The sequence below is a fragment of the Arachis hypogaea genome, chromosome 16 (genome assembly GCF_003086295.3).
Source record: "Arachis hypogaea cultivar Tifrunner chromosome 16, arahy.Tifrunner.gnm2.J5K5, whole genome shotgun sequence".
Taxonomy (NCBI): domain Eukaryota; kingdom Viridiplantae; phylum Streptophyta; class Magnoliopsida; order Fabales; family Fabaceae; genus Arachis; species Arachis hypogaea.
This window is the reverse complement of record NC_092051.1, coordinates 39985328-40129506: the sequence shown is the minus strand read 5'-3', so window position 1 is coordinate 40129506 and position 144179 is coordinate 39985328. Positions and strand designations below refer to the sequence as shown.

General features: G+C 37.5%; 2 protein-coding genes and 4 non-coding genes across 6 annotated transcripts; 2 read left to right on the top strand and 4 right to left on the bottom strand.

Moving 5' to 3' along the window:
* Window positions 1-524: 524 nt before the first annotated feature.
* LOC112760893 (small nucleolar RNA R71) lies at window positions 525-632 on the bottom strand. The gene has a single exon (XR_003181308.1). It is a non-coding gene; the product is annotated as a small nucleolar RNA R71 (small nucleolar RNA).
* Window positions 633-43858: 43226 nt separating this feature from the next.
* Window positions 43859-43966, bottom strand: LOC112760708 (small nucleolar RNA R71). Its single transcript, XR_003181136.1, has one exon. It is a non-coding gene; the product is annotated as a small nucleolar RNA R71 (small nucleolar RNA).
* Window positions 43967-65667: 21701 nt separating this feature from the next.
* Window positions 65668-72222, top strand: LOC112759142 (fasciclin-like arabinogalactan protein 11). The gene is made up of 2 exons (XM_025807965.3): window positions 65668-65920; window positions 71026-72222. The coding sequence occupies exon 2, from the start codon at window positions 71304-71306 to the stop codon at window positions 72048-72050; it is 747 nt and encodes a 248-aa protein (XP_025663750.1). The 5' UTR covers window positions 65668-65920; window positions 71026-71303; the 3' UTR covers window positions 72051-72222.
* A 946-nt stretch (window positions 72223-73168) lies between these two features.
* Window positions 73169-78205, bottom strand: LOC112759141 (dnaJ protein P58IPK homolog). The gene is made up of 9 exons (XM_025807963.3): window positions 77809-78205; window positions 76824-76989; window positions 76195-76396; window positions 75897-76057; window positions 75699-75792; window positions 75366-75578; window positions 75096-75176; window positions 74041-74259; window positions 73169-73855 (listed from the first exon to the last, which is right to left on the bottom strand). Exons 1-9 carry the CDS (start codon window positions 77942-77944, stop codon window positions 73649-73651), a joined length of 1479 nt encoding a protein of 492 aa, XP_025663748.1. The 5' UTR covers window positions 77945-78205; the 3' UTR covers window positions 73169-73648.
* Window positions 78206-96737: 18532 nt separating this feature from the next.
* On the top strand, window positions 96738-96845 carry LOC112761358 (small nucleolar RNA R71). Its single transcript, XR_003181757.1, has one exon. It is a non-coding gene; the product is annotated as a small nucleolar RNA R71 (small nucleolar RNA).
* Window positions 96846-137134: 40289 nt separating this feature from the next.
* Window positions 137135-137242, bottom strand: LOC112760533 (small nucleolar RNA R71). Its single transcript, XR_003180969.1, has one exon. It is a non-coding gene; the product is annotated as a small nucleolar RNA R71 (small nucleolar RNA).
* Between the last annotated feature and the right edge of the window lie 6937 nt (window positions 137243-144179).

The window sequence follows — 144179 nt, the reverse complement described above, 5'->3', positions numbered from 1 at the left end:
GCAAGGATAAGAACATTCTTGTGGAAGCAGATCCAGAACCTGAAAGGACTCTGAAGAGAAAATTAAGAGAAGCTAAAATACAACAATCCAGAGATAACCTTTCAGAAATTTTCGAACAGGAAGAGGAGATGGCAGCCAAAAATAATAATAATGTAAGGAAGATGCTTGGTGACTTTACTGCACCTAATTCCAATTTACATGGAAGAAGCATCTCCATTCCTGCTATTGGAGCAAACAACTTTGAGCTAAAACCTCAATTAGTTTCTCTGATGCAGCAGAACTGCAAGTTTCATGGACTTCCATCTGAAGATCCTTTTCAGTTCTTAACTGAATTCTTGCAGATATGTGATACTGTTAAGACTAATGGAGTAGATCCTGAAGTCTACAGGCTCATGCTTTTCCCTTTTGCTGTAAGAGACAGAGCTAGATTATGGTTGGATTCTCAACCCAAAGACAGCCTGAACTCTTGGGATAAGCTGGTCACAGCTTTCTTAGCCAAGTACTTTCCTCCTCAAAAGCTGAGCAAGCTTAGAGCTGATGTTCAAACCTTCAGACAGAAAGAAGGTGAATCCCTCTATGAAGCTTGGGAAAGATACAAACAGTTGACCAAAAAGTGTCCTTCTGACATGCTTTCAGAATGGACCATCCTGGATATATTCTATGATGGTTTATCTGAGCTATCAAAGATGTCACTGGATACTTCTGCAGGTGGATCCATTCACCTAAAGAAAACGCCTGCAGAAGCTCAAGAACTCATTGACATGGTTGCTAATAACCAGTTCATGTACACTTCTAAAAGGAATCCTATGAGTAATGGGACGCCTATGAAGAAGGGAGTTCTTGAAGTTGATACTCTGAATGCCATATTGGCTCAGAATAAAATATTGACTCAGCAAGTCAATATGATCTCTCAGAGTCTGCATGGAATGCAAGCTGCATCCAACAGTACTCAAGAGGCTTCTTATGAAGAAGAAGCTTATGATCCTGAGAACCCTGCAATAGCAGATGTGAATTATTTAGGTGAACCTTATGGAAACACCTATAACTCATCATGGAGAAATCATCCAAATCTCTCATGGAAGGATCAAAAGCCTCAACAAGGCTTTAATAATGGTGGAAGAAACAGGTTTAGCAATAGCAAGCCTTTTCCATCATCCACTCAGCAACAGACAGAGAACTCTGAACAAAATACTTCTAATTTAGCAAACTTAGTCTCTGATCTATCTAAGGCCACTGTAAGTTTCATGAATGAAACAAGATCTTCCATTAGAAATCTGGAAGCACAAGTGGGCCAGCTGAGTAAAAGGATCACTGAAATCCCTCCTAGTACTCTCCCAAGCAATACAGAAGAGAATCTAAAAGGAGAGTGCAAGGCCATTGACATAAGCGCCATGGCCGAACCTATGAGGAGAGGAGAGGACGTGAATCCCAAGGAGGAAGACCTCCTGGGACGTCCAGTGGTCAATAAGGAGCTTCCCTCTGAGGAACCAAAGGACTCTGAGGCTCATCTAGAGACCATAGAGATTCCATTGAACCTCCTTATGCCCTTCATGAGCTCTGATGAGTATTCCTCTTCTGAAGAGAATGAGGATGTTACTGAAGAGCAAACTGCCAAGTTTCTTGGTGCAATCATGAAGCTGAATGCCAAACTATTTGGCATTGATACTTGGGAAGTTGAACCTCCCTTGTTCATCAATGAACTAAGTGATCTAGATCAACTGATATTGCCTCAGAAGAGACAGGATCTTGGAAAGTTCATAATACCCTGCACCATAGGCACCATGGTCTTTAAGGCTCTGTGTGACCTTGGTTCAGGAATAAACCTCATGCCCCTCTCTGTAATAGAGAAACTGGGAATCTATGGGGTGCAAGCTGCTAAAATCTCATTAGAGATGGCAAACAGCTCTAGAAAACAGGCTTATGGACAAGTAGAGGACATGTTAGTAAAGGTTGAAGGCCTTTACATCCCTGCTGATTTCATAGTCCTGGATACTGGAAAGGAAAAGGATGAATCCATCATCCTAGGAAGACCTTTCCTGGCCACAGCAAGAGCTGTGATTGATGTTGACAGAGGTGAAATATTCCTTCAATGGAATGAGAACTCCCTTGTATTTAAAACTCAAGGATCTCCCTCTGCAACCATGGGGAGGAAGCAGAAAAAGCTTCTCTCCAAGCAGAGTCAACCAGAGCCCCCACAGTCAAACTCTAAGTTTGGTGTTGGGAGGCCACAACCAAACTCTAAGTTTGGTGTTGAACTCCCATATCCAAACTCTAAGTTTGGTGTTGGAGAGTCTCAATAAAGCTCTGCACATCTGTGAGGCTCCATAAGAGCCCACTGTCAAGCTATTGACATTAAAGAAGCGCTTGTTAGTAGGCAACCCAATGTTTATCTAATTCTTATTTTTATTGTTTTTTATGTTTTCTTAGGTTCATGATCATGTGGAGTCACAAAATAAACAAAAAATTCAAAAACGGAATCAAAAACAGCAGAAGAAAAATCACACCCTGGAGGAGCATCTGTCTGGCGTTCAAACGCCAGAACAGAGCATAGTTCTGGTGCTGAACGCCCATAATGGGAGCATCCTGGCGCTGAACGCCCAGAACAAGCATGGTTCTGGCGTTCAACGCCAGAAATGGCAGCAAATGGGCGTTGAACGCCCAAAATGGGCACCAACCTGGCGCTGAACGCCCAGAGTTGTGTGCAAGGGCATTTTGCATGCCTAAATTGGTGCAGGGATGTAAATGCCTTGACACCTCAAGATCTGTGGACCTCACAGGATCACCTCAGGATCTGTGGACCCCACAGGATCCCCACCTACCTCCACTCACTCTCTTCTCTCTTCTCAATCATCCTCTATTCCCAATAAACACTCTTCCCTATTAACTCTTTACCACTCACATCCAAACACCCACTTTCCTTCAAAATTCAACATCTCTTTCCCACCCAATCCCACCCATATGGCCGAATACACATCTCCCTCCATCTCCTCCATATCTTCTTCTTAGTCTTCTATTCTTTCTTCTTTTGCTCGAGGGCGAGCAACATTCTAAGTTTGGTGTGGTAAAAAGCATAGCTTTTTTGTTTTTTTCCATAACCATTGATGGCACCTAAGGCCAGAGAAGCCTCTAGAAAGAGGAAAGGGAAGACAAAAGCTTCCATCAAGGGTCTATAGCTCAGTGGTAGAACATTTGACTGCAAATCAAGAGATCCCTGAGATACCTCAGGGGATACATTTTCTTCCACACAATTATTGGAAGCAACTAAGGGTGGAACATCAAGAGCACTCCTTCATCCTTCATGAAATCAGAGAAGATCTAAAAGCAATGAAGGAGGAGCAGCAAAGACAAGGAAGAGACATAGAAGAGCTCAAGGACATCACTAAGGTGGACTCATTCCTTGTTCTTACTTTCTCAGTTTTTTCGTTTTATATGTTATGTGCTTATCCATGTTTGTGTCTTCATTACATGATCATTAGTAGTTAGTAACTTTGTCTTAAAGTTATGAATGTCCTATGAATCCATCACCTCTCTAAAAAAAAGGTTTTAAATCAAAAGAACAAGAAATACATGAGTTTTGAATTTATCCTTGAACTTAGTTTAATTATATTGATGTGGTGACAATGCTTCTTGTTTTCTGAATGTATGCTTGAACAGTGCATATGTCTTTTGAAGTTGTTGTTTAAGAATGTTAAATATGTTGGCTCTTGAAAGAATGATGACTAGGAGACATGTTATTTGATAATCTGAAAAATCATAAAAATGATTCTTGAAGCAAGAAAAAGCAGCAAAGAACAAAGCTTGCAGAAAAAAAAAAATAGGCGAAAAAAATAGAAAGAAAAAGAAAAAGCAAGCAGAAAAAGCCAAAGCTCTTAAAACCAAGAGGCAAGAGCAAAAAGCCAATAACCCTTAAAACCAAAAGGCAAGGGCAATTAAAAAGGATCCCAAGACTTTGAGCATCAGTGGATAGGAGGGCCTAAAGGAATAAAATCCTGGTCTAAGCGGCTAAACCAAGCTGTCCCTAACCATGTGCTTGTGGCGTGTAGGTGTCAAGTGAAAACTTGAGACTGAGCGGTTAAAGTCAAGGTCCAAAGCAAAAAAAAAAAAAAAGAGTGTGCTTAAGAACCCTGGACACCTCTAATTGGGGACTTTAGCAAAGCTGAGTCACAATCTGAAAAGGTTCACCCAATTATGCGTCTGTGGCATTTATGTATCCGGTGGTAATACTGGAAAACAAAATGCTTAGGGCCACGGCCAAGACTCATAAAGAAGCTGTGTTCAAGAATCATCATACTGAACTAAGAGAGTCAATAACACTATTCGAAATCTGAAGTTCCTATAGATGCCAATCATTCTGAACCTCAATGGATAAAGTGAGATGCCAAAACTATTCAAGAGGCAAAAAGCTATAAGTCCCGCTCATATGATTGAAGCTCTGTTTCATTGATAGTTTGGAATTTATAGTATATTCTATTCTTTTTATCCTATTTTGATTTTCAGTTGCTTGGGGACAAGCAACAATTTAAGTTTGGTGTTGTGATGAGCGGATAATTTATACGCTTTTTGACATTGTTTTTAGTATGTTTTTAGTAGGATCTAGTTACTTTTAGGGATGTTTTTAATAGATTTTGTGTTAAATTCACATTTCTGGACTTTACTATGAGTTTGTGTGTTTTTCTGTGATTTCAGGTATTTTCTGGCTGAAATTGAGGGACTTAAGCAAAAATCAGATTCAGAGGTTGAAAAAGGACTGCTGATGCTGTTGGATTCTGACCTCCCTGCATTCAAAGTGGATTTTCTGGAGCTATAGAACTCCAAATGGCGCGCTTCCAATTGCGTTGGAAAGTAGACATCCAGGGCTTTCTAGCAATATATAATAGTCCATACTTTGGCCAAGAATAGATGACGTAAACTGGAGTTCAACGCCAGCTTTCTACCCAAATCTGGCGTCCAGCGCCAGAAAAGGATCCAAAACCAGAGTTGAACGCCCAAACTGGCACAAAAACTGGCGTTCAACTCCACAAATGGCCTCTGCACGTGCAACACTTAAGCTCAGCCCAAACACACACCAAGTGGGCCCCGGAAGTGGATTTATACATCAAATACTTACTCATGTAAACCCTAGTAGCTAGTTTATTATAAATAGGACCTCTTACTATTGTATTAGGCATCTTTGGATTACCTTATGATCCTTTGATCACGTTTTAGGGGGCTGGCCATCTCGGCCATGCCTGGACCTTCACTTATGTATTTTCAACGGTAGAGTTTCTACACTCCATAGATTAAGGTGTGGAGCTCTGCTGTTCCTCAAAGATTAATGCAAAGTACTACTATTTTCTATTCAATTCTTCTTATTTCGCTTCTAAGATATCCATTCGCACCCAAGAACGTGATGAAGGTGATGATTATGTGTGACGCTCATCATCCTTCTCCCTTATGAACGCGTGCCTGACAAACACTTCTGTTCTACATGAATTAAGCTAGAATGAATATCTCTTAGATCTCCTAACCAGAATCTTCGTGGCGTAAGCTAGAATGATGGCGGCATTCAAGAGAATCCGGAAGGTCTAAACCTTGTCTGTGGTATTCTGAGTAGGATTAAATGATTAAATGACTGTGACGAGCTTCAAACTCGCGATTGTTGGGCGTTAGTGACAGACGCAAAAGGAGGGTGAATACTATTCCAGCATGATCGAGAACCGACAGATGAATAGCCGTGCCGTGACAGGGTGCGTGAGCATATTATTCACTGAGAGGAGGGGATGTAGCCACTGACAACGGTGATGCCCTTGCATACAGCCAGCCATGGAAAGGAGTAAGACTGATTGGATGAAGATAGCAGGAAAGCAGAGGTTCAGAGGAACGAAAAGCATCTCCATTCGCTTATCTGAAATTCCTACCAATGATTTACATAAGTACCTCTATCCCTATCTTATTATATAATATTCGAAAACACCATTATCACTTTATATCTGCCTGACTGAGATTTACAAGGTGACCATAGCTTGCTTCATACCAACAATCTCCGTGGGATTCGACCCTTACTCACGTAAGGTATTACTTGGACGACCCAGTGCACTTGCTGGTTAGTTGTATCGAAGTTGTGACAATTATGAATTAAGATCAGAGCACCAAGCTTTGAAGCCATTACCAGGATTTGTTCGAGCCTAGAGATCACAATTTCATGCACCAGAATGCAAGTTGCATCTGGCAGTAATAAAGAAGCCTCCCCTGAAGGAGAAGCTTATGACCTTGAGAATCCTGCAATGAAAGAGGTGAATTACATGGGAGAATCCTATGGAAACACCTATAATCCTTCATGGAGAAATCATCCTAATTTCTTATGGAAGGACCAACAGAAGCTTCAACAAGGCTTCAATAATAATGGTGGGAGAAATAAGTTTAGCAATAGCAAGCCTTTTCCATCATCTTTTGAGCAACAGACAGAGAATTCCAAGCAGAGCCTCTCTGACTTAGCAACCATAGTCTCTGATTTATCTAAGACCACTCTCAGTTTTATGACTGAAATAAAGTCCTCCATCAGAAATTTGGAGGCACAAGTGGGTCAGCTGAGTAAAAGAGTCACTGAAATCCCTCCTAGTACTCTCCCAAGCAATACAGAAGAGAATCCAAAGAGAGAGTGCAAGGCCATCAATATACCCCACACGGCCGAACCTAGAGAGAGTCAAAAGGTAGTGATTTCCAATAAGGAAGACCTCAATGGACGTCCACTGGCCACCAAGGAGTTCCCTATTGAGGAACCAAAGGAATCTGAGGCTCATACAGAGACCATAGAGATTCTACTGAACTTACTGTTGCCATTCATGAGCTCTGATGAGTATTCTTCCTCTGAAGAGGATGAAGATATTATTGAAGGGCAAGTTACTCAGTATCTAGGAGCAATCCTGAAGCTGAATGCCAAGTTATTGGGTAATGAGACTTGGGAGAATGAACTTCCATTGCTCATTAATCAACTGAATACCTTGGTTCAACAGAAGTTACCTCAGAAGAAACCGGATCCTGGAAAGTTCTTAATACCTTGCATCATAGGCACCATGACCTTTAAAAAGGCTCTGTGTGACCTTGGTTCAAGTATAAACCTCATGCCACTCTCTGTAATGGAGAAACTAGGGATCTTTGAGGTACAAGCTGTTAGATTCTCACTAGAATTGGCAGACAAATCAAGGAAACAGGCTTATGGACTTGTAGAGGATGTCTTAGTGAAGGTTGAAGGCCTGTACATCCCTGTTGACTTCATAATCCTAGACACTGGAAAGGATGAGGATGAATCCATCATCTTTGGAAGACCCTTCCTAGCCACAGCAAGAGCTGTGATTGATGTGGACAGAGGAGAGTTAGTCCTTCAATTGAATGAGGACTACCTTGTGTTTAAGGCTCAAGGATCTTCTTCTGTAACCATGGGGAGAAAGCATGAAAAGCTTCTCTCAATACAGATTCAAACAAAGCCCCCACACTCAACTTCTAAGTTTGGTGTTGGGAGGCCACCATTAAAGCTCTGAGTCTCTGTGAAGCTCACTAAGAGCTCACTGTCAAGCTATTGACATTAAAGAAGCACTTATTGGGAGGCAACCCAATGTTATTTAATTATATTTATATATTTGTTTTCCATTGTTATTTTATATTTTCTTTAGGTTGATGATCATGTGAAGTCACAAAAATAACTGAAAAATCAAAAACAGCATCAAAAACAGCACACCCTGGAGGACATGCTTACTGGTGTTTAAACGCTAGTAAGGATAGCAGAATGGGCATTTAACGCCCAGCCTGGTAGCATTCTGGGCGTTAAATGCCAGAATTGGCAGCACTCTGGGCGTTTAACGCCAGAAAGGGGTGTCTGGCGTCTAGCTGGCGTGGGCAGCAGACTAGCGTTTAACGCCAGGAAAGGTAGCAGAACTAGCGTTTAATGCCAAGAAAGGTATCAGGGCTGGCGTTAAATGCCAGGATTGGCACACAGTGGGCGTTTGAACGCTAGAATGGTGCAGGGAGCAGAATTCCTTGACACCACAGGATCTGTGGACCCCACAGGATCCCCACCTACCCACCTCTTCTTCTCTCCTCTTCACACATTTCCAAAACACTCTTCCCTAAATACCCTTCACCTATCAAATCTTACTCTCTTCTCCATAATATCTTCACCACTCATATCCATCTATCATAAAACCCCACCTACCTCACCATTTAAATTCAAACCATTTCCCTCCCAAACCCACCCCCACATGACCGAATTTCCTCTCTCCCTTATCCTATAAATACCCCTCCTCACTACCTACACTTTCACACATCAGAAACAATTCTTTCCCCCCTTGGCCGAAACCTTTTAAGTTTGGTGTGGAAAAAGCTTTGCTTTTCTATTTCTCCATAACCACTAATGGCACCTAAGACCGGAGAAACCTCTAGAAAGAGAAAAGGGAAGGCAATTGCTTCCACCTCTGAGTCATGAGAGATGGAGAGATTCATCTCAAAGGTCCATCAAGACCACTTCTATGAAGTTGTGGCCAAGAAAAAGGTGATCCCTGAGGTCCCCTTCAAGGTCAAAAAGACTGAATATCCGGAGATCCGACATGAGATTCAAAGAAGGGGTTGGAAAACTCTTACCAACCCAATCCAGCAAGTTAGAATCTTAATGGTTCAAGAGTTCTATGCTAATGCATGGATCACTAGGAACCATGACCAAAGTATGAAACCAAACCCAAAGAATTGGCTCACAATGGTTCGGGGGAATTACTTGGATTTTAGTCTGAAAAATGTAAGATTGGCATTTAACTTGCCAATGATGAAAGAAGATCCTCATCCTTTCACTAGAAGGGTCAACTTTGATCAAAGGTTGGACCAAGTCCTCATGGACATCTGTGTGGAAGAAGCTCAATGGAAGAGAGACTCAAGAGGCAAGCCGGTTCAACTAAGAAGGCTTGACCTCAAACCCATGGCTAAGGGATGGTTGGAGTTCATCCAACGCTCTATCATTCCTACTAGCAACCAGTCTGAAGTTATAATAGACTGGGCCATTATGATCCATAGCATCATGAATGGAGAGGAAGTAGAAGTTCATGAGATCATATCCCTAGAACTCTACAAGGTGGCAGATAAGTCCTCTACTTTGGCAAGGTTAGCCTTCCCTCATCTCATCTATACCCTATGTAATTCAACTGGAATTGTCATAGAGAAAGACATCCTCATTGAAGGAGACAAGCCCATCACTAAGAAAAGAATGGAGCAAACAAGAGAGCTCACTCATGGACCTCAACAAGAGCATGAGGAAGTTCCTCATCATGAAATCCCTGAGATACCTCAAGGGATGCACTTTCCTCCACACAATTATTGGGAGCAAATCAACACCTCCTTAGGAGAATTGAGTTCCAACATGGGGCAACTAAGGATGGAGCACCAAGAGCATTCCATCCTCCTCCATGAAATTAGAGAGGACCAAAGAGCCATGAGGGAGGAGCAACAAAGGCAAGGAAGAGACATAGAGGAGCTCAAGCACTCCATAAGATCTTCAAGAGGAAGAACTAGCCGCCATCACTAAGGTAGACCCATTCTTTAGTTTCCTTGTTCTTATTTTTCTATTTTTCAAAAATTATGCTTTATGTTTTGTCTATATTTGTGTCTTTATTACATGATCATTAGTGTCTAGTGTCTATGTCTTAAAGGCTATGAATGTCCCATGAATCCTTCACCTTTCTTAAATGAAAAATTTTTTCTGAAAAAGAAAAAGTACATGAATTTCGAATTACATCTAAAAATAATCTAATTATTTTGATGTGGTGGCAATACTTTTTGTTTTCTGAATGAATGCTTGAACAGTGCATATTTTTGATATTGTTGTTTATGAATGTTAAAATTGTTGGCTCTTGAAAGAATAATGAAAAAGGAGAAATGTTATTGATAATCTGAAAAATCATAAAATTGATTCTTGAAGCAAGAAAAAGCAGTGAAAAGCTTGCAGAAAAAAATTTATAAAATGGCGAAAAAAAAAGAGAGAAAAAGAAAGAAAAATAAAAATCAAGCAGAAAAAGCCAATAACCCTTTAAACCAAAAGGCAAGGGAAAAAAGGATCCAAGGCTTTGAGCATTAATGGATAGGAGGGCCTAAAGGAATAAAATCCTGGCCTAAGCAGCTAAACCAAGCTGTCCCTAACCATGTGCTTGTGGCGTGAAGGTGTTAAGTGAAAAGCTTGAGACTAAGCGGTTAAAGTTGTGGTCCAAAGCAAAAAGAGTGTGCTTAAGAGCTCTGGACACCTCTAACAGGGGACTCTAGCAAAGCTGAGTCACAATCTGAAAAGGTTCACCCAGTTATGTGTCTGTGGCATTTATGTATCCGATGGTAATACTGGAAAACAAAATGCTTAGGGTCACGGCCAAGACTCATAAAGTAGCTGTGTTCAAGAATCAACATACTAAACTAGGAGAATCAATAACAATATCTGAATTCTGAGTTCCTATAGATGCCAATCATTCTAAACTTCAAAGGATAAAGTGAGATGCCAAAACTGTTCAGAAGCAAAAAGGCTATTAGCCCCGCTCATCTAATTGGAAATGAGATTCATTGATCTTTGGAATTTATTGTATATTCTCTTCTTTTTATCCTATTTTATTTTTAGTTGCTTGGGGACAAGCAACAATTTAATTTTGGTGTTGTGATGAGCGAATAATTTACACCCTTTTTGGCATTGTTTTTACATAGTTTTTAGTATGTTTTAGTTACTTTTTATTATATTTTTATTAGTTTTTATTCAAAAATCACATTTCTGGACTTCACTATGAGTTTTTGTATTTTTCTTTAATTTCAGGTATTTTCTGGCTGAAATTGAGGGACCTGAGCAAAAATCTGATTCAGAGGCTAAAAAAGGACTGTAGATGCTGTTAGATTCTAACCCTGCTGCACTCAAAATGGATTTTCTGGAGCTATAGAAGCCCAATTGGCATGCTCTCAATTGCGTTGGAAAGTAGACATTCTGGGCTTTCCAGAAATATATAATAGCTCATACTTTTTCTGAGATTTGATGGCCCAAACTGGCATCCAAAGTCAGCCTAAAACATCTTGGCGTAAAACGCCCAAACTGGCACCAGAATTGGAGTTAAACGCCCAAACTGGCACCAAAGCTGGCGTTTAACTTCAGGAACAGCCTATGCACGAAAAAGCTTCAATGCTCAGTCCAAGCACACACCAAGTGGGCCCCGGAAGTGGATTTCTGCATTATCTGCACTTAGTTACTCATTTTCTATAATCCCTAGTAACTAGTTTAGTATAAATAGCACTTTTTACTATTGTATTGGTATCGAGTTTTCAGACTTTGATCTGGGAGACCATTGTTTACGTTTTGGAGGCTGGCCTCACGGCCATGCCTAGACCTCTTTTCACTTATGTATTTTCTACGGTGGAGTTTCTACACCCCATAGATTAAGGTGTGGAGCTCTGCTGTTCTTCATGAATTAATGTAAGTACTATTATTTTTCTATTCAATTCACGCCTACTTCTTTTCCAAGATATACTCTCATACTTAATTCAGTTAAGTCAGAATGAAGGGGTAACTCGTGACAATCACCCACTATCTTCGGTACTCGCTTAGCCAAGATCCGCATGCCTGACAACCACAAGCGGTCTACATGATGTTCAACGTAGTCATTAGACGATAGCCAAAGTATATTCTCTTGGATATCCAATACATGGACCGAGTCCATGAGATTAGTATCTTCGTGGTATAGGCTAGAATTATTGGCAGCATTCCTGGGATCCGGAAAGTCTAAACCTTGTCTGTGGTATTCCGAGTAGGATCCGAGAAGGGATGACTGTGAAGAGCTTCAAACCTGCGAATGTTGGGTGCAAGTGACAGTGTGCAAAAGGATCAATGGATCCTATTCTGACGCTAGCGGGAACCGACAGATTATTAGTCATGCGGTAGCTGTACCTGGTATTTTTTATCTGAGACGAGAAATCCGACAGTTGATTAGCCATGCAGAAACCGTAGAGGACCATTTTCACTGAGAGGATCCTACAGCTTGCCATGGAAGGAAGTAACGCATGGTTGGAAGGAGGCAATAGGAAAGCAGATGTTCAGTAGCAACAAAGCATCTCCATACGCTTATCTGAAATTCTCACTAATGAATTACATAAGTAACTTTATTATATTTTATGTTTTATTTATATTTTAATTATCAAAACCTCATAACCATTTGAATATGCCTGACTGAGATTTATAAGGATGACCATAGCTTGCCTCAAGCCGACAATCTCCGTGGGATCGACTCTTACTCACGTAAGGTTTATTACTTGGACGACCCAGTGCACTTGCTGGTTAGTTGAGCGGAGATGTGAAAAGTGTGAATCATGATTTCCCACTACCATTGGCTCTTGAAAGAATGATGAAAAAGGAAAAGTATTATTGGTAATCTGGAAAATCTCAAAAATTGATTCTTGAAGTAAGAAAAGGCACCAAAATGAAAAAAAAAAGCATGTTGCAAAAGAAAAGAAAAAAAACATATATATATATATATATATATATATATATATATATATATGCGAAATAAATAAATAAATAAAAAGTAGAAAAAGTCAATAGCTCTTAAAACCAAAAGGCAAGAGCAAAAAGCCAATAACCCTTTAAACCAAAAGGCAAGGGTAAAAGGATCCAAAGATCCAAAAGAGTGTGCTTAAGAACTCTGGACACCTCTATCTGGGGATTCTAGCAAAGCTGAATCACAAATCAAAAGGGTTCACCCAGTTAAGTGTCTGTGGCATTTATGTATCCGGTGGTAATACTGGAAAACAAAGTGATTAGGGTCACGGCCAATACTCTAAAAAGCTGTGTTCAAGAATAAAAAAAACTAAACTAGGAGAGTCAATAATATCATCTGGATTCAAGGTTCCTAAAGAGGCCAATACTTCTGAGTTTCAATGGATAGTGAGATGCCAAAACTATTCAGAAGCAAAAAGCTACTAAGTCCAGCTCATCTAATTGAAACTGAGCTTCATTGGAAACTCTGAGATTTATTTAATCTTACTCTTTTTTTTATCCTACTTTGTTTTTAGTTTCTTGGGGACAAGCAACAGTTTAAGTTTGGTGTTTTGATGAGCGAATATTTTATACGCTTTTTGGCATCATTTGCATATAGTTTTTAGTATGTTTTGTTTAAGTTTTATTAAGTTTTTCTAGGTTTTAGTGTAAAATTCACATTTTTGGATTCTACTTTGATTTTGTGTTTTTGTGCAATTTCAAGAATTTTCTTGCTAAAATTAAGGAGCTGGAGCAAAAGTTTGATTCAGAGACAGAGAAAGTGTTGCAGATGTTGTCCAGATCTGACCTCCTTGCACTCAAAAGAGCTTTTTTGTAGATTCAGAAGTCCAAATGGAGCGTTCTCAACGGCTATGGAAAGTTAACATCCAGGGCTTTCCATAAATATATAATAGTCTATACTTTTCTTCATAATTGAAGGCCCAAACCTGGCATTCAATGCCAGCTTCCTACCTTATTCTAGCGCCCAACGCCCAAAAAGAACCCCCTAGCCAGCGTTCAACGCCCTAGAGGCCTCTAGCACTTGGATCTCAATCTAGCTCAGCCCAAACACTCACCAAGTGGGCCTCAAAAGTGTATTTTAGCACTAAAATACTATTTTACCCTTCATATGTAATCCTTAGTCATTAGCTTAGTATTTATTTGAGAACTTTTATAATTTTAAGAGGAGGACCAGCCATATTTCATTTTACACATTGTATTTTCAATCAGTATGAGTTTTTAAACCTCCTAGGTTGAGGGGATGAGCTCTACTGAGTTTTATGGATTAATAAAGTACTACTGTTCCATTTCAATTCGTGTTTGATTCTCTATTCTAAGATGTATCTTCGTTCTTCATCAATATGAATGTGTTGAACCGGCACAAGCTTATCTTATTCTACATGGGTTCAGAGTGAGTCTTTTATTGGACAATGATGAACCACCAGCTTGATTATACATCTCTTAGACGGCTAATCCACGACTTCGTTGGGGACTTCTCAAAACATCAGTTCAGCCGAGGTATGACGAGATTAGAGTCTTTGTGGTAGAGGCTAGAATCAAAGGCACATCATCCTCTAATCTGGAAGATTCGACCTTGTCTGTGGCATTTTGAGTAGGATCATGATGAGCGGATATTTTATACGCTTTTTAGGGTTAATTTCATGTAGTTTTTAGTATGTTTTAATTGGTTTTTAGTATATTTTCATTAGTTTCTAGGAAAAATTCATATTTCTAGACTTTACTATGAGTTTGTGTGTTTTTCTGTAATTTCAGGTATTTTCTGGCTGAAATTGAGGGAGCTGAAAAAAAATCTGATTCAGTCTGAAAAAGGACTGCTGATGCTGTTGGATTCTGACCTCTCTGTACTCGGAATGGATTTTCTAGAGCTACAAGAGTCCAATTGGCGCCCTCTCAATTGCGTTGGAAAGGAGACATCCAGGGCTTTCCAGCAATATATAATAATCCATACTTTGCTTAAGGATAGATGACGTAAACTGGCATTCAACGCCAGTTCCATGTTGCAGTCTGGCGTTAAACGCCAGAAACAGGTTACAAATTGGAGTTAAAAGCCAGAAACAGGTTACAACCTGGCGTTTAACTCCAGAAACAGCCTAGGCACGTGTAAAGCTTAAGTCTCAGCCCCAGCACACACCAAGTGGGCCCCAGAAGTGGATTTCTGCACCCTCTATCTTAGTTTATTCATTTTTTGTAAACCTAGGTTACTAGTTTAGTATTTAAACAACTTTTAGAGATTTATTTTGGACCTCATGACATTTTAGATTTGAAATTTGTACTCTTTAACGGCATGAGTCTCTAAACTCCATTGTTGGGGGTGAGGAACTCTGCTGTGTCTCGATGAATTAATGTAATTATTTCTGTTTTTCATTCAAACACGCTTGTTTCTATCTAAGATGTTCATTCACACTTCAATATGATGAATGTTATGATCCGTGACACTCATCACCATTCTCAATCTATGAACGCGTGCCTGACAACCACTCCCGTTTTACCTTCGATTGAATGAATATCTCTTGGATTCCTTAATCAGAATCTTCGTGGTATAAGCTAGAATCCATTGGCAGCATTCTTGAGAATCCGGAAAGTCTAAACCTTGTCTGTGATATTCCAAGTAGGATTCAGGGATTGAATGACTGTGACGAGCTTCAAACTCACAAAGGTTGGGCGTAGTGACAGATGCAAAAGGATCAATGGATCCTATTCCAGTAGGAGTGAGAACCGACAGATGATTAGCCGTGCGGTGACAGCGCATCTGGACCCTTTTCACTGAGAGGACGGATGGTAGCCATTGACAACAGTGATCCACCAACACACAGCTTGCCATAGGAGGAACCTTGCGTGCGTGAAGAAGAAGACAGGGGGAAAGCAGAGATTCATAAGACAAAGCATCTCCAAAACTCCAACATATTCTCCATTACTGCATAACAAGTATTTATTTCATGATCTCTTATTTTTCGTAATTCAAACTGATAATCATAATTGATTTCCTGACTAAGATTTACAAGATAACCATAGATTGCTTCAAGCCAAAAATCTCCGTGGGATTGATCCTTACTCACGTAAGGTATTACTTGGACGACCCAGTGCACTTGCTGGTTAGTTGTGCGGAGTTGTGAAAAGTGTGAATCACAATTTCGTGCACCAAGTTTTTGGCGCCATTGCCGGGGATTGTTCGAGTTTGAACAACTGACGGTTCATCCTATTGCTTAGATGAGGAAGATTTTGTCTTTTGGGTCAGAGTCTTTTACTTTCTTTTCAAAAATCTTTCAAAATTTTTTATTTTTCTTTATTAATCTATGTTTTGTCTTGGAGTCTTTTATTATTGTTCTTGTTAAAATTTTAAAATCCTTATTTTCTTTTTTAAAATTTTTTTTCGAAATTTTATTTTATTTTATTTATTTTTTTACTAATAATTGAGTTTTTCTGTTTGAGTTTAGTTTTATATTTTAAGTTTGGTGTCAATTGCATGTTTTTATTTTCTTTTAAATTTTCGAATTTGTGTTCATTATTCTTTCTTAATCTTCAAGTTGTTCTTGTTTATTTTCCTTGTTTGATCTTTAGTTTTTCTTGTTTTGTGATTTTTCTTGTTTTTCTTGTGCATTTTCGAATTATTAGTATTAAAAAAAAAATTAATTAAAAATAAAATTTTATACGTTAAATACCTTTGTTAAAGCACTTTAAATTTATAGCTCAATTAGCTAGAGCAGTGTGCTTATGTTCTTGGTAATTGGGAATTTTCTTTCTAAAAACTTTTTCAAAAATAACTTTTCTTTGAATAAATCTTGTGCCAAACTTTAAGTTTGGTGTTTTCTTGTTGATTTTTCCATAGTTTTCGAAAATTTTATTTTGGTTTTCTAAAAATTTTAAGTTTGGTGTTCTATCTTCATGTTCTTGTTGTTCTTGTGAGTCTTCAAAGTGTTCTTGAGTCTTCCTTGTGTTTTGATCTTAAAATTTTTAAGTTTGGTGTTCCTTGGTGTTTCCCTCTAAAATTTTCGAAAATAAGGAACATTAGATCTAAAAATTTTAAGTTGTGTGTCTTTTGTGTGTTTTTCTCTTTCATCATAAAATTCAAAAATAAAAAAAATATCTTTTCTTTATATTTTAAAGTGAATTTTCAAAAATTGCTTTTAAAATTCAGATTTCTATTTCAAAATTTAAAATCTTTTTCAAAAATCATATCCACAATTTTTCAAATCTTCTTAATTAAGTAATTATTTTAGTTTTAATTTTTTATTCTTAATTTTCGAAATCTATATTTAATTTCTAGTTATTTTATTTCATTTTTTTCGCTCTCTTTTTATAAAATAAAAAAATTAAAAATATATTTTAATTGTAATTCACATCAATTCCCTTCTCTCCATCATGGACCTAAGTGGAAACGAACAGTCCAGAAGGACTCTGGGGTCATATGCTAACCCCACTACTGCTTCATATGGGAGTAGTATCTGTATACCTTCCATTGGAGTCAGTAGCTTTGAGTTAAATTCTCAGCTCATTATCATGGTGCAGCAAAGTTGCCAGTATTCCGGTCTTCCATAGGAAGAACCTACAGAGTTTCTGGCACAGTTTTTACAGATTGCTGACACAGTACATGATAAGGAAGTAGATCAGGATGTCTACAGATTATTACTGTTTCCATTTGCTGTAAAAGACCAAGCTAAGAGGTGGTTAAATAACCAACCTAAGGCTAGCATAAAGACATGGAAATAGCTATCAGAAAAATTCCTGAATCAATACTTCCCTCCAAAACAAATGACACAGATAAGGCTGGACATCCAAGGCTTTAAACAAGGAGATAATGAATCTCTTTATGATGCCTGGGAGAGATATAGAGAGATGCTAAGAAAATGCCCCTTTGAAATGTTTTCAGAGTGGGTGCAGTTAGACATCTTCTATTATGGGCTTACAGAGAAAGCTCAAATTTCACTAGATCACTCAGCTGGTGGATCTATACACATGAGAAAGACAATTGAAGAAGCTCAAGAGCTTATTGATATAGTTGCCAGAAATCAGCATCTGTACCTAAGCAGTGAATCTTCCATGAAAGAAGAGGCCAAAACAGTAACTGCTGAACTCAGTCCTACAGAACAAATCACTAAATTCAATCAGCAATTAAACTTTCTAACAAAACAGCTGGCCGAATTCAAGGAGATACTACAAGACACAAGAATAGCTAATCTGAATATGGAAGTACAGTTGAAGCAAACAGAACAGCAATTATCAAAACAAATAATGGAAGAGTGCCAAGCAATTCAATTAAGAAGTGGAAAAACATTAAATACCTCACTTCAAGGTAGCAGGAAGCCAAGAAATGAACAAACTGCTATCCAAAATCCCTCTGAGGACAGTAAGAGCCCAGAGAGGAATAACTCTGGCGTTCAAACGCCAGAAACAAGCAAGGAGTTGGCGTCAAACTCCCAATGAAAGCTCAGTTCTGGCATTCAAATGCCAAGAACAAGTAAGGAGTTGGCGTCCAACGCCAATCCAACTTCTAACCCTGGCATTCAATTGCCATTGAGGGATCAGACATACACAAGTGCTGATAACAACTCCTCTAAAAAGGCTTCTCCAACCACCTCTGTAGGAAATAAACCTACAGCAACTAAGGTTGAGGAATATAAAGCCAAGATACCTTATCCTCAAAAACTCCGCCAAGAGGAGCAGGATAAGCAATTTGCTCGCTTTGCAGATTATCTTAGGACTCTTGAAATAAAGATTCCGTTTGCAGAGGCACTTGAGCAAATACCTTCTTATGCCAAGTTCATGAAAAAGATCTTGAGTCATAAGAAGGATTGGAGAGAAACTGAAAGAGTTCTCCTCACTAAAGAATGCAGTGCAGTCATTCTGAAAAGTTTTCCAGAAAAGCTTAAAGATCCCGGGAGCTTCATGATACCATGCACATTAGAGGATAATTGCACCAAGACAGCTTTATGTGATCTTGGGACAAGTATCAATCTAATACCTGCATCTACTATCAGAAAGCTTGGTTTAACTGAAGAAGTCAAACTAACCCGGATATGTCTCCAACTTGCTGATGGCTCCATTAAATACCCATCAGGTGTGATTGAAGACATGATTGTCAGGGTTGGGCCATTTGCCTTCCCCACTGACTTTGTAGTGCTGGAAATGGAGGAGCACAAGAGTGCTACTCTCATTCTAGGAAGGCCTTTCCTAGCAACTGGACGAACTCTCATTGATGTCCAAAAGGGGGAAGTAACCCTGAGAGTCAATGAGGATGAGTTTAAGTTGAATGCTGTTAAAGCCATGCAGCATCCAGACACACCAAAAGACTGCATGAAAGTTGATCTTATTGACTCTTTGGTAGAGGAGATCAACATGGCTGAGAGTCTCGAATCAGAGCTGGAAGACATCTTTAAAGATGTTCAGCTTGATCTGGAGGATTCAGAGGAATTGAAAGAGCCTCTGGAAATTCCTCAGAAAGAGGAAAAACCTCCTAAACCCGAGCTCAAACCATTACCACCATCCCTGAAATATGCATTTCTTGGAGAAGGTGACACTTTTCCAGTGATCATAAGCTCTGCTTTGAATTCACAGGAAGAGGAAGCACTACTTCAAGTGCTAAGGACACACAAGACAGCTCTTGGATGGTCCATAAGTGACCTTAAGGGCATAAGCCCAGCTAGATGCATGCACAAGATCCTTTTGGAGGATGATGCTAAGCCAGTGGTTCAACCACAGAGGCGGTTAAATCCAGCCATGAAGGAAGTGGTACAGAAAGAGGTCACCAAGTTACTGGAGGCTGGGATTATTTATCCTATTTCTGATAGCCCCTGGGTGAGCCCTGTCCAAGTTGTCCCCAAAAGGGAGGCATGACAGTGGTTCATAATGAAAAAAATGAACTGGTTCCTACAAGAACAGTTACAGGGTGGCGCATGTGTATTGACTACAGAAGGCTCAATACAGGCACCAGAAAGGATCATTTTCCTTTACCATTCATAGACCAGATGCTAGAAAGACTAGCAGGTCATGATTATTACTGCTTTTTGGATGGCTATTCAGGCTACAACCAAATTGCAGTAGATCCCCAGGATCAAGAGAAAACAACATTCACATGTCCATCTGGAGTGTTTGCTTACAGAAGGATGCCATTTGGGCTGTGTAATTGTGCTTGTAACCTTTCAAAGATGCATGCTCTCTATTTTCTCTGATATGGTGAAAAAATTTCTGGAAGTCTTCATGGATGACTTCTCAGTATATGGAGACTCATTCAGCTCCTGTCTTGATCACCTGACACTGGTTCTGAAAAGATGCCAAGAGACTAACCTGGTTTTAAACTGGGAAAAATGTCACTTTATGGTGACTGAAGGGATTGTCCTTGGGCATAAGATTTCGAACAAGGGAATAGAGGTGGATCAAGTTAAGGTAGAGGTAATTGAAAAATTACCACCACCTGCCAATGTTAAGGCAATCAGAAGCTTTCTGGGGCATGCAGGATTCTATAGGAGGTTTATAAAGGATTTTTCAAAAATTGCAAAACCTCTGAGCAATCTGCTAACTGCTGACACACCATTTGTGTTTGACACAGAGTGTCTGCAGGCGTTTGAAACTCTGAAAGCTAAGCTGGTCACAGCACCAGTTATTTCTGCACCAGACTGGACATTACCATTTGAACTAATGTGTGATGCCAGTGACCAAGCCATTGGTGCAGTACTGGGACAGAGGCAAAACAAGCTTCTGCATGTCATTTATTATGCTAGCCGCGTTTTAAATGATGCCCAAAAAATTACACAACCACAGAAAAAGAATTGCTTGCAGTGGTTTATGCCATTGACAAGTTTAGATCATACTTAGTAGGATCAAAAGTGATTGTGTATACTGACCATGCTGCTCTTAAATATCTACTCACAAAGCAGGATTCAAAACCTAGGCTCATAAGATGGGTGTTGCTTCTGCAAGAGTTTGATATAGAAATAAGAGACAGAAAAGGGACAGAGAACCAAGTGGCTGATCATCTGTCCCGGATAGAACCAGTAGAAGGGGAGTTTTCCCCCTCTATTGAGATCTCTGAAACCTTTCTGGATGAGCATTTATTTGCCATTTAGGAAACACCATGGTTTGCAGATATTGCAAACTATAAAGCTGCAAAGTTCATACCCAAGGAGTACAGCAGGCAACAAAAGAAAAAATTAATTACTGATGCAAAGTACTACTTGTGGGATGAACCCTATCTCTTTAAGAGATGTGCAGACGGAATAATCTGTAGGTGTGTGCCTAGAGAAGAAGCACAGAGGATCTTATGGCATTGCCATGGATCACAATATGGAGGCCATTTCGGAGGTGAGCGAACAGCCACCATGGTTATGCCATGCCTCAACAGGGAATCTTGGAGATTGAATAGTTTGATGTATGGAGAATTGACTTCATGGGACCTTTCCCACCATCATACTCAAACACTTATATTCTGGTGGCAGTCGACTATGTATCAAAATGGGTAGAGGCCGTTGCCACACCCACCAATGATACTAAAACAGTGCTGAAGTTCCTCCAGAAACATATCTTCAGCAGGTTTAGTGTCCCTAGAGTACTAATCAGTGATGGGGCACTCACTTTTGCAATAAACAGCTTTACTCTGCCATGGTCCGGTATGGTATTCGCCACAAGGTGGCGACTCCATATCATCCACAGACAAATGGGCAAGCTGAAGTTTCTAACAGAGAACTAAAAAGAATCCTGGAACGGACTGTAAGTACCCGTAGAAAGAATTGGGCAAGAAGCTTGGATGATGCTCTGTGGGCTTACAGAACAGCATTCAAGACTCCTATAGGGACCTCTCCATACCAACTTGTGTATGGTAAGGCCTGTCATCTGCCCATGGAACTGGAACATAAGGCCTACTGGGCAACCAGATTCCTAAACTTTGATGCCAAATTAGCTGGAGAAAAAAGATTGCTCCAGCTAAATGAGCTAGAGGAATTCAGACTCACTGCTTTCGAAAATGCTAAGCTTTACAAGGAGAAAGCAAAAAGGTGGCATGACAGAAAGTTGTCACCTAGAGTCTTTGAACCAGGACAGAAGGTTCTGCTATTTAACTCTAGGCTCAGATTATTCCCCGGGAAACTGAAATCCAGGTGGAGGGGACCATATGTGATTATAAGTGTATCACCATATGGTTATGTGGAGCTTCAAGACATTGATTCTGATAAGAAGTTCATTGTTAATGGACAGAGAATCAAGCACTATCTTGAAGACAATGTTGAGCAAGAGTGCTCAAGGCTGAGGCTAGATTAAAAGCTCAGCAAAGGTCCAGCTAAAGACAATAAAGAAGCGCTTGCTGGGAGGCAACCTAGCCATTAGCAAAACTTTTTCTGTTATTTTATTTTATTTTATTCCTCATTTTATTTATATGAGCTTAATATTAACAAGGTAAAGAATCAATTGCATAAGTCCACAGGGTTATAGAAGAATTCAGAGCACAAAACAGGAAAAAGGAGCTTACTGGCAAGAAAACACCAGTAAGAAACACAACTGGGCGTTAAACGCCTAAAAGAAGCATCTACTGGGTGTTTAACGCCAGTAAAGATAGCCATCTGGGCATTAAACGCCAGAAAGAAGCAACTTCTGGGCGTTTAACGCCAGATTTACAGCATCTTGGGCGTTCAGAAAAACGCCCAGTGACAAAGGGGTTTATGGCGTTTAACGCCAGCTAGAAGCAACAGCTGGGCGTTAAACGCCCAAACCAAGCAGCAACTGGGCGTTAAACGCCCAAAACATGCAGCAATTGGGCGTTTAACGCCAGGATTGTGGAGAGTAGGCAATTTCGTTTTCAATTCAAATTTTTTCCAATTTTTATGTTTCATTTCATGATTTCTTTCACAAACATGTTACAAATCCTAAATTTTCAAATCCTTTTTTTCAAAAGATATCAAATGTATTTTAATTCATAACCCCTTTTACTCTTCAAATTATTTTCAAATCCTTTTCAAAACAAATCTATCTTTTTTCCTTCTCAAATCTTTTCAACTCATCAATATCTTTTTCAAATCTTCACATCATCTTTTTCAAAATTCAGATTTATCTTTTTCAAATATCTTTCATATCTTTTCAATTTTAAATCACATCTTTTACTATCATACTTATCTTTTCCAAATCACTTTTTCTATCATATCATTTTCAAATAATTTTCGAAACCCACCCCCTTCCCTTTAAATATTGGTTCGGCCTTTCCCCCTCTCCTCCACAAGTTGCGCTTGGCTCTCCCTCTTTCCCTCTCCTTTGCTTTCTTTTGCTTGAGGACAAGCAAACCTCTAAGTTTGGTGTGTTTATCCGTGATCACTAAACCAATACCCACTAAGATCATGGCTCCTAAGGAAAAATAAACCGACTCAAGAGGCAAGAAAGAGAATATTCCAAAACCACTTTGGAATCAAGGGAAGTTCATAACCAAAGAACATTCAGACCATTTTTACAAAATAATGAGTCTAAGGTCAGTGATCCCGGAAGTTAAATTTGATCTGAAAAAAGATGAATATCCGGAGATCCAAGAGCAAATTTGAAACAGGAGCTGGGAAGTCCTAGCTAATCCTGAAACAAAGGTGGAAAGAAACATGATTCAGGAATTCTATGCTAATCTATGGCAGACGGACAGGCAGAGGATAGCTGGAACCGCATTCCGTGACTATAGAACTTTGGTTAGAGGGAAGGTTGTTCACACCCACCCTGATAAAATAAGGGAGATCTTCAAGCTGCCTCAACTGCAAGATGACCCAGACTCCTTTAATAGGAGAATGATGAGATCAAACCTAGGCTTGGATAAAATCCTAAAGGACATATGCCTCCCTGGAGCCAAGTGGAAAACCAACACAAAGGGTGCCCCGAACCAACTCAAGAGAGGAGATCTCAAACCAGTCGCCAGAGGCTGGCTGGACTTCATTGGGCGCTCTATACTGCCCACTAGCAACCGCTCTGAAGTCACCATCAGAAGAGCAGTAATGATTCATTACATTATGCTGGAAAAAGAAGTGGAAGTTCATCAGCTGATTGCTTGTGAGCTTTACAAAATTGCAAACAAGAACTCCAAAGATGCCAAATTGGCCTATCCAAGCTTAGTTTCTCTGTTATGTAAAGATGCTGGGATAAAGATGGGAGTAGATAAGTATATCTCAGTTGAGCAACCAATCACCAAGAAGTCTATGGAAGGACAACAAGTGCAGAACGACCCCATCAAGAGAAAGCAGAGGAGTTCCTCCCGAAAATCTCTCATATTGAATACTAGGAGGGTCTAGAAGCATCTATCACCAAGTTGCAAGAAGCTGTGGATCAACTGAAGGAAGAACAGCAAAATCAAAACAGCATGCTCTGCAAATTGCTTAGAGAACAAGAAGAGCAAGGGTGTGAACTGAAGGAATTGAAGCATCAGAAACTATCTCTTGAAGGGCCAAGTACTCCACAGACTAAAGAGGCATCCACCTCCCAAATTCAAGGTTGTTGAGTTCTAATCTTAGCCTTAACTCTGTGATAATTGTTCTTATTTGAGTTTTACCTTAGAAGTTATATATGAGTAGTAGTAATTAGTATCTATATTCTGATTTTATCTCCAATTAAGCTATAATTTATTTTTCTCATCATCATTAAACATGAATAAAATAGTAGATTTTCTTTAGAATAAGGAGGCAATATTTTTCGAGTTTTTAATAAGAAAAATTCTAATTATTTACATGTGGTGGCAATGATTTTTGTCTTCTGAATGAATGCTTGAACAGTGCATATGTCTTTTGAATTTGATGTTTATGAATGTTAAATATGTTGCCTCTTAAAAGAATGATGAAAAAGGAGAAATGTTATTTGATAATCTGAAAAATCATAAAAATAATTCTTGAAGCAAGAAAAAGCAGTGAATACAAAAGCTTGCAAAAAAAAAGGGCAAAAAAAAAGAAAAAGAAAAAAAAGAAAAAGCAAGCAGAAAAAGTCAATAGCCCTTAAAACCAAAAGGCAAGGGTAATAAAAAGGATCCAAGGTTTTGAGCATCAGTGGATAGGAGGGCCTAAAGGAATCAAATCCTGGCCTAAGCGACTAAACCAAGCTGTCCCTAACCATGTGCTGGTGGCGTGAAGGTGTCAAGTGAAAACTTGAGACTGAGCGGTTAAAGTCAAGATCCAAAGCAAAAAGAAGAGTGTGCTTAAGAACCCTGGACACCTCTAATTGGGGACTTTAGCAAAGCTGAGTCACAATCTGAAAAGGTTCACCCAATTATGTGTCTGTGGCATTTATGTATCCAGTTGTAATACTGGAAAACAAAGTGCTTAGGGCCACGGCCAAGACTCATAAAGTAGCTGTGTTCAAGAATCAACATACTGAACTAAGAGAATCAATAACACTATCTGAATTCTAAGTTCCTATAGATGCCAATCATTCTGAGCTTCAATGGATAAAGTGAGATGCCAAAACTGTTCGGAAGCAAAAAGCTACTAGTCCCGCTCATCTAATTAGAATCTGAGTAGGATCATGATGAGCGGATATTTTATACGCTTTTTGGGGTTAATTTCATGTAGTTTTTAGTATGTTTTAATTGGTTTTTAGTATATTTTCATTAGTTTTTAGGCAAAATTCATATTTCTGGACTTTACTATGATTTTGTGTGTTTTTCTGTAATTTCAGGTATTTTCTGGCTGAAATTGAGGGAGATGAGCAAAAATCTGATTCAGGTTGAAAAATGACTGCTGATGCTGTTGGATTCTGAACTCTCTGTACTCGGAATGGATTTTCTAGAGCTACAAGAGTCTAAATGGCGAGATCTCAATTGCGTTGGAAAGTAGACATCCAGGGCATTCCAGCAATATATAATAGTCTATACTTTGCTAAGGATAGACGACGTAAACTGGCGTTCAACGCCAGTTCCATGTTGCAGTCTAGCATTAAACGCCAGAAACAGGTTACAAATTGGAGTTAAACGCCAGAAACAGGTTACAACCTGGCGTTTAACTCTAGAAACAGCCTAGGCACGTGTAAAGCTTAAGTCTCAGCCCCAGCACACACCAAGTGGACCCCAGAAGTGGATTTCTGCACCCTCTATCTTAGTGTATTCATTTTCTGTAAACCTAGGTTACTTGTTTAGTATTTAAACAACTTTTAGAGATTTATTTTGGACCTCATGACATTTTAGATCTGAACTTGTACTCTTTGACGGCATGAGTCTCTAAACTCCATTGTTGGGGGTGAGGAGCTCTGCTGTGTCTCGATGAATTAATGCAATTATTTCTGTTTTCCATTCAAACACGCTTGTTTCTATCTAAGATGTTCATTTGCACTTCAATATGATGAATGTGATGATCCGTGACACTCATCACCATTCTCAATCTATGAACGTGTGCCAGACAACCACTCCCATTCTACCTTCGATTGAATGAATATCTCTTGGATTCCTTAATCAGAATCTTCGTGGTATAAGCTAGAATCCATTGGCAGCATTCTTGAGAATCTAGAAAGTCTAAACCTTGTCTGTGGTATTCTGAGTAGGATTTAGGGCTTGAATGACTGTGACGAGCTTCAAACTCACAAAGGTTAGGCATAGTAACAGACGCAAAAGGATCAATGGATCCTATTCCAGTAGGAGTGAGAACCGACAGATGATTAGCTGTGTGGTAACAGCGCACCTGGACCCTTTTCACTGAGAGGACGGATGGTAGCCATTGACAACGGTGATCCACCAACACACAGCTTGCCATAGGAGGAACCTTGCGTGCGTGAAGAAGAAGACAGGGGAAAAGCAGAGATTCAGAAGACAAAGCATCTCCAATACTCCAACATATTCTCCATTACTGCATAACAAGTATTTATTTCATGCTCTCTTATTTTTCGCAATTCAAACTGATAATCATAATTGATTTCCTGACTAAGATTTACAAGATAACCATAGATTGCTTCAAGCCAACAATCTCCGTGGGATCGACCCTTACTCACGTAAGGTATTACTTGGACGACCCAGTGCACTTGCTGGTTAGTTGTGCGGAGTTGTGAAAAGTGTGAATCACAATTTTGTGCACCAGATCACCAAGGAGAATGAACTGCAGGAGCTTCACCTTCAATCAGACTGGATCCGCACTAACCCTGGGGTTCAGATATGGAGGAGTATTAGCAATTTCTTAAAAAAGACGTTAATTACATACAACCTACCATAGAAGAAATCATCCACAGTTGAAAAAGACAGTAAGACCAGAATTAATCAAGAAGAACAAAGCATCCCCAATCCTTAACCATCTTCTTATCACTGGTTATAATCAAACATAGTAATTCCATTTTATTCCAGCTTTATGCATTTAAACAAATCTAACAACTCTTCTATCTGCCTCATTAAGATCTACAAGATAACCATAGCTTACTTCAAGTCACAATCCTCGTGGGATCGACCCTGACTCACTCAGGTATTACTTGGACGACCCAGTGCACTTGCTGGTTCAATAGTGCGAACTGTAATTCCGCGCTACCAGATGCAGAAGGTAAAGTTGAAAAGGTTAAAGCAATGCACTTGAAAGCACGTGAGTTGATTGGAAAGAAAAATAGGTTGACAGCTCAAAGGGTGACTAAAGGTCGAAGACAACTTGTCTTTGAACCTAGTGACTGTGTATGAGTTCATTTGAGAAAGAATATATTTTCTACTCAAAGAAAATCCAAGTTAAACCCTAAGGGTGATGGTCCATTTTAGGAATTCGAAAGGATCGATAACAATCTTACAAGATTGACCTTTCATGTGAGTATAATCTGTCAGCTACTTTTAATATCTCTGATTTATCTCCTTTGGATGCAGATTCAAGAATGAATCTTTTCAAGAGGGAGGAAATGATACGAGCTCTGTGGTAAAAACTGAGAAATGTCATATGCTAATTGGTCCAATTACGATAGCAACAACTAAGAGAATAAAAGAAGATTTTGCAAACATGGCTAAATCATTTATTCAGGAGATACATAAAAAATTGGGCAAGACAATGATTAACGATTATAGAAAGCCAAACATCTTACTATTTATAAGATGCATTGAAGACTCTCATTAGTCAAGATAAATCAAATAGGAATCACTTTCTTAGTATTTATTTTAAGACTTATTTTATCTTTATTTTAGTTTAGTTTGTTTTGTTTATTTTAGGCCCAATTATGATTTGGCCCATTTTTATCTTAGTGAACTTATGAGTTACGATTTTAAACTTAAGAGGTATAAAAATCTTCTAAAATTTGATAGCCATTTTTTCCCTTAATTTTAACGAATCAAAATTTCTATGAGTTTCTTTGAAAAATTTGGATGTGAACAAAAGACGTAGAGTGATTCCCTTAACTAATGCATCAAGAAAGTATAGATACATACACACAGAGCTTTACGCTTAATAGTTACTTGCGTAAAAAGAAAGTATAGATACATATAAATATAATAAGATCGGAGTGTCAAGGGTACAAAATTTTCAAACTTCAAGCTCAACCTGTGAAGCTACGGCTGGTTAGAGAATATTTACATACATACATACATATATATATATCCCAAGATGCAAAATACTCAAAACAGACCCTATGTCTCCATCAAGCCTCTATGAGGTACAAAAGTAAAACATATATACAAGGAGAGTTTTATACATATGGATATATATAAACATAGAAAGATACAACATCTAAAAGTCCCACTTCGCTGTAGAGTAACTCCAGATGTCTAGTGAGGTGGTGCTCGACCTGTGATGATTGAATTTTTGTGTGGTTTAGAATTTTACAAATGAAGTCTCGTTGTAAAGTATAGTTTCTAAACCAATCAATAATCCTTTCATACAAAAGATTGTTTGTCACTAGAACAAATCCCTAAATTTATAAAGCGAAGTATTGGAACCTCGGGTCATTCTCCCTAGGAATTGCAATAAAGTGTCTTGTTATTGGTTATGAGATATTTTGGAGTTTTTGGATAAGAAACATGAAAAGTAAATGGAAATGAAATTCAAATAACAAAAAGGCCTTGGCAAAGTTTGGTGGTCAAGGATCTCTATCCTAATCACTAACCACAACATGAGAAATGGCAAGGATCAACCCCACTAAGTCATCCTCTAACTAATAAAGGAAAGTCAAGTGAGCTATGTCAATCCAAGTCCATAAGTCCTAGTTCTCCACCAAATCAATTAGTGAGATCTAGCGTTAATGGCTCTCAATCGTCAATCACTTGGACATTAGTAACTCAAGAGTTCCTAAGTTACCTTCCCAAGCCAAGAGCACTAAAATTCTACTCTAAAATCCAACCAAGCATTTTATCAAACACTTGGAAGGCATAAAAGAAAAGCATAGTAAAAAGTGCAAAGAAAGTAAATCTACACTACTCAATTGCAAGAAATTAAACAACAACAAATCAAATGAACAATAAAGGAACATGAAAACATAAATTGCATTGAAATGAAAATAGAAGAAACAAAAGTGCATGAACATAAAAGTAGAGAATCACAAGAATGAAATACAAAATTAGAGAGAGGAGAAGAAGAGGAGCTAGAAATTGTAAAGGAAAAGTAAATCAAAGCATGAATTCAACATAGATCTAAGAAATTCTAATCTAGATCTAACCTACTCCTAATCCTAGAGAGAAGAGAGAGCTTCTCTCTCTAGAAACTAACTAAAGCATGTGAAAACTAAAAATAAAACTAAACTAATGACTAGGTGTGTAAGTATGTTGATTCTCCTTTAATCCTTGGCTTAAATAGTATTAGAAATAAGTTGGATTTGGCCCACAAGGCCTTAGAATTCGCTGGCCACGTATTGCTTTAAGTGGGTCATATGGCAGCAACGATGTGTGCGCGTACAATGCGCATAAGCGTCACCATACTTGTAGCAACTATAGCAAATATTATATCGTTTTGAAGCCCCAGATGTTAGCTTTCCAACGCAACTGAAACCGCATCATTTGGACCTCTGTAGCTCAAGTTATGGTCATTTAAGTGCGAATAGGTCGGCTTGACAGCTTTTGCGATTCCTTCATTTCTTCATGAGTTCTCCATTTTTACATGCTTTTTCTTCATTCATTCAATCCAATCTTTGCCTCCTAAATTTTAAATCACTTATCAAACATATCAAGGCATCTAATGGAATCAAAGGTAAATCAAGATTAGACAATTAAGGACCTAAAAAGCATATTTTCACTCTTAAGCACAATTAAAGGAGAATTTACAAAACCATGCTATTTCATTGAATAAATGTGGAAAAAGATGATAAAACCCTCTAAATTCAACACAAGATAAATCCTAAATATAGGGTTTATCAACCTCCCCACACTTAAACCAATCATGTCCTCATGCTTAAACCAAGAGAAAGCAAAGGGCATCAACATTTATTCAATGTAAACTAATCTAAATGCAACCTAAACTATATGCATCTATCTACATGAATGCAATTGCTTGGTCAAAATAAATCAATTCCCAAGAATACATATATGCACAAGGGCTAAGGGTATTAACAACCATGCCAAACTATAATCGAATTGAGCTATTAAATATTTTTACAAACTTGCATGAAGAATGATGATCATGGGTGAAAATATGTAATTGAGCATCAAACCCTCACCGGATGTGTTTGCACTCTATTCGCTCAAGTGTTTAGGGTTGATTCACTCAATTCTCCTCTATTTCATGCTTTCTAAGATTTGTTTTTCATCTAACAATCAACATATATTTCATGCGTGCATACACATATCATGAGGTCTTTTCATTAGTTGTAATGGGGTTAGGGTCAAGGTAGAATGCATATATGGTTAAGTGAGCTTGAAATTTGAATCTTTGATAAGCTTAGACTTCCCACCTAACCTATGACATCCTATACAATTAAAAACTAACCTAACTACCCATTTTTTTTACTTTTTCACATACTCATGCATCTTCTTTTCATTTCAAAACTCATATGCATTGATTTTATTGAGCTTTACTTTGCTTTGGGGCATTTTGTCCCCTTTTTATTTCTTTTTATTTCTTTTTCTTTTCTTTCTATTTTTTTCTTTTCTTTTGTCTTTCTCATTTTTTTCTTTTTGCTTTGCAATATATACAAAAACATCAATGCATAAGGTTTTACATTTTAATTAACACATGAGCATATACCCAATTCCCAATATTTACAATAAAAATACAAAACTACCCTTTTATTCACCGATTGTCCCAAGGTTCCCACACTTGAATGATACACACACTAGCCTAAGTGATGCGGTATTTTACAACCACACTTACTAACCAACAAGTGCACCGGGTCATACCAAGTAATACCTTACGTGAGTAAGGGTCGATCCCACGAGGATTGATGGATTAAGCAACAATAGCGTTTGATAGGATTAGTTAGACAGACAGAAAATAGTGTTGAGATGCAATATAGAAGACATTAAACAATATCAAAAATATTGAAGAAAGGCAAGTAATTAAGATGGGAATAATATATGGAGAAGATAGTTAAGGTTTCAGAGTTATCTATTTTTCCGGATTAACTTTTCTTACTAACTAATTTAATTATGCAGGATTTAATTTATGGCAAACTGTATGTGACTAGACCCTAATTCCTTAGACCTTCCTAGTCTCCTCTAAAATTCATTAACTGCCAATTCCTTGGTCAATTAATTCCAATTAGAGGGTGATAATCAATTTCTAGTTTATATGCCACAAAAACTCTAATTATCCAAGAGGTAAAAGGATTATATGTCACGTATCCTATTAAATTCAGATAATTAAAATTTAGGAGAAATAGTTTTCAAGCTGTTGTTCAGGTAAAGAGCTTTTCCAAGTTTTACAAGAACTCAAATAGAAAGAGGGTCATACTTCCGTTCCACCCAAATTCATAAAATAAAGAGTGAAAACAATTCTTAAATTATAAATCCATACATAAATTAAAATAGTAAAAGCAATAAAATTAATCCATAGAAATAGACAGAGCTCCTAACCTTAACAGTGGAGGTTTAGTTGCTCATGGAAAAGAGAAAATAAGGATTTAGGTTAAAATGTACAGAGTTCCAATCTGATGGCATCAAATCCCTTTTTATAACTAATCCTAATAAATTTAAAATCTAATATTTAAAATTAAACTTAAAATAATATCTTTTCCTAATTTAAGATTTGAATTTAAATTTGAATTAATTAACAGATCTTTAGTTGATGGGTGGGGACCACTTCTTCTGTCCATTCTACAGCTTCTAATCTGTGTTTTCGGGGCTGAAAATTGAGTTAAAACAGCCCAGAGATCGCCCCTAGCGTTTTTCTGCATTTTCTGCATGTGGCGCATGTGACGCGTCCGCGTCGTCCACGCGTTCGCGTCATTTGTGCAGATTCCAATCCACGCGTTCGCGTCAGGCACGCGATCGCATCATTGCGATTTCCTCCATTCTGCGCGGTCGCGTGAGCCATGCGTCCGCGTCGGTATTCGCTGGTCATCTTCTTGGCTTCTTCTCTTTCTCTGCAGAAACTTCATCAAATCCATCCGAATGCTACCTAAAATAATTAAAATTGCACAAAACTCAAAATAGCATCCATAGCGGCTAAAATATAATTAATTCTTAATTAAACTCAACAAATTAGATGCAAATTCACTAGGAAAAGATAGAAAAGATGCTCACGCATCACAACACCAAACTTAAACTGTTGCTTGTCCTCAAGCAACCAAAACTAATATAAGCTTAGGATGTGAATTTGCATGAGTGAGAGTTCGATTAAGCCCATGTCTTCTCTTATAGTGGGGTTTACAACTGCAATCCTGAACAGTTTTGGCATCTCACTTTATCCTTTGAAGTTCAGAATGATTGGCATCCATAGGAACTCAAAATTCAGATAGTGTTATTGATTCTCCTAGTTCAGTATGTTGATTCTTGAACACAGCTACTTTATGAGTCTTGGCCGTGACCCTAAACATTTTGTTTTCCAGTATTACCACCGGATACATAAATTCCACAGACACATAACTGGGTGAAACTTCACAGATTGTGACTCAGCTTTGCTAGAGTCCCAAGTTAGAGGTGTCCAGAGTTCTTAAGCACACTCTTTTTGCTTTGGATCATGACTTTAACCGCTCAGTCTCAAGCTTTTCACTTGACACCTTCACGCCACAAGCACATGGTTAGGGACAACTTGATTCAGCCGCTTAGGCCAGGATTTTATTCCTTTGGGCCCTCCTATCCATTAATGCTTAAAGCCTTGGATCCTTTTTACCCTTTGCCTTTTAGTGGTTCTTGGCTTTTTCTGCTTGCTTTTTCTTTTCTTTTTTTTTCTTTTTTTTGTAATATTTTTGCCTTTTTTTCGCAAGCTTTGTGTTTTTCACTGCTTTTTCTTACTTCAAGAATCAATTTTATGATTTTTCAGATTATCAATAACATTTTTCTTTTTCATCATTCTTTCAAGAGCCAACAATTTTAACATTCATAAACTTCACTATCAAAAAATATGCACTGTTCATGTCATGCATTCAGAATCACAGAAAATACCACCACATTTAAGTAAATAAGACTATTATTCAATATAGACCCACTTTCTCAAGCAATATATCACTCATATATATATATGTATATATATATATATATATATATATATATATATATATTTATTTAGGCTCAGTGAGTAATACATGAGACATCTTTTCAGAATTAAAGCAATAGAAAAACTAAACTAGTCCTAGGATTCTAACTAATAAAGGATCATGCAACAAACAAAGCAAAATAACAGGAAACCGGAACATAACATGGAAAAAGTGGGGAGGAATAAAAATGAAAGGAACTCAACCACCTTAATTATCCTAGCGGTTTAGGCTCAGTGAGTAATACATGAGACATCTTTTCAGAATTAAAGCAATAGAAAAACTAAACTAGTCCTAGGATTCTAACTAATAAAGGATCATGCAACAAACAAAGCAAAATAACAGGAAACCGGAACATAACATGGAAAAAGTGGGGAGGAATAAAAATGAAAGGAACTCAACCACCTTAATTATCCTAGCGGTCACTTTATTCTTCAGGTTGTGCTCCTTCGCGAAGATGATTTGCCTCCCTTTTGTACTAGAAAACCTATAAGCACAGCACCAACACCAAACATAAAGGTTTGCTTGTCCTCAAATAAATAAGAACTGAAAATAGAAGAGACAAATATTAAAATGAAAGAAAAAAATAAAAGGATAAGAAAATAAGAGAGAATTAGGATTGGGAGAGAGAGAGAAAGAAAACTGGGCGGCGCAAGCGATGCGTTCGCGTGCAGCACGCGATCGCGTACGTCGCGCATTCTTCATAATGACGCGATAGCGTTAGGCACGCATTCGCGTGGATGGCCATATATGCAACTGATGCGAACGCGTCAGTCACGCGTCCGCGTGACCAAATTTGTACTTTTAGCACACTTCTTGCCCTAAGCTAGCACAACTCTCTGCCCAAACGCTCTTTTACGTCAAATTTGCAGGTCACGCGATCGCGTCGGTGACGCGACCACGTGAATGACGAAAATCACAAACGACGCGAATGCATGAGGTACGCGATCGCGTGGGATCGTTTGTGCGAAAGGCTCCATTCTGGCGCCACTCCCGCGCAACTCTCTGTAACTTTTATTTTTTTCTCGCACCCCTAGATGACGCGTTCGCGTCAGCAACGCTGGCGCGTCGGGTTTTTTTTTTTTTTGAAATATAGCTTGAGGTGTTCGGTTCCTGGAAGAACATAGCTGCATGATCATAAAATTAGTAAGAACTCAAAAAAATAAAATAAAATAACTAAGAAAACTACTACTACGAAAAATAGCTAAGGATACGAATTTATCGGGTTGCCTCCCGACAAGCGCTTCTTTATCGTCACTAGCTTGACGGTCAGCTCCTCTAAGGAGGAGGATCATAGGAGCTCAGCTCTTCACCCCTTACTTTGAACTTCTTTCCTGTGTCTCCATAACGTAGCTCAATATGCTCCAGAGAGAGGATTCTGATTACTGTATAAACCCATGCTGGATTGCTGGTCAACACCACCTTCATTCTTGGGGAGAAACCTTCAGTGGGGATCTTTTTGTTTTTCCATCCTCTGGGTATTTTCTTCTTTTTGGGAACTTCCTCCTTGGTGGATGATGCATTCCCAACACCAAACTTAGGTTTGATGTCAGGCAGAATTTTGTCGGTTGTCACCACAGAAGGTTTGAGTTGCAAATTCTGCTGTGCATCATCAGGGGGTTCTTGAAGGTTTGGATCAATAAACTCAGCCTGCATGCACCTCTCTTCTTCACCTGTTGAATGCACATCTTTGAAGACATGAAAGATCAATTGCTCATTATGCACTCTAAGCACTAATTTGCCCACTTCTACATCAATCAGAGCTCTTCCAGTGGCTAGGAATGGTCTTCCTAGAATTATAGAGGCATTCTCATCCTCCCCTATATCAAGAATCACAAAATCTGCTGGGAGGAAGAACTTACCCACTTTGACCAAGATATTCTCCACTAATCCATATGCCGGCTTCATAGATTTGTCCGCCATCTGTAATGCTATCTTTATGGGTTGTGCCTCTTGGATCTGCAGCTTCTTCATCACAGACAAGGGCATTAAATTGATGCTTGCTCCCAGATCACATAACGCTTTCTCAAAGGTTGTGCTCCCAATAGTGCATGGAATTTGAAAGCTCCCTGGATCTGGCATCTTTCTTGGCAAGTTATTCTGAATTACAGCACTACATTCCTTAGTCAGGACTACTGTTTTATCTCCCTTTAAACGCTTTTTCTTTGACAACAGCTCCTTCATGAACTTGACATAGATAGGCGTTTGCTCCAAAACCTCAGCAAAAGGAATATTGATTTGTAACTTTCTGAAGATTTCCAAGAACTTTAAGAACTGTTTGTCCTTGGTCTCCTTTTGAAGTCTCTGAGGATATGGCATTTTAGGTTTGTACTCAGGAGCCTTTGGCAAAGTAGGATAAGTGTCAAAAGAGTCTGGGAATAGGTTGTCCGCACGCTTTGGAGGGGCATGTTCTACTTCTTCCTTCTTCTCCTCTGGAGCTTCCTTTTCAACTAGCTCTTCATTTGCCTTGGTCTCAGAGCCAGCTACTTTACCACTTCTTAATTGAATACCCTTGCAATCTTCTCTTGGGTTCACCACTGTATCACCTTGAAATGTACTTGCAGACCTCTCAAGTATTTGCTTGCTCAGTTGGCCCACTAGCACCTCTAAGTTTCTAATGGAGGCCTTGGTTTCCTGCATAAATTGTGCTTCCGCACTTGCTACTTGTTCACTTATTACGGTGATAGCCTTGCATTCCTCTCTTGGATTTGGAATTGTGTTACCAGGAAGGCTATTAGTGGTCCTCTGATCAATTTCATTGACCTTTGTGGCTAATTGACCCATTTGAATTTCCAGGTTCTTGATGGATGCTCTGGTTTCCTGTCTAAAACCTATCAATATTGCTTCCAAATCATTGTTCTGCTGGAAACCGACCTGAGAACTATTGTTGAAGTTCTGAGGTTTCTGAGGTTGGTCCCTCCACCCAAAGTTTGGGTGATTTCTCTATCCCTGGTTGTATGTCTTAGAATATGGATCATTGTTGGGATTTCTAGGGCCACTCCCCATGTAATTGACCTGTTCAGAAGAGGGTTGAGCATAATCATAATTATCATTTTGCACAAAGTTACCTGTCATGTCATAGGGGGTCTCTTGGGGTGGATTTTGAGTGTTGATAGCTGAGACTTGCATGCCACCCATCTGTTGAGTAAGTAGATTTATCTGCTGAGACATAAGCTTGTACTGAGCAAGAAGAGCATTAACAGCTTCTACTTCCAACACGCCTCTCTTCTGAGCGGCCTCAGATTTCACAGGATTCCTGTTAGATGTGTATAAATATTGGTTGCTTGCAACCAATTCAATCAGCTCAATAGTCTCCTCTGGTGTCTTCTTCTTGTGCAATGAACCGCCTGCAGAAGTGTCTAGGCTCATCTTTGACATCTCTCCTAAGCCTTCATAAAAGATATCTAGTTGGGTCCACTTGAAGAACATGTCTGGAGGGCATTGCCTAGTCAGTAGCTTGTACCTTTCCCAAGCTTCATAAAGAGTTTCACCCTCCTTCTGTCTGAAGGTCTGAACCTCCAACCTAAGCTTAGTAAGCTTCTTTGGTGGGAAAAATTTAGTGAGAAACTCTGTAACAACTTTTTCCCAAGTATTCAAAATCTCCTTTGGTTGGGAATCTAGCCATAGCTTTGCTTTGTCCCTCAGAGCAAACGGGAAGAGCATAAGTCTGTACACCTCTGGATTCACTCCATTTGTCTTTACAGTATCACATATCTGCAGAAAATCAGAAATAAACTGATTTGGATCTTCATGAGGAAGTCCATGATACTGGCAGTTTTGTTGCACCAGGGTGACCAGTTGTGGCTTCAATTCAAAGTTGTTTGCAGTTATAGGAGGCACCACAATACTTTTTCCATAAAGATCCGCAGTAGGGGCAGAATAAGAGCCAAGCACTCTCCTCTATTGATCATCTCCATTCGGATTTACCACATTGGCATTAGCATTATTATTTGCCATAGTGGATTCTGCAGCCTTACAAAGTCTTGCTAGTTGTAAACGTCGCCTGAAAGTTCTTTCAGGTTCAGGATCAAAGTCTAAGAGATGTTCTTTGTCTCTATTCCTGCGCATACACAAGCAGAAAACAAGAAAAAAATGGGACTCTCTACGTCAGAGTGCAGAGACGTCCCTGTGAGGTAATCTGTGTAAAATAGAAAATAAAAATGCTAAATAAATAAAAATTTTAAAATTTTAAAAATAAAAATAAACAAAAAAATTAAAATAAAAATAAAAATAAATAGAGGATACTAAACTTAATTTCACAAATTCAGAAAAAATATTAATACTAAAATTTTTTTTTATTAAAACTAAACAATAAAATAAGAGAAAAAGAAGGAAACAGGGAATGGGGAAAGCTAATGAAAAAAAAAAGGAACGTAAAGGAAAACAAAAAACTGACGTAAAGAAAGAAAAGAAAAAATGAAAAATAAAAGAAAAACAAACAACGACAAAATAAAAAGGGGCAAAGGGGTTATGCTAATGAAAAAAACGGAAACAAGGAATTTGTTTTTTTTTTTTCAAAAAAATAATAAAATAATATTTAAATAAAATTAAAATTAAAACGCCTAATCTAAACAATCAAATAACTAATAGTTGTTAATCATAGTTAATCCCCGGCAACGGCGCCAAAAACTTGATGCGGTATTTTACAACCACACTTACTAACCGGCAAGTGCACCGGGTCGTACCAAGTAATACCTTACGTGAGTAAGGGTCGATCCCACGAGGATTGATGGATTAAGCAACAATAGCGTTTGATAGGATTAGTTAGACAGACAGAAAATAGTGTTGAGATGCAATATAGAAGACATTAAAAAATATCAAAAATATTGAAGAAAGGCAAGTAATTAAGATGGGAATAATATATGGAGAAGATAGTTAAGGTTTCAGAGTTATCTATTTTTCCGGATTAACTTTTCTTACTAACTAATTTAATTATGCAGGATTTAATTTATGGCAAACTGTATGTGATTAGACCATAATTCCTTAGACCTTCCTAGTCTCCTCTAAAATTCATTAACTGCCAATTCCTTGGTCAATTAATTCCAATTAGAGGGTGATAATCAATTTCTAGTTTATCTGCCACAAAAACACTAATTATCCAAGAGGTAAAAGAATTATATGTCACGTATCCTATTAAATTCAGATAATTAAAATTTAGGAGAAATAGTTTTCAAGCTGTTGTTCAGGTAAAGAGCTTTTCCAAGTTTTACAAGAACTCAAATAGAAAGAGGGTCATACTTCCGTTCCACCCAAATTCATAAAATAAAGAGCGAAAACAATTCTTAAATTATAAATCCATACATAAATTAAAATAGTAAAAGCAATAAAATTAATCCATAAAAATAGACAGAGCTCCTAACCTTAACAGTGGAGGTTTAGTTGCTCATGGAAAAGAGAAAATAAGGATTCAGGTAAAAATGTACAGAGTTCCAATCTGATGGCATCAGATCCCTTTTTATAACTAATCCTAATAAATTTAAAATCTAATATTTAAAATTAAACTTAAAATAATATCTTTTCCTAATTTAAGATTTGAATTTAAATTTGAATTAATTAACAGATCTTCAGTTGATGGGTGGGGACCACTTGTTCTGTCCATTCTGCAGCTTCTAATCTGTGTTTTCGGGGCTGAAAATTGAGTTAAAACAGCCCAGAAATCGCCCCCAGCGTTTTTCTGCATTTTCTGCACGTGGCGCATGTGACGCGTCCGCGTCGTCCACGCGTTCGTGTCATTTGTGTAGATTCCAGTCCACGCGTTCGCGTCAGGCACGCGATCGCGTCATTGCGATTTCCTCCATTCCGCGCGGTCGCGTGAGCCATGCATCCGCGTCGGTATTCGCTGGTCATCTTCTTGGCTTCTTCTCTTTCTCTACAGAAACTTCATCAAATCCATCCGAATGCTACCTAAAATAATTAAAATTGCACAAAACTCAAAATAGCATCCATAGTGGCTAAAATATAATTAATTCTTAATTAAACTCAACAAATTAGATGCAAATTCACTAGGAAAAGATAGGAAAGATGCTCACGCATCACTAAGCTAATCAAAGATCCAAATTAAGGACTTTTATTGTTTTTCGCTTTAAAGCTTGTAATGTGCTAAATTAAGAACAAGTGGGTTAATCGTAGGCTTAAAGTGGCTAACAATGGAAGATAGAAGGTAAGGATATTTGGGTAAGTGAGCTAAATGAAATAATGGCCTCAATCATATAAATACATGAATACACAAAATAATGGACATAAAGAATCAAACAAATCAAAGATCACAATCGTAGAAAGAGAATAATGCACACAAGAAGGAAAATAAGTGGTTATAAGATGTAACTACATCATTAGGCTCAAATCTCACTTGCTTGTGTTCTTAGCTCAAAAACATGACCCACAATATATATAATTCAAGCAAGTCCTATGAAAAGTTTTCACTCAAATCAATTGGTGCCCTATAGATAGAAATCTTGAAAAATTTCATTATTTTGACTAAGCTTATTATGTATATATATGCAAAAATAAGAAAATGCAAATAAAAATCCTAAAAACCTATAATGGAATGCAAAAGTGTTGAGATTAGAAACTTGTCACCCAAAATTGCCGATCGGTCAGACGACCTCTGATGAGCGGATAATTTATACGCTTTTTGGCATTGTTTTTAGTATGTTTTTAGTAGGATCTAGTTACTTTTAGGGATGTTTTCATTAGTTTTTATGTTAAATTCACATTTCTGGACTTTACTATGAGTTTGTGTATTTTTCTGTGATTTCAGGTAGTTTCTGGCTGAAATTGAGGGACTTGAGCAGAAATCAGATTCAGAGGTTGAAGAAGGACTACTGATGCTGTTGGATTCTGACCTCCCTGCACTCAAAGTGAATTTTCTGGAGCTACAGAACTCGAAATGGCGCGCTTCCAATTGCGTTGGAAAGTAGACATCCAGGGCTTTTCAGCAATATATAATAGTCCATACTTTGGCCAAGAATTGATGACGTAAACTGGCATTCAACGCCAGCCTTCTGCCCAAATCTGGCGTCCAGCGCCAGAAAAGGATCCAAAACCAGAGTTGAACGCCCAAACTGGCACAGAAACTGGCGTTCAACTCCACAAATGACCTCTGCACGTGCAACACTCAGGCTCAGCCCAAACACACACCAAGTGGGCCCCGGAAGTGGATTTATGCATCAATTACTCACTCATGTAAACCCTAGTAGCTAGTTTATTATAAATAGGACCTCTTACTATTGTATTAGACGTCTTTTTGACCATCTTTGGATTACCTTATGATCCTTTGATCACGTTTTGGGGGCTGGCCATCTCGGCCATGCCTGGACCTTCACTTATGTATTTTCAACGGTAGAGTTTCTACACTCCATAGATTAAGGTGTGGAGCTCTGCTGTTCCTCAAAGATTAATGCAAGTACTACTGTTTTCTATTCAATTCTTCTTATTTCGCTTCTAAGATATCCATTCGCACCCAAGAACGTGATGAAGGTGATGATTATGTGTGACGCTCATCATCCTTCTCCCTTATGAACGCGTGCCTGACAAACACTTCTGTTCTACATGAATTAAGCTAGAATGAATATCTCTTAGATCTCCTAACCAGAATCTTCGTGGCGTAAGCTAGAATGATGGCGGCATTCAAGAGAATCCGGAAGGTCTAAACCTTGTCTGTGGTATTCTGAGTAGGATTCAATGATTGAATGACTGTGACGAGCTTCAAACTCGCGATTGTTGGGCGTTAGTGACAGACGCAAAAGGAGGGTGAATCCTATTCCAGCATGATCGAGAACCGACAGATGAATAGCCGTGCCGTGACAGGGTGCGTGAGCATATTATTCACTGAGAGGAGGGGATGTAGCCACTGACAACGGTGATGCCCTTGCATAAAGCCAGCCATGGAAAGGAGTAAGACTGATTGGATAAAGATAGCAGGAAAGCAGAGGTTCAGAGGAACGAAAAGCATCTCCATTCGCTTATCTGAAATTCCTACCAATGATTTACATAAGTATCTCTATCCCTATTCTATTATTTAATTTCGAAAACTTCATTATCACTTTATATCTGCCTGACTGAGATTTGCAAGGTGACCATAGCTTGCTTCATACCAACAATCTCCGTGGGATTCGACCCTTACTCACGTAAGGTATTACTTGGACGACCCAGTGCACTTGCTGGTTAGTTGTATCGAAGTTGTGACAATTATGAATTAAGATCAAAGCACCAAGCTTTGGAGGCATTACCAGGGATTGTTCGAGCCTGGACATCACAATTTCGTGCACCAAGTTTTTGGCGCCGTTGCCGGGGATTGTTTGAGTTTTCGGCAAGCCTTTGGTCCGGTAACATCAGTGCCAGATTCCCTTTTGATCCGGCAACAGCACCAAGTTTTTGGCGCCGTTGCCGGGGATTGTTCGAGTTTGGACAACTGACGGTTCATCTTGTTACTCAGATCAGGTAATTTTCTTTTTGTTTTGTTTTCAAAAAATTTTCAAAAATATTTCTAAAAAAAATTTCTCTTTTGTTTTCGAAAAAAAAATAAAAATGTTTTCAAAAATTTTATTCAAGATTTTTAAGAATGAATTCTAGTGTTTCATGGAGCATGCAAAGCCTGGCTGGCTGTAAAGCCATGTCTAAATTTATTTGGACTGAGGCAGCAATTTGTTATCAAGAGCAAGCTAGTTGGAGTTAATCCACCTGCTACTGTTTCTGATCTACATGCTAAAGCTTGGCTGGCCATTGGCCATGTCTAGTGTTTTGGACCGGAGCTTTCATTGAAAGCTTGGCTGGCTAGTGAGCCATGTCTAATTCCTGGACTGAAGCTTTAGACTAAGAATGCAAGATTCCTGGAATTCATGTTAAAAATTTTGGAATCCTTATTTTCCTTTTTCATATTAATTTTCGAAAAATACAAAAAAAATTTAGAAAATCATAAAAATCAAAAATATTTCTCTGTTTCTTGTTTGAGTCTTGAGTCATATCATAAGTTTGATGTCACTTGCATATGCATCTAGTATTTTTCGAAAATTTCATGCATTCATAGTGTTCTTCATGATCTTCAAGTTGTTCTTGGTAAGTCTTCTTGTTTGATCTTGATGATTTTTTGTTTTGTGTCTTTTCATGTTTATCATATGCATTCTTGAATTCTTAGTGTCTAAGCATTAAAGAATTCTAAGTTTGGTGTCTTGCATGTTTTCTTTGCATTAAAAATTTTTCAAAATTATGTTCTTGATGTTCATCTTGACATTCAAAGTGTTCTTGGTGTTCATCTTGACATTCATAGCATTCTTGCATGCATTCATTATTTTGATCTAAAAATTTCATGCATTGCATATTTTTCATGTTTTTCATAAAAACTTCAAAAATAAAAAAAAATATCTTTCCTTTTTTCTCTCATCAAATTCGAAAATTTGGATTGACTTTTTCAAAAATTTTTAAAATCAAATTGTTTCTCATGAGTCAAATCAAATTTTCAATTTGAAAATCTTATCTTTTTCAAAATCTTTTTCAAAAATCAAATCTTTTTCAAAATTCTTAGTTATTTTCGAAAATTCAAAAAATATTTTTCAAAAATCTTTTTCTTATTTTTATACCAAATTTTCGAAAATAACATGATCAATTAATGTTTTGATTCAAAAATTTGAAGTTTGTTACTTGCTTGTTAAGAAAGATTCAAACTTTAAGTTCTAGAATCATATCTTGTGATTTCTTGTGAATCAAGTCATTAATTGTAATTTTAAAAATCAAATCTTTTTCAAAACTAATTTCTATCATATCTTTTCAAAAATATCTTCTTATCTTATCTTTTTCAAAAATATCTTTTCAAAATATCTTTTCTAACTTCCTAACTTCTTATCCTTTCAAAATTTGTTCCAACTAACTAACTAACTTTTTGTTTGTTTCTTAACTTTTTCAAAACCACCTAACTAATTCTCTCTCTCTAAATTTTCGAAAATACCTCCCCCTTTTTCAAAAATTTCTTTTTAATTAACTAATTAATTTTATTTTTTATTTTTGATTTCAAAAATTTTCGAAAAAATACTAACATTTTTCAAAAACCATTTTCGAAAATCACTAACTCTTTTTCAAAAATATTTTCGAAAATTCTCCCTCTCCCATCCTATTCTATTTATTCATTCATATCCTAACATCTCATCTCACCTCTCTTCCATCCTCACAGTTGTGTTTCTTCCATTATATTACATTCTTTGTCTCCTCCTCTTCTTCCACTCACACAGGGATCCCTATACTGTGGTATAAAGGATCTATATTATTATTATTATTTTTCTGTGCCTTCTTCTTTGTCATATGAGCAGGAGCAAGGATAAGAACATTCTTGTGGAAGCAGATCCAGAACCTGAAAGGACTCTGAAGAGGAAATTAAGAGAAGCTAAAATACAAAAATCCAGAGATAACCTTTCAGAAATTTTCGAACAGGAAGAGGAGATGGCAACCGAAAATAATAATAATGTAAGGAAGATGCTTGGTGACTTTACTGCACCTAATTCCAATTTACATGGAAGAAGCATCTCCATTCCTGCCATTGGAGCAAACAATTTTGAGCTGAAACCTCAATTAGTTTCTCTGATGCAGCAGAACTGCAAGTTTCATGGACTTCCATCTGAAGATCCTTTTCAGTTCTTAACTGAATTCTTGCAGATATGTGATACTGTTAAGACTAATGGAGTAGATCCTGAAGTCTACAGGCTCATGCTTTTCCCTTTTGCTGTAAGAGACAGAGCTAGATTATGGTTGGATTCTCAACCCAAAGACAGCCTGAACTCTTGGGATAAGCTGGTCACGGCTTTCTTAGCCAAGTACTTTCCTCCTCAAAAGCTGAGCAAGCTTAGAGATGATGTTCAAACCTTCAGATAGAAAGAAGGTGAATCCCTCTATGAAGCTTGGGAAAGATACAAACAGTTGACCAAAAAGTGTCCTTCTGACATGCTTTCAGAATGGACCATCCTGGATATATTCTATGATGGTTTATCTGAGTTATCAAAGATGTCATTGGATACCTCTGCAGGTGGATCCATTCACCTAAAGAAAACGCCTGCAGAAGCTCAAGAACTCATTGACATGGTTGCTAATAACCAGTTCATGTACACTTCTGAAAGGAATCCTGTGAGTAATGGGACGCCTATGAAGAAGGGAGTTCTTGAGGTTGATACTCTGAATGCCATATTGGCTCAGAATAAAATATTGACTCAGCAAGTCAATATGATCTCTCAGAGTCTGCATGGAATGCAAGCTGCATCCAACAGTACTCAAGAGGCATCTTCTGAAGAAGAAGCCTATGATCCTGAGAACCCTGCAATAGCAGAGGTAAATTACTTAGGTGAACCTTATGGAAACACCTATAACTCAACATGGAGAAATCATCCAAATTTCTCATGGAAGGATCAAAAGCCCCAACAAGGCTTTAATAATGGTGGAAAAAACAGGTTTAGCAATAGCAAGCCTTTTCCATCATCAACTCAGCAACAGACAGAGAACTCTGAACAAAATGCTTCTAATTTAGCAAATCTAGTCTCTGATCTATCTAAGGCCACTGTAAGTTTCATGAATGAAACAAGGTCTTCCATTAGAAATCTGGAAGCACAAGTGAGCCAGCTGAGTAAAAGGATCACTGAAATCCCTCCTAGTACTCTCCCAAGCAATACAGAAGAGAACCCAAAAGGAGAGTGCAAGGCCATTGACATAAGCGCCATGGCCGAACCTACAAGGGGAGTGGAGGACGTGAATCCCAAGGAGGAAGACCTCCTGGGACGTCCAGTGATCAATAAGGAGCTTCCCTCTGAGGAACCAAAGGACTCTGAGGCTCATCTAGAGACCATAGAGATCCCATTGAACCTCCTTATGCCCTTCATGAGCTCTGATGAGTATTCCTCTTCTGAAGAGAATGAGGATGTCACTGAAGAGCAAACTACCAAGTTTCTTGGTGCAATCATGAAGCTGAATGCCAAATTATTTGGCATTGATACTTGGGAAGTTGAACCTCCCTTGTTCATCAATGAACTGAGTGATCTGGATCAACTGACATTACCTCAGAAGAGACAGGATCCTGGAAAGTTCATAATACCCTGTACCATAGGCACTATGATCTTTAAAGCTCTGTGTGACCTTGGTTCAGGGATAAACCTCATGCCCCTCTCTGTAATAGAGAAACTGGGAATCTATGGGGTGCAAGCTGCTAAAATCTCACTGGAGATGGCAGACAGCTCAAGAAAACAGGCTTATGGACAAGTAGAAGATGTATTAGTAAAGGTTGAGGGCCTTTACATAGCTACTGATTTCATAGTCCTGGATACTGGAAAGGAAGAGGATGAATCCATCATCCTAGGAAGACCTTTCCTGGCCACAGCAAGAGCTGTGATTGATGTTGACAGAGGTGAAATAGTCCTTCAATGGAATGAGGACTCCCGTGTGTTTAAAACTCAAGGACCTCCCTCTGCAACCATGGAGAGGAAGCAGAAAAAGCTTCTCTCAAGGCAGAGTCAACCAGAGCCCCACAGTCAAACTCTAAGTTTGGTGTTGGGAGGCCACAACCAAACTCTAAGTTTGGTGTTGAACTCCCATATCCAAACTCTAAGTTTGGTGTTGGAGAGTCTCAACAAAGCTCTGCACATCTGTGAGGCTCCATGAGAGCCCACTGTCAAGCTATTGACATTAAAGAAGCGCTTGTTGGGAGGCAACCCAATGTCTATCTAATTCTTATTTTTATTGTTTTTCATGTTTTCTTAGGTTCATGATCATGTGGAGTCACAAAATAAATATAAAAATTGAAAACGGAATCAAAAACAGCAGAAGAAAAATCACACCCTGGAGGAGCATCTGCCTGGCGTTCAAACGCCAGAACAGAGCATAGTTCTGGCGCTGAACGCCCAGAATGGGAGCATCCTGGCGCTGAACACCCAGAACAAGCATGGTTCTGGCGTTCAACGCCAGAAATGGCAGCAAAGGGGCGTTGAACGCCCAAAATGGGCACCAACCTGGCGCTGAACGCCCAGAGTTGTGTGCAAGGGAATTTTGCATGCCTAAATTGATGCAGGGATGTAAATGCCTTGACACCTCAAGATCTGTGGACCCCACAGGATCCCCACCTACCTTCACTCACTCTCTTCTCTCTTTTCAATCATCCTCCATTCCCAATAAACATTCATCCCTTCTGTTTTCCATTTACCACTCACATCCATACACCCACTACCTTCAAAATTCAACATCTCTCTCCCACCCAATCCCACCCATATGGCCGAATACACACTCTCATCCATCTCCTCCATATCTTCTTCTTATTCTTCTATTCTTTCTTCTTTTGCTCGAGGGCGAGCAACATTCTAAGTTTGGTGTGGTAAAAGCATAGCTTTTTGTTTTTTCCATAACCATTGATGGCACCTAAGGCCAGAGAAACCTCTAGAAAGAGGAAAGGGAAGACAAAAGCTTCCATCAAGGGTCTATAGCTCAGTGGTAGAACATTTGACTGCAAATCAAGAGATCCCTGAGATACCTCAGGGGATACATTTTCTTCCACACAATTATTGGAAGCAACTAAGGGTGGAACATCAAGAGCACTCCATCATCCTTCATGAAATCAGAGAAGATCTAAAAGCAATGAAGGAGGAGCAACAAAGACAAGGAAGAGACATAGAAGAGCTCAAGGACATCATTGGTTCCTCAAGAAGGAAACGCCACCATCACTAAGGTGGATTCATTCCTTGTTCTTATTTCTTCTGTTTTTCGTTTTCTATGTTATGTGCTTATCTATGTTTGTGTCTTTATCACATGATCATTAATAGTTAGTAACTATGTCTTAAAGTTATGAATGTCCTATGAATCCATCACCTCTCTTAAATGAAAAATGTTTTAAATCAAAAGAACAAGAAGTACATGAGTTTCGAATTTATCCTTGAACTTAGCTTAATTATATTGATGTGGTGACAATGCTTCTTGTTTTCTGAATGTATGCTTGAACAGTGCATATGTCTTTTGAAGTTGTTGTTTAAGAATGTTAAATATGTTGGCTCTTGAAAGAATGATGACTAGGAGACATGTTATTTGATAATCTGAAAAATCATAAAAATGATTCTTGAAGCAAGAAAAAGCAGCAAAAAAAACAAAGCTTGCAGAAAAAAAAGAGGGCGAAAAAATATATATATATATATATATATATATATATATATATATATATATATATATATATATATATATATATATAGAAAGAAAAAGAAAAAGCAAGCAGAAAAAGCCAATAACCCTTAAAACCAAAAGGCAAGGGCAAATAAAAAGGATCCCAAGGCTTTGAGCATCAGTGGATAGGAGGGCCTAAAGGAATAAAATCCTGGTCTAAGCGGCTAAACCAAGTTGTCCCTAACCATGTGCTTGTGGCGTGTAGGTGTCAAGTGAAAACTTGAGACTGAGCGGTTAAAGTCAAGGTCCAAAGCAAAAACAAAGAGTGTGCTTAAGAACCCTGGACACCTCTAATTGGGGACTTTAGCAAAGCTGAGTCACAATCTGAAAAGGTTCACCCAATTATGTGTCTGTGGCATTTATGTATCCAGTGGTAATACTGGAAAACAAAGTGCTTAGGGCCACGGCCAAGACTCATAAAGAAGCTGTGTTCAAGAATCATCATACTGAACTAGGAGAGTCAATGACACTATTCGAAATCTGAAGTTCCTATAGATGCCAATCATTCTGAACCTCAATGGAGAAAGTGAGATGCCAAAACTATTCAAGAGGCAAAAAGCTATAAGTCCCGCTCATATGATTGAAGCTATGTTTCACTGATAGTTTGGAATTTATAGTATATTCTCTTCTTTTTATCCTATTTGATTCTCAGTTGCTTGGGGACAAGCAACAATTTAAGTTTGGTGTTGTGATGAGCGGATAATTTATACGCTTTTTGGCATTGTTTTTAGTATGTTTTTAGTAGGATCTAGTTACTTTTAGGGATGTTTTCATTAGTTTTTATGTTAAATTCACATTTCTGGACTTTACTATGAGTTTGTGTGTTTTTCTGTGATTTCAGGTAGTTTCTGGCTGAAATTGAGGGACTTGAGCAGAAATCAGATTCAGAGGTTGAAGAAGGACTGCTGATGCTGTTGGATTCTGACCTCCCTTCACTCAAAGTGGATTTTCTGGAGCTACAGAACTCGAAATGGCGCGCTTTTAATTGCGTTGGAAAGTAAACATCCAGGGCTTTTCAGCAATATATAATAGTCCATACTTTGGCCAAGAATTGATGACGTAAACTGGCATTCAACGCCAGCCTTCTGCCCAAATCTGGCGTCCAGCGCCAGAAAAGGATCCAAAACCAGAGTTGAACGCCCAAACTGGCACAGAAACTGGCGTTCAACTCCACAAATGACCTCTGCACGTGCAACACTCAGGCTCAGCCCAAACACACACCAAGTGGGCCCCGGAAGTGGATTTATGCATCAATTACTCACTCATGTAAACCCTAGTAGCTAGTTTATTATAAATAGGACCTCTTACTATTGTATTAGACGTCTTTTTGACCATCTTTGGATTACCTTATGATCCTTTGATCACGTTTTGGGGGCTGGCCATCTCGGCCATGCCTGGACCTTCACTTATGTATTTTCAACGGTAGAGTTTCTACACTCCATAGATTAAGGTGTGGAGCTCTGCTGTTCCTCAAAGATTAATGCAAGTACTACTGTTTTCTATTCAATTCTTCTTATTTCGCTTCTAAGATATCCATTCGCACCCAAGAACGTGATGAAGGTGATGATTATGTGTGACGCTCATCATCCTTCTCCCTTATGAACGCGTGCCTGACAAACACTTCTGTTCTACATGAATTAAGCTAGAATGAATATCTCTTAGATCTCCTAACCAGAATCTTTGTGGCGTAAGCTAGAATGATGGCGGCATTCAAGAGAATCCGGAAGGTCTAAACCTTGTCTGTGGTATTCTGAGTAGGATTCAATGATTGAATGACTGTGACGAGCTTCAAACTCGCGATTGTTGGGCGTTAGTGACAGACGCAAAAGGAGGGTGAATCCTATTCCAGCATGATCGAGAACCGACAGATGAATAGCCGTGCTGTGACAGGGTGCGTGAGCATATTATTCACTGAGAGGAGGGGATGTAGCCACTGACAACGGTGATGCCCTTGCATAAAGCCAGCCATGGAAAGGAGTAAGACTGATTGGATAAAGATAGCAGGAAAGCAGAGGTTCAGAGGAACGAAAAGCATCTCCATTCGCTTATCTGAAATTCCTACCAATGATTTACATAAGTATCTCTATCCCTATTCTATTATTTAATTTCGAAAACTCCATTATCACTTTATATCTGCCTGACTGAGATTTGCAAGGTGACCATAGCTTGCTTCATACCAACAATCTCCGTGGGATTCGACCCTTACTCACGTAAGGTATTACTTGGACGACCCAGTGCACTTGCTGGTTAGTTGTATCGAAGTTGTGACAATCATGAATTAAGATCAAAGCACCAAGCTTTGGAGCCATTACCAGGGATTGTTCGAGCCTGGACATCACAATTTCGTGCACCAAGCTCCCCACACTTAAAAGTTTGCACCGTCCTCGGTGCACTCAAAGATGAGCAAGGGGGTACGGCGACTCTCCGGATTGCCACCTTCAGCTGGTAGATCAACCGATACTGCGTGTTCTTTCTTCCACTTTCATTTTCGCTTGTGGTGCATCAATCATGAAAAGTATAAAATAACACCATAAGATGAGAAAATACAAAAGCAAGGAAGCATACATTGTTGGAATGAGGTATTAATCACTAGGATTGAGTGAGTGAATTAGTGTGACATTAATGACAAAGAGGTGTGTGAGTCCTAAATTAGGTGCCTTTTAGAACACACATTAACATAAAAAGCGATGTCACAAAAGAAGCGTGCACTTCACTTAACCTAGTGTGCTTGAGATGCTTTAAGTAGACTTGTAAGGTAAAACAAGTATTAAAGAAGCATGAAGGCATTCAAGCTATAAGCATATGGATACATATGATCATGAAAATACAATGCATTGAAGTAAATGCTCAACATCCACTATCAAGAGATTGCCTAATCAAAGAATAGGGTTCAAATCACATGGTGGCCAAATCATGCAATTCAAGAAGAGTTACAAGCTCGAAGGCAATTCTCATCACTTGGTAATCTTAAAAGGTAAGCATGAAAAACTCAAAACCAAGTAGCAAAATATAACCTCAATAATAGAATCCAACAAAGATTATAAACATAATGATGTTAAGATAACATCCCTTTTTAATACTCAGCAGTAATTAATGGTAAACAAGAATAACAATCCAACATTTATAATGAAAAAGAGAAAATGAAATAAAAACTAACTAATCAACTAACTAACTAACTAATTAGTTAACCAAAATAAATGGTTATCAATGGTGTTTGGGAGTATTGGATGAGGAGTAGGAGAAGGGAAGAAGAAAGGATAAGGAAAGAAATGGAAAGAGGAGAAGAAAAAAAATGTGTTGAAGGAAGGACATCCGCACGTACGTGCGCATGCCGCACACGCGCGGATGATGGTGCGTTGGATGCTACGCGTACGCGTACATGGCGCGTCTGTGTCGATGGCTTATTTCGAGAGTGGCGCGTATGCGTCATGTGCGCGTACGCGTGAGTTGGTTTGTGCCTCGGGCACAGTGTGCGCTCAACACTCGCACAACTCTCGGGTCAATGTATGGAGGAATGAAATTTTGCAATCCACGCATACGCGCACATGGTGCGTGCGCGCAGATTGGCGAAAATGCTTCATGCACGCGTACGTGTGCAGTGCGCATACGCGTGGAGGGTACTCTATTTTTCAAAAAAAAAAAATTTGGAACATTTTTCTATGTTTTTGCACCACTCCAATCATTCCAAACCTCCAAACAGCTACCAAAACACCATAAAACTTTATTTAACATACTAAACTACCAAATTAACTCAACAAACAAACAAAAACATGAAATTAAACTAATTTTACCAATATGTACAAAAAAGAAAAAATGAAAAGAAGTTACCATGGTGGAGTGTCTCCCACCTAGCACTTTTGTCTATTGTCCTTAAGTTGGACTTATGGGGAGCCCCATCAAGGTGGCTTGTGCTTGAAACCATCCTTGAACACCCACCAATGCTTGCATTTCCAATAAGTTCCATTCTTCAAGTTTAATTTTCCCAAGCTTTGATGGAGTTCTTCATAGATTATGGGCTCCCAAAATTGATCCTCGTGTATTCCCGGATCCCATATCTTGTTGCCACACCCATCTTTGAGTTGATTATCATTATTCTATTTGGGTGGCATAATCTTGGAATTCTCATTTAAGCAACCAAACAACATCCTAGACCCAAGCAATCTAGTTCTACACTAACCATTGCAATTAAGCTTTGAACGTGTAGCCATCATGAACCTAGAATGATATTTCCAACCACTAGCCACCTCCCTTTTGCTCTTAAAGCTACAAATGTTTCTAAGTTGACCATCCGTCTCAAGCAAACCATATTCAAGGGGAATAATAAAGCTTAAGTATAAGGAATTTACCCACTTGAATGAAAGAATGGATGGTGGTGGCTTGGAGAGAGGTATCTCCAATGTGCTAGCAAGCTTTACTCCCATGTGTTCTTCCTTGGTTACCTCCACCTCTTCACAAATTTCTTCAACTTCAATCCTTTGTTCCTCAATTTCTTCTAACTCTTCTCCGTCACTCAAATCATAAATGGGAGGTTGAGAGAAATCTACCTCCACATCGCTTTCTATCTCACAGGGAGAAGGTTCTTCAAATTTAAAGGATTCACCACCAATAGGCTTGGATGCATGATCTTCATCACCAAGGGAAATCAATTTTTGCTCCATTCCCTCCAAGTCTTTATTTAAAAATTATTTTGGAGGTTGTGCACTCTCCTCCTCAACATCAAATTCAATCTTCTTGGAGGAATTTTCTATGATTTTAGCTTCCCATGGAGGTTCCGCATCTCCTAGGTCTTCAACCACTTCTTCCTTTTCTTCAATGATCATAGGCTTCTCCAATTGCTCTAATACAAAATAACATCCCTCATTCTCCACCAGAGTTTCCAATCTCTCCTTCATGCTATGCTTTTCAATTGATTCTCCACATGTGACCATGGGAGTGGTTTGAGTGCTCAAATATTGGGAGACTAAAAAGCTTACTACCTTAGTCAAGGTAGCCACAAATTCTATTGTCTCCTTTTGCATTTCTCCTTGCCCTGGAAGTATAAGGCTAAGGGTTTCATCCTTGGAGGATTGGGGTGGATAGAGGGATTCACTGTTGCGTGCAAGTGTTCGCATACGCAACCCCTTACATTTACATTCTTGCATACGCATGCACCCTCTCGCGTACGCGAAAGATCAAAATAGAATAAAATGCATGTGTCGCATGTGTGCTCGTGGACGCGAGTTTTCCAGAATGGCTAACATTAAGTGCTGCAGAATCCACCTTTACACACCAAACTTTTGACACACATAACTTTTCCGTTAGAATTCATTTTTAGTCCATTTTTGAGCGGCGTAAACTTCACGGACCTAGTTTTCATTTAAGATGACTTTGGAAAAGTTTGGGGGTCCGTGAGCCGAGTTATGGCTCGCCGAAGTTCGGTTAAAAATAAGTTTTTCTCAACAAATCTCAAACCTCTATTTTTACCAACACTCCAAGCTTTTAAACAGCATCAAAATATACCAAACCACATCCCAATACACACATTCATTTCATAGCATCCCAATACACTACTTCAACTAGTTTAACCTCAACAATTCACATTTAATACAACCTTATACTCAATCATCAATATATCATTATTGTTCAGTAAAATCATCATTTCATCAACCATCCACCACATTCATATCATTCACCAACCTACCGAATATCCACATCAAATCAACACATATTACATTAACTAAAACCACTAAATATGCACCAAACACACAATTCAACCTATCCTAGGTCGTCTAGCCAAAATTTTCACAAAGCATTATATATTACATACAAGAAACCAAAACCATACCTTAGCTGATTTCTCCCTAAACCAAAGACACCTCAAATTGGCACCAAAACTCAACCTCCAAAGTTCCCAACCTCCAAGATTTAAGTTCAACCAAGCTTCCAACCTCCACAATTGTGTTCCAAATCACATATACACTTCCTAATACATATTATTACATCCATATATAAATTTCAATACTCTACCACAAATAATCAAGGAATTTACTAGGATTTGAGAATCCTTACCTTACCCGTGCCTCAATTGAACAAAACCCACTAATCCCTCAAGCTTGATTTGACCCTAAACACCAAGATATTAAATTTCGATAACCAAAATCCCAAATTTTTGAAAATTAGGGGGGATAAGAAGCTGAGATGAAAATGAGGTTCCTTACCAAAATTAGTTACCAGGCTTTGTAAAGCTTGACGCGGTAAGCGCATGGTCGCAAATAATGCAGCGATTAGAGCTCATAATTGAGAGTTATGTGGATTTGAATTCAATTCAAGGGTTTGTAACTTGGGAGTGTTCTTCCCCTCTTTTGCTGAGTGATTCAGCATTTCTCATATGAAGAGGAAGGCAAATGAGCTGAATCTCACATGTATAAGTGGATTGGTTGGGCCCATTTTGGGCCCGGTTCGACCAGTTCGGTCCAATTTTAGGCAAAAACCTTTAAAAATTAGTGTTAAAATTCGTATTTTAATTAAATTTACCTTATGAAACTATAAAATTCAATTTTTTAATTTTTTTGATTAATTATTAATTTATTAGCTAATTATTCACTAATTACACAGGGTTTACATCCTACCCACCTAACTAAGAATTTTACCCACAAAATTCAAATTTAGTTACCTGAAAATAAGTATGGATAGTCCTTCCGTATTTTGGATTCGAGTTCCCAAGTATGTTCTTCAATTCCATCCTGACTCCAAGTGACTTTAACCAATGAAACCTCTTTTCAGCGTAATCGTTTGATATTGGTGTTGTCATTTCTAACCGGAATTACTTGAAGTGTCAAATCTTCTCTTCCTTGAACCGATTCAGGTTCCAAAATATGACTGGTATCTGGAGTATACTTCCGAAGCTGTGACATATGAAACCCGTTGTACAGGTTCAAAAGATGCGGGGGTAGGCTATTCGATAAGCTATCGGTCCAATTCTCTTCAGAATCTGAAACGGATCGATATAACGAGGGTTTAGCTTCTTGATTTTTGTCACTCAACCCACTCCGGTTGTTGGTGTGACCTTTAGGAACACATGCTCCCCTTCCTCAAACTCTAAAGGCTTTCACCTCTGACTGGTGTAGCTTTTCTAGTGGCTCTAAGTAGTAAGCATTCAGTTTTGGACTTTCTTGATCTACAATCACCGAAACAGCATCAAATCCAGCTCGAGTTCTTGGCAAACCTGACACAAAATCTATTGTGATGCTTTCCCATTTCCATTGTGAAATTTCTAAAGGTTGAAGGGTTCCAGATGGTTTCTGGTGTTCAATTTTGACTTTTTGATAGGTTTGGAACTTAGAAACGTGCGATGCTACAACGCCCTTCATTTTTTTGCCACAAAAGCATCGCCTTCAGATCATGGTACTTTCTGTGTGGATAGAGAACCTGCTCCTATGTGCCTCCTTCAAGATATCTTGCTGCAAATTCCCAATATTTGGCATGCAAATCCTACCCTTGTACCTCCGTATTCCATCTCCATCCCACGAAACACCCCATCATTTTCCTTTCTCAATAGCCGGCAACATCTTCTGTAACTCCTGATCATCTTGTTGAGCCCTTAAGATTTTAGATTTAAAATCACTTGAAACTTGCAATTGACTTAAACACAGAGTTCTGGACACTTCTCTGACACCCAAGTTCAGATTCTCAAAGGCCTTTAGCAACTCTTCTTCTCGAAGCATCATCCAAGCAACACATAACGACTTTCGGCTTAAAGTGTCTGCCACGACATTACCTTTTCCTGGGTGGTAGTTTAACTCGAAATCATAATCCTTTAGCAGCTCCATCCACCTCCTCTGATGCATATTCAGTTCTTTCTGATCGAAAAGATACTTTAAACTCTTGTGGTCTAAGAAGACTTGAAACTTGACACCATACAGATAATGTCACCAGACTTTCAAAGCAAACACAATCGCAGCAAGTTCTAGATCTTGAGTCAGATAATTCGTTCCGTGCGGTCTCAACTGCCGTGAAACGTATGCCACAACATTATGGTGTTGCATCAGCACACACCCCAGACCCTTCAATGATGCATCACAGTATAACTCAAAAGGTTCGTTAGGCTCAAGCAACACCAACCAGGCGTTGTAGTCAATTTCAGCTTCAATGCTTCAAAACTTTCCTCGCATTCAGAGATCCAAACAAACAACGTGTCTTTCCTGGTCAGCTTAGTTAAAGGTAAGGCAAGTTGTGAAAAACCTTTGATAAAACCGTTGGTAATAACCTGCCAAACCTAAAGAACTCCTTATTTCTGTCACAGAGGTTGGTGGCCCCCAGTCCATTATCGCCTCAACTTTAGCAGGATCCACAGCAATTCCTTGTTGACTTACCACATGACCAAAAAACTCCACCTCATTCTTCCAGAATTCGTATTTAGAAAACTTGGCGTACAATTTTCTTTCCTTCAAAATATGTAGCAAAATTCGCAAGTGTTTCGCATGTACTTCTTCGGTTTTGGAATAGATGAGAATATCATCAATGAAGACGATGACGAATTTGTCCAAGAACGGACGGAAAATCCAATTCATGTAGTCCATAAACACCGCCGGAGAATTGGTTAACTCAAAAGACATTACCGTATATTTATAGTGGCTGTAATGAGTTCTGAAAGCAGTCATCGGAATGTCTTCATCTCTCATCATTATCCAGTGATAACCAGATCTAAGGTCAATCTTAGAAAATACCCCAACACCCTGCAGTTGGTCCATCAAATCGTCGATTCTTGGTAACGGATATTTATTTTTCATAGTGACCATGTTTAATTATCGATAATCTACACATAGACGCATACTCCCATCCTTCTTCTTTACCGGTAATACTGGCGCTCCCCACGGAGAAACACCCGGTCAGATTAAATTTTTACTCATCAGTTCTTCCAGATGAGATTTAAGTTCAGTCAATTCTAATAGCAACATTCAACAAGGAGCAATCGAGATTGGCCCGGCTCTAGGCACCAACTCAATCACAAACTCGATCTCTCGAGAAGGAGGGAATTCAAGAATGTCGTCCAAAAATACTTCAGGAAATTCATTCATAACCAGAATCTGATTTAAACTTTGCTCCGCTCCCGACACATTTGCAACTAATAGCATAACACCTTGACATTCACACCCACTACAATTTACTATAATGAAGTTTAGATAGTAACCCGTCGTCATAACCGGTCCTTCTGACCCTTCTGACATAAACTGCAATGACCATTTAGAACAATCAACCAGAATGTGATTCTTAGATAACCAATCCAATCCCAAAATGAGATCGAGACCAGTCATTGGCAGATAAATCAGATCATGGACAAAATCTCGTTGTTTAACTCAGAACGGAACTTAGTCACAGCCTAATCTAGTCATAATAGCTTCAGAAGTAGCATTATGCACTCTCAAATCATAGGCTAACACAACTATCTTCAATCTTAACACACTACTAGCCTTCTCGAATGCTATAAATGAGTGTGATGCTCAAGTATCAAATAAGGCATTTAAAGTTTTACCAGCTATTTCACTGTTACCTCTAATCAGTGTCTTAGGTCCCTCGATACCTACTGCAGATGTAGTAAACACTCGCCCTGGTTGCTGTGCTCTTCCGGCATCATATTTTTTCTTCTCCGGGCAGTTCCAGGACATATGTCCAGCTCCTCCATAGAAGTAGCACACTCCCTGTCCAGATCTGCACGGAGTTCCTGGATGGTAACTCCCGCACCACTGACAAGTCATCTCATTCTGTGGCTACTTTCTAAACCTTCTTCTCTGATGATCATTGTTGTTAGGCCTCCGAAAACTATTCTGACCCTGATTTTGTTGTGGAGCAAAGCCTCCACGCTTAAAGGTCCTACCCCTTGGTGCAAAGTTTTTCCCCTGGTTCCTCTGGAAAGGCACTCTGTGTCTCCCTTTCTCTACTGCTACCTTCCTTACGCATTCTTTAGTGACTCAGCTCTTGTTCACAAGTTTTGAGAAAACCCTAATCTCCATCGGCCCAACTTAGCTCAAAATGTCACTCCAGAGTCCTCCCTCATATTTAATGCACTTTCATTCTTCAAAGTCTTTTGGAGCACCTTGACAAATTCAGGAAAACCGACACAATTCTTTAAATTTATTTGTGTACTCAGCAACAGACATCTGATCCTGTTATAACTGCAGTAGCTCAAGCTCCTTAGTGGTTCTAACTAAATTAGGGAAGTATTTTCTGTAGAACTCAGTCTGAAACACATCCCATAATATCACAGCACTATCTGGTTGTAAAATACGTCGCATTCCCTGGCACCAGTATTGTACTTCACCCATCAGTTGATAAGTTACAAACTCCACCCATTGCTCTTCAGGAACCTGCTGTGCTTGCAGGGCTCGCTCCATTGCTTGAAGCCAGTTATCGGCCTCGGTAGGGTTTGTGGTCCCTCTGAAGGTCGGTGGATACACCTTCAAGAAAGTAGTGAGCGTCATCGGCCCCTCTTCACCGTTATTACCATTCCCATTGTTTATTTGATTCCCTAATGCTTTGTCTATTGCCTGCATAGCCGCAGCCATGTTTTCCATGGTTGCCCTAAAGTTTACAGGGTTATTCCCCGTCGATTCAGGTTTAGTGTTAGTAGTTTTGCCTCTCCCTTGACCATGACCGGATCCACAAGTCGACATCGGCTCCCTGTTCACACCAAACAAGTGATATCAAGTTGATCAGTCTCAATATCACAAGTCTAGTGCTTCAAAGTCCCAAATGCATGCTCATGAACATTCATGCCATATATATCAGTTAGATAATCTAATTTAAAATATATAAACACCCAGAGTATGCTCAGAAGCATAGTCAGTTCGTCTCTTAGGCTCTATAGGAACGAACTGCTCTAATACCATAATGTAACACCCTACCACACAGAGCTTTACGCTTAAGCCGTAAAATAGAGGTGGTGTGGTATTATGACCTCTAAAATAAATAAATAAATAAATAAATATATATATATATATATATATATATATATATATATATATATATATATAATCGAAGTTGAAAGAATATAATATCTGAGGAGCCTTGAAGTTTGGTTTAAGCAAATTGTCAAAAATAAAGGCTCAACGCTCCAGACAACTGTTATTTTCTTACAAAGAAAGTATATATATATATATATATATAATAGGACCGGACTGTTAAGGATACAAAATAGTCAAGCTCCGGGCTCAATCTGCGAAGCTACGGCTGGTCGGAGAATATATATATATATATATAATCCCAAGATGCAAAATACTCAAAACAGGCCCTATGTCTCCATCAAGCCTCTATGAGGCACAAAAGTAAAACATATATACAAGGAGAGTTCTATACATATAGATATATCTAAACATAGAAAGATACAACATCCAAAAGTCCCACTTCACTGCAGAGTAAGTCCAGATGCCTAGTAAGGTGGTGCTCAACCTGCATCTGAAAAAGACAACACATGTATGAGATGAGAACTGAGGATTCTCAGCATAGTAATGATGCCAACATATATAATATATAAGGTCCCAGAAAAGCTAGAGGCGATCCTAGAACTCTGACTCTCAGGTATAAAGCTTAGAGTTAAAGTTTAAAACCTTAATACAAGGTGAGCTATCTAAGGTTCCTAAGTCTAACACAATTCTACTTATTATCTTAGCTTCTTGCCTTCCTCCAATCCTCCAAACCCCCGGTACATAGACAAGCAATACAGATAAAGCAAACACAAGTAGGATACAGATACGGCAGGTAGCAAATATAGCAGGTAAGCATAATAATCACATAGGAAAGCCCAATTAATGCACAATCAAACAAAACACACATATGCATATGATGTTTGCCTGTCCTATGGCCAATGAGTCTCATCTATCAATTATAAAGCCAGCCCAACATGCCCAGTAGCTAACCCTGGACAGTCCTCCGTGTGCGCATCCCCAAAAGTCTGTGCATATCTTTTTCTCAATCATAATCAAATTAAGCTGATTGAGGAAATTTTCAGAGAGTTAAAGTGCCCGGCCACATCTTGCGATGTAGGGTTAACAAAGTATCGATTCTCGACTTGGAGAAAGTGGTGGCAATCCACTGCATCTACCCAGGAAAACTCGTATCTCAAATAATAAGAAGTGCACAAGCCAATATATCATTCATTCAATATCATTGTGGCCAATATTCATCAATTATATAACATTTCCGTACTTCTCAATAATAATTCATCATATCTCAAACTTTCTTCACTTCCAAGTTATCACCCCTTCATAGTTCAACCCCATTCACTATCATTACAACTAAGTTTTAGGGTCTTTTGGAGAGTAAACATAGAGGTTTAGAAGTTTGAAATCATGTTAAAATCACAAAATACAATGTTACTGAAAAATAGGGTCCCGCGTACGCATGCATAGTCTCGCGTACGCAGGGGTGCATTTTTACCCTGCTCGCATATACATGTAGACTCCCGCATACGCAGGACATCAAAACAGAATAGAATGCCTGCGTCGCATGCGAGTGTCCGTGTACACAACCCTTTACATTTACATTCTCGCGTACGCATGCACCCTCTCGCGTACGCGGGACATCAAAATAGAATAAAATGCACGTGTCGCGTGTGTGCTCGCGTACGCGAGTTCTCCAGAATGGCTAAAAATTGTTAAGTGCTGCAGAATCCATAATCCACCTTTACACCCAAACTTTTGACGCGCATAACATTTCCGTTAGAATTCATTCTTAGTCTGTTTTTTGAGAGGCGTAAACTTCCCAGACCTAGTTTTTATTTAAGACAACTTTGGAAAAGTTTGAGGGTCCGTAAGCCGAGTTATGGCTCGCCGAAGTTCGGTCAAAAATAAGTTTTTCTCATCAAATCTCAAACCTCTATTTTTACCAATTCCATAGCTCAAAACTAACACTCCAAGCTTTTAAACAACATCAAAATATAGCAAACCACATCTCAATACTCACATTCATTTCGTAGCATCCCAATACACTACTTTAACAAGTTTAACCTCAACAATTCACATTCAATGCAACCTTATATTCAATCATCAATATATCATTCTTGTTCATTAAAATCATCATTTCATCATCCATCCACCACATTCTTATCATTCACCAACCTACCAAATATCCACATCAAATCAACACATATTACATTAACTAAAACCACTAAATATGCACCAAACACACAATTCAACCTATCAGAGGTCGTCTAGCCTAAGTTTTCACAAAACATTATATATTACATACAAGAAACCAAAACCATACCTTGACCGATTTCTCCCTAAACCAGAGACACCTCAAATTGGCACCAAAATTCAGCCTCCAATGTTCCTAACCTCCAAGATTTCAGCACTCAAGGTTCAACCAAGCTTTCGACCTCCACAATTGTGTTCCAAAATCACATATACACTTCCTAATACATATTATTACACCCATATATAAAATTTCAATACTCACCACAAATAATCAAAGAATTTACTAGGGTTTGAGAATCCTTACCTTACCCGTTCCTCAATTGAACAAAACCCGCCAATCCCTCAAGCTTGATTTGACCTTAAACACCAAGACATTAAATTTCAATAACCAAAATTTCAAATTTTTAAAAATTAGGGGGGGGGGTAAGAGGCTGAGATGAAAATAAGGTTCCTTACCGAAATTAGTTACCAGGCTTTTTAGAGTTCGACGCGGTGAATGCGTGGCCACAGATGGTGCGGCGATCAGAGCTCAGAGTTGAGAGTTATGCGGATTTGAATTCAATTCAAGGGTTTATAACTTGGGAGTGTCCCCCCCCCCTCTCCCCCTCCCCCTTTGCTCAGTGTCTCATATGAGGAGGAGGAATGCAAATGAGCTGAAGCTCATATCCATAAGTGGATTGGTTGAGCTTTTGGGTTTGGTTTGAGTTCGGTTTGGTCCGTTCAACCTAATTTTAGGTCAAAACCTTTAGATATTAGTGTCAAAATTTATATTTTAATTAATTCTATCTCATTAAACTATAAAATTTAATTTTTTAATTTTTTTATTAATAATTAATTTATTAACTAATTATTTATTAATTACGCAAAATTTACAAGAAGTCCATTTCTTTAATTTTTCATTCTATCCTGAGTTCTGTTCCATATCAAAACGGGTAGTACCTGAATAAATATTTTGAAAAAATTAACATTTTAGTAATAAGTTTTAGAATTAGTGTATATTAACATGTGAAATGTTTTTCAAAGTATAAACTCGTCATGATTCATGATGGACAAAGCTAAGTAAATATTACCTATCTATTGGTTAGATTCGTAACTCAGTTGATGAAGTCACTTCCAAGTATATTTTGTTTAATTCGAATCTATCGTTTTTATCCAATATAATTTTTGAATTAAGTACTTATCAAGTTATCATGTTTCAAATAGATCGTCCCGTTAAAATTTATAAATTCTGTTAAATGCATACTTTTTAGTTTTAGTAAACTTAGTAAAGAAATAAAAGATTTTTTTCTTCAATTAATTTTTTATGTTATAAAATATTTATAAAAATAATTTACTTTCATGTAAATATCGTATATCTATTAAAATTTATCTTACATTTAAGATGTTATATATTATTTTATTATTTATAATTTCCAAAAAATATGTTAATAAAGTGTCAGGTCAACTATTTTGACCATTGTTTATTTAATTATTAATTTAGAATTAAATTCAATTGTTAAAAAATAGTCAAATAATAAATTATAGTCTCTGAGTTGAACCTACATAAACTCAACCCATGTGCAATTTCTATTGCGTGCTAGCATTGGAATGTCTCTTGTTATTGGCAATTTATTCGAAGAAAAGAGGTAAGTAAAGAATTTCATGTTGCTTTTCAAGCTAAAGGATTAAAAAGAAAGAGTATAATTGGTATTTTAAAAAGAAGTAAATTCTTAATTTAGTTCTTCAAGTTTAATACCAGAATCAAATTAGTCCCCAATTAGTCCTAACCTATTTCTGATCTTATGTTATTTGATCATGTTGATGTAGTTTAGTTTTTTAGCCTCATCTTGTTCCCCGTATAGTTTTAAATACTCGAACAAGATTATGTATTTTTTTTTTTTTATATCAAAGCTAGTGAAATTTCGTCATTGATATTTAAATAAAAGAGATAAATGAGTCACCAAAAAAAATAAAAGAGATAAATACTAAATCGGTATTCGAAAGATTCTGGTGCTGATAAAATAGTACTTGATTTTTGTTATTGACAAAATGGTCCCTAAAAAATTTTAAAATTTGGCAAGCTTGTTGATGGGTTTGGAAAACTCTAATTTAATTTTGATGATGAACAAACATTATTAATTACAAAATTATTAATTTGATTTTTATTTAACATATGTTAATTAATAACTTTGTGATGCAGATTTTTATTTGGGCCGAAATAGAAAGAGAAATTCCAAGCCCAATAAAAATTAAATTCAGCCCTATGTAATTCTTGTTATATGATTGTTGGCTGAAAAAGGTTTTATCAATTGGGTCAGAATGAATCTCATTGCTCCAAAGCCCAACTATATTCCATGCTTGGTAAACCAATGCTTGATCCAAATTTCATCAGGAAAGCAAATGTTATTATTGGGCCAGAAATTAAATGTTGTTGCAACTAAGCCCAATTTTACATTTGATGAGAGTTCCTCATGCTTGGTCCGATACATAATGAAAGAAAGTAAATTGGCTCCATGCTTTCCAACAGATTCCATTTCTTGTTAAGGGATGGACTTCAAATTTAATTTGCTAGCATTTGGGAACATAAGAGAGAACTTGACTTTGATTTGATGGGAATCATTATGATTCACGCTACTCCACCTAAGGGAAGTAAAAACAACCTTCTCTCAATTAATTTTGTTTATCTCATTAAATTGCTTTTCTTCCAAAATTGTTTCTTCTCTCTCATCTCTTTCTCTCTTTCGGTCATTAACCAGAAAACAATGGATGCCATGGAAGCAAATCTGAGCTACCGAAATGAAGGAAGAGCACGCCTAAAGACCATCACAATGATGGCAAGAAAACATACCAAAATAAAAGTATGCTGTGGCTAAGATATTCACCAAATATGGTTAGATTTGGTGAAGTAATCTTGAGCTCCTCATGCTCAAAAAGGAAGAAGAAGATTCGGCCAGCAAGGAGGAGACTCTTGGAGGCGTGACTTATCTTTGATTCTTCTCAACCACCACAGGAAGTAGCTAGAGTGGCGAAGTGATGGTAGAGGCAGAGATTGAAGCAGATGAAGTCATCATCATCATGAAGCATCAAGGGCCAGAAATCCATCTTGGAGAGCAAGCCAAGGATGGAGAGCTCGGATTGATGAAGAGTAGTGACCAAGAAAGGACTAGAGGTAATTGCATGTTGGGTTTTGCATGGTTATCTCCTCTCTCTCTCTATGTGGCCGAACCGGTTCTGTTTCTTGAAGAAGAAGAAGTTAAGCTTGGGTTTTGGCTTCAAGTGTGGAGGTTTCCCTCTTCTATAAAGAGAGTGAACAACCATTGTTTGGAGCAAGGAGTAAGATTTGAGAGTGCAAGGCACAGAATTCTCAGAGCTACCTGAGCTAACAGTTTTCTCTTCTCCTTCAATGTATTCTGTTTTGTAATTTTTCTGTTTAATTTTGTCATGTCTTGAGTCTCATGGAAAAAGGCAAACAGTGAGGTTTGTATGAAAAAGCCATAGAGCGGAAAAAGGCAGAGAGTGCAAAATTAAAAGAAAAAGCCATAGATGTCTTAGAGTTCCTTTGTTCATCTATGTTGTGTTTCATGATTCTGTGGGAATCCCCTTGTAAGTTGGGTTAGAACTTTACAGCTTGTAATCAGGATTGATTATAGTGAAATTCCATCATAGTTGTGATGGAGACTGGATGTAGGCTGCACTGCACTTAGCAGCTGAACGAGGATATATCTGGGTGTAACTTTCTCTCTTCTCTACCCCAATTCTGTTTCTATTGCACAGGAGGTCAAACTAAAAATTATCTAGTGCCAAGTGATGAGACAAAAAGAAAAGTCTCGTGCCAAGTGACGAGATAAAAATAAAAGTCTCGTAGCTAGGGACGAGACAAAAATCAAAAAGTCTCCTGAGGTTATCTCAAAGGTCAGCAAGTGTTACTAAACAAAAAGGGGGCTAAGATTCAACCCCCTCTTCTCTTAGCCACTGAAACCATCACGTGTCCTCGAGCTCGTTGGAGCAAATCTCGGACAAGTAGAATGCTGACATGGCCACCGTATTTTGGTGACCTAGCAAACCACCCCAAAACCCTAATTCCTCCCTCCCCAATGCAGACTCCCCCTCCATCTCCCTCCCCATCGCAGCGCTCCCCCTACCCAACGTAACCCCCTCCCCCTCCCTCCCATTGCAACACCCTTTTCTCTGCCTCTCCATCGTAGCTCCCTAACACACACTCCCCCCTTCTCTTTCCCTCCCCATTGCAGCCCCCTTCCCTCTTCCTCCCATCACAGCCCCCTAACCCCAATGCACACTCCCTCATTTCCTATCCCTCCCTATCACAGCCCCCTCCCCAACGCATAATGTTAATAGCATTAATAGCAGTAATCATCCTTCTAATATCAGTAACTGCAGAGATGATGACAACACTTCTGTTTTAGATTACACTGAATCTGATTCTGAGGTTGAGATTAAGAGAAGACATAGTGTTAGCAATGCTCCTTTGCCTCAGCCTACGAGTTTGAATGCATTTTACATAATCTTGTTTTCCAAGGGATTCGATCTGTCTGGATTGTTCGAGGAGAAAGGGGACGAAGCGAGGTTTATGACGTCGGTGCCGGTTAAGAAGATTATATCAAAATTATAGGAGATTGCACACTTGGTTAGATTCTCGGTGAGGAAGAAGGATTGCAGGGTGAGCTTGGAATAAACAAGGGAAGGTTTGACGGGTCCATTGACGATCGCTGTTGAGATATTCGAGCTGATGTCAAAACTTGTACTGGTTGAGGTGAAGAAAGAAGGAGGGGACAGAGCAGAGTATGAGAGGTTCTACAACAATGAATTAAGGCCTGGCTTAAACTTGATGAAAGAGGAGGGAGAGGTTCTGCAATGGAAGGGAGAGGGAAGGGGTGCTGCGATAGGGAGGGAAAGGGAAGGGGGAGTGTGTGTTGGGGCGCTGCGATGGGGAGAGAGAGAAAAGGGGGCTGCGATGGGGAGGAAAAGGGAAGGGGGTATGCGTTGGGTAGGGGGAGGGTTGCGATGGGGAGGGAGATGGAGGAGGAGTCTGTGATGGGGAGGGAGGGATTAGGGTTTGGGAGGTGGTTTGCCCGGTCACTAAAATACGGTGGCCATGTCAGCATTGTGTTTGCTGGAGATTTGCTCCAGCGAGCTCGGGGACACGCTTGTCAAATTTTAAAATCTTTTAGGGACCCTTTTCTCAATAACAAAAGTCAAGTACCATTTTGTCAATGCCAAAATCTTTCGCGTACCGATTTGGTATTTACCTCTTAAATGAAATTAAAAAAGGCTTATAGGGACAAAATGGTAAAAAAGTGGGATACTCACATTACAATCTTAAAATGAACAACCTAACTTGTCTCTGAACTCGGAGCTATCATCTTCCTCTGCCTCGCCTAAACTCTATGCAAAGTTCCATGGCCGACGAGACCACCAGCTCTGGTGCTATCTCCTTGTCTTCAAATACCTTATGGTTCCTTGCTAACCATATCTTCCAGAGCATCATGGCCACTAACGCTACCTTCCTCAAACGTATCCTCAATGGCTCACCGTTCGTTCTAGCAGTGAGGTAATTGCTAAATTTTATCTTCCTCCAGACTTTGTTTGCATGTGTACGTTCAATTAGACAGTGGTTGACTATTTCCACAATTTCTCCACATCTAAGGAAATTATTTGTACTGACTGAAATTCATTGCTGGAGTCACTGTCTGACTAGAAATCTGTGATGAACCATTTTCCAAAAGAATGTTTTTACCAAGGTTCTAAAGAGGTACCGCTCTCAACTAATTTAATTGTAGTTCAACTCAAATAATTGTTTTATAATAAAATAATAAATAAAAATATAAATAAATACATTAAAACATAATTATAATCAAATACAAATCTTAAAATATTATCTAAATTTAAAATATTCTATCAACTAAAGTCTTATGATCATATCAAAGTACAAATTTAAAAGTCAAATAACAAAAAAAAATATCTAAAAATATGAATTGCCAACATGAAAGTTTGTCATAAATCATTAAAATCTGCAAAAATTTACTACAAATTTGCGTTGGGATAATCTTGATTGATACTATCATCTATAACCTATGATGCACAGACACTGACATGGACACGGAATACGACACGACATGACATGACACTGGACACGTCGATGCACGAATTTTAAAATCTTATAAGACATAGGAACACACATATATATAAAATATAAAGTATTTTTTAGATAAATCGTAATAATATTTTGATATTTTATTAATATTAAAATATAAATTAATTTTTTAATTATTTTTAATGTCTTTATTTAATTATATAAAATATTTAAAATATTTTTTATTTTAATAAATAATAACATATACAATTTCTAAATTTATTTCAAGAATACATGTTAAGAATAAGGAAGTGCTCACACGTGATGGTATTTTGGTAGTTTAAAGTAGCTCAATATGTATATGGGTACTGTTGTAGTCATCGCCTTCACCAATACCTCCCTACTATTAACCAAAAGGAGAGATCTCTTCCAAGTCTATAGTTTATGGTCCACTCTGTCTTTTATATAGTTGAAGGTATGAATTTTGGATCTTTGACCAATCGCTGGGAGTCTTACGTATTAATTTTGATTGCCCACATGAGGGATTTGCAATAGATTAGTTAGTTGGTCCCAAGTGTGATTCAATGTATTTTTGCTAAAAAATATTGATGATTTGAAAAGATTAACCACTTGAACGCTGATTTTATTGTAGTCATCTAGTGTTTGTAGCAAATTCTGGCACTTCTAAGCATTAGCCATACAGAAACATATGGAATCGTCTACGAAAAATAGGTGGTTAATCATAGTGCATCTACTATTGAGTCTCAAGTTTAAAATCTCCTGTTTTTGTTTTTCTCTGGAGTAGATGAGAAAGTCCTTCTGTATATAGTAGTAAAGGTAAGGAGATAGAAAATTACCTTGTCTCAATCCCTACCTAGCCTGAACAAACCATAAGGTTGAAACATGCACAGCAATAGAGTAAGACACTGTAGTAATACACTTTTTAATCTAGCCAATCCATTTTGTACCCAAATCCAGCTTCTCCATTATCTGCCACACGAAAGCCAATTTTTTTTTATTATAGGCTTTCCTCATGTTGATCTTCACCGTCAAATCTTTATCACCGTAGCTCTTATTCTTCAAAAAGTGCATGAACTCGTGCACTATTAGGACATTATCACTAATTAGCCAACCTTTGACGAAAGTACTTTGGTTGGGGCTAATGATTTTGTCTAGTTTCCCTTGCATCCAATGAATGAGGATCTTTGAGATCTTCTTATAGAAGACACTATATGATTAATAGGTCGTATACGGGTTATAGAGTCCATATTTTGAACCTTGGAGATGAGATAGATGTGAGTCTGGTTCAGGGGTCGTAGCATTCTTCCATTGAAAACAAAACTCTTAACTACTTCTCCTAGATCACCTTTGATAATGTCCTATAAGTGATAATAGAATTTGCCAGTGAAACTATCATCTTCTGAAGCAGAAAACAGGTTGATTGAAAATGTAGTATGCTTGATTTCCTCCTTAATAACTCTTCGAGTAAGTCTTAGTGTCTTCGTTTACCTTGCTCACAAGATCCTAAATATCTATGGCTGATAGTCTCGGATTAGTTGATGTAAAGATGGCTTCAAAGTATTCAGTTGCCACTTAATCTATGCCCTCCGCATTCATTTGGAGATTTTTGGAGTTGTCCACTAAATGGTAAATTTTGTTCTTCCTATTTTTGGCTTGAAACTTTGAGTGAAAGAATCTAATTTTTTGGTATCTCCATTTCAATCATTGTACTCTTGATTTTTCTTTTCAATATATTTCTTCATTCAGATAGGCCTTAGTGAGATCTTGCTCCATTTGTAGAATAACCACCATGTCCTTTCCTTGTTCCTTGGCTTTCTCTTGTTCCAACTTAGATTTTAATTCAATTATGACCTTTTGTGAGTTGTGATTGCTAGATTTCTACTATTCTACTAGGGATGTCTAACCTTTTTGAGCTTTTTAAAAAATTTGAACATAGGTGAGCCATTAACTTCTCTTAACCACGCTTCCTTTACAATCTCTAACACTTCCTCATTTTCACACCATTTTTTCTGGAATTTAAATCTTTTCTTCTCTTTGACTTTCTTCTCTCTCTGTCAGTCAATAATAAAAGTGGATAATGGTTAAGACCGATGTCTTTCAAGTAAATTATTATTGTTTTAGGTAGTTTACTTTAAATTGTTGGGAGATTAGTTATCTATCAATTTTTTCTTTAGTTAGGTTGCTTCTGAATTACTTATTGCTCCAAGTAAATTTTCTTTTTTTTAACCCCAAATTTAAGAATAAGATTATATACAATAAGAGAATAATAAAATATTATGGTTTGATATAAAATAATTAATTTGGAGGTCGATGTGATTTTATTCAAATTTAAAAGATTAATTTGACTAAAACTTAAAATTTGAGGGATCAAAATCAATATTTGTTATTGTGAAAAATGTGTTAATCTTAAGAGAAGAAAGTAACTAGCCCAGTGGAAAATTAAACAATGTGTTTAATTTAGATGAGCTTAAGATGTTAGTGTAATTTGTCTTGTATTTGATAAAGAGTATAGACTATATGTCTATATGATACAACTAATCTTAGTTGGTGGGATAATTATATATTTTGGGTGAGTCTAGGACAAAAGAATGGTAACTAAATATGATTAAAAATTGATCATCCAATGAATAGATTTCATGTGGTATGTAAAATGTAGTGAATAGGTTTTGTATTATAGACTAACGTGTAAAATACACTGTTTAAAACTGTAAAAGAGAAAGAAAAATATCAACGCCTTGTAACTTTATAATTAAAAAAGTTAAGGAACCCTGATAATAAATTTATGGTGATTTAATTAATAATTTAACTTAACAAAGTGAATTTAAATTTTAATTTAAAAATCATGATAAAATTTCTAATAAAATTTTGAATTTAAAGTTTACATAGCCTGATAATAAATTTATGGTGATTTATATAATAATGTAACTTAACAAATTGAATTAAAATTTTGATTTAAAAAACATGAAAAATTTCCTAACAATACGTTGAATTTAAATTTTTATGAAAATAGCAAAAATGTTTAAACTAATAATAATTTAACTTAAGAAATTGAATAAAAATAAAAAAATAAAGTTACGAATATTATCAAAGAAATTAACTAATCATTAGTTAATAATTAATATAAAATAAAAGGAAGACATGATGATGAAATATCTTTTTTTAAAAGGTAAATTATTTAATTTTGATCTCACGGTGGGACTACATTGAAGCTAAATGAATTTTTTTTTATTCAAATAGAACACTTTAAACTTTAAAAACCAAAACAAGATTACATCTAAATGTAAAAATCCAATTTAATACTTTACCCTTTTTAAATATATCATACTTGTGAATATATATTACAAAAAAGGCTTATTAATAAAAATCAAATTTAATTTTGTTATATTGATAATATAAAATATTTTATATAGTTGTTTAATTATAATCCTTTAGACAATCATTCATACTGTTAATAAAAAATAATTATTTTTATTGATATGAGAATACATAATTGAATATTCGTGTAAATTACTTTATATTAACAGTATATCAAAATTAAATTCATAAAAATATATATAAATATAATTGAACATTAAAAATTTAATTAGGATAATGAAATAATAATTAATTACACATTTTAATTTATTTAAGCGCAGATTTATGTTTATCTATTAATTTTAAATTTAAGTGTTACTAAAAAATTTTGAAAAATAGCTATTCTTCCTCTCTTGTATAGTTGTATAGCAACTATGTTTATTAGGGTCAAACTATAATTCATTTAATTCCATTATTCCAACTCTTTGCCATAACTCTGATTTGTTCTTTGATTTTAGTCATGTTAGCCACTCAATTCTTACAAACAAATCCTTATATTTTTAGTTATTTAGTTAGTGAGTGAGCATAATTATGTACTAGCTTAAATGGTTACGAGATCTCACTTGTGAATTGTATAATTTGAGTGAAATTAAATGATTTACTATTTAAAATGTTCTCATTGACTCAAAGAAGGAACTTTTGTCTCTATTTAGTTTTCCAATATGTGAATGTTTTATATTAACATGTTCCAAATTAAATGATAATTTTAAAACGTTTTACAAATATCAGAAAAGAAAAAACAATACAACATTGTGTGTAATTTTTGTGGTGCTCAGAAACTAAATGCTACCAAATATAGAAGTATAAATAGAACGTAGTATTATGTCCCTTAACTGGCATTACGGGTAAAGGCAGTTGCTTAGCTTAGATGGAGGAGTAGACCTACGTGGCCAATGCCATTATTGAAAATATCAATGGTCCCAGCACGACTATCAACGTCACAGTTAATTTTGGCTAATTATTGTCACTAGCGCTTAACTACCAATAAACTTTTTCCGCTTGAAAATGAAGCAAAACTATCATTACTTATTCTAAGATCTGATCAGAAATCACTATTTCTATTTCTATGGCACCTGCATCTTTTTACCTACTAAAACTTTAGATAATTGTTGACTCCGCAAATTAAACTTTTTCTCTCTAACCTTACATTAATGTTCTAATCCTGCTGTTTTTTTTTTTTTTTTATTTATTTATCCTGCCTACCAAAGCAATTCTGCATTTCTGCCTTCTCTTCCCATTCTGTAATGTCTTCCCCTTACAAAGAAAAGTAACACTGTTTGAAGGCCTCTTCCCACCTTATACTAATTGCAACCTTTCACCAAACTTTTTACTAATCAATTCCCATTTATTCACCTCATGTTCTAAGCCCCCCCACACACATGCATATAAATACGACACACACACACACCCTCCTTCAACTTCAAATTAAGCAAACTCAAAAGTTTATATCATTCTTTTCTACCTCCTTCTATTTTGCCCTCAGAAAATGGCAAACCCAGTGATCCACTTCTTCGGCATCTTGTTCTTGTTACAAACAATCTCAGCACAAACAATAGCTCCAGCACCAGCAGGACCAACAAACATCACAAAAGTTCTGGAAAAAGCAGGACAGTTCACAACCTTCATCAAGCTCCTCAAGGCCACACAGGTAGCCGATCGGATCAACTCACAGCTCAACAACTCCAACCAAGGCCTCACGATCTTCGCGCCAACCGATAACGCCTTCGCCACCCTCAAATCTGGCACCTTAAACTCCATAAGCACCCAAGACCAGCTCCAACTGGTGCAGTTCCACATTCTCCCGACCCTCTACACCATGTCACAGTTCCAAACCGCAAGTAACCCCTTGCACACGCAAGCCGGTAGCAGCGACGACGGACAGTACCCTCTCAATGTTACTACTTCAGGGAACCAAGTGAATGTCACCACTGGAGTGGTGGACACAACTGTGTCCAACACTATCTACAGTGATAACCAACTTGCTGTGTACCAGGTGGACCAGGTGCTTCTTCCTTTGGCTCTCTTTGGCGCTCCCCCTACCGCGGCTCCTGCCGAGGCTCCAGCTCCGAGTAAGCCGGAGAAGAATGTGAGGGCCGCCTCGGATGCTCCCTCTGGCTCTTCGGATTCGTCCACGGATGCTTCAAATGCAGTGGCTGTGAATGGCTACACAGTGAAAGGAGCATTGGTTGTTGCAGTTATCACTGCCATCATGATGAGTGTTTCTTGGCTGTGAATGTAAGTCTTGAGATGGCTTCCTTTCTTTTTTTGTATTTTTTTTTCTTTGTTTTTTGTTATTATTTTTTACCTTGCTCCAGAAAATGTCATGCTGATTGGTGATGGTGATGGAGATCTCTTGTACTGTGTATTGCTGCAATATTAAGAAAAAAGTTTTGGATTCGTTTTTCTTTTCTTTTTGCTGGTTTCTTTCTGACTTTTAGTTATTTAAATGTTAATCAAGTTCTATCATTTTCTTTTTTCCCATTATTTTGATTAAAAAAAAATAGCCGTATAAAATTTTTATTTTAGTCTAAGAAATTTACACGATTACTTATTTTGGTTCTCAAAATTTAAAATTACTCATAAAAAAAAAGGGTTATTTTAGAAAGATGGAATTTTTTAACTAAGGATTTCAATGACTAAAATAGATAACTGTGTGAATCTTAAAGACCAAAAAGGAAATTTAGTCACAAAACATAGCTCTACTACTCGTCATAGAAAGTAGAAACAGAAATTTTTTTCTTCTTTCACAAAGCATAAAAAATGAGGTTCACGGCAGTAAAAAATGAAGACAGTTTTTTTTATCGTTCTATCAAAATTATTAGCACTAAAATTTCGCAAACCAGGTCATAATACATATTTCCTTACCAATAAAAGTGCATGGTGTAACATCAATCTACAAATTTGAATAGATCAAGTGTTCATTAGATGGCAGAAGTTTTTCATTGCCGGTTAGAACGAACTCAATCATGTTGAAGAATTTTGTTACGTGTATATAATTTAAAACATAGGGTGATATTATACTGTCAACATTAGATGAGGTGTTGAGCAAATCTAAGTGAAGCCACATCTCATCCAATGGTTGAAGTATCAATACAATATAAATGGAAAAAAGGCTCAATAGTCAGCAAAATTTTTTTTTAGACCACACATTTAAATATTGCTAGCTAACTGCTAGCCAAAAACAATAAAATCTATTGGCCTTCTAGCATTCCTTATATAAATGCACCTGACATTCCTTATATAAGTGCACATATGACATTTTTTTTTTCTGATGATATCTCCCAACTCTACAAGTTTCTAATAAAGAATATAGCAACTTAAGAATCAAAAGCCCATTTCTTACGCCAGAGCTTGATGGACACAGTGCTGTGTATAGGTTGGACACAGATTAGGATACTGCAAATTAAATTAAAGTTGTACAAACGGCAATTTCAACAAAATAGACTTCACAGCAACTAGTGATTCAATGATGATGTGAACTGTGAAGAAATAATACGTCAAAAACGTAAATAATGGTTGCCTAGAATTAAAAAGTCATCAATTCATATATAGTTACAACAACCACATAAACCAAAATGGGGCTGCATCAAAATGTGCCTTCTCTAACTACCACCCATCCCATCCCTTCTGCTGAAAGCAAAAGCTTCCCCAAAAGCACATTACTTATCTTACAAGCATCTTGGGGATGGCCTACGTATCCCTCTCAACAACCGTTAGCAAGTGATTAGTCAACACTCAATATTATTGCTGTGGTCCCTTCAAGAAATCAAGAAAGTCTGTAACTTCCGCCAAGAAAAACATTTGGAGCAGGACTTTCTAATCTCTTGCCAATCAAAAATGGAACTCGTATCCCCCACCCCCGGGAAAGCCTCCTCCGAAACCACCACCGGGAAAGCCACCTTCGAATGTGAAGTGATACTGCTGTCCACCAAACCCACCGGCACCAAATGGATTGAACCCACCACCCCCGCCACTGGTCATGTCTTCAAGGTCCTCCCCTCTATCGTATCTTGTGCGTTTGTCTTCGTCACTAAGTACCTAAAAATGCAATGAACCAACCACTTATTCAACAAAATATAAACGTCCCACAAATTTCTCTGAAGTGTAAAGATGTTGAACATAAGTGAAAAATGATTCTGTAAGAATGATAAACCAGATACCCTCCCCTCATAAAAGCAAAGTCAGGTTAGAAAAGAGTATGACATCTTATTCATGAATATGACCTCATATGCTGCAGCGATTTCTCGGAACTTAGCCTCTGCTTCTTCCCTGTTTTCTACATTCTTATCCGGGTGCCATTGCAAAGCAAGTTTCTTGTATGCGCGTTTTATCTCAGGGGCGGAAGCTGTTTTTGAGATTCCCAAAATCTTGTAGTAATCCTTGCGTTTGCTCAGCTTTAGAGCTTTCTCAGCCCTCATTACTGCTTCACGGATATTCATGTCCTGCATTTACAGACAAAGTACTACTCATCCACAGCATAAACATATGTTTATAAAAGCATTGCGGTATTAGTGAATCATAAAATACCAAATGTTCAACTTCAAATAAGTAAAATTAAATAAAGAGATTTTACTGCAAGTCGAAAACCTTACTATGATGATGATGCGCTTTTTTATGCAGTTTTTGTTTGGGAAAATAAGAAAAAGCTTGTCATTATCAAATTCAACAGCTAAGATCATGAAATAGAGATAAGGAAAGTCTGTTTCGTTTCCTTACTGGATTAATTAATTATACAGGTCAAGAAATTTATCCAAATCTCAGAATCATAAAAATACAAGAATAACAGGGTTTGAGCGAAAGAATAACACGACAAAGGACTAAACTAATTCATCCTATTGAGTTATTAACTAAGAGAGCTAATGAGGTCAGACCAACTTCAGTCTCAAGTTTAACCTATTAATAACCTACAATAAACTTTTTGGATCAACGCATATGGACACTGGTAAAAGATCTAATTTGTCTGGTTCTAACATGAAGCGACATGTATTGGGTCACCTTGCTTTTATGTTTGCTTTCTCTCTTGTTCCTGTACGGTATCCTCTTATTTAGCGGAACACGCATCTGTGCTCTTCGAGCGAAAAAAAAGACTATTAGACTCGCTCCAAGTATGAGGGATACATACTCCGCTTATCTCTTCTCTTTCTCAAGGATTTCTTATCTCGGGAACAACGAATTGAAAATGGAAATATGAATATTTCTTCCTCAGAAAAATCATTCTAAACACTAATTAATTATAATGTTTGAAACATGCCATATGAGTTCAAACTATAAAACAAACCTGAGGAGATTTTTGAGCAGCTGATTTCAGATCCTCAACAGCTCCCTCCCAATCCTCTATTAGAAGTTTGGCTTCTCCCCTCTGAAATATTGAGCATCCAAAAAGAGAATTAGTGCAGCCCATATAAGATATTACTACTACAACATATTTGATCCATCTCGTTACAAAAGACATAACACGAATAAAAGAAAAGACAATTTCTATAAGATTATGGCCCAAAAAATTATTGCCGACAGATAAAAGAAGCACAATTTTGAAATTATATCAAACCTGAACAAGGGCTTCAAGAAGCTCCTCATTGATTTTAAGAGCTTCATTACAACTGTCCAAGGCATCTTTTCCTCTGCCAAGCTTGACTAGGACTTTACATAATTCTAGATGAAGATGAACATTATGTGCAAGATGATCAGGGTCAACTGCAAGTGCAGTTTTGAATTCCTCCACTGCCACACGGAGTTTACCCTTATTTGCATTATCTTCAGCCTTCATGAAGAACATAAGAGAAAAGACAACAAATCGTCAACATCCAAAACAAAAAGAAGACAGAAAAATTGACATGTAATGGTATGCTACAAGAAATTTCAAAAGTTAATCAGGGCTTACACTTTTTGTCTTTTTGAGTAGATTTTTCAATCCAAAATATGCTTTTTTTAATTCACTGTGCTCTGGATCCAGGCGGAGGCCTTTCTGGTAATGCCTAAATATATATATTCACACATAAGATGCATTAATTTGTATTTTTTTTAAAAAAAAATACATAAAATGCTAGAATACTTCAACAACATTTTCCACTTGACAAACCTGGTGGCAACATCATGATCAGCTAAATAGTAATATGCACGACCACGCAACAACAATGCCTCTAAATTATTTTCATCTTCCTTAAGAAGGAATCCAGACTCAGCTATGGCATTTTCATACTCTTTATCAGCTATCAATAACTTCACTTTCAGTAGCTTAGCCTATGGAAAGAAATGCATATAGAGTTAATGTGCTGGTTGAATATAACAAACCCAATCCCTACTGCCTGGGCCTTCAGACTACATAGATATGAAGCTGAAATGATATTAATGAAACTGAAAGAACATAAAAATGTTACCTCGATGCAAGCTGGAGAAAAAACAAGAACAACTTTATCAATATATTCTAAAGATTTTATGAAGTTTCCTGAACCAAAAAGGGACTGAGCTGTTTCTAGGGCACTCTTAGCCTGCAATAGCTGGGAGAGCTCCTTTTCTGCAGTTGAATGTCCAGGTTTGAGCTCCAGAAACTTCTTGTAGCTCCCCTCGGATTGCTCATATCTGCATTAAAAGCACATGAATGATATTAAATTTCAAATCAGGATTATGAGATACTTGGGGGATAAAGATGGGAGGCAAGAAGTGGATAAAGATGGGTTAGCATGATGGCTACTTTCTGAAATCAATGGATTCTCAGAACTCATGGACTCCAGAACCCCCCCCCCCCCCAAAAAAACAAAAAGTTGGACAATTCTAAGATTCAAATGTCTTTTAACCACCTGTGTGCAAAGAAATGCTCAAGAGAAAATACATTTCAATAAGCATCACATAATTTTGGTTTCAACACTATCACCTGTTCTTAGAAAACTTTATTTTTATCATCTTACCATCGTCAAAACCAAGACCTAGCATTTAGCATGGAATTTCCTCTAAAGATTATAAAACATGAAGCAAAAGGATAGGATTCAATTCTTCAAATCAAACAGACCTGCACAATTGACGAAGAACTGATGCACGGAATAGATATGCTTCTGAAAGATTTGGGTCTGCTTCTATGGCAGCATTTAGATCATCAAGTGCCTCAGTATAATGTTTAACTTTTATACTTTCTGATACCTTATCAAATAACTCAGCAGCATTTCCAGATTTTCCACCTGATGATACAACCAACAAGATGGTTCAAGCAACAGACAGCAATTCGACATTGAACCACTGTAGAACTTCTAGAGGCACGGAAAGAGCTAGAAATGACAATTTTTGGGGATGTGCACGTGAATTTATTTGATCAATCCTAATGGAGAAATGTGGTTTCTCCATTGAAAAAATGGAAAGGCAAAACAAACACATGGCACAAAATAAAGAAACAACATTCCTGGATATGCAATATCACATCTTTGGACTTTGGGTCAAAGAAGAGGGCCTAAGGCTGCAATATCACTTTTTAATGCAGCTGTTCAGCTCCTCACTTTCTAACTATGGTTGATAAAAGATGTATGGCAAAACCTTCCATCTTCCATTTTATGAACTGATGCTACACTACATATCAACAAAAATACATTGTTTTGATCAATGCACCATCAAATAGGTCCTTACTTTTTCTCTTCTTTTTCTTTCTACCAGTGATAATAATTCAAATACGACCCTAATATATCAAATGCACATCATGTTCTTTCCCAAACTCAAATCCACCTAAGACGTTTGACTTTTTCACCATCAAATTACAAAACTTTTACTACTGCTGTTAAGGGATCAGTTAACAAGTTCCTCATAGGGAACCCCCTAGGCATAAACCCGAATTTGTTCCTTTCGACAACAATCAATGAAACAAAGTCCGATCCAAGCACTAAAATTATGAAATTTAAGCCGGGGCAATAAAAAGGAAATCAAATTACTCCTACAAAGCGATTTAATGAAAAGAAGAAACACCAATTTTGAAGGAGATAATAAAAAACCAGAGTCAGAGTGTTTGTTACCTGAAGCAGAAACTAGAGGCTGAAGGAGAATGAGTTGGCAAACCAAAACAAAGTTGAGTATAAAGAGCGCGTAAAGCAACCCCCTGCACGCTACCGAATCCATCGGCAGCAACAACAAACCCATAACACTAAGCATTGCAAATCTTTTTCCCTTTTCGTTCTGTGTTTTGTGTGTGTCACATAAACATATCGCAGCGGAAGAAGAAGAAATCGATGGAACTGGCCACTGTTCTACAGAGACAGAATAACCTGACGCAGCAGCCGGAGGCAGGAACGGCTTTTTTATTTTAATTTAATTTAATTTAATTTTAATCTGATTTCAGTGATTTGATTTGATTTGATTTGATTTTTCTTAACGAGAAGTAAATAACGAAACCAAAGGAAGGGGTGGAAGTGTGGAACCGGGAATATAACACCAGGTTGATATACATGTCATACCACGTAGTTTTAGCCAATCATTGTTCTACACGTTGGACTTAGGCCAGCCAACTTGCCGTTCTCCTGTTCCCTTGAGTAAAAAGTACCGTCTAATGTCTAATAAGAAAAAAACAAAAAAAATTATGAAGAATGTTAAATCTATTTGTAGCTAATTAAACTTTTATTTAATGTGCATATTTAAAATTTATTATTTGTCATTAAAAATATTTTAATTTCCATAAATTAGCATTGAATTAAAAAAAAAAAAGCAGTCACAGTCGCGAAACATCACAAATATTTAACAAGATATGTATCTTTTGTGGGAGAATCTATGATGTTGTGTTTATTCAATTGTTAATAATAAATAAATTAATAATTTTTAGATTTTATTTTACAATTTAAATTTAAGGAGCGAAAACAATTTTTTTAAAATTTGAATTTTTAAAATAAGATAATATAATAAAATTTTAAAACCTAACAAAAAGATAAGTTTTAAAAAAATTTAAATTAAACAAAAAAATTACTAAAAAGACACCAAACTTAAAATTTAAATTCAAATGAAAGATAAGATAACAAGATAACTAAAAATTTGAAAAATTTAAGAAAAAGATAAGTATGATAAAGATTAAGAAAGATAACAAGATAAGATTTGAAAATTAAAAAGAAAATTGACTAACCCAATAAGAAGATTACTAACAGGACACCAAACTTTAAAATTTGAAATTAAATTAAAATAAGATAACAAGAAAATTTGAAATTTAAAAGGGAAAGATAAACAGTATTAATTTTAAAAATTTTTAAAAGAAAAACACTAAAAAACACCAAATTTAAAAATTTTGAAATCAAATCACAATAATTTTCGAAAATTTTAAAAGAAAAACACTAAAAGACATCAACTTTAAAAATTTTGAAATCAAACAAGAAAAATAGCAAGAACAATTCGAAGATCAAGAAAGCAACAAGAACATTTTTTTTAAGATCAAGAAGAAAACAAAATTAAAAGAAAACTAATAAAAAGTACCTGAGCTAAGTAATAAGACAAACGGTAGTTGCCAATCTCGAACAATCCTCGACGGCGCTAAAAACTTGGTGTGCGAAAATGAAATTCGCACAACTGAACCGGCAAGTGCACCGGGTCGTCCAAGTAATACCTCAGGTGAGTGAGGGTCGATCCCACGAGAATTGTTGGATTGAACAAGCTGTGGTTATCTTGCAGATCTTAGTCAGGCGAATAAAAAGATGATTGTTATTGTTGTAGGTGCATAAACAAAACAATAAAGAAAACAATAAAGAACAGACATGGAAACAATGATAGAAGGTAAGTTAAGGCCTTGGAGATGCTTGTTCTTCTAGATTAATACTTCTTACTGAATACTTTAATAATGAGTGATTCGTTCAATGGCAAGGCTATAAGTGATTAAAGCCAGGGCTAGTGGCCATTAATCTCCTTTGATCCAGATCACACGCAGGTGCTAATGGTCATCCAATCTGAACGAGGGTGAAGCACTGAAGCTTACGCAATCTAGTCTCCGGTGATCCTACTCAAAATGTCACAGACAAGGTCAGATCTTCCGGATCAGAGAATGATGCTCTGTAATCTAGCCTTAACACCACAGAGACCTCAATTACCCATGTCTAACGAGATTTCATGTCACGTATCCCAATGGGCCCAAATACTCTCTTGAAACCTGTGATGTATTTTCAAGCTGTAGCTCAATACTATCCGGCTAAAGTTTCGCAAGAGCTCATGTAGAATAAGGAGTCATACTCTCGTTCCACCCCAGATTCATAAAGATGAAAAATGAAAAGACATCATAGAATGGAATCAAACATGAATTAAAGTAGAAGAAGTAATAATATTAATCCATAGGAATGAGCAGAGATCCTATCCTTAACCTAGGAGGTTTAGTTGCCCATAATTTATAGAAAATAAAGTGTGATATGTTTTGAGAGGCTGAAGATCCTAAACATGGGTGATATTCTCCTATATATACTAATCTAATAATTAAAAACTACAAAAATGATAAACTAAGCAAAAGGTGCGAAAATCTACTTTTGGGCCCACTTGGTGAGTGCTTGGGCTGAGATTGGCGTCCAACTTGGATGAGCGGGCGTGTCCACGCTTCCTTGTGCTCCCTTGATGGTGTTGAACGCTAGTTTTGGGCGTTCAACGCTGGCCTTGGTCCTTCTGGGGCGTTGAACGCCAGAAAGGGGATAAGTTGGGCGTTCAACGCCCATTTTGGGCAGTTCTTTTCAAAGAAAAGTATAGACTATTATATATTGCTGGACAGCTCTGGAAGTTAGCTTTCCAACGCCATTGGGAGCGCATCTATTGGACCTCTGTAACTCAAAAAATATTCATTTGAATGCATGGAGGTTAGGATTTGACAGCATCTGCTATCCTTTCTTCGCCTCTGAATCAAACTTTGCCAAAACTTGACAAATTCACCCAAAAATTACCTAAAATCATAAGAAAAACACAAAAACTCAAAGTAGCAACCAAAATATTATTTTGCACTAAAACCTACTAAAACATAATAAAACTTAATAAAATATAACTAAAAATACTAAAAAAACAGTGTCAAAAAAGGTATAAAATATCCACTCATTAGTTACATCTTTGACCAAGTATGCCAATAACATCGTATCAATTACAACCTCCTTTGAATAATTCTAATTGAAAATTAAAAGACCTTGGCATAAGTGGACGAGTATATTCCAAATATCACCAGGAAATTAACTTAAATATATTTGCTTGATAAATCAAATTTTCTTTGCTTGAAGACATGTAATTATTGAAAATGAGAAAATTTAGTTGTTTATTGACAATTTCTATTGACATTTATCTTACTTTTGACAAGTTAGGAGTGTCAAGTTCTTTTATGTTGACAATCCAATTTATATTGAAAATATCAGGTGATTTTAAATTACCAGTGTCAATTAACATTAAGAGTGCCAAATACCTTTAAATTGATATCTTAAAAACATATTTTCTTGACAAATTGAATGCTAATCATTAATAGACTTAACAAAATTCTTAAGTCTATAAAAGTTTTTACATTGATAGTTGAATACCTAATTATTGTCAATAGAATTTGTTAGAATTTGTTCGACTGTATAAAGTTTGTAAGCGTGTCAAATGATATCTATTCTAATTTTTGCACATTAAATGTGTCTCAATTGATCTTTGTCTTAACCTTCGATATTTTAGTTGAAAGCTTTTGACACATATTCCTTTATTATTCCAATTAATATTGTTAATTGACACAATTTTTCTAACTTTAGAAATAACAAAATCTTAACTTTATGAAGTCGTTTCTTTCATATGTTAAGCACTAAGTGTTAATTAGATTTAATAAAATTTCTAATCATATGAAATCTTCATACTGACATTCTAATCGTTTTGACTCTAAACGCAAATAGACTCAACAAAATTTCTAAGTCAATTAAACTTTTGTACTTATGAATTACATACCCAAATGTCAATGAGAGATTGTTTTTGCCATGATTTTAGACTTGACGCATTTTTTTTTAAATAAAACTATAACAATGTAAATAAAATAGTTCGAACAAAAAGACAAGAAAGAAATAAAAATTTAAAAGATAAAAAAAATAAAAAAACTAAAGAATATTAGGATGAATAAAAAAGAGAAAAGAGATTGAAAAATAAAAGAAGAAAAAAATTTCGGTAAATAAGAAAAATAAGAGTTAGAGAAGGGAAAAAAGAAGAAAAAGGATAAAAATATAAATGAGAAAAAGATGAAAAGACGATAGAAAAACAAAAAAGATGAGCCCATTCTTTGTTATATATTTTTTATATCCTTATCAAAATTATCTCTTATTTGCAAAAAAACTATTTACCTTGTCCTTCAAAAATTTCTTTCGAATTACCTTTTACATGGTTTATTGGTGCGCGAAATTAGAACTTGTACAACTGAACCGGCAAGTGTTGTAGAAAGATAGTTATTGTTGTAGGGGCATAAAATAGAGTAATAAAGAAAGCAACAATGAATTAACGTAAAAACAATAATAAAGAATCAATTAAGGCCTCGGAGATGCTTGTTCTTCCGAATTAATACTTCTTATTGACTACTTTAACAATGAGTGATTCATTCAATGACAAGGCTGTAAGTGATTAAGCCATGGGTCGTGGTCATTAATCTCCTTTGATCCAAACCATACACCCGAACAGGTCAGTCAATCTGGATGAGGATGAAGCTCACACAATTCAATCTCTGATGATCCTACTCAAAACGCCACAAACAAGGTCAGATCTTTCGGATAGGAGAATGATGCTCTGTATTCTAGCCTTAACGCCACAGAGACCTCAATTACCCATGACTAATGAGATTTTATGTCACGTATCCCAATTAGCCCAGATAGTCTCTTGGAACCTGTGATGTACTTTCAAGCTGTAGCTCAATAATATCCAGCTAAGGCTTCGCAAGAGCTCATGTAGAATAAGGGATCATACTCTCGTTCCACCCCAGATTCATAAAGATGAAGAACAAAAATACATCATAGAATGGAATCAAATATGAATTAAAGTAGAAGAAGTAATAATATTAATCTAAAGGAATCAGCAGAGCTCTTATCCTTAACTTAGGAGGTTTAGTTACTCATGCTTTAAGAAGGTGTAAAGTAATATGTATGTGCTTCTTCCTTCCTGGGAGGCATGATCCTCAAGAGGAAGGAAGAACCTAATTTATAATAAAAACTCTAAGAATAAACCTAAAAGATATTTTTTTAGTTAAAAATTACAAAAAGAAAATAAGATAAGCTAAGAAGTGCTAAAATTCACTTTGAGCCCACTTTGGTCATGTGCTTCGTATGCCTGGCGTTCAAATTAGGATTCTGGGCGTTGAACGCCTATTAGGGGGGTGAGCGTGCTATTTTCCTTGCTTCCTGGGTGGCGTTGAACTATAGTCTTGGGTGTTCAATGTTGGCCTTGCTCCTCTTTGGGCGTTGAACTCCAGTCTTGGGCGTTCAACTTGGAGGCTGGTCCTTCTTGGGCATTGAACTCTAGAGGTTGGCGTTCAATGCCCTCTTTGGGCAGTGACTTCAAAAGAAAAGTATAGACCATTATATATTTCTGGAAAGCATTGAAAGTTAGATTTCCAACGCCGTTGAGAGCGCATCAATTGGACCTTTGTAGCTCAAAATATGCTCATTAGAATGCACGGAGGTCAGGATCTGACAGCATCTGCTATCCTTTCTTTGCCTCTGAATCAGCCTTTGCCAGATTTCACCAATTTCACACAAAAATCAGCTAAAATAATAAGAAAAATACAAAAACTCAAAGTAGCATCCAAAAGCTGAATTTTGCACTAAAAATTAATAAAACTTAATAAAACATAATAAAATATAAGCAAAAACACACTAAAAATGCTGTGAAAAAGGGTATAAGATACTCCGTCATCAGAATACCAAACTTAAAATATTGTTTGTCCTCAAGCAACCAACAACAGGATAAGACAATTAGAAGAGAAAAATACAATAGGACTCAGAGATGTCAATGAAGCTCAGTTCCAAATATTGAATGGGGCTATTCGCTCTTTATTTCTGAACAGTTTTGGCATTTCACTTTCCTTTGAAGCTCAAAAATATTGACATCCCTTGGAATTAGAATCCGGATGATATTACTTACTCTCTTGTTTTAGCTTTTCTTGATTCTTAAACACAGCTTTTTGTTTTGATGCTTTGCACCTCTTTGAGCCTAGTTGTGCTCTAAGCGTTTTGTTTTCAAGTATTACCACCGGATACATAAACGCCACAGGCACTTAACTGGGGGAACCCTTTGGATTCGAATTTAGCTTTGCTTAAATTCCTAGACAGTGGTGCCCAGAGTTCTTAAGCGTACTCTTTAGCTTTGGATCACGACTTTAACTGCGGAGTCTCAAGCTTTTTACTTGACACCTTCACACCACAAGTATTTTGTTAGGGATAACAACTCATTTGAGCTTTTTAGGCCAATTTTGACCCTCCTAACCATTGATGCTCAAAGCCTTGGATCCTCGCTCTTTTTTTTTTTTTGCTTTTCTTTTTTTTCTTTTTTTTTTTTTGCTTTTGTTTTTCTTTTTCTTTTTGCTGCTTTTTCTTTCTTCAAGAATCAATATTTTTTAATTTTTTAGAGTATCAATAATACTTTTCTAAATTTACCATTCTTCAAGAGCCAACATACTCAACTCCAATATCAAATATGCGCAGTTAATTCATACATTCAGAAAATAAAGATAAGGCCACCACATCTTAAGTAATTAGAATAACTCATGATATAACTCGAAATCTTATACATTTTATTACTTCTTTTTGAAAAATATTCTTTTTAAGCAAGGTGGGCAATTCATGAGACATCTTTAACCATAAAATTTTTTGAAAATTTTGAAAATAAACTACTAAAGCAAAATTTTGAAAAAGATCATGCAAAAGCTAGAATAGAAAACAGAAATTAGAATGAAATACTGAAAACCAGAAAGAAAAGGGAGATGAAACTCAACCACCTCAGTGCTGATGGTTGCTCAGGCTGTGCTCTTCTGTGAATATGATTCACCTCCCTTTGGTGCCATTGATGATAATATACACCTAGAACTTGCTCTACAACACCAAACTTAAAAAGTTTGCTTGTCCCCAAGCAAAGAAAACTTGGTCCCCTATTGGCCTTTAAATGCCAGGATTGCTTCCCTTATGGGCGTTGAACGCCCAAGCTCTCTTCCCCCTTCTGGCGTTGAACGCCAGTAAGGGGCACCCTCCAGGGTGTTCTGTTTCTCCCTTATGCGTTCCTATTTCTGTTCTAAGTGCTACACATGATCACAAACGTTAGAAAAAGAGAAAAACTATGAAAATTAATAGAAAATAAAATAATATAAAATCAAACTAGAGTAACAGAAAGAAAATAAAAAAGAAGGAAATATTATATGATACTTATGGTTGGGTTGCCTTCTAACAAGCGCTTCTTTAATGTCATTAGCTTGACACCTGAATGTTAAATTTTTTTCCTCTTCTTTCAGTTGGTTACAAAAATGACTCCAAGGGAGAAGAGGAGAAGATTAGTGCCCTCGGATGTGAATTCCTCCTAACAAGCTTTCTGGTATTGTTATCAGAGTGATCCTCCTTGCTTGTTATTAGGGTAGGGTTGGATTGCTTCTGGATGACTGTCTCTTTTTCATGGATATCATCTTTTGTTCCTCAGTCACAATCCCTTTTTTAGTGCTTTCTTTGATTATCTCTACCATCCTGAATTCAGAATTTGGGTGTTTTGTGATGGGTGGAGTGTACCTTTCATCAAGAACCTCTAGAATTGGTGGTTCAGTGAACTCACCCTCTATGTAGCTCTCTGCTTCATTGGAGTGTACATTCCTATAATTGTTTTCCTCCCTTACAACCTCCTTTGTTCGTACATCTTCTGCTTTTTTCATGTGTAAGGGTGGAGAGTTCTCTAATTCACTGGGGTATGGACTCCTTTGAATGATTTTCTCACATTCTTTTATAAGAATTTGCATTGCTTTTCTTGTGAGGGAGTTTGCTTGTTCCTCTTCCCAATGCTTGGTAATCACCCCCACATGCCCCTCTACATTCTTGACACTTATTCTCATATCATGTATGCAACTTTAAGTGGCATCCTCTAATTCTTTTATGGTAAGCTCTAAAGCTGATAGTTCTTGATAAGGATATGATGTTTCTTGATATGAACAATAAAATGATGGCTCTTGATATGAGTAGAAAAAGCATGGTTCTTGGTATGAGTAAGCAGGGGATGAGGATGGAAAATTTTTCAAAATTTCCTCTATTAATTACTCCGGTTCTTGACAGGTGATGAGCGGATAATTTATACCCTTTTTGGTATTGTTTTTACATAATTTTTAGTATGTTTTAATTACTTTTTATTATATTTTTATTAGCTTTTATTCAAAAATCACATTTCTAGACTTTACTATGAGTTTGTGTATTTTTCTGTGATTTCAGGTATTTTTTTGCTGAAATTGAAGGACCTGAGCAAAAATCTGATTCAGAGGCTGAAAAAGGACCGCAGATGCTGTTGGATTCTGACCTCCCTGCACTCAAAGTGGCTTTTTTGGAGCTACAAAAGACCAATTGGCGCGATCTTAATTGCGTTGGAAAGTAGACATCCTGGGCTTTCCAGCAATATATAATAGTTCATACTTTGTCCGAGATTTGATGGCTCAAATTGGCGTCCAAAACCAGCCTAAAACATCTTGGCGTAAAACACCCAAACTGGCACCAAACCTGGTGTTTAACTCCAATAACAGCCTATGCACATGTAAAGGTCAATGCTCAGCCCAAGCACACACCAAGTGGGCTCTGGAAGTGGATTTCTGCACTATCTTCACTTAGTTACTCATTTTCTGTAACCCTAGGCTACTAGTTTAGTATAAAAACTACTTTTAGAGATTTATTTTAAAGCTTTTGGTTAGTCTTTTGGTTAATCTTAGGCTATCTTTTGACCAAACTTTTATCTTTTATCATCTATTGTACACGTTTGGAGGGTGACCTCACGGCCATGCCTAGACCTTTCACTTATGTATTTTCTACGGTGGAGTTTCTACACCCCATAGATTAAGGTGTGGAGCTCTGCTGTTCTTCATGAATTAATACAAGTGCTATTGTTTTTCTATTCAATTCACGCCTACTTCTTCTCTAAGATATTCACTCACACTTCAACCTGATGAATGTGATAACCCGTGACACTCATCATCATTCTCACTTATGAACACGTGCCTGACAACCACTTCCATTCTATCTGCAATAGCTTGAGTGTATATCTCTTGGCCTCTTGGTTCACGACGCATGGTTGCCTCTTCTGACAACAGAGCATTCCATTCCGTGAGATCAGAGTCTTCGTGGTATAGGCTAGAACCATTGGCAGCATTCCTGAGATCCGAAAAGTCTAAACCTTGTCTGTGGTATTCCGAGTAGGATCTGGGAAGGGATGAGTGTGACGAGCTTCAAAGCTGCGAATGTGGGGCACAAGTGACAGTGTGCAAAAACACAATGGTCTTATTCCGACACTAGCGGAAACCGACAGATGATTAGCCGTGCGGTGACAGCACATATGGATTTGTTTTCATCTGAGAGGATCATACAGCTTGCCATGGAAGGAGGTAACGCATGGTTGGAAGAAGACAATAAAAAAGCAGAGGTTCAGAAGCAACAAAGCATCTCTAAACGCTTATCTGAAATTTCCACCAGTGAATTACATAAGTAACTTTATCTTATTTTATATTTTATTTATATTTTAATTATCAAAACCTCATAACCATTTGAATCCGCCTGACTGAGATTTACAAGGATGACCATAGCTTGCTTCAAGCCGACAATCTCCGTGGGATCGACCCTTACTCACGTAAGGTATTACTTGGACGATCCGGTGCACTTTCTGGTTAGTTGTGTGGAGTTGTGAAAAAGAGTTGAGATTAAGATTGTGCGTACCAAGTTTTTGGCGCCATTGTTAGAGATCACAATTTCGTGCACCAAGTTTTTGGCACCGTTGTCGGGGATTGTTCGAGTTTGGACAACTGACGGTTCATCTTGTTGCTCAGATTAGGTAATTTTATTTTAATTTTAAGCTTTTTTATTTTCAAAAAAAAATTCAAAAGAAAAAAAATAATAATATATAATTTATATTTGTTCTTCAGAATTTTTAAGAATGAATTCTAGAGTTTCAGATGATATGTTGAAGCCTGGCTGGCTGTTAAGCCATGTCTAATTTTTTTGGACTGAGGCTTCCACTTATCATTGCAAGAGCCTTTGGATTCCCATCTAATTGGTTGTTGTATATCTAATTTGTATGCTGAAGCTTAGCTGGCCATTTGGCGATGTCTAATTTTTGGACCGAAGCTTTCACATAAAGCTTGGCTGGCTATTAAGCCATGTCTAAAATTTTGGACCGAAGCTTTAAACTAACATTGCATGATTCCTGGAATTCTTATTAAAAATTTTGAAATCCTTATTTTTCTTTTTCCAAATAATTTTTGAAAAATCCAAAAAAAAAATTTTAATAAAATCATAAAACCAAAAATATTTTGTGTCTCTTGTTTGAGTCTAGTGTCAAATTTTAAGTTTGGTGTCAATTGCATATTTTGATTTTTTTTCTTTAAATTTTCGAAAATCCATGCATTGAGTTTTGTTCTTCATGATCTTCAAGTTGTTCTTGATGATTGTATTTGTTTAATCTTGTGATTTTCTTGTTTTGTGTCTTTTCTTATTTTTCATATGCATTTTTGAATCATTAGTGTCTAAAGTTTAAAAATTTTTAAGTTTGGTGTCTTGCATATTTTTCTTTTCTTAAAAATTTTCAAAAATATGTTCTTGGTATTCATCATGATCTTCAAAGTGTTCTTGGTGTTCATCTTGATATTCAAAGTATTCTTGCATATTTTTCTTGTTTTGATTCATAATTTTTATGTTTTGCATCATTTAGTTGTTTTTCTCTCTCCTCATAAAAATTCAAAAATAAAAAATATATCTTTCCCTTATTCTTCTCATAAATTTCGAAATTTTGATTGATTTAGTCAAAAGGTTTTAAAATTTAATTGTTTCTTATGAATCAAGTCAAAATTTCAAATTAAAAATTCTATCTTTTTCAAATCTTTTTCAAAATAAAATTTCAATCATATATTTTTCAAAATCAATTTCAAAATCTTTTCTAACTTCTTATCTTTTCAAAATTGATTTTTAAATCTTTTTCAATTAACCACTTAACTTTTTGTTTGATTTTAAATGTTTACTATGTCAATCATATCTTTTTCAAAACCACCTAACTACTTTTCTCTCTCCAATTTTTGAAAATCACTACCCCCTTTTTCAAAAATCCTTTTAATTAATTAATTTATTTAGTTTTCAAATTTTATTTTATTTTTTCCCTGAATTTTCGAATACTAACCAATAATTAAAATAAAAACAAAAATATTTTTCTTTTATTTTAATTTAAAATTCGAATTCTCTCTCTCATCTCTTTCTATTTATTTATTTATTTATTTATTTACTAACACTTCTCTTCTTCTTATAATTCCAACCTTCTCTCCTTCTCTGTGCTCGAATTTTTCATCTTCTCTCTTCTTCATTCTACTCTTTTATTCTTCTACTCACATAAAGGAATCTCTATACTGTGACATAGAGGATTCCTATTCTTTTCTGTTCTCTTCTTTTTCATATGAGCAGGAGCAAGGATAAGAACATTCTTGTTGAAACTAATCCGGAACCTGAAAGGACTCTAAAGAGGAAGCTAAGAGAAGCTAAAGCACAACACTCTAAACGGGACCTGACAGAATTTTTCGAAAAAGAAGAAGAGATGGCCAAACCTAACAACAATGGTGGAGATGCATGGAAGATACTTGGTGACTTTATTGCACTCTCTTCTGACTTCTGTGGAAGGAGCATCTCAATTCCTGCAATTGAAGCAAACAACTTTGAGCTTAAGCCTCAATTAGTTTCTCTGATGCAATAGAATTACAAGTTTCATGGACTTCCATTGGAAGATCCTCATCAGTTCTTAGCTGAATTCTTGCAAATCTATGACACTGTTAAGACCAATGGGGTGAATCCTGAGGTCTACAGGCTTATGCTTTTCCCCTTTGCTGTAAGAGACAGAGCTAGGACATGGTTGGACTCACAACCTAAAGACATCCTGAACTCTTGGGAAAAGTTGGTCAATACTTTCTTGGCCAAATTCTTTCCATCTCAGAAGTTGAGCAAGCTTAGAGTGGAAATTCAAAACCTTCAGATAGAAGGAAGGTGAATCCCTCTGTGAAGCTTGGAAAAGATACAAGCAATTGATCAGAAGGTGTCCTTCTGACATATTTTTAGATTGGAGCATCATATGTATATTCTATGATGGTCTGTCTGAATTGTCCAAGATGTCATTGGACCACTGGTGCACGAAATCGTGATCGTTCATTCCTTGGTAACGGCGCCAAAAACTTGGTACGCACGTTCATAATTTTAGTTCTTTGTTACAACTTCGCACAACTAACCAGCAAGTGCACTGGGTCGTCCAAGTAATAAACCTTACGTGAGTAAGGGTCGATCCCACGGAGATTGTCGGCTTGAAGCAAGCTATGGTCACCTTGTAAATCTCAGTCAGGCGGATTCAATTGGTTATGGAGATTTGATAATTAAAAGATAAATAAAATATAAAATAGGATAGAGATACTTATGTAATTCATTGGTGAGAATTTCAAATAAGCGTATAGAGATGCTTTTATTCCTTCTGAATCTCTGCTTTCCTGCTGTCTTCATCCAATCATTCCTACTCCTTTCCATGGCAAGCTGTATGTTGGGCATCACCGTTGTCAATGGCTACATCCCGTCCTCTCAGTGAAAATGGTCCAAAATGCGCTGTCACCGCACGGCTAATCATCTATCGATTCTCGATCATACTGGAATAGGATTTAGTAATCCTTTTGCGTCTGTCACTACGCCCAGCACTCGTGAGTTTGAAGCTCGTCACAACCATCCCTTCCCAGATCCTACTCGGAATACCACAGACAAGGTTTAGACTTTCCGGATCTCAAGAATGGCCGCCAATAATTCTAGCCTATACCACGAAGACTCTGATCGTAGATCAGGAGGCTAAGAGATATGCATTCAAGCTTGTTGCATGTAGAACGGAAGTGTTTGTCAAGCACGCATTCATAAGTGAGAATGATGATGAGCGTCACATAATCATCACATTCATCATGTTCTTATGTGCGAATGAATATCTTAAAGAAGAAATAGGCTTGAATTGAATAGAAAAACAATAGTACTTTGCATTAATTCATGAGGAACAGCAGAGCTCCACACCTTAATCTATGGTGTGTAGAAACTCTACCGTTGAAAATACATAAGAACAAAAGGGTCTAGGCATGGCCGTGAGGCCAGCCCCCAAAAGTGAAAAGGTCTATCAAAGTATGATCAAGTGTGTCTAATACAATAGCAAAAGGTCCTATTTGTAGAAAACTAGTAGCCTAGGATTACAGAAATAAGTAATTAACGCAGAAATCTTCTCCCGGGCCCACTTGGTGTGTGCTTGGGCTGAGCATTGAAGCTTTCATGTGTAGAGACTTTTCTTGGAGTTAAACGCCAGCTTTTGTGCCAGTTTGGGCGTTTAACTCCAGCTTTTATGCCAGTTCTGGCGTTTTGACGCCAGAATTTCTATGCTGATTTTGAACGCCGGTTTGGGCCATCAAATCTTGGGCAAAGTATGGACTATTATATATTGCTGGAAAGCCCAGGATGTTTACTTTCCAACGCATATGAGAGCGCGCCAATTGGGCTTCTGTAGCTCTAGAAAATCCACTTCGAGTGTAGGGAGGTCAGAATCCAACAGCATCTACAGTCCTTTTTCAGCCTATGAATCAGATTTTTGCTCAAGGCCCTCAATTTTAGCCAGAAAATACCTGAAATCACAGAAAAACACACAAACTCATAGTAAATTCCAGAAATGTGATTTTTATTTAAAAACTAATAAAAACAAATAAAAACTATCTAAAATATACTAAAAATATACTAAAAACAATGCTAAAAAGCGTATAAATTATCCGCTCATCACAATACCAAACTTAAATTGTTGCTTGTCCCCAAGCAACTGAAAATCAAATAGGATAAAAAGAATAGAATATACAATGAATTCCAAAAATATCTATGAAGATCAGTCTTAATTAGATGAGCGGGGCTATTAGCTTTTTGCTTCTGAACAGTTTTGGCATCTCACTTTATCCTTTGAAGTTCAGAATGATTGGCATCTATAGGAACTCAGAATTCAAATAGTGTTATTGATTCTCCTAGTTCAGTATGTTGATTCTTGAACACAGCTACTTTATGAGTCTTGGCCGTGACCCAAGGCATTTTGTTTTCCAGTATTATCACCGGATACATAAATACCACAGACACATAACTGGGTGAACCTTTTCAGATTGTGACTCAGCTTTGCTAGAGTCCCCAATTAGAGGTGTCCAGAGCTCTTAGGCACACTCTTTTTGCTTTTGGACCACGACTTTAACCGCTCAGTCTCAAGTTTTCACTTGACACCTTCACGCCATAAGCACATGGTTAGGGACAGCTTGGTTTAGCCGCTTAGGCCAGGATTTTATTCCTGTGGGCCCTCCTATCCACTGATGCTCAAAGCCTTGGATCCTTTTTATTTTACCCTTGCCTTTTGGTTTAAAGGGCTATTGGCTTTTTCTGCTTGCTTTTCCTTTTCTTTCTTTTTCTTCTCTTTTTTTTTTCGCATATATTTTTTTTTGCAAGCTTTTCGCTGCTTTTTCTTGCTTCAAGAATCAATTTTTTTATGATTTTTTAGATTATCAATAACATTTCTCTTTTTCCATCATTCTTTCAAGAGCCAACAGTTTTAACATTCATAAACAATCAAATTCAAAAATATGCACTGTTCAAGCATTCATTCAGAAAAATAAAAGTATTGCCACCACATCAAAATAATTAAACTGTTTTAAAATTCAAAATTTATGTACTTCTTTTTTCTTTTTCAATTAAAAACATTGTTCATTTAAGAGAGGTGATGGATTCATTTTCATAGCTTTAAGGCATAGACTCTAAGACACTAATGATCATGTAATAAAGACACAAACATAAATAAACATAAAGCATAAAAATTCGAAAAACAGAAAATAAAGAACAAGGAAATTAAAGAACGGGTCCACCTTAGTGATGGTGGCTTGTTCTTCCTCTTGAAGATCTTATGGAGTGCTTGAGCTCCTCAATGTCTCTTCCTTGCCTTTGTTGCTCCTCTCTCATGCCTCTTTAGTTGAACCAGCTTCCCTCTTGAATCTTTTTTCCATTGAGCGCCCTCTTCACAAATGTCTATGAGGACTTGGTCCAACCTTTGATCAAAGTTGACCCTTCTAGTGTAGGGGTGTGCATCTCCTTGCATCATTGACAAGTTGAATGCCAACCTTACATTTTCCGGACTGAAATCTAAGTATTTCCCCCGAACCATTGTAAGCCAATTCTTTGGATCCGGGTTCACACTTTGATCATGGTTCTTGGTGATCCATGCATTGGCATACAACTCTTGAACCATTAAGATTCCGACTTGTTGAATGGGGTTGGTGAGAACTTCCCAACCTCTTCTTCGAATCTCATGTCGGATCTCCGGATATTCACCCTTTTTGAGCTTGAAAGGGACCTCGGGGATCACTTTCTTCTTGGCCATGACTTCATAGAAGTGGTCTTGATGCACTTTTGAGATGAATCTCTCCATCTCCCATGACTCAGAGGTGGAAGCTTTTGCCTTCCCTTTCCTCTTTCTAGAGATTTCTCCGGCCTTAGGTGCCATAAATGGTTATGGAAAAATAAAAAGCAACGCTTTTACCACACCAAACTTAGAATGTTTGCTCATCATCGAGCAAAAGAAGAAAGAAGAGAGTAGAGGAAGAAGAAATAGAGGAGATAGAGGGGGGTTATTGTTTCGGCCAAGGGGGTGAAGTAGTGTTTAAGATGTGTGAAAATGAAGGAGTGAAGATGGGTTTATATAGGAGTGAAGGGAGGGTTTGGGTTCGGCTAGGGGTGGCAAGCGGGGAAGCCCGCCCCGCCCCGCCAGAAGCCCGCCATTTGGCGGGCTGGCCCGCCCCGCCCCGCCTAGTGAGGCGGTCCCAGAATCCTAGCCCGCCCCGCCTAACGGCGGGCTGGCGGGCCGGTGGGCTAAGCCCGCCAAATATCCTCTTTTTTTTTTTACTTTTAACTATTAAATAATATATATAAAGATATAAAAAAATCTCTTTTGTTTTTTACTTTTAACTATTATAATTTCTAAAAGTATAAACAAATTATAATTTTTGTATTCACAAACATTAAAGTCTTTGTAATTATAAATATTGTTTCCAAAGCAAAATAAACATAATCCAAAACATAATTAACAATATTGTCTCTAAAACAAAACAAACATAATCTAAAACACCCAATTTTCATCTTCATTCTCTTGTAAGTTGGGTTGGGGATGTTGGGTTTTGGTAAAAAAATTATAAAAATACCCCTTGCTAAAAAAAGACTAAGCCCGGCGGGGAAGCCCGCCCCGCCCCGCCAAAGCCCGCCAAAACCAGCGGTTTAAGCGGGCTTTTGCTATTTGGCGGTCCCAATTTTCCAGCCCGGCCCGCCTTTTTTGGCGGGTTACGCGGGCCGACCCGGCGGGTTTAGGCCCGTTTGCCACCCCTAGGTTCGGCCATGTATGGGTGGGATTGGGAGGGAAAGTTGTTTGAATTTGAATGGTGAGGTAGGTGGGGTTTATGATGGATGGATGTGGATTGGTGAAGGGTTTATGGAGAAGAGGGTAGAATTTGATAGGTGAGGAGTTTTTGGGGGAGAGGTATTGAGAAAAGGTGTGAAGAAGAGAGAGAGTGAGTTGAGGTTGGTGGGGATTCTGTGGGGTCCACAGATCCTGAGGTGTCAAGGAATTCTCATCCCTGCACCAATTAGGCGTTCAAAATGCCCTCTGCTACCAATCCTGGTGTTAAACGCCAAGTTGCTGCCCATTTCTGGCGTTTAACGCCAGCTTCTTGCCCTTTTCTGGCGTTAAACGCCAGTCTGGTGCCCATTTCTGGCGTTAAACGACCAGAATGGTGCTAGATTGGGCGTTTAATGCCCATTCTGCTGCCCTTACTGGCGTTTAAACGCCAGTAGCCTTCTCCTCCAGGGTGTGCTATTTTTCATTCTGTTTTTCAGTTTGTTTTTGCTCTTTCAATTATTTTTGTGACTTAACATGATCATCAACCTACAGAAAATATAAAATAACAATGGAAAATAGAAATATAACATAGATAAGTAAAATTGGGTTGCCTCCCAACAAGCGCTTCTTTAATGTCAGTAGCTTGACAGTGGGCTCTCATGGAGCCTCACAGATACTCAAAGCATGATGATGGCCTCTCAACACCAAACTTAGAGTTTGGTTGTGGCCTCCCAACACCAAACTTAGAGTTTGAATGTGGGGTTTTTATTTGACTCTGTATTGAGAGAAGCTTTTCATGCTTCCTCTCCATGGTTACAGAGGGAGATCCTTGAGCTTTAAACACAAGGGAGTCCTCATTCACTTGAAGGACCAATTCTCCTCTGTCAACATCAATCACAGCTTTTGTCGTGGCTAGGAAGGGTCTGCCAAGGATGATGGATTCATCCACACACTTCCCAGTATCTAGGATTATGAAATCAGCAGGGATGTAGTGGTCTTCAACCTTTACCAAGACATCCTCTACAAGTCCATAAGCTTGTTTCCTTGAATTGTCTGCCATCTCTAGTGAGATTCTTGCAGCTTGTACCTCAATGATCCCTAGCTTCTCCATTACAGAGAGAGGCATGAGATTTATGCTTGACCCTAGGTCACACAGAGCCTTCTCAAAGGTCATGGTGCCTATGATACAAGGTATTGAGAACTTTCCAGGATCCTGTCTCTTTAGAGGTAATTTCTGCCTAGCCAAGTCATCCAGTTCTTTGATGAGCAAGGGGGGTTCATCCTTCCAAGTCTCATTACCAAATAGCTTGGCATTTAGCTTCATGATTGCTCCAAGGTACTTAGCAACTTGTTCTTCAGTAACATCTTCATCCTCTTCAGAGGAAGAATACTCATCAGAGCTCATAAATGGCAAAAGTAAATTCAATGGAATCTCTATGGTCTCAGTGTGAGCCTCAGATTCCCATGGTTTCTCATTAGGGAACTCCTTGGAGGCCAGTGGACGTCCAGTGAGGTCTTCCTCAGTGGAGATCACTGCCTCTTCCTCCTCTCCAGGTTCGGCCGTGTGGGGTATGTTGATGGCCTTGCACTCTCCTTTTGGATTCTCTTCTGTATTGCTTGGAAGAGTACTAGGAGGGAGTTTAGTAACTTTCTTGCTCAGCTGACCCACTTGTGCCTCCAAATTTCTAATGGAGGACCTTGCTTCAGTCATAAAACTGAGAGTGGTCTTAAATAGATCAGAGACTACAGTTGCTAAGTCAGAGTGGCTCTGCTTAGAATTCTCTGTCTGTTGCTGAGAAGATGATGAAAAAGGTTTGCTATTGCCAAACCTATTTCTCCCACTATTATTGTTACTGAAGCCTTGATTAGGCTTCTGTTAATCCTTCCATGAGAAATTTGGATGATTCCTCCATGAAGGATTATAGGTGTTTCCATAGGATTCTCCCATGTAATTCACCTCTTCCATTGCAGGATTCTCAGGGTCATAGGCTTCTTCTTCAGAGGAAGCTTCCTTAGTACTGCCTGATGCAGCTTGCATTCCAGACAGACTCTGAGAAATCATATGGACTTGCTGAGTCATTATTTTGTTCTGAGCTAATATTGCATTCAGAGTATCAATTTCAAGAACTCCTTTCTTCTGAGTTGTCCCATTATTCACAGGATTCCTTTCAGAAGTGTACATAAATTGGTTATTTGCAACCATTTCAATGAGTTCCTGAGCTTCTGCAAGTGTCTTCTTCAGATGAAGAGATCCTCTAGCAGAGCTGTCCAATGACATCTTGGACAGTTCAGATAGACCATCATAGAAAATACCTATGATGCTCCATTCTGAAAGCATGTCAGAAGGACACTTTCTGATCAATTGCTTGCATCTTTCCCAGGCTTCATAGAGGGATTCACCTTCCTTCTGTCTGAAGGTTTGGACTTCCACTCTAAGCTTGCTCAATTTTTGAGGTGGAAAGAATTTTGCCAAGAAGGCATTGACTAGCTTTTCCCAAGAGTTCAGGCTTTCTTTAGGTTGTGAATCCAACCATGTTCTAGCTCTGTCTCTTATAGCAAAGGAAAAAAGCATAAGTCTATAGACCTCGGGATTAACCCTATTGGTCTTGACAGTGTCACAGATTTACAAGAATTCAGCTAAGAACTGATGAGGATCTTCCAATGGAAGTCCATAAAACTTGCAATTCTGTTGCATTAGAGAAACTAATTGAGGCTTAAGCTCAAAGTTGTTTGCTCCCATGGCAGGGATTGAGATGCTTCTCCCATAGAAGTCAGGAGTAGGTGCAGTAAAGTCACCAAGCACCTTCCTTGCATTGTTGGTATTGTTGTTGTTTTCGGCTGCCATGTCTTCTTCTTGTTTAAAAAGTTCTGTTAGGTCCTCTATAGAGAGTTGTACTTTAGCTTCTCTTAGCTTTCTCTTCAAGGTCCTTTCAGGTTCATGATCAGCTTCAACAAGAATGTCTTTGTCCTTGCTCCTGCTCATATGAAAAGAGAAGAGAAGAAAATATGGAATCCTCTATGTCACAGTATAGAGATTCCTTGAGGTGTCAGAGGAAAAGAAGAATAGAAGGAGAAGGTAGAGAAGAAAGAATTCGAACTTATCAAGAGAGATAGAGTTCGAATTGTTGATAATGGAGAAGTGTTAGTCCTTTAAATAGAAGGATTTGGGAAGAGGGGAAGAATTTTCGAAATTAAAGTAAAAGATTTTGAAATAATTAAAAGAAATTTTGAAAATTTGGTAAATGATTTTCGAAAACTAAGATTGGGAAAGAAATTAAGTGATTTTTGAAAAAGATTTCGAAATTAGAAATAAAAAAGATATGATTGAAAATTAATTTTGAAAAAGATGTGATTGAAAAGATATGATTGAGAAGATATGATTGAAAATCAAATTAAAAAGAGAAAGTTTTAAACTTAAAGTTGATTACTTGACTAACAAGAACTTAGAAGATATGATTCTAGAATTAAAACTTTTGATCCTTTCTTAATAGGCAAGTAACAACTTGAAAAGTTTGAATTAAATCACTAATTGTAGCAAGGATTTTCGAAAATAGTAATAAAAAAAATTGAAAAGAAATTGATTTTGAAAAGATATGATTGAAAAGATATGATTTGAAAAAAAAAATTGATTTTGAAAAATTATGAAAATTTGAAAAAGATTTGAATTAAAAACAAAATCTTCCCTCTAGTATCCTCCTGGCGTTAAATGCCCAGAATGGCATCCATTCTGGTGTTTAACGCCCAAAATGCTACCTTTTTGGGCGTTTAACATCCAGCCAAGTACCCTAACTGGCGTTTAAATGCCAGTTTTCCTTCGTCACTGGGCGTTTTGAACGCCCAGCTTTTTCTGTGTAATTCCTATGCTGAATATTCTGAATCTTCAATTCTCTGTGTTATTGACTTGAAAAGACACAATTTAAAATTTTTTTTGAATTTTTAATGATGAGAAATAATAATAAAAAAAATGCAACTAAGATGAAATAAACAATGCATGCAAGACACCAAACTCAGAAGTTTGTATACTAAGGACTATAACAATTTAAAAATGCATGTAAGAAACAACAAAAGACACAAAATAAGAGGAATTAAAGATCAGAGCTATGGAATTATCAAGAACAGCTTGAAGATTAATGAAGAACATATTACATATATTCGAAAAAAATGCAAGAAGAAGAAAGACATGCAATTGACACCAAACTTAAAAATTGACACTAAAATACATAAAATATTTTTAATTTTTATGATTTTATAAATTTTTTTTTTGTGATTTTTCGAAAATTATATGGAAATGAAAATAAAGGGATTCAAAACTTTTATTGAGAATTCTAGGAATCATTGCAATGTTAGTCTAAAACTCTGGTCCAGCAATTAGACATGGCTTACTAGCCAGCCAAGCTTTCAGTGAAAGCTTCGGTCCAAAACATTAGACATGGCCAATGGCCAGCCAAGCTTTAGCAAATCAGTACTTTCAACAGTAAGGTTGATAGAAATCAACAAGCCCTTGTGATGATAAGTTGAAACATCGGTCCAAAAGATTAGACATGGCTTCACAGCCAGCCAGACTTCAACAAATCATCATAAAACTCTAGAATTCATTCTTAAAAACTCTGAAGAACAGAATAGAAATTTTTTTTTGTATTTTTGAAAATTTTTTTGAAAATAAGAAGTAAAAAGCTTAAACATAAAATAAAATTACCTAATCTAAGCAACAAGATGAACCGTCAGTTGTCCAAACTCGAACAATCTCCGGCAACGGTGCCAAAAACTTGGTGTTGTTGCCCGACCAAAAAGTTGGCACTGTTGTTGCCGGAAACAAATGCGAAATTGTTGTTCGTTTCCTCCCCGGCAACGGCGCCAAAAACTTGGTGCACGAAATCGTCCTTGGTAACGGCGCCAAAAACTTGGTACGCACGTTCATAATTTTAGTTCTTTGTCACAACTTCGCACAACTAACCAGCAAGTGCACTGGGTCGTCCAAGTAATAAATCTTACGTGAGTAAGGGTTGATCCCACGGAGATTGTCGGCTTGAAGCAAGCTATGGTCACCTTGTAAATCTCAGTCAGGCGGATTCAATTGGTTATGGAGATTTTATAATTAAAAGATAAATAAAATATAAAATAGGATAGAGATACTTATGTAATTCATTGGTGAAAATTTCAAATAAGCGTATAGAGATGCTTTTGTTCCTTCTGAATCTCTGCTTTCCTGCTGTCTTCATCCAATCATTCCTACTCCTTTCCATGGCAAGCTGTATGTTGGGCATCACCGTTGTCAATGGCTACATCCCCTCCTCTTAGTGAAAATTGTCCAAAATGCGCTGTCACCGCACGGCTAATCATCTGTCGGTTCTCAATCATACTGGAATAGGATTTAGTAATCCTTTTGCGTCTGTCACTATGCCCAGCACTCGCGAGTTTGAAGCTCGTCACAACCATCCATTCCCAGATCCTACTCGGAATACCACAGACAAGGTTTAGACTTTCCGGATCTCAAGAATGGCCGCCAATAATTCTAGCCTATACCACGAAGACTCTGATCATAGATCAGGAGGCTAAGAGATATGCATTCAAGCTTGTTGCATGTAGAACGGAAGTGTTTGTCAGGCACGCGTTCATAAGTGAGAATGATGATGAGCGTCACATAATCATCACATTCATCATGTTCTTGTGTGCGAATGAATATCTTAGAGAAGAAATAGGCTTGAATTGAATAGAAAAACAATAGTACTTTGCATTAATTCATGAGGAACAGCAGAGCTCCACACCTTAATCTATGGTGTGTAGAAACTCTACCATTGAAAATACATAAGAACAAAAGGGTCTAGGCATGGCCGAGAGGCCAGCCCCCAAAAGTGAAAAGGTCTATCAAAGTATGATCAAGTGTGTCTAATACAATAGCAAAAGGTCCTATTTGTAGAAAACTAGTAGCCTAGGATTACAGAAATAAGTAATTAATGCAGAAATCTTCTTCCGGGCACACTTAGTATGTGCTTGGGCTGAGCATTGAAGCTTTCACATGTAGAGACTTTTCTTGGAGTTAAACGCCAACTTTGTGCCAATTTGGGCGTTTAACTCCAGCTTTTATGCCAGTTCTGGCGTTTTGACGCCAGAATTTCTATCCTGATTTTGAACGCCAGTTTGGGCCATCAAATCTTGGGCAAAGTATGAACTATTATATATTTCTGGAAAGCCTAGGATGTCTACTTTCCAACGCAATTGAGAGCGCACCAATTTGGCTTCTGTAGCTCCAGAACATCCACTTTGAGTGCAGGGAGGTCAGAATCCAACAACATCTGTAGTCCTTTTTCAGCCTCTGAATCAGATTTTTGCTCAGGTCCCTCAATTTCAGCTAGAAAATACCTGAAATCACAAAAAAACACACAAACTCATAGTAAAGTCTAGAAATGTGATTTTTATTTAAAAACTAATAAAAACATAATAAAAACTATCTAAAATATACTAAAAACATACTAAAAATAATGCCAAAAAGCGTATAAATTATCCGCTCATTAACCACTTTGCTGGAGGATCTTTTCATCTGAAGAAGATGCCTGCAGAAGCCCAGGAACTCATTGAAATGGTTACAAATAACCAGTTCATGTATACTTCTGAAAGGAATCCTGTGAATAATGGGACAACTCAGAAGAAAGGAGTTCTTGAAATTGATACTCTGAATGCAATATTGGCTCAGAACAAAATATTGACTCAGCAAGTCCATATGATTTCTCAGAGTCTGTCTGGAATGCAAGCTGCATCAGGCAGTACTAAGGAAGCTTCCTCTGAAGAAGAAGCCTATGACCCTGAGAATCCTGCAATGGAAGAGGTGAATTACATGGGAGAATCCTATGGAAACACTTATAATCCTTCATGGAGGAATCATCCAAATTTCTCATGGAAGGATTAACAGAAGCCTAATCAAGGCTTCAGTAACAATAATAGTGGGAGAAATAGGTTTGGCAATAGCAAACCTTTTTCATCATCTTCTCAGCAACAGACAGAGAATTCTAAGCAGAGCCACTCTGACTTAGCAATTGTAGTCTCTGATCTATTTAAGACCACTCTCAGTTTTATGACTGAAGCAATGTCCTCCATTAGAAATTTGGAGGCACAAGTGGGTCAGCTGAGTAAAAGAGTTACTGAACTCCCTCCTAGTACTCTCCCAAGCAATACAGAAGAGAATTCAAAAAGAGAGTGCGAGGCCATAAACACGTCCCACATGGCCGAACTTGTAGAGGGGGGAAAGGCAGTGATTTTCAGTGAGAAAGACCTCAATGGATGTTCACTGGCCTCCAAGGAGTTCCCTAATGAGGAACCAAAGGAATCTGAGGCTCATATAGAGACCATAGAGATTCCACTAAACTTACTGTTTCCATTCATGAGCTTTGATGAGTGTTCTTCCTCTGAAGAGGATAAAGATATTGTTGAAGAGCAAGTTGCTCAATATCTAGGAGCAATTATGAAGCTGAATGCCAAGCTATTCGGTAATGAGACTTGGGAGAATGAACCCCCATTGCTCATCAATGAACTAAGTGATCTGGTTCAACTGAAATTACCTCAGAAGAAATAGGATCCTGGAAAGTTCTTAATACCTTGTACCATAGGCACCATAACCTTTGAGAAGGCTCTGTGTGACCTGGGGTCAGGGATAAACCTCATGCCCCTCCCTGTAATGGAGAAACTAGGGATCTTTGAGGTGCAAGCTGCAAGAATCTCACTAGAGATGGCAGACAATTCAAGGAAATAGGCCTATGGACTTGTAGAGGATGTCTTGGTGAAGGTTGAAGGCCTGTACATCCCTGCTGATTTCATAATTCTAGACACTGGGAAGGAAGAGGATGAATCCATCATCCTAGGAAGACCCTTCCTAGCAACAGCAAGAGTTGTGATTGATGTGGACAGAGGAGAGCTAGTCCTTCAATTGAATGAGGACTACCTTGTGTTTAAGGCTCAAGGATCTTCTTCTGTAACCATGGAGAGGAAGCATGAAAAGCTTCTATCAATACAAAGTCAAATAAAGCCCCCACACTCAACTTTTAAGTTTGGTGTTGGGAGGCCATCATCAAGTTCTGAGTCTCTGTGAAGCTTTCTAAGAGCTTCATTGTCAAGATATTGACATTAAAGAAGCGCTTATTGGGAGGCAACCCAATGTTATTTAATTATATTTATTTTATTTTCCATTGTCACTTTATGTTTTTTTTAGGTTGATGATCATGTGAAGTCACAAAAACAACTGAAAAGTCAAAAATAGAATGAAAAACAGCATTAAAAATAGCACACCCTGGAGGACAGGCTTACTGGCATTTAAACACCAGTAAGGATAGCAGAATGGGTGTTTAACGCCCATCCTGGCAGCATTCTGGGTGTTAAACGCCAGAATGGGCATCACTCTGGGCGTTTAACGCCAGAAAGGGCTGTCTGGCATCTGGCTGGTGTTTAACGCCAGAAATGGGCAGTAGAGTGGCGTTTAACGCCAGGAAAGGTAGCATAGCTGGCATTAAACGCCAGAATTGGCACAGAATGGGCGTTTGAATGCCAGAATGGTGCAGGGACTCAAATTCCTTGACACCTCAGGATCTGTGGACCCCACAGGATCCCCACCTACCCCACCTCTTCTTCTCTCCTCTTCACACCTTTCCATAACACTCATCCCCAAATACCCTTGACCAATCCCATCAATAACTCTTCCCCATATTCTCTTCACCACTCACATCCATCCATCATTAAGCCTCGCCTTCCTCACCATTCAAATTCAAACCATTTCCCTCCCAAACCCAACCCTTCATACACGGCTACCCTCTCTCCCTTACCCTATAAATACCCCTCCTTACCACCTTCATCTTCACACAATATACACACTCCTACCCCCTTGGCCGAATTCACACCCCCTCCATCCCTTCCATTTCTTCTTCTTCTACTCCTTTCTTTCTTCTTTTGCTCGAGGACGAGCAAACCTTCTAAGTTTGGTGTGGGAAAAGCTAAAGCTTTTTGTTTTTCCATAACCATTAATGGCACCTAAGGCCGGAGAAACCTCTAGAAAGAGGAAAGGGAAGGCAATTGCTTCCACCTCCGAGTCATGGAAGATGGAGAGATTCATCTCAAAGGTCCATCAAGACCACTTCTATGATGTTGTGGCCAAGAAAAAGGTGATCCCCAAGGTCCCCTTCAAGCTCAAAAAGAGTGAATATCTGGAGATCCGACATGAGATTCGAAGAAGAGGTTGGGAAATTCTCACCAACCCCATTCAACAAGTTAGGATCTTAATGGTTCAAGAGTTCTATGCTAATGCATGGATCACTAAGAACCATGACCAAAGTGTGAACCCGAACCCAAAGAATTGGCTCACAATGGTTCAGGGAAATTACTTGGATTTTAGTCTGGAAAATGTGAGGTTGGCATTCAACTTGCCAATGATGCAAGGAGATTCTCACCCTTTCACTAGAAGGGTCAACTTTGATCAAAGGTTGGACCAAGTCCTCATGGATATTTGTGTGGAAGGAGCTCAATGGAAGAGAGATTCAAGAGGCAAGCCGGTTCAACTAAGAAGGCTTGACCTCAAACTCGTGGCTAGGAGATGGTTGGAGTTCATCCAACGCTCTATATTCATACTAGCAACCGGTCTGAAGTTACAATAGACCGGGCTATCATGATCCATAGTATCATGAATGGAGAGGAAGTAGAAGTTCATGAGATCATATCCCTAGAACTCTACAAGGTGGCGGACAAGCCCTCTACTTTGGCAAGGTTAGCCTTCCCTCATCTCATCTGTACCATATGCAATTCAGCTGGAATTGTCATAGAGGGAGACATCCTCATTGAAGAGGATAAGCCCATCACTAAGAAAAGGATGGAGCAAACAAAAGAGGCCACTCATGGACCTCAACAAGATCATGAGGAAATTCCCCATCAAGAAATTCCTGAGATGCCTCAAGGGATGCATTTTCCTCCACAAAACTATTGGGAGCAAATCAACACCTCCTTAGGAGAATTGAGTTCCAACATGGGACAACTAAGGATGGAGCACCAAGAGCATTCCATCCTCCTCCATGAAATTAGAGAAGACCAAAGAGCCATGAGAGAGGAGCAACAAAGGCAAGGAAGAGACATAGAGGAGCTCAAGCACTCCATAAGATCTTCAAGAGGAAGAACTAGCCGCCATCACTAAGGTGGACCTGTTATTTAATTTCCTTGTTCTTATTTTTCTATTTTTCGAAAATTATGCTTTATGTTTTGTCTATGTTTGTGTCTTTCTTACATGATCATTAGTGTCTAGTGTTTATGTCTTAAAGCTATGACTGTCCTATGAATCCATCACCTTTCTTAAATGAAAAATATTTTAATTGCAAAAGAACAAGAAATGCATGGTTTCGAATTCTATCTTGAAATTAGTTTAATTATTTTGATGTGGTGGCAATACTTTTTGTTTTCTGAATGAATGCTTGAACAGTGCATATTTTTGAATTTGTTGTTTATGAATGTTAAAATTGTTGGCTCTTGAAAGAATAATGAAAAAGAGAAATGTTATTGATAATCTGAAAAATCATAAAATTGATTCTTGAAGCAAGAAAAAGCAATGAAAAGCTTGCGAAAAAAAAGAAGAAGAAAAAGAAAAAGCAAGCAGAAAAAGCCAATAGCCCTTTAAACCAAAAGGCAAGGGTAAAAAGGATCCAAGGCTTTGAGCATTAATGGATAGGAGGGCCCAAAGGAATAAAATCCTGGCCTAAGCGGCTAAATCAAGCTATCCATAACCATGTGCTTGTGGCGTGAAGGTGTCAAGTGAAAAGCTTGAGACTGAGCGGTTAAAGTTGTGGTCCAAAGCAAAAAGAGTGTGCTTAAGAGCTCTAGACACCTCTAACTGGGGACTCTAGCAAAGCTGAGTCACAATCTGAAAAGGTTCACCCAGTTATGTGATGTGTCTGTGGCATTTATGTATCCGGTGGTAATACTGGAAAACAAAATGCTTAGGGTCACGGCCAAGACTCATAAAGTAGTTGTGTTCAAGAATCAACATACTGAAATAGGAAAATCAATAACACTATCTAAATTATAAGTTCCTATAGAAGCCAATCATTCTGAACTTCAAAGGATAAAGAGAGATGCCAAAACTGTTCAGAAGCAAAAAGGCTACAAGTCCCGCTCATCTAATTGGAACTAAGTTCATTGATAAGTTTGAAATTCATTGTATATTCTCTTCTTTTTATCCTACCTTGTTTTTAGTTGCTTAGGGACAAGCAACAATTTAAGTTTGATGTTGTGATGAGCGAATAATTTATACCCTTTTTGGCATTATTTTTACATAATTTTTAGTATGTTTTAATTACTTTTATTATATTTTTATTATTTTTTATTCAAAAATCACATTTCTAGACTTTTACTATGAGTTTGTGTGTTTTTCTGTGATTCCAGGTATTTTCTGGCTGAAATTGAGGGACCTGAGCAAAAATCTGATTCAGAGACTGAAAAAAGACTGCAGATGCTGTTGGATTCTGACCTCCCTGCACTCAAAGTGGATTGTCTGGAGCTACAAAAGACCAATTGGTGCAATCTCAATTGCGTTGGAAAGTAGACATCCTGGGCTTTCTAGAAATATATAATAGTCTATACTTTGCCTGAGATTTGATGGCTCAAACTGGCGTCCAAAATCAGCCTAAAACATCTTGGTGTAAAACGCCCAAACTGGCACCAAACCTGGCGTTTAACTCCAGGAACACCCTATGCACGTGTAAAGCTTAATGCTCAGCCCAAGCACACACCAAGTGGGCCCCAGAAGTGGATTTCTGCACTATTTCTACTTAGTTACTCATTTTCTGTAACCCTAGGCTACTAGTTTAGTATAAAAACTACTTTTAGAGATTTATTTTAAAGCTTTTGGTTAGTCTTTTGGTTAATCTTAGGCTATCTTTTGACCAGACTTTTATCTTTTATCATCTATTGTACACATTTGGAGGCTGGCCTCATGGCCATGCCTAGACCTTTCACTTATGTATTTTCTACGGTGGAGTTTCTACACCCCATAGATTAAGGTGTGGAGCTCTGCTGTTCTTCATGAATTAATACAAGTGCTATTGTTTTTCTATTCAATTCACGCCTACTTCTTCTCTAAGATATTCACTTGCACTTCAACCTGATGAATGTGATAACCCGTGACACTCATCATCATTCTCACTTATGAACGCGTGCCTGACAACCACTTCCGTTCTATCTGCAATAGCTTGAGTGTATATCTCTTGGCCTCCTAGTTCACGACACTGGTTGCCTCTCCTGACAACAGAGCATTCCATTCCGTGAGATCAGAGTCTTCGTGGTATAGGCTAGAACTATTGGCAGTATTCCTGAGATCCAGAAAGTCTAAACCTTCTCTGTGGTATTCCGAGTAGGATCTGGGAAGGGATGACTGTGACGAGCTTCAAACTTGCGAATGTGGGGCACAAGTGATAGTGTGCAAAAAGACAATGGTCTTATTCCGACGCTAGCGGGAACCAACAGATGATTAGTTGTGCGGTGACAGCACATATGGATTTGTTTTCGTCCGAGAGGATCATACAGCTTGCCATGGAAGGAGGTAACGCATGGTTGGAAGAAGATAATAGGAAAGTAGAGGTTCAAAAGCAACAAAGCATCTCCAGACGCTTATCTGAAATTTCCACCAGTGAATTACATAAGTAACTTTATCTTATTTTATATTTTATTTATATTTTAATTATCAAAACCTCATAACCATTTGAATCCGCTTGACTGAGATTTACAAGGATGACCATAGCTTGCTTCAAGTCGACAATCTCCGGGGATCGACCCTTACTCACGTAAGGTATTACTTGGACGACCCAGTGCACTTGCTGGTTAGTTGTGCGGAGTTGTGAAAAAGAGTTGAGATTAAGATTGTGCGTACCAAGTTTTTGGCGCCATTGTTAGAGATCACAATTTCGTGCACCAAGTTTTTGGCGCCGTTGCCGGGGATTGTTCGAGTTTGGACAACTGACGGTTCATCTTGTTGCTCAGATTAGGTAATTTTATTTTAATTTTAAGCTTTTTTATTTTCAAAAAAAAAATTCAAAAGAAAAAAATAATATATAATTTATATTTGTTCTTCAGAATTTTTAAGAATGAATTCTAGAGTTTCAGATGATATGTTGAAGCCTGGCTGGCTGTTAAGCCATGTCTAATTTTTTTGGACTGAGGCTTCCACTTATCATTGCAAGAGCCTTTGGATTCCCATCTAATTGGCTGTTGTATGTCTGATTTGTATGCTGAAGCTTGGCTGGCCATTTGGCCATGTCTAATTTTTGGACCGAAGCTTTCACATAAAGCTTGGCTGGCTATTAAGCCATGTCTAAAATTTTGGACCGAAGCTTTAGACTAACATTGCATGATTCCTAGAATTCTTATTAAAAATTTTGAAATCCTTATTTTTCTTTTTCCAAATAGTTTTCGAAAAATCCAAAAAAAAAATTTTAATAAAATCATAAAACCAAAAATATTTTGTGTCTCTTGTTTGAGTCTAGTGTCAAATTTTAAGTTTGATGTCAATTGCATATTTTGATTTATTTTTCTTTAAATTTTCGAAAATCCATGCATTGAGTTTTGTTCTTCATGATCTTCAAGTTGTTCTTGATGATTGTATTTGTTTAATCTTGTGATTTTCTTGTTTTTGTGTCTTTTCTTGTTTTTCATATGCATTTTTGAATCATTAGTGTCTAAAGTTTAAAAATTTTTAAGTTTGGTGTCTTGCATATTTTTCTTTTCTTAAAAATTTTCAAAAACATGTTCTTGGTGTTCATCATGATCTTCAAAGTATTCTTGGTGTTCATCTTGATATTCAAAGTGTTCTTGCATATTTTTCTTGTTTTAATTCATAATTTTTATGTTTTGCATCATTTAGTTATTTTTCTCTCTCCTCATAAAAATTAAAAAATAAAAAATATATCTTTCCCTTATTCTTCTCATAAATTTCGAAATTTTGATTGATTTAGTCAAAAGGTTTTAAAATTTAATTGTTTCTTATGAATCAAGTCAAAATTTCAAATTAAAAATTCTATCTTTTTCAAAATAAAATTTCAATCATATATTTTTCAAAATCAATTTCAAAATCTTTTCTAACTTCTTATCTTTTCAAAATTGATTTTTAAATCTTTTTCAATTAACCACTTAACTTTTTGTTTGATTTTAAAAGTTTACTATTTCAATCATATCTTTTTCAAAACCACCTAACTACTTTTCTCTCTCCGATTTTCGAAAATCACTATCCTCTTTTTCAAAAATCCTTTTAATTAATTAATTTATTTAGTTTTCAAATTTTATTTTATTTCTTCCCTTAATTTTTGAATACTAACCAATAATTAAAATAGAAACAAAAATATTTTTCTTTTATTTTAATTTAAAATTTGAATTCTCTCTCTCATCTCTTTCTATTTATTTATTTATTTATTTACTAACACTTCTCTTCTTCTTATAATTAGAACCCTCTCTCCCTCTCTGTGTTCGAATTTTTTATCTTTTCTCTTCTTCATTCTACTCTTCTATTCTTCTACTCACATAAAGGAATCTCTATACTGTGACATAGAGGATTCCTATTCTTTTCTGTTCTCTTTTTTTTCATATGAGCAGGAGCAAGGATAAGAATATTCTTGTTGAAGCTGATTCGGAACCTAAAAGGACTCTAAAGAGGAAGCTAAGAGAAGTTAAAGCACAACACTCTGGAGAGGACCTGATAGAATTTTTCGAAAAAGAAGAAGAGATAGCCGAACCCAACAACAATGGTGGAGATTCAAGGAAGATGGTTGGTAATTTTATTGCACCCTCTTCTGACTTCTGTGGAAGGAGCATCTCAATTCCTGCAATTGGAGCAAACAAGTTTGAGCTTAAGCCTCAATTAGTTTCTCTAATGCAGCAGAATTGCAAGTTTCATGGACTTCTATTTGAAGATCCTCATCAGTTCTTAGCTGAATTCTTGCAAATCTGTGACACTGTTAAGACTAATGGGATTAATCCTGAGGTCTACAGGCTTATACTTTTCCCCTTTGCTGTAAGAGACAGAGCTAGAACATGGTTGGACTCACAACCTAAAGACAGCCTGAACTCTTGGGAAAAGTTGGTCAATGCTTTCCTTTCCAAATTCTTTCCATCTCAGAAGTTGAGCAAGCTTAGAGTGGAAGTCTAAACCTTCAGGCAGAAGGAAGGTGAATCCCTCTATGAAGCTTGGTAAAGATACAAGCAATTAATCAGAAGGTGTCCTTCTGACATGTTTTTAGAATGGAGCATTATATGTATATTCTATGATGGTCTGTCTGAATTGTCCAAGATGTCATTGGACCACTCTACTGGAGGATCTCTTCATCTGTAGAAGACGCTTGCAGAAGCCCAGGAACTCATTGAAATGGTTGCAAATAACCAGTTCATGTACACTTCTGAAAGGAATCTTGTGAATAATGGGACAACTCAGAAGAAAGAAGTTCTTGAGATTGATACTCTGAATGCAATATTGGCTCAGAATAAAATATTAACTCAGCAAGTCAATATGATTTCTCAGAGTCTGTCTAGAATGCAAGCTGCATCAGGCAGTACTAAGGAAGCTTCCTGGTAGCACAAATTGCGAATCACACTTTTCACAACTCGTACCACTAACCAGCAAGTGCACTGGGTCGTCCAAGTAATACCTTACGTGAGTAAGGGTCGAATCCCACAGAGATTGTTGGTTTGAAGCAATCTATGGTTATCTTGTAAATCTTAGTCAGGAATTCAATTATATTTATCAGTTGAATTGTGAATAACCAGTAGAGCATAAATTAAAAGTTACTTGTTGTGCAGTAATGGAGAATATGTTGGAGTTTTGGAGATGCTTTGTCCTCTGAATCTCTGCTTTCCTCTGTCTTCTGATTCACGCACGCACGTCCTCCTATGGCAAGCTGTGTGTTGGTGGATCACCGTTGTCAGTGGCTACCTTCCATCCTTCCAGTGAAAACTACGCTCACGCGCTCTGTCACAGCACGGCTAATCACCGGTTGGTTCTCGATCCAGTTGGAATAGGATTTACTATCCTTTTGCGTCTGTCACTAACGCCCAGCCTTCAGGAGTTTGAAGCTCGTCACAGTCATTCAATCACTGAATCCTACTCGGAATACCACAGACAAGGTTTAGACTTTCCGGATTCTCATGAATGCCGCCATCAGTTCTAGCTTATACCACAGAGATTCTGTTTAAGGAATCTAAGAGATACTCATTCAATCAGATATAGAACGGAGGTGGTTGTCAGGCACACGTTCATGGTTTGAGGAAGGTGATGAATGTCACAGATTATCACCTTCATCACAGTTAAGCGCGAATGAACATCTTAGATAGGAACAAGCGTGTTTGAATGGAAAACAGGAATACTTGCATTAATTCGTTGAGACACAGCAGAGCTCCTCACCCCCAACAATGGGGTTTAGAGACTCATGCCGTTAGAGAATACAAAGTTTAGATCTGAAATGTCATGAGATACAAAATAAGTCTCTAAAAGTTGTTTAAATACTAAACTAGTAGCCTAGGGTTACAAAATATGAGTGGACTATGATGGATGATGCAGAGATCCACTTCTGGGGCCCACTTGGTGTGCTGGGGCCCATTTGGTGTGTGCTGAGGCTGAGACTTTAAGCAATCTACGTGCAGAGACCATTTGTGGAGTTGAACGCCAGTTTTTGTGCCAGTTTGGGCGTTCAACTCCAGTTTTTGATCCTTTTCTGGCGCTGGACGCCAGATTTGGGCAGAAGACTGGCGTTGAACGCCAGTTTACGTCGTCTATTCTTATGCAAAGTATGAACTATTATATATTGCTGGAAAGCCCTGGATGTCTACTTTCCAACGCAATTGGAAGCACGCCATTTCGAGTTCTGTAGCTCCAGAAAATCCACTTTTAGTGCAAGGAGGTCAGAATCCAACAGCATCAGCAGTCCTTTTTCAGCCTGAATCAGATTTTTGCTCAGCTCCTTCAATTTCAGCCAGAAAAATACCTGAAATTACAGAAAAACACAAAACTTATAGTAAAGTCCAGAAATATGAATTTTTCCTAAAAACTACTAGAAATAGACTAAAAACTAACTAAAACATACTCAAAACTATATGAAATTATCCCCAAAAAGCGTATAAAATATCCGCTCATCACAACACCAAACTTAAACTGTTGCTTGTCCTCAAGCAACTAGACAAATAAAATAGAAGACTAATAGGTTAAGAAGCAATAATATCTCAGAGTTTTTGAATGAAGCTCAGATTCTAATTAGATGAGCGGGACTAGTAGCTTTTTGCTTCTGAACAGTTTTGGCATCTCACTTTATCCATTGAAGCTCAGAGTGATTGGCATCTATAGGAACTCAGAATTCAGATAGTGTTATTGATTCTCTTAGTTCAGTGTGATGATTCTTGAACACAGCTTCTTTATGAGTCTTGGCCGTGGCCCTAAGCACTTTGTTTTCTAGTATTACTACCGGATACATAAATGCCACAGACACATAATTGGGTGAACCTTTTAGATTGTGACTCAGCTTTGCTAAAGTCCCCAATTAGAGGTGTCCAGAGTTCTTAAGCACACTCTTCTTTTTGCTTTGGACCTTGACTTTAACCGCTCAGTCTCAAGTTTTCACTTGACACCTTCACGCCACAAGCACATGGTTAGGGACAGCTTGATTTAGCCGCTTAGGCCAGGATTTTATTCCTTTTTTGGCCCTCCTATCCACTGATGCTCAAAGCCTTGGGATCCTTTTTATTACCCTTGCCTTTTGGTTTTAAGAGCTTTGGCTTTTTCTGCTTGCTTTCTCTTTTTTTTTCTCTTTTTTTTTTCTGCAAGCTTTGTTCTTTGCTGCTTTTTCTTGCTTCAAGAATCATTTTTATGATTTTTCAGATTCTCAATAACATGTCTCATGTTCATCATTCTTTCAAGAGCCAACAAATTTAACAGTCTTAAACAACAAATTCAAAAGATATATGCACTGTTCAAGCATTCATTCAGAAGACAGAAAGCATTGCCACCACATTTAACTAATTAGAATTTCTCTTATTAAAACTCGAAATTTTATTGCTTCTTATTCGAAAGATCTACTACTTTATTCATGTTTGCTGATGATGAGAAAAATAAACTATAGCTTAATTGGAGATAAAATCAAAATAGATACTAATTACTACTATATGACTCCTAAGGTAAAATTAAAATAAGAACAGTTATCACAGAGTTAAGGCTAAGATTAGAACTCAACAACCTTGAGGTTTGGGAAGTGGATGTTCCTCTAGTCTGTGAGGTGCTTGGTCCTTCAAGAGAGAATTTCTGGTGCTTCAGTTCCTTTAAATCACGCCCTTGCTCCTCTTGGAGTGGGTTGTTTTCCTTTAGGGGCCATGATCTTAGTGATCACGGATAAGCACACCAAACTTAGAGCTTTGCTTGTCCTCAAGCAAAAGAAAAAGAAGGAGATGGGTAGAAGGAGAGCTCCTCCCCACCATCCTGGCATTTGAACGCCCAAACACTGCCTGTTTTGGGCGTTCAACGCCCAAATGCTGCTCTCCTGGGCGTTCAACGCCCAGTTGTTGCCCTTTTCTGGCGTTGAACGCCAGATAGCTATCCTTACTGGCGTTCAGCGCCCACTGGATGCCCATTTTGGGCGCTGAACGCCCAAAATGGCCTTCACTGGCATTTTCTTGCCAGTATGCCCCCTATCTCTGTTTTGTGTGTAGATTCCTTCTGTAACCCTGTAAACTTTTGCAAATGATTCTTTACCTTAGTGTCAGTGAACTTTATATAAACAAATAAAAATAAAAATAGGGCAAAATGCTTAGAGGATTGTTGCCCCATGGCTGGGTTGCCTCCCAGCAAGCGCTTCTTTATTGTCTTTAGCTGGACCTTGCTGAGCTTTTAATCTAGCTTCAGCCTTGAGCATTCTTGCTCAATGTTGCCTTCAAGATAATGCTTGATTCTCTGTCCATTGACAATGAACTTCTTATCAGAATCAATATCTTGAAGCTCCACATAACCATATGGTGACACACTTGTAATCACGTATGGTCCTCTCCACCGGGATTTCAGTTTCCCGGGGAATAGCCTGAGTCTAGAGTTAAACAACAGAACCTTCTGTCCTGGTTCAAAGATTCTAGATGACAGCTCTCTGTCATGCCACTTTTTTTATTTTTCTTTATATAGCTTGGCATTTTCGAAAGCTGTGAATCTGAACTCCTCTAGCTCATTTAGCTGGAGCAATCGTTTTTCTCCTGCTAATTTGGCATCAAAGTTTAGGAATCTGGTTGCCCAGTAGGCCTTATGTTCCAGTTCCACGGGCAGGTGACATGCCTTACTATACACCAGTTGGTATGGGGAGGTCCCTATAGGGGTCTTGAATGCTGTTCTGTAAGCCCACAGAGCATTATCCAAGCTCCGTGCCCAATCCTTTCTACGGGTATTTACTGTCCGTTCTAGGATTCTCTTTAATTCTCTATTAGAGACTTCAGCTTGCCCATTGGTTTGTGGATGATATGGAGTGGCCACCTTGTGGCGAATTCCATACCAAACCATGGCAGAGTAAAGATGTTTATTGCAGAAGTGAGTGCCCCCATCACTGATTAACACTCTAGGGACACCAAACCTGCTAAAGATATATTTCTGGAGGAACTTCAGCACTATTTTAGTATCATTGGTGGGTGTGGCAATAGCCTCAACCCATTTTGATACATAGTCAACTGCCACCAGAATATAAGTGTTTGAGTATGATGGTGGGAAAGGTCCCATGAAGTCAATTCCCTATACATCAAACAACTCTATTTCCAAGATTCCTTGTTGAGGCATGGCGTAACCATGAGGCAGATTACCAGCTCTTTGACAACTGTCACAATTACGTACAAACTCTCGGGAATCTTTATAGAGTGTAGGCCAATAGAAGCCACATTGGAGGACCTTGGTGGCTGTTCGCTCACCTCCGAAATGGCCTCCATATTGAGATCCATGGCAATGCCATAAGATTTTCTGTGCTTCCTCTCTGGGGACACACCTACGGATAATTCCGTCTGCACATCTCTTAAAGAGATAGGGCTCATCCCACAAGTAGTACTTTGCATCAGTAATTAGTTTCTTTTTTTGTATTCTATTGTACTCCTTGGGTATGAACCTTGCAGCTTTATAGTTTGCAATATCGGCAAACCATGGTGCTTCCTGAATGGCAAATAGATGCTCATCAGGGAATGTCTCAGAGATCTCAAGGAAGGGGAGGGACGTCCCTTCCACTGGCTCTATCCGGGACAGATGATCAGCTACTTGGTTCTCTGTCCCTTTTCTGTCTCTTATTTCTATATCAAACTCCTGCAGAAGCAATACCCATCTGATGAGCCTGGGTTTTGAATCCTGCTTTGTGAGTAGATACTTAAGAGCAGCATGGTCAGTGTACACAATCACCTTTGATCCTACTAAGTAGGATCTGAACTTGTCAATGGCGTAAACCACTGCGAGTAATTCCTTTTCTGTGGTTGTGTAATTTTTCTGGGCATCATTTAAAACGCGACTGGCATAATAAATGACATGCAGAAGCTTGTTATGCCTCTGTCCCAATACTGCACCAATGGCATGATCACTGGCATCACACATTAACTCAAATGGCAATGTCCAGTCTGGTGCAGAAATGACTGGTGCAGTGACCAGCTTAGCTTTCAGCGTTTCAAACGCCTGCAGGCATGCTGTGTCAAACACAAATGGCGTGTCAGCAGCTAGCAGATTGCTTAGAGGTTTTGCGATTTTTGAAAAATTCTTTATAAACCTCCTATAGAATCCTGCATGCCCCAGAAAGCTTCTGATTGCCTTAACATTGGCAGGTGGTGGTAATTTTTCAATTACCACTATTTTTGCTTGATCCACCTCTATTCCCTTGTTTGAGATCTTATGCCCAAGAACAATTCCTTCAGTCACCATGAAGTGACACTTTTCCCAGTTTAAAACTAGGTTGGTTTCTTGGCATCTTTTCAGAACAAGTTTCAGGTGATCAAGACAGGAGCTGAATGAGTCTCCATATACTGAGAAGTCATCCATGACTTCCAGAAATTTTTCCACCATATCAGAGAAAATAGAGAGCATGCATCTCTGGAAGGTTGCAGGTGCATTGCATAGCCCAAAGGGCATCCTCCTGTAAGCAAACACTCCGGATGGACATGTGAATGCTGTTTTCTCTTGATCCTGGGGATCTACTGCAATCTGGTTATAGCCTGAGTAGCCATCCAAAAAGCAGTAATAATCATGACCTGCTAGTCTCTCTAGCATCTGGTCTATGAATGGTAAAGGAAAATGATCCTTTCTGGTGGCTGTATTGAGCCTTCTGTAGTCAATACACATGCGCCACCCTGTAACTGTTCTTGTAGGAACCAGTTCATTTTTTTCATTATGAATCACTGTCATGCCTCCCTTTTTTGGGACGACTTGAACAGGGCTCACCCAGGGGCTATCAGAAATGGGATAAATAATCCCAGCCTCTAGTAATTTGGTGACCTCTTTCTGCACCACTTCCTTCATGGCTGGATTTAGCCGCCTCTGTGGTTGAACCACTGGTTTGGCATTATCCTCCAATAGGATTTTGTGCATGCATCTAGCTGGGCTTATGCCCTTAAGATCACCTATGGACCACCCAAGAGCTGTCTTGTGTGTCCTTAGCACTTGAATAAGTGCTTCCTCTTCCTGTGAATTTAAGGCAGAGCTTATGATCACTGGAAAAGTGTCACCTTCTCCTAGAAATGCATATTTCAAGGATGGTGGCAGTGGCTTGAGCTCTGGTTTAGGAGGTTTTTCCTCTTTCAGAAGAAAGTTCAGAGGCTCTTTCATGTCCCCTGAATCCTCCAAATCAGGCTGAACATCTTTAAAGATGTTTTCCAACTCTGATTCGAGACTCTCAGCCATGTTGATCTCTTCTACCAAAGAGTCAATAAGGTCAACTTTCATGCAGTCTGTTGATGTGTCTGGATGCTGCATGGCTTTGACAGCGTTCAATTTGAACTCGTCATCGTTGACTCTCAGGGTTATTTCCCCTTGCTGGACGTCAATGAGGGATCGTCCAGTTGCTAGGAAGGGTCTTCCTAGAATGAGAGTAGCACTCTTGTGCTCCTCCATTTCCAACACAACAAAGTCAGTGGGAAAGGCGAATGGCCCAACTCTGACAATCATGTCCTCAATCACGCCTGATGGGTATTTAGTGGAACCATCAGCAAGTTGGAGACATATCCGGGTTGGTTTAACTTCTTCAGTTAAGCCAAGCTTCCTGATAGTGGATGCAGGTATCAGGTTGATGCTCGCCCCAAGATCGCATAGAGCTGTCTTGGTGCAATCACCTTCTAATATGCATGGTATCAGAAAACTCCCAGGGTCTTTAAGCTTTTCAGGAAAGCTTTTCAGAATGACTGCACTGCATTCTTCAGTGAGGAGAACTCTTTCTGTTTCTCTCCACTCCTTTTTATGACTCAAGATCTCTTTCATGAACTTGGCATAAGAAGGTATTTGCTCAAGTGCCTCTGCAAAAGGAATCTTTATTTCAAGAGTCCTTAGATAATCTGCAAAGCGAGCAAATTGCTTATCCTGCTCCTCTTTCCGGAGTTTTTGAGGATAAGGTATCTTGGCTTTATATTCCTCAACCTTAGTGGTTAAAGAAGCCTTTTTAGAGGGGTTGTTATCAGCACTTATGTGTGTCTGATCCCTCACTGGCAATTGCGTACCAGAGTTAGAAGCTGGAGTGACGTTAGACGCCAACTCACTGTCTGTCCCTGGCGCCTGAATGCCAGAAATGTGCCTCTGTTGGGCGTTCAACGCCAGATTCTTGCCCATTTCTGGCGTTGAACGCCAATCCTGCCTTGTTTCTGGCGCTGAACGCCAGTTTTGGGCATGGTCTGGGCGTTCAGCGCCAGCCTTCCACCCATTTTCTGGCGTTTTAGTGCCAGAATTATTTTTCCCTGGGCTCTTACTGTCCTCAGGGGAATCTTTGGTGGGTTGCTCATTTCTTGAATTTTTGATGCCTTGAGGTGGGGCATTTAATGTTTTCCCACTTCTTAATTGAACTGCTTGGCATTCTTCTGCTATTTGCTTTGATAGCTGCTGCTTTGTTTGCTTAAACTGTTCTTCCATATGTATATTAGCTATCCTTGTCTCCTGTAACCTGTCTTTGAATTCAGCTAGCTGCTTTGTTAAAAAATCTAATTGCTGATTGAATTTAGCAGCTTGTTTTACAGTACTGAATTCAGCAGTTACTGTTTTAACCTCTTCATTCATGGAAGGGTTGCTGCTTAGATACAGATGCTGATTCCTGGCAACTGTATCAATGAGCTCTTGAGCCTCTTCGATTGTCTTTCTCATATGGATAGATCCACCAGCTGAGTAATCTAAAGACATCTGAGCTCCTTCTGCAAGCCCATAGTAGAAGATGTCTAACTGAACCCACTCTGAAAACATTTCAGAGGGGCATTTTCGTAGCATCTCTCTGTATCTCTCCCATGCATCATAAAGAGATTCATTATCTCCTTGTTTAAAGCCTTGGATGTCCAGCCTTAGCTGTGTCATCCTTTTTGGAGGGAAATATTGATTCAGGAATTTTTCTGTCAGCTGTTTCCATGTTCTTATGCTGGCCTTAGGTTGGTTATTTAACCACCTCTTAGCTTGATCTTTTACAGCAAATGGAAACAGTAATAGTCTGTAGACATCCTGATCTATTTCCTTATCATGTACTGTGTCAGCAATCTGTAGAAACTGTGCCAGAAACTCTGTAGGTTCTTCCTGTGGAAGACCGGAATACTGGCAACTTTGCTGCACCATGATAATGAGCTGAGGATTCAACTCAAAGCTACTAACTCCAATGGAGGGTATGCATATGCTACTCCCATATGAAGCAGTAGAGGGGTTAGAATATGACCCCAGAGTCCTCCGGGACTGTTCATTTCCACTTATGTCCATGATGGATTTCTATGGATATAACTTGGACTGATTTATCTTTTTATTTATTTTATTTTATAAGAAGTAAATACTTAAATAAAATAAAATAACTAAAAAGAATTTGAATTTTGAAAATTATTTTTTTTTTGGTAAAAAAAATTAAAAATAATTAGTTAAAAAAAAACGAAATTTTTTTTGAAAAAGAGGGAAGATATTTTCGAAAATTAGAGAGAGAGAGTTAGTTAGGCAGTTTTGAAAAAGTTAAGAAACAAACAAAAAGTTAGTTAGTTAGTTGAAACAAATTTTGAAAAGATAAGAAGTTAGGAAGTTAGAAGAGATATTTTGAAAAGATAATTTTTTTTTGAATTTAGTGAGGAGAGAGAAAAACAATAAGATAGTACAAGATTTAAAATTTTTAGATCTAATGCTCCTTGTTTTTCAAAAAATTTGGAGGGAAAACACCAAGGAACACCAAACTTAAAAATTTTAAGATCAAGATATAAGGAAAACTCAAGAACACTTTGAAGACTCACAAGAACACAAGAACATGAAGGAAGAACACCAAACTTAAAATTTTTAGAAAACCAAACCAAAATTTTCGAAAATCAAAGGGGAATCAACAAGAAAACGCCAAACTTAAAGTTTGGCACAAGATTTAATAGAAAAAATATTTTTGAAAAAGAAGGTTTTGAAAAGAGTATAAAAGATTCTAACCCAATCAAATTAATGTTCTAGCCAAATGAGTTATGGGACCTTCAAAAAAATTTTAAGAAAAATTATTTTTGAAAACACCAAACTTAAAGTTTGGCACAGGATTTAATAGAAAAAATATTTTGAAAAAGAAGGTTTTGAAAAGAGTATAAAAGATTCTAACCCAATCAAATTAATGTTCTAGCCAAATGAGTTATGGGACCTTATTAAAGTTTGGCACAGGATTTAATAGAAAAATTATTTTTGAAAAAGGTTTTTTTTTTTAAAAAATATGATAGCCAATTACCATGAACATAAACACCACGTTCTAATTAACTGAGCTATAAGTTTAAAGTATTTTAGCAATGGATAAATAATAAAAGACTCTAAACCAAAAAAGAAAGATTTTTCCTAATCTAAGCAACAAAATAATCCGTCAGTTGTTTAAACACGAACAATCCCCGGCAACGGCGCCAAAAACTTGGTAGCACAAATTGCGAATCACACTTTTCACAACTCGTACCACTAACCAGCAAGTGCACTGGGTCGTCCAAGTAATACCTTACGTGAGTAAGGGTCGAATCCCACAGAGATTGTTGGTTTGAAGCAATCTATGGTTATCTTGTAAATCTTAGTCAGGAATTCAATTATATTTATCAGTTGAATTGTGAATAACCAGTAGAGCATAAATTAAAAGTTACTTGTTGTGCAGTAATGGAGAATATGTTGGAGTTTTGGAGATGCTTTGTCCTCTGAATCTCTGCTTTCCTCTGTCTTCTGATTCACGCACGCACGTCCTCCTATGGCAAGCTGTGTGTTGGTGGATCACCGTTGTCAGTGGCTACCTTCCATCCTTCCAGTGAAAACTACGCTCACGCGCTCTGTCACAGCACGGCTAATCACCGGTTGGTTCTCGATCCAGTTGGAATAGGATTTACTATCCTTTTGCGTCTGTCACTAACGCCCAGCCTTCAGGAGTTTGAAGCTCGTCACAGTCATTCAATCACTGAATCCTACTCGGAATACCACAGACAAGGTTTAGACTTTCCGGATTCTCATGAATGCCGCCATCAGTTCTAGCTTATACCACAGAGATTCTGTTTAAGGAATCTAAGAGATACTCATTCAATCGGATATAGAACGGAGGTGGTTGTCAGGCACACGTTCATGGTTTGAGGAAGGTGATGAATGTCACAGATCATCACCTTCATCACAGTTAAGCGCGAATGAACATCTTAGATAGGAACAAGCGTGTTTGAATGGAAAACAGGAATACTTGCATTAATTCGTTGAGACACAGCAGAGCTCCTCACCCCCAACAATGGGGTTTAGAGACTCATGCCGTCAGAGAATACAAAGTTTAGATCTGAAATGTCATGAGATACAAAATAAGTCTCTAAAAGTTGTTTAAATACTAAACTAGTAGCCTAGGGTTACAAAATATGAGTGGACTATGATGGATGATGCAGAGATCCACTTCTGGGGCCCACTTGGTGTGCTGGGGCCCATTTGGTGTGTGCTGAGGCTGAGACTTTAAGCAATCCACGTGCAGAGACCATTTGTGGAGTTGAACGCCAGTTTTTGTGCCAGTTTGGGCGTTCAACTCCAGTTTTTGATCCTTTTCTGGCGCTGGACGCCAGATTTGGGCAGAAGACTGGCGTTGAACGCCAGTTTACGTCGTCTATTCTTATGCAAAGTATGGACTATTATATATTGCTGGAAAGCCCTGGATGTCTACTTTCCAACGCAATTGGAAGCACGCCATTTCGAGTTCTGTAGCTCCAGAAAATCCACTTTTAGTGCAGGGAGGTCAGAATCCAACAGCATCAGCAGTCCTTTTTCAGCCTGAATCAGATTTTTACTCAGCTCCTTCAATTTCAGCCAGAAAAATACCTGAAATTACAGAAAAACACACAACTCATAGTAAAGTCCAGAAATATGAATTTTTCCTAAAAACTACTAGAAATAGACTAAAAACTAACTAAAACATACTCAAAACTATATGAAATTATCCCCAAAAAGCGTATAAAATATCCGCTCATCACTTCCTATGAAGAAGAAGCCTATGACCCTGAGAATCCTGCAATGGAATAAGTGAATTACATGGGAGAATCCTATGGAAACACCTATAATCCTTCATGGAGGAATCATCCAAATTTCTCATGGAAGGATCAACAGAAGCCTAATCAAGGCTTCAGTAACAATAATAGTGGGAGAAATAGGTTTGGCAATAGCAAACCTTTTCCATCATCTTCTCAAAAGTAAAGAGACACCAAACTTAAAAATAAAACAAGATAAAGCAACCAATTAACTAAGAAGACTTGAAAATAAAGATGGAAGATTTGATTTGAAAATTTTCGAAAAGTTGGAGAGAGAAAAAGTCAAATGAAGATTTTGAAATTTAAATTTGAAAGAAAGAAAAACTAAAGAAAATACCAAACTTAAAACTTGAATTTAAAATTTGAATTTAAATAAAAAATCAAATAACTAGAATCAAGGAAAAGATAAATGAGATAAAGATCAAGAGTCACAAAAGATAAACAAGATATAATTTGAAAATTTTAAAAAGGAAAAATCAATTAAAAAGCCAAAGAAAAGATTTGAAATTTTTTGAAATTTAAAAAGAGAAAGGAAATATTAAAAGACACTAGACTTTTAAAATTGAAATAAGATAAAGTAATATTTAAAATTTAAGATGAAATTTTCGAAAATTGTAAAAGTCAATTAAAGATTTTGAAAAAAATTAGAAAGAAAAGGTCAAGAGAAAGAAACAAGATAAGATAAGATTTGAAATTTTGAAGATTTTGAAAATCAAATTTAAAAGAAAGAAAAGCTAACAAAATACTAAACTTTTAAAATTTGAAATTAAATTTAAGATAAGATAACAAAATTTTGAAAATCAAAGAAAAAGATAATATAAAGATTTAAAGATAAACAAGATAAACAACAAAATTAAAAAGATTACTAACAGGACACTAAACATAAAATTTTAAATCAAGAATGAAAAAGATTACAAGTTTTTCAAAAATTTAAAGAAAAAGGATTTTAAAAACTTGGTGCGCGAAATTAGAACTCGCACAACTGAACCGGCAAGTACACCGGGTCGTTCAAGTAATACCTCAGGTGAGTGAGGATCGATCCCACGAGAATTGTTGGATTGACCAAGCTATGGTTATCTTGTAGATTTTAATTAAGCGAATAGAAAGATAGTTGTTGTTGTAGGCGCATAAAATAGAGTAATAAAGAAAGCAATAATGAATTAACGTAAAAACAATAATAAAGAATCAGTTAAGGCCTCGGAGATGCTTGTTCTTCCGGATTAATACTTCTTACTAACTACTTTAATAATGAGTGATTCATTCAATGGCAAGGCTGTAAGTGATTAAGCCATAGGTCGTGGTCATTAATCTCCTCTGATCCACACCAAATTCCCGAACAGGTCAGTCAATTTGGATGAGGGTGAAGCTCACGCAATTCAATCTCTGATGATCCTACTCAAAACGCCACAAACAAGGTCAAATCTTTCGGATCGGAGAACAATGCTCTGTATTCTAGCCTTAATGCCACAGAGACCTAAATTACCGATGACTAACGAGATTTCATGTCATGTATCCCAATTAGCCCAGATACTCTCTTGGAACATGTGGTGTACTCTCAAACTGTAGCTCAATACTATTCGACTAATGTTTCGCAAGAGCTCATGTAGAATAAGGGGTGATACTCTCGTTCCACCCCAGATTCATAAAGATGAAGAACAAAAATACATCATAGAATGGAATCAAACATGAATTAAAGTAGAAGAAGTAATAATATTAATCCATAGGAATCAGCAGAGCTCCTATCCTTAACTTAGGTTTAGTTACTCATGCTTTAAGAAGGTGTAAAGTAATGTGTCTGTGCTTCTCCCTTCCAGGGAGGCATGATCCTCAAGAGGAAGTCCCTTATTTATAATAAAAACTCTAAGACTAAACCTAAAAGATATTGTTTTTAATTAAAAATTACAAAAAGAAAATAAGATAAGCTAAGAAGTACTAAAATCCACTTTGGGCCCACTTTGGTCATGTGCTTCGTATGCCTGACATTCAACTTGGGCTTCTGGGCAGTGAACGCCCATTAGGGGAGTGAGCATCCTGTTTCCTTGCTCTCTGGGTGGCGTTGAACTCTAGTCTTGGGCGTTCAACTTGGAGGCTGGTCCTTCTTGGGCGTTGAACTCCAGAGGTGGGCGTTTAACGCCCTCTTTGGGTAGTGATTTCGAAAGAAAAGTATAGATCATTATATATTGGTGGAAAGCCCTGAAAGTTAGCTTTCCAACGCCATTGAGAGTGTGTCAATTGGACCTCTGTAGCTCAAAATATGTTCGTTAGAATGCACAGAGGTCAAGATCTGATAACATCTGCTATCCTTTCTTTCCCTCTAAATCTGCCTTTGCCAGATTTCACCAATTTCACCTGAAAATCCCCTAAAATCATAAGAAAAATATAAAAACTCAAAGTAGCATCCAAAAGGTGAATTTTTCACTAAAACATACTAAAACTTAATAAAACTTAATAAAATATAACTAAAAACACACTAAAAATGCTGTGAAAAAGGGTATAAGATGCTCCGTCATCACTTATTCTTTGATATGTAGACATTTGATGATTATTCAATCTTTCTTTTATCATATCTTTATACTTTGCTTCTTTCTCAGCCTTCAATTGTTTATTTTGTCTAATATTTTCACCAAATTGAGCCGTGTCACGATATTGTTGATTTACAAGCTTTTCTCTAATTTCAAATTCGAATCCATTTATGGTCATTTTGACAACATCAAATGTTGGAATCAGGGTAAAACCTCTATTTCTCATGTTTCTGAATCTAATCAAATACTTATCAATTGATTCTCCTACATTGTGTTTGATAGAGAACAAATCACTTAACTCATTCATAATTCACCCAAAAAAATTGTTTATGAAAATCTCTTTTTATCTGCATCCAATAGTCACTACAAGAAAATCACTCATTCAACAAGATTTGTTTAGGCAACATTTAAAAAGGATAAAATAGGCTATGCTTTTTTCTGTATTACCTTTTTATAGTAGAATAGAAAACATAGTTATAACATCACTTGAAAAGTATCTCTTTAAATATTAAAAGGATCACTTATAATGCGTAACCTTATTTTAATATCTATTACTATACTTTTCTTGCCTAAAAAGAATGTTTTTTCATGTTAAAGAAAAACTTTCTAAGAATAGCCAAATATCTAACTTTGGGCATCACTTATCAAATGCAGGCTATCTGATTTTTCGCTACCCATAGACACCAAAGTTATTTTCAATTATTTCTTTTCATTTAGCTTCGTTTTCTTTGTTTTTTCATCTTCTTTCTCTTCACTGTTCATCTCTCTTCTCTCCAACTACACTATTTCTCTTCTCTTTTCTTCATACTGGTTCTCTTATCTCCACATTGGTTCTATTATCTCCACCAATATTTCTGTCTTCTCTCTTTTCACGTTAACGCCTAGATATCTTTAATAGTTTTTAGATTTCTTTTTCATTAATTCTCTTAGATTTTAATCAAAATTCTTATTTTTTCTAGTGGAGTCTTAAAACTAATAAAGTATTTAAAGTTGTTTTAGTATGATTGTGTTTTCAGAAATTTTTGTTCTCAAAATAATTAAGAATTAAAGTATTTTTAACAAAAAAACACAAATATGGTTTAAAAAGGCCTAATCAGGATCCAAAACCAAGGATCAGCACCCTTTGTCCCCCTGGAGCCAATTTGGGCCAACGCCCAAAACCAAGGACCAACACCCAGTGTCCCCCAATCTCCAACTTCCAGGGGTACAACACTTGTCAAGGTCCAATTCCAATATGCACTCGAGAAGCTTTAAATTCAACTCAAGATTCAAGATTTAAGTGATTAATTATCAACAAAATCCTTTTAGAAAGATAAGGTTTGGTTATTAAGATTTAGATTAGATTAGATTAGAATTTGAATAAAGTTGTTATCTTATTCTTTTAGAAAGATAAGAACTAGTTTAGGGATAGATTTGAATTATTGTTTTTATTATCTTATCCTTCCAAAGATAAGATTAGATTTAGTTTTTGAATTTGAATTCTAGATAGAACTTAGGATATAAATAAGTGAACAAAGTTCACAAGACAGACATCTGGGGGAGAATCTTCGGATCCCAATCTAATATCTCATACCTTCATCTTTTTTTTTTGCTTTAGTTTTCTTGTTATCTTGAGTAACTAAACCTCCATTGTTAAATGTTAGGAGCTTGATTTATTTTTATGAATTAGTAATGCAGGTGTTTTCTTTATTTTTATTCATGCTTTTCTACTTTTTCAAGATTGAGTTTCGTTCTTCATCATTAATGGTTAGAAGTATTGAAAAATATTCTAATTCTGTGTTAGATTCTATTATTACTTTGAAAAAATTAATTTCAGAATTACCTTAAAACTCATCTCATAATCTTCAATTATTTAGAAATAATTTTGAATACGTGACATATTATTCAACTAAGGATAGTTTTTAAATATTGTGTGGCTTAAAATCGAAACCGTTCTTAACATCTCTCCTTAATTAGTTGACCAAAGAATTGACTATTAATTAGGATTAGAGATATTAGATTGCCAAAAAATTAGAATTTAATTATAAATGATTTGCTATGAAAAGATTTTTACATGAGTCAAAGTAAGAAAACACAAGTATTATTTTTTCTAAGAATTTAACATCTCCAAAGCTTTAACATTATCTATTTTTTATTTCTTTCTAAATCTCTAATCCCTCTCCCTTTTCTATTCTACAATCTCAACGGTTAATCTTTTATTTCAAGATCCACAATCCTCTTGTCAAGGTTTGATTGATCTAATTAGAGATTTAATTAGCCGTTGCTTGACTCAATCCATTAATTTTCGTGAGAACAATATCCACTCACCGCGATATTACTTGATGCAATTTGGTGCACTTACCAATATCCGAGTGCATTCAATTTCAGCTCATCACGCGTGAACACCGCCAGCGACCCTTCATCATCTCTAATCCAACATATCACCCAAGGGGACTAAGCCCTATTTTCCTTTGGCGGCAATATAACTGGCAGTGAACTCTATTTGTGTGGCTCCTCTTTCTGCATGGTTCTTCTACGTCAAAACGAACAATGACCTCCTAGAGCTTCAGCGGCTTTTCTGTTTCCGTGGTTTGCTCTGCGTCAACATGAATGACAACTACGAGCTTGTGTGACTCCTCTAATTCAACGAACGACATCTACACATGACCATGGCAAACAACTACACTTCTGTTTTCCTAATTTTTATTTAAGGTTTTTGGCCTTTCTAATTTTGTGATTTTTAGGATTCTGTAGCTTCTAATTTTGTAATTTCTAGGGTTTTTATTTTGGAGAATTTTTATTTTTTTTTAACTGTATTCATGTGATTTTGCATTTGAGGTTTGTTAGCGTTTGTTAATTAACTGCCTTGGCGGACTAAGACAATAGCAAAATGCATGTATATATGGATTTTCAACTAGTTCTGTGAATTTTTGGGGGTTTGGGGATTTTATTTTAGGTTTTCTAATTTTTTGGGTTTCTGTTTCTTGCTTTAATATGGATTTTACAATTTGCTTGTGATTTTGTTTCATTATAATCTTGCTTAGCTATATGAGTAATCATTATGCCATACTAGTATATAAGCCTTGTACTTAATTATTTCACATTTTCAAACTTTCCAGTTCTCATCTCTTCTCTCAATTGAAATAAATTTCTTCTTTTGTGTTGTATACTAATCTTATCAATAATAGTTTAGACTTGAATTGATGCTTCACTACTCTTTAAAATTATCTTCTCTTGTTTATTTTTCTGTGAATATAATGTGCCTATATCAGTGAGTAGAATGTTTATTCGAGATACCAAATTGGCTAATTTAAAGAATCACTTTTTGTGTTACTTTTAGTTTGCTCCTCGATATCTCTTTTCTGGGTTTGCTGTCATTCTAATTCTAGTGCAAGTTTCCTACCTTTTTTCACACTACTTCCTTTTCAAAAATTAATTTTATGTGATGTGTTTTCAGTTTCAAGGTCAAAACCTTTTTCCATTGGAACTAATATTGGTTTTTAGTTAGATTTATTATGTCATTTCTTGGACAAGTTTTATGTAAATAGTAAATACTACATACTTAAGAGTTTTCTGGAATAGACGACTTAAGGGCCAAGCTAGATGTAGTTGAAAGGTTTGTGATTTTGTATACTTCTATATTCCTATTATAATTTTGATTTTCCGTATTACAAAAATTAATAATGTGAGTTTGTTTTGTGATCTTCCTTATTAACCCGTAATTAAAGGTAAATATTACATAAGTAGAAACCCTACATTTATAGTCATTTGTTGATTTTTTTTTATTTTGTTTGATGCCTTGACTGCTTTAACTTATGAATCACATTTTTCTATTTTATTTTCTACTGTAAAATAATTTGATATTCAATATGTTTACAATCTACCGTTGTTTATTAATTTGCTTATACTTGTTATCTTTATGCTTAATCTGTCTAATTTAGAGATATTTTGTAGCTACCAAGGCTATCAAACTGAAAGAGGCTGAGACATATATATCTAAAATCAAGGTTACTTTCCTTTCCCTAGTATTGAATGAAATGCAAAATTAGGTGAGTGTAGTCTTTAATAATTTGCTTTTAAATTTAAATCTCAGGTAAAAAGGCCTAATGTCAGCTAGCAATATCCACAATAATATAAATAGGAGGAGGCTCTCAGAGATGGCGAGTTTATCATCACTTAAATCTATATTTGTCGACTCATTTCCAAAATTGGAAGTCTGATATAGGCAGCATCAAACATGCATTGTTGCCACATTGTATAGTATTATGTAGGATATAACATTTTTGGGTTTTTTTTTTGTATTTTATTAATAGTAAATTCTAAATGGTCTCATACATATTTTGATATGAGTATGCTTAATTTAGTATGAGATACAAATATTCAAAGATCATTCCAATAATTTTGGTTCATGGTGCGTGAAATTTGAACTCATTCAACTGAACCGGCAAGTGTACCGGGTCGTCCAAGTAATACCTCAGGTGAGTGAGGGTCGATCCCACGAGGATTGTTGGATTAAGCAAACTGTGGTTATCTTGCAGATCTTAGACAGGCGAATAGAAAAGATAGTGGTTGTTGTAGGCACATAAAACAGAATAATAAAGTAATCAATAATGAATTAACGTAGAAACAATAATAAGGAATCAGTTAAGGCCTTAGAGATGCTTGTTCTTCCGGATTAATACTTCTTACTGACTATTTTAACAATGAGTGATTCATTCAATGGCAAGGCTGTAAGTGATTAAAACCGAGGCTAGTGGTCATTAATCTCTTCTGATCCAGATCAAACGCCGGTGCTAATGATCATTCAATCTCTGATGATCCTACTCAAAATGCCATACACAAGGTCATATCTTTCGAATTAGAGAATGATGCTCTGTATTCTAGCCTTAGTGCCACAGAGACCTCAATTACCCATGACTAATGAGATTTCATGTTACGTATCTCAATTAGCCCAGATACTCTCTTGGAACCTGTGATGTACTCTCAAGCTGTAGCTCCATTCTATCCAGCTAAGGCTTCACAAGAGCTCATATAGAATAAGGGGTCATACTCTCGTTCCTCCTCAGATTCATGAAGATGAAGAATGACAATACATCATAGAATGGAATCAAACATGTATTAAAGTAGAAAAGTAATGATATTAATCCATAGGAATGAGCAGAGCTCCTATCCTTAACTCAGGAGGTTTTGTTACTCATGTTTTACAAAGAAAATGCAAAGTAATATGTCTGTGCTTCTCCCCTCCTAGGAGGCTCGCTCTTCAGGAGGAAGGAAGTCCCTTATTTATAGTAAAACCTCTATGACTAAACCTAAAAGATATTGTACTTAATTAAAAATTACAAAAAGAAAATAAAATAAGCTAAGAAGTGCTAAAATCCACTTTGGGGCCCATTTAGTGAGTGTTTGGGCTGATGCCTGGCAACTCAGGTTTTGGGCATTCAACTTTGGTCCCTGCTTCTTGGCGGGCATTGAACACTAGTTTGGGCATTCAACTTGGGAGGCCAGTCATTCTTGGGCAATGAACTCTAGAGAGGGAGTAAGTTGGGCGTTCAACATCCATTTTGGGCCATGTTCCTAGATAAGAAGCATAAACTATTATATATTTCTGGAAAGCTCTGAAAATTAGCTTTCCAACGCCGTTGAGACCGCATCAATTGGACCTTGGTAGCCCAAGATATGCTCGTTAGAATGTACAGAGATCAGGATTTGGCAGCATCTGCTATGCTCTCTTCGTCTCTGAACAAGGCTTTGCCAAAATTTGCCATTTTCACCCAAAAATCACTTGAAATCATAATAAAAACACAAAAACTCAAAGTAGCATCCAAAAAGTGAATTTTGTACTAAAACCTACTAAAACTTGATAAAATGTAACTAAAACACTAAGAAAATGATACTAAAAAGGGTATAAAATATCCGCTCATCATAACACCAAAATTAAACTGTTGCTTGTCCTCAAGCAACCAAAAATAAGATAGGAAAATTGGAAGAGAAAAATACATGAGGTCTCAGAGTTGTCGATAAAGCTTAGTTCCGATTACTGAATGGGGCTATTAGCTCCTTATTTCTAAATAGTTTCGACATCTCACTTTCCTTTGAAGCTCAGAACTATTGGCATCCCTTGGAACTTAGAATCCAAATGATACTATTGGTTCTCTTCTTTTAGTTTTTCTTGATTCTTGAACACAGCTTCTTTTTGGTACTTTGCACTTTTGAGCCTAGCTGTGACTCTAAGCATTTTGTTTTCAAGTATTACAACCGGATACATAAATGTCATAGGCACTTAACTGGGGAAACCCTTTGGATTCGAATTTAGCTTTGCTTAAATTCCCAGACAGTGGTGCCCAGAGTTCTTAAGCGTACTCTTTAGCTTTGAATCACGACTTTAACTGCTCAATCTCAAACTTTTTACTTGACACCTTCATACCGCAAGCATTTAGTTAGGGATAGCAACTCATTTGAGCTTTTTCGGCCAATTTTTGACCTTCCTAACTATTGATGCTCAAAGTTTTGGATCCTTGCTCTTTTCTTTTTCTTTTGAGCCTTTTATTTTTCTTTTTTTTCCCTTTTTTTTCTGCTTTTTCTTGCTTCAAGAATCAATATTTTTTATTTTTCAAAGAATCAATAATACTTCTCTAAATTCACTGTTCTTCAAGAGCTAATATACTCAACTTCAATATCAATTATGAACAGTTAATTCATACATCCAAAACGTTTCTATGAAAGGACTTTTGAAGGTTTAGAAACTATACTTGCAACGAGGATTTATCCGCAATTTTCTAGACCACGCAAAAGTTCTCTCATCATGCATCTAGCTGGGTTTATGCCCTTAAAGTCACTTATGGACCACCCAAGAGCTGTCTTGTGTGTCCTTAGTACTTGAAGTAGCGCTTCCTCTTCCTGTGAATTCAAAGCAGAGCTTATGATCACTGGAAAAGTGTCACCTTCTCCCAGAAATACATATTTCAGGGATGGTGGTAATGGTTTGAGCTCGGGTTTAGGAGGTTTTTCCTCTTCCTGAGGAATTTCCAGAGGCTCTTTCAATTCCTCTGAATCCTCCAGATCAGGCTGAACATCTTTAAAGATGTCTTCCAGCTCTGATTCGAGACTCTCAGCCATGTTGATCTCCTCTACCAAAGAGTCAATAAGATCAACTTTCATGTAGTCTTTTGGTGTGTCTGGATGCTGCATGGCTTTAATAGCATTCAACTTAAACTCATCTTCATTGACTCTCAGGTTACTTCCCCCTTTTGGACATCAATGAGAGTTCATCTAGTTGCTAGGAAAGGTCTTCCTAGAATGAGAGTAGCACTCTTGTGCTCCTCCATTTCCAGCACTACAAAGTCAGTGGGGAAGGCGAATGGCCCAACCCTGACAATCATGTCTTCAATCACGCCTAATGGGTATTTAATGGAGCCATCAGCAAGTTGGAGACATATCCGGGTTGGTTTGAATTCTTTAGTTAAACCAAGCTTTCTAATAGTAGATGCAGGTATTAGATTGATACTTGCCCCAAGATCACATAAAGCTGTCTTGGTGCAATTACCCTCTAATGTGCATGGTATCATGAAGCTCCCGGGATCTTTAAGCTTTTCTGGAAAGCTTTTCAGAATGACTGCACTGCATTCTTCAGTGAGGAGAACTCTTTCAGTTTCTCTCCAATCCTTCTTATGACTCAAGATCTCTTTCATGAACTTGGCATAAGAAGGTATTTGCTCAAGTGCCTCTGCAAACGGAATATTTATTTCAAGAGTCCTGAGATAGTCTGCAAAGCAAGCAAATTGCTTATCCTGCTCCTCTTGGCGGAGTTTTTGAGGATAAGGCATCTTGGCTTTGTATTCCTCAACTTTGGTTGCTGCAGGTTTATTTCCTACAGAGGTGGTTGGGGAAGCCTTTTTAGAGGGGTTGTTATCAGTACTTGTGTGTGTCTGATCCCTCACTAGCATTTGAATGCCAGGGGTGAAACCTGGATTGGCGTTGGACGCCAACTCCTTACCTGTTCCTGGCGTTTGAACGCCAGAACTGAGCTTCTTTTGGGCGTTTAATGCCAGCTCCTTGCCTGTTTCTGGCGTTTGAACGCCAGAATTGTTCCTCTCTGGGCTCTTACTGTCCTCAGAGGGATTTTGGATGATATTTTGCTCATCCTCTGTCAGTTGTTCTTTCCTTGGCTTTTTGCTGCTCTGAAGTGATATATTTAATGTTTTTCCACTTCTTAATTAAACTGCCTGGCACTCTTCTGTTATCTGCTTTGATAACTGCTGTTTTGTCTGATTCAATTGTGCCTCCATATTTTTATTAGAATTTTTAGTGTCTTGTAGCATCTCCTTGAATTCTGCTAGCTGTTTTGTTAGAAAGCACAATTGTTGATTGAGTTCAGCAACTTGTTCTGGAGGACCAAGTTCAGTAGACACTGCTTTGGCTTCTTCTTTTATGGAGGACCCACTACTTATGTACAAATGTTGATTTCTAGCAACTATATCAATAAGCTCTTGAGCCTCTTCAATAGTTTTTCTCATGTGTAGAGATCCACCTGCTGAGTGGTCTAAAGATACCTGAGCTCTTTCTGTAAGCCCATAGTAGAAGATGTTTAATTGCACCCATTCTGAAAACATTTCAGAAGGGCATTTTCTTAGCATCCCTCTGTACCTCTCCCAGGCATTATAAATGGATTCATCATTCTCTTGTTTAAAGCCTTGGATGTCCAGCCTTAGCTGTGTCGTCCTTTTTGGAGGGAAATATTGATTCAGGAATTTGTCTGATAACTGTTTCCATGTCCTTATGCTTGCTGTGGGTTGGTTATTTAACCACCTTTTAGCTTAATCTTTTACAGTAAACGGAAACAGTAACAGTCTATATACATCCTGATCTACCTCCTTGTCACGTACTGTGTCAGCAATTTGCAAGAATTGTGCCAGAAACTCAGTAGGTTCTTCTTGTGGAAGACCGAAATACTGGCAGTTTTGCTGCACCATGACAATATGCTGAGGATTCAGCTCAAAACTGCCTTCTTTGATGGGAGGTATACAGATACTACTCTCATATGTAGTAGTAGTGGGATTAGCATATGATCCCAGAGTCCTTTTGGACTGTTCATTTCCACTTAGATCCATGATGGAGAAAGGGAGATGATGCGGATTGCAAATAAAATATTTAATTTTTTTTTGAAAATCGAAATTAAAATAAAATAAAATAAAATAAATGAAAAATTGACTATAATTTCGAAAATTAGAAGAAAAAAAAATAAAAGAAAACTGAAAACTAAATTAATTAATTAAAAAGATTTGAAAAAGATGTGGGTGAGGATTTTCGAAAAAAATGAAGAGAGATAAATTGGTTAGGAAGTTTTGAAAAAGATATGTCTGAAAATTAAAGATACTTGTAAGAAAATAAAATAAAATAAAAAAAGAAAAGATATGAAAAAGATTTGATTTTTAAATTTGAAAATAAGATTTTGAATTTTAAATTTTGAAATTTGAATTTTGAAATTTTGGAAGTTGAAATTTGAAATTTGAAATAAGATAAGATAAAATTTTGAAAAAGATATGATTTTTTTGAAAAAAAATTGAATTTCGAAATTTTTAAAACTAAGATAAGATAAAATAGAAATTTTAAAATAAAAATCTGAACCTTTTTTTTTGAAAAAATTTCGAAATATTTGCTAAAAAATAGTTAGAGAAGATATTTTTTTTGATTTTTGAATTTTATGATGAAAAGGAAAAACACACAAAAAACACACAACTTAAAATTTTTAGATCTAATGCTCCTTGTTTTCGAAAATTTTGGAGGGAAAACACCAAGGAACATGATGAGCGGATAATTTATACGCTTTTTGGCATTATTTTTAGTATGTTTTTAGTATATTTTAATTAGTTTTTAAATAAAAATCACTCTTCTGGACTTTACTATGAGTTTGTGTGTTTTTCTATGATTTTAGGTATTTTCTGGCTGAAATTGAGGGACCTGAGCAAAAATCTAATTCAGAGGCTGAAAAGGGACTGTAGATGCTGTTGGATTCTGACCTCCCTGCACTCAAAGTGGATTTTCTAGAGCTACAGAAGCCCAATTGGCGCGATCTCAATTGCGTTGGAAAGTAGACATCCTGAGCTTTCCATCAATATATAATAGTCAATACTTTGCCCGAGATTTGATGGCCCAAACTGGCGTTCCAAGTCAGCTCAAGAATTCTGGCGTTTAACTCCAAAACTGGCACAAAAGCTGGAGTTAAACGCCCAAACTGGCACAAAAGCTGGCGTTTAACTCCAAGAAAAGTCTCTACACATGGAAGTTTCAATGCTCAGTCCAAGCACACACCAAGTGGGCCCGGAAGAAGATTTCTGCATTAATTACTTATTTCTGTAAACCCTAGGCTACTAGTTTTCTATAAATAGGACCTTTTGCTATTGTATTTGCATCGATCTTTGATAGGTCTTATGCTATCTTAGACACGTTTGGAGGCTGGCCATTTAGCCATGCCTAGACCTTGTTCTTATGTATTTTCAATGGTGGAGTTTCTACACACCATAGATTAAGGTGTGGAGCTCTGCTGTTCTTCAAGAATTAATACAAAGTACTATTATTTTTCTATTCAACTCAAGTCTATTTCTTCTCCAAGATATTCATTCGTTCTTCAACTTGATGGATGTGATGATCCGTGACACTCATCATCATTTTCACCTATGAACATGTGCCTAACAACCACCTCTGTTCTACTAGTAATGGCTTGAATGCGTATCTCTTGGGTTTCTAATCTCAGATTGGAACCTTCGTGGTATAGGCTAGAATTATTGGCGGTCATTCTTGAGATACGGAAAGTCTAAACCTTGTCTGTGGTATTCCGAGTAGGATCTGGGAAGGGATGACTGTGACGAGCTTCAAACTCGCGATTGTGGGGCGTGTGACAGACGCAAAAGGATCAATGGATCCTATTCCGACATGATCGAGAACCGACAGATGATTAGCCGTGCGGTGACAGCGCATTTGGAACGTTTTCATTGAGAGGACGGGAAGTAGCCATTGACAACGGTGATGCCCAACATAAAGCTTGCCATGGAAAGGAGCATGAATGATTGGAAGAAGGCAATAGGATAGCAGAGGTTCAGGAGGAACAAAGCATCTTCATACGCTTATCTGAAATTCCAACCGAAGAATTACATAAGTATCTCTATCTTTATTTTATATTTTATTCATCTTTTAATTATCAATTCTCCATCACCATCTGAATTCGCCTGACTGAGATTTACAAGGTGACCATAGCTTGCTTCAAGCCGACAGTCTCCGAGGGATCGACCCTTACTCACGTAAGGTTTATTACTTGGACGACCCAGTGCACTTGCTGGTTAGTTGTGTGGAATTGTGACAAAGTGTGATTCATGTTTAAGAGCTCCAAGTCCTTTGGGGCCATTATTGATGATCACAATTTCGTGCACCAAGTTTTTGGCGCCGTTGTCGGGGATTGTTCGAGTTTGGACAACTGACGGTTCATCTTGTTGCTTAGATTAGGTACTTTTCAGAATTTTTAAGAATGAATTCTAGAGTTTCAAGGTGATGTTCTTAGCATCACAAAAGCTGATTGATTCTCATCAATTTAGCTGCTGAATGTACTGTCCTGCTGAAGCTTGGCCAAACATGTCTAATCTTTTTAGACTGAAGCTTTAGACTAACATTGCATGATTCCTGGAATTCTTATTAAAAGTTTTGAATCTTTTTATTTTCTTTTCCATATAAGTTTCGAAAATCACAAAAAAATTTATAAAACCATAAAAATAAAAAATATTTTATGTTTCTTATTTGAGTCTAGTATCAATTTTTAAGTTTGGTGTCAATTACATGACTTTCTTCTTCTTGCATTTTTCGAATTTATACATATTGTTCTTCATTGATCTTCAAGTTGTTCTTGATGATTTCATTGCTCTGATCTTTAAATTCTCTTGTTTTGTGTGTTTTGTTGTTTCTCATATGCATTCTCAATTTGTTAGTGTCTCCTATATGAAAATTTTTAAGTTTGGTGTCCTGCATGCATTGTTTATTTGATCTTAGTTGCATTTTTTATTGTTTCTCATCATCAAAAATTCAAAAATATTTTCAAAAATATGTATTTTCAAGCTAATAATACAGAGAATTGAAGATTCAGAACATTCAGCAGAGGAATCAAACAGAAAAAACTGGGCGTTCAAAACACCCAGTGAAGAAGGAAAACTGGCGTTTAAACGCCAGCCAGGGTACATGGCTGGGCGTTTAACGCCCAACGAGGTAGGATTTTGGGTGTTAAACGCCAGAATGGATGCCATTCTGGGCGTTTAACGCCAGGATGACACTACAGGGAAGATTTTGTTTTTAATTCAGATTTTTTTCAAATTTTCAAAATCAAATCTTTTTCAAATCATATCTTTTCAATCATATCTTTTCAAAATCAATTTCTTTCCATTTTTTTATTATTTTCGAAAATCCTTGCTAAAATTAATGATTTACTTCAAAATTTTCAAGTTGTTACTTGCCTATTAAGAAAGGATCAAATTTTAAATTTTAAGAATCATATCTTCTAATTTCTTGTTAGTCAAGTAATCAACTTTAATTTTAAAACTTTCTCTTTTTAGTTTGATTTTCAATCATATCTTCTCAATCATATATTTTCAATCACATCTTTTTCAAAATTAACTCTCAATCATATCTTTTTGATTTCTAATTTCAATTTTTTTTTCAAAAATCACTTAATTTCTTTCCCAATTTTAGTTTTCGAAAATCATCAATCAAATTTTCAAAATTTCTTTTAATTATTTCAAAATCTTTTACTTTAATTTCGAAAATTCTTCCCCTCTTCTCACATCCTTCTATTTAAAGGACTAACACTCTTTCTCAAGGTGCAATTCGAACTCCCTCCTTCTTTATATGTTCGAATTCTCTTCTATCTACCTCCTCCTTCTATTCTTCTTTTCCTCTGACACCTCAAGGAATCTCTATACTGTGACATAGAGGATTCCTACTTTCTTGTTCTCTTCTCTTTCATATGAGCAGGAACAAAGATAAAGGCATACTTGTTCAAGCCGATCCTGAACCTGAAAGGACCTTGAAGAGAAAGCTAAGAGAAGTTAAATAACATCTCTCTTTAGAGGGCCTAACAGAGCTTTTCAAGGAAGAAGAAACCATGGTAGCCAAAAACAACAATGCCAACAATGCAAGGAAGGTGCTTGGTGACTTTACTACACCTACTCCCGACTTCTATGGGAGAAGCATCTCAATCCCTGCCATTAGAGCAAACAACTTTGAGCTTAAGCCTCAATTAGTTTCTCTAATGCAACAGAATTGCAAGTTTCATGGACTTCCATTGGAAGATCCTCATCAGTTCTTAGCTGAATTCTTGCAAATCTGTGACACTGTTAAGACCAATGGGGTTGACCCTGAAGTCTACAGACTTATGCTTTTTTCTTTTGCTGTAAGAGACAGAGCTAGGACATGGTTGGACTCACAACCTAAAGAAAGCCTGAATTCTTGGGAAAAGCTAGTCAATGCCTTCTTGGCAAAGTTCTTTCCACCTCAAAAATTGAGCAAGCTTAGAGTGGAAGTCCAAACCTTTAGACAGAAGGAAGGTGAATCCCTCTATGAAGCTTGGAAAAGATACAAGAAATTAATCAGAAGATGTCCTTTTGACATGCTTTATGAATGGAGCATAATAGGAATTTTCTATGATGGTCTGTCTGAACTATCCAAGATGTCATTGGATAGCTCTGCTGGAGGATCTCTTCATCTGAAGAAGACACCTGCAGAAGCTCAGGAACTCATTGAAATGGTTTCAAATAACCAATTCATTTACATTTCTGAAAGGAATCCTGTGAATAATGGGACGAATCAGAAGAATGGAGTTCTTGAAATTGATACTCTGAATGCCATATTGGCTCAGAATAAAATATTGACTCAGCAAGTCAATATGATTTCTCAGAGTCTGTCTGGAATGCAAGCAGCAACAGGCAGTACTAAGGAAGCTTCCTCTGAAGAAGAAGCTTATGATCCTGAGAACCCAGCAATGGAAGAGGTGAATTACATGGGAGAACCCTATGGAAATACCTATAATCCTTTATGGAGAAATCATCCAAGTCTCTCATGGAAAGATCAACAGAGACCTCGACAAGGTTTCAACAACAATAATGGTGGAAGAAATAGGTTTAGCAATTGCAAGCCTTTTCCATCATCTTCTCAGCAACAGACAGAGAATTCTAAGTAGAGCCACTCTGACTTAGCAACCATTGTCTCTGATCTAATCAAAACCACTCAAAGTTTCATGACTGAAACAAGGTCCTCCATTAGAAATTTGGAGGCACAAGTGGGTCAGCTGAGTAAGAAAATTACTGAACTCCCTTCCAGTACTCTCCCAAGCAATACAGAAGAGAATCCAAAGAGAGAGTGCAAGGCCATAAACACGTCTCACATGGCCGAACCTGGAGAGGAGGAAGAGGCAGTAATCTCCACTGAGGAAGACCTCAATGGACGTCCACTGACCTCCAAGGAGTTTCCTAATGAGGAACCATGGGAATCTGAGGCTCAGACTGAGACCATAGAGTTTCCATTGAATCTACTTCTGCCATTCATGAGCTCTGATGAGTATTCTTCCTCTGAAGAGGATGAAGATGTTACTGAAGAGCAAGTTACTAAGTACCTTGGAGCAATCATGAAGCTAAATGGCAGGTTGTTTGGTAATGAGACTTGGGAGGATGAACCTCCATTGCTCATCAAAGAACTAGATAACTTGACTAGGCAGAAATTACCTCTGAAGAGACAAGATCCTGGAAAGTTCTCAATACCTTGTACCATAGGCACCATGACCTTTGAGAAGGCTCTGTGTGACCTAGGGTCAAGTATAAACCTCATGCCTCTCTCTGTAATGGAGAAGCTAGGGATCATTGAGGTACAAGCTGTAAGAATCTCACTGGAGATGGCAGACAATTCAAAGAAATAGGCTTATGGACTTGTAGAGGATGTCTTGGTAAAGGTTGAAGACCATTACATCCCTGCTGATTTTATAATCCTAGAGACTGGGAAGTGTATGGATGAATCCATCATCCTTGGCAGACCCTTCGTAGCCACAACAAAAGCTATGATTGATGTTGACAGAGGAGAATTGATCATTCAAGTGAATGGAGACTCCCTTGTGTTTAAAGCTCAAGGATATCCCTCTGTCACCATGGAGAGGAAGCATGAAGAGCTTCTCTCAATACAGAGTCAAACAGAGCCCCCACAGTCAAACTCTAAGTTTGGTGTTGGGAGGCCACAACCAAACTTTAAGTTTGGTGTTGAACGCCCACATTCAAACTCTAAGTTTGGTGTTGGGAGGTTCCAACATTGCTCTGAACATCTGTGAGGCTCCATGAGAGCCACTGTCAAGCTATTGACATTAAAGAAGCGCTTGTTGGGAGGCAACCCAATTTTTTTTATCTATGTTAAATTTCTATTTTCTTTTGTTATTTTATATTTTCTATAGGTTGATGATCATGTGAAGTCACAAAAACAATTGAAAAAGCAGAAACAGAATGAAAAATAGAACACCCTGGAGGAGAAACTTACTGGCGTTTAAACGCTAGTAAGGGTAGCAGAATGGGCGTTAAACGCCCAGTCTGGCACCATTCTGGGCGTTTAACGCCAGAAATGGGCACCAGACTGGCGTTTAGAGACTCATGCCATCAAAGAGTACAAAGTTCAGATCTAAAATGTCATGGGATACAAAATAAATCTCTAAAAGTTGTTTAAATACTAAACTAGTAACCTAGGTTTACAGAAAATGAGTCAACTATGATAGATGGTGCATAAATTCACTTCTGGGGCCCACTTGGTATGTGCTGGGGCTGAGACTAAAGCTTCTCATGTGCATAGGGCTGTTTTGGGCGTTCAACGCCAGCTTTGGATCCATTTCTGGCGTTGAACTCCAACTTTTGACTTGTTTCTGGCGCTGGACGCCAGACTACAGCATAAAACTGGCGTTGAACACCAGTTTACGTCATCTATCCTTGAGCAAAGTATGAACTATTATATATTGCTGGAAAGCCCTGGATGTCTACTTTCCAACGCAATTGGAAGCACGTCATTTGGACTCATGTAGCTCCAGAAATTCCATTTTGAGTGCAGAGAGGTCAGAATCCAACAGCATCAGCAGTCCTTTTTCAGCCTGAATCAGATTTTTGCTCAGCTCCCTCAATTTCAGCCAGAAAATACCTGAAATTACAGAAAAACACACAAACTCATAGTAAAGTCCAGAAATATGAATTTTTCCTAGAAACTAATGAGAATAAACTAAAAACTAACTAAAATATACTAAAATCTATATGAAATTAACCCCAAAAAGCGTATAAAATACCCGCTCATCACAACACCAAACTTAAACTGTTGCTTGTCCTCAAGCAACTAGATAAATAAAATAGAATACAAATGAGTCAAGAAACAATAATATCTCAGAGTTTTTGAGTGAAGCTCAGATTCTAATTAGATGAGCGGGGCTAGTAGCTTTTTGCTTCCGAACAGTTTTGGCATCTCGCTTTATCCATTGAAGCTCAGAGTGATTGGCATCTATAGGAACTTAGAATTCAGATAGTGTTATTGATTCTTCTATTTCAGTATGATGATTCTTGAACACAGCTACTTTATGAGTCTTGGCCGTGGCCCTAAGCACTTTGTTTTCCAGTATTACCACCAGATACATAAATGCCACAGACACATAATTGGGTGAACCTTTTCAGATTGTGACTCAGCTTTGCTAAAGTCCCCAATTAGAGGTGTCCAGGGTTCTTAAGCACACTCTTCTTTTTGCTTTGGACCTTGACTTTAACCGCTCAGTCTCAAGTTTTCACTTGACACCTTCACGCCACAAGCACATGGTTAGGGACAGCTTGGTTCAGCCGCTTAGACCAGGATTTTATTCCTTTAGGCCCTCCTATCCACTGATGCTCAAAGCCTTGGATCCTTTTTATTACCCTTGCCTTTTGGTTTTAAGGGCTATTGGCTTTTTCTGCTTGCTTTTTTTTTCTGTAAGCTTTTGTTCTTTGCTGCTTTTTCTTGCTTCAAGAATCATTTTTTTATGATTTTTCAGATTATCAATAACATGTCTCATGTTCATCATTCTTTCAAGAGCCAACATATTTAACAGTCTTAAACATCAAATTCAAAAGACATATGCACTGTTCAAGCATTCATTCAGAAGACAGAAAGCATTGCCACCACATGTAAATAATTAGAATGTTCTTATTAAAAACTCAAAAATTATTGCCTCTTATTCTAAAGAAATTATTCTATTTTATTCATGTTTGATGATGATGAGAAAATTAAATTATAGCTTAATTGGAGATAAAATCAAAAAAATATAGATACTAATTACTACTATATGACTCCTAAGGTAAAACTAGAATAAGATTGGAATTTAACAACCTTTGTTCTGGGGAGTGGATGTTCCTCTAATCTGCGGGGTGCTTGGTCCTTCAAGAGATAATTTCTAGCGCTTCAATTCCCTTAAGTCACGCCCTTGCTCCTTCTGTTCTTTAATCAAATAGCAAAGAATGCTACTTTATTCCTTCTGTTCTTTCATTATTTGTTCCATAGCTTCTTGCATCTTGGTAACTGATGTTTAAAGATACTCCCAGTATTCAGATTGAGGGATTTCTGGGAGAAATTCCTGTGTTTTCTTCTTGATGGGGTCATCCTGTGCTTGTTGTTTTTCCATTGATGCTTTGGTGATTAGTCGCTCAATTGAGATATACTCAGTTATTCCCATCCTTACTCCAGCGTCCTTGCAGAGCATAGAAATCAAGCTTGGATAAGCCAACCTGGCATCTTTGGAATTTTTGTTTGCAATTTTGTAAAATTCAGTTGAAATCAGTTGATGAACTTCCACTTCTTTTCCCATCATGATGCAATGGATCATCACTTCTCTTCTACTAGTGACTTCAGAACGGTTGCTAGTGGGCAGCAGAGAATGCCCAATGAAGTCCAGCCATCCTCTGACGACTGGTTTGAGATCTTCTCTTTTGAGTTGATTTGGAACACCCTTCGTGCTGGTGGTCCACCTGACTCCAGGGATGCATATGTCCTCTAGAATCTTATCTAGGCCCTTGTCTGTTCTCATCATTCTCCTATTGAAGGAGTCTGGATCATCTTTCAGCTGAGGTAACTTTAAGATCTCCTTGATCTTGTCAGGGTGGGTATGAATAATCTTTCCTCTGACCAAGGTCCGATAGTCATAGATAGCAGATCCAGATAGTCTTTGCCTGTCTGTATGCCACATATTAGCATAGAACTCATGGGCCATATTCCTTCCCACTTTCATTTCAGGATTGGCTAGGATCTCCCAGTTTCTGATTCGAATTTGCTCCTGGATCTCCGGATATTCGTCTTCTTTCAGATCGAAACTGACTTTCGGGATCACTGATCTTAGACCCATTATTTTGTAATAATGGTCTGAATGTTCTTTAGTTAAGAACTTCCCTTGATTCCAAAGTGATTTTGGAACACTCTCTTTCTTGCCTCTTGGAGTGGGTTGTTTTCCTTTAGGAGCCATGATCTTAGTGATCACGGATAAGCACACCAAACTTAGAGGTTTGCTTGTCCTCAAGCAAAAAAAAAGAAAGGAGAGGGAGAGAAGGAGAGCTAGGTGCAATTGTGGATGGAAGGGGAGGGAGGCCGAACCCATATTTAAAAGGAGAGGGGGGGTTTCGAAAATAGGGAGAAAGATAAGATAAAAGATATGATTTTTTTAAAAAAAATATGATAAGAAAAGATATAGTTTAAAATTGAAAAGATATGAAAGATATTTGAAAAAGATTTTGATTAGTTGAAAAGATTTTTGAATGAAAAGAGATAGATCTGTTTTGAAAATTTTGAAAAAGAGTTGAATTGGATTGGAAAAAAGGACTTGTGCTTATGGATTAAGATACATTTAATATTTTTAAAGAAGGGTTTTTAGAAATTAGGGATTTTAGAAATCAGGGTTTGTAACATGTTTATGCAAGAAATCATGAATTGAAATATGAAAATTAAGATTAAAATAAAAAATATGAAGAAAAAATGAATTTACCTCCTCCCCACCATCCTGGCGTTTGAACGCCCAAACGCTGCATGTTTTGGGTGTTCAACGCCCAAATGCTGCTTCTCCTGGGCGTTCAACACCCAGCTGCTGCTTATTTCTGGCGTTGAACGCCAGGAAGTCCTTTGTTACTGGGCATTTTTCTGAACGCCCAGAACGCTGTAAATCTGGCATTAAACGCCCAGAAAGAGCTTCTTTCTGGCGTTCAACGCCCAGATGGCTATCCTTACTGGCGTTCAACGCCCAGTGGATGCTTCTGTTGGGCGTTGAACGCCCAAAACAGACTTTTACTGGCGTTTTCTTGCCAGTGAGCTCTTTTTCTCTGTTTTGCATGCAGAATCCTTCTGTAACCCTGTGAACTTATACAATTGACTCTTTACCTTAGGATCAATGAACTTTATATAAACAAATAAAATCAAGAATAGGGAAAAATGCTTAGAGGAAGTGATGCCCCATGGCTGGGTTTCCTCCCAGCAAGCGCTTCTTTATTGTCTTTAGCTGGACCTTGCTGAGCTTTTAATCTAGCTTCAGCCTTGAACACTCTTGCTCAACATTGCCTTCAAGATAGTGCTTGATTCTCTGTCCATTAACAATGAACTTCTTATCAGAATCAATATCTTGAAGCTCCACATAACCATATGGTGATACACTTGTAATCACATATGGTCCCCTCCACCGGGACTTCAGTTTCCCGGGGAATAGCCTGAGCCTAGAGTTAAACAACAGAACCTTTTGTCATGGTTCAAAGATTCTAGATGACAGCTTCCTGTCATGCCATTTTTTTTATTTTTCTTTATAAAGCTTGGCATTTTCGAAAGCAGTGAATCTGAATTCCTCTAGCTCATTTAGCTGGAGCAATCTTTTTTCTCCAGCTAATTTGGCATCAAAGTTTAGGAATCTGGTTGCCCAGTAGGCTTTATGTTCCAGTTCCACGGGCAGGTGACATGCCTTACCATACATAAGTTGGTATGGAGAGGTCCCTATAGGAGTCTTGAATGCTGTTCTGTATGCCCACAGAGCATCATCCAAGCTTCTTGCCCAATCCTTTCTACGGGTACTTACAGTCCGTTCTAGGATTCTTTTTAGCTCTCTGTTAGAGACTTCAGCTTGTCCATTAGTCTGTGGATGATATGGAGTCACCACCTTGTGGCGAATCCTATACCGGACCATGGCAGAGTAAAGCTGTTTGTTGCAGAAGTGAGTGCCCCCATCACTGATTAGTACTCTAGGGACCCCAAACCTGCTGAAGATATATTTCTGGAGGAACTTCAGCACTGTTTTAGTATCATTGGTGGGTGTGGCAACAACCTCTACCCATTTTGATACGTAGTCAAAAGCCACCAGAATATAAGTGTTTGAGTATGATGGTGGAAAAGGTCCCATGAAGTCAATTCCCCATACGTCAAACAACTCAATCTCCAAGATTCCTTGTTGAGGCATGGCGTAACCATGAGGCAGATTACCAGCTCTTTGGCAACTGTCACAGTTACGTACAAACTCTCGGGAATCTTTATAGAGTGTGGGCCAATAGAAG

What these genes read in the sequence shown, in the direction of transcription:
- LOC112759142 (XM_025807965.3), top strand. Translation starts at nt 71,304, where the DNA reads ATGGCAAACCCAGTGATCCACTTCTTCGGCATCTTGTTCTTGTTACAA.
- LOC112759141 (XM_025807963.3), bottom strand. Translation starts at nt 77,944, where the DNA reads ATGCTTAGTGTTATGGGTTTGTTGTTGCTGCCGATGGATTCGGTAGCG. An exon ending in GCCTCTAGTTTCTGCTTCAG is followed by an intron (nt 76,990 to 77,808) that starts GTAACAAACACT and finishes TTGTATCATCAG; the next exon opens with GTGGAAAATCTGGAAATGCT. An exon ending in TACTCAAAAAGACAAAAAGT is followed by an intron (nt 75,579 to 75,698) that starts GTAAGCCCTGAT and finishes TTCTTCATGAAG; the next exon opens with GCTGAAGATAATGCAAATAA.